The sequence below is a fragment of the Cibotium barometz genome, chromosome 1 (assembly GCF_041138505.1).
Source record: "Cibotium barometz isolate CiBa-2024 chromosome 1, ASM4113850v1, whole genome shotgun sequence".
In the NCBI taxonomy this organism is placed as follows: Eukaryota; Viridiplantae; Streptophyta; class Polypodiopsida; order Cyatheales; family Cibotiaceae; genus Cibotium; species Cibotium barometz.
The window spans coordinates 7,406,534-7,550,712 of record NC_141046.1 but is presented as its reverse complement, the minus strand read 5'-3'; the positions used below and the strand labels follow the sequence as shown (position 1 = coordinate 7,550,712).

Sequence of the window (144,179 nt, the reverse complement as noted above, 5' to 3'; positions counted from 1 at the left end):
GTGGTCTATCAACACAACAGAACCACTGGATGAGGACTCTCCTAGTCCACTCAATGACTATGATTGCTGGCCTGCATTCTGTGTGACCACATTTCCACTTACGTCAGCCCCAACAATATCCTTTTTAGCAGCATACCAGCTACTCATCTCATCAAATACGTCCCTGCTTACCCTCAATTCACGTGTAGCAGGATTATAACATCTATATCCCTTTTGCTCAATGGAGTACCCAATAAACACACATTTTTTTGCTTTGGGATCCAGCTTGGTACGTAACTCATCTAGCACATGCACATATGCAATACATCCAAAAACTTTTAAGTGAGACGAATCAGGTTTCTTGCCATTAAACTTCTCCTCTGGCGTTACATCATGTATGGCTGTAGCAGTAGGAGTCATGTTCATAATATAAACCGCTATAGACACAGCCGCAGCCCAATAGCTATGTGGCATATTCTTCTCAGCCAATCAATGCTCATACTATCTCTGCAATGTGCCTGTTTTTTCGCTCAACAACTCCATTTTGTTGTGGAGTATATCTACGTGTAAATTGTCTCTCAATGCCATTTTTTTCGCAAGAATTCAGAGAACTCATTGGAGAAGTATTCTCCCCCTCCATCTGACCTTAGGCACTTCACATACTTTCCTGTCTATTTTTTAGATACCATAACTCTGAAATTCTGAAAATGAGTGAACACTTCACTCTTCTCCTTCATGAAGTACACCCACACTTTCCTTGTGTGGTCATTAATAAATGTTACATAGTACCTGCAGAAGCAGCCACCCATAGACATAGTCTTCACAGGACCCATACATCTGAATGCACAATATCTAGTACATTCTTGCTCACATTTTTATCATGTGGAAATACATGTTTTGTTTGCTTTTCAAATTGACATGCTTCACAAACTTTCTATATACCTTCAACTTTAAACTTAGGTAGCCGTGTCACAATTTCTTTAGTCTGCATAGACTTCATTCTTTGCACATTGACATGCCCAAATGTCTGTATTTACAACAACTCCTGAACCGTTTGCAAACATTGCAGCACTCACTTCATGCATATTCACATTCAATGTAAACATTATGCCCACTATGTTGCCTTTTGCAACCAACCTGCACTTATCTTTGAAGTAACAGCCACCATCAGGGTTAAACCGAACTTGCAAACCCTGCTCAATCATCTAGCCAACAGAAACCAAATTCTTTGTAATGTTTGAAACATGAAGTACATCTGCAAGGTACTTTACTTTACCATCCTACACATAGACAATGACACATCTCCAACATGGGCAATCGGATGAGCAGTGTCATCCCCTGTTTCAACAAAACCTGGTCTTTCAAGACTCTTCATTTCCTTGAACTACTCACCATGACTTGTTATGTGGTTCGAAGCACCTGAATTAACATACCATACATCATCCTTACATGCTGCTACATCATTTCCAGACATAACATTAACCACATGTTGCATAACAAACAACCTATCATTATCCTCATTATTTCTGCTAGAGGATGCATAGTTATTTTGCTGCACTTTTCCATTTCGCATGTCACTCTACTTCTTATAGCAATCTACTTGCACATGCCTAGGCTTACCACCATAGTAAAAATAGTCTCGTGTATCATTATGCTGCCTTTGCCAATTACCACGACCTCATTGACTCCCCCTGCCTCTAAACTGGCCTCTTCCACCTGTATGTTGTTGTTGTGAATCCTGGGATTGTTATTGTGCTTACCATAATTCTGATTACTTGTTCGGCCACCACCTTGGCCACGTCCACGACCTCTAACTCATCCTCTACCTGAACTTGTGTAGAAGGCCTGTTTCTCTCTGAACTGTTTTTGTTTTGTGAAGACTGTTAATCTTCACCCAAGTTCTTCTCTTCAATGATCAACATTGACACCAAATCTGTGAAGTTGGGAATGTTCTCCTGAGTCTGAATAGACGTCTTAAATGCCTTGTATTATGGCCCAAGACCAGGCAAACACACTTCCACCTTATCATCATCATCCACAGAAACACCAATTAATGTAAGGGATTCCACAATGCCCTTGATCTTCAAAGCATAATCATTCACGGACATATTCTTCTTCTCCACAGTATGAAGCTCATTCTTCAACTAAATTTTTTGTGCCTTGGTGTTGGTTTCATAAAGCTTCACCAAGGTGTCCCAAGCCTCCTTAGGTGACTTGGCATCCTGTATATGCCCAATCATAGTGCCATGTATGCTAATAGAAAGCCAATACATGACTTTCCTTGCTCCTTGATTCCAATCCTTGAACTCTTTTATATCTACAGTAGTTGGATTATTCTCCGGTATCTCTGGTGCCTCCTCATGTTTACGTTCAATGTAGTTCCAGTAACCTTTTCCCATCAGGAAATTGGTCAATCTAAACCTCCAAGCATGGAAGTTGTTCTTGTCAAGCTTCTCTACAACAATCTGGTTTATTCCATCATTCGACATCTTTTCTACAACACAAATTTACCAACAACAGCACTCTTGCTGCTTGATTTGCACAAACTATTGTATTCTCTACAGCGGTACTATATTGCACCCAAACTATCACAACCAATGACCTTACTTTGCATACATACACCCAATGGCAACTTGAGACCTCTTTGCAGCACACAATGTCTGCACAACCAATCGCCCTTCTTGCAGTTCCAAAAATAGAGTTCTACAGAGAATCGAAACTTACCCGCAGTGCTTGTGAACGGCTGCGAACTGAAAAACAGAGGTCCAGATGCACCCAAAACGCGTTTTCAGTCCAGTTCAATAGAACAACATAGTTGCCCTGTAGCTTTCCTCCCGCAAAGAAAGCTCCTCAATTGGAGTTCGTTTGCCGGTGCCTCCCGAAGAGGTGTAGTAGCCCACACAAAGGGGGAAGAGTAGATGAAGCTCTTACCCTCATACCACTTCCTGTGCTTCTCTTGCTTGCTGCTCAGCCCTTAGCATGAATCAGGCTCTGATACCATGAAAAGATGCAGGGGAGAAGAGAGCTTGAGCTCTTGCAAGCACACACACACACACTCACTCAACACAAAAACCCTAGAAGAGAACACACAAGTTGAGAGGCTAAAAATTCTTCTTCTTCTTCACACAACAAAAGAGGTCTACAAAGAAGATAAAGTGACTAACACACATAATAGAGTATATACAAGCGGTTCATAATGTGGACATGCTAAGAGGAGTGAGTAGATGTGGACTAGTCGGTGTAGTCCAACTGTAGAATCTCTGGCGAAGATATGTCAGTGCCAGCTATATCGAACCCGCCAACAGTGATATAAATGTCGAACGGTCATGCAGGTGCCTCATGAGTGTCAGCTCATGTTGAGCTCGACATCTCAATAGGTAGGCACCTAGCATTGTTGGCTTCGTTGTGCTTAGGGTTGCTGAACCCGTGGTTGTGGGACCTTTTAATGCGACTTCCTCGGGAGTTGCTGTGTGGGATGAGTACAAGCGGCTCGCTTTGGTAGCCAGAGGCGAGTGTTGCCTTCATGGTAGCTTTGTGCTCGTAATAGTAGGCGGTCGAGGACGAGCCAACGTTGAAGCTTGGGTGTTGGGATGGTTTTTATTGGCTTAGTTAGCTTTTTATGCTTGGGTTTTAGAGATGGCCATTTGGGGATCCATAGTTTTGTGTAGCCATTGTAGAATCCCTGAGCAGCAAGAAGATTCTTGGGCACCCACCATTGATTATCATGATAAAGATATGAGGTCAGGGTGCTTGTAGTGTGGGTGGTCGAGGTTGTAGAGTTGAGGGACAATGTCAATGAGACGAGGCTTGATTGTCATTGATGGATGGTGTTGACAGTGGCCGATCAAGCAGATTTGGTGAGGCATGGGGTGTGGGAACAAGGGAGACTGCTGGTGATGAGGATGGGGCATGGGGGGGGAAGGGCAGTCGAGGGTGAGGGTGTGTGTATGATTTTCTCTTTGGGACACAAGAGGATTGTGGCCTTGGTGCCATTGATTTTCATGGTGGCCGTTCCTTTGCGCCAATTGATTTGGCAATGAGTGGCATCAATCCACTCTTTGCCAATAATTCGGCCTTAGAGTGCACGTGCATCTATAACATGAAATCTGCACTCCAACTAGTTATTGCCGATAGAAATTTTAGGAATGAAATACCCAACACTCATTAAACATATTTTTGGTGAAATTTGAATATAATTGTTATCTTTTGTTAGTGTGGGTTTCCCAAGAGCTTTCCACGCCTCCAAGAATATGAGATTGGTACGGACCATAGAATAGATGTGGGCTTGCTACCATTGGAGACCAGGAAGTCCAATCCATATTCTTGGTGGGTTGAGTTTGGGTGGTAGTTCAGGGGCAGTGGAAGACGTACTAGTTATTGTGGGAGATGAGGGAGTACCCTTTGTGGAAGCAATTGGTGGGGGCAAAGGATCGGATTTGATGCACTCCTTGTCCCAGAGGATCATTGTTACCTTGCCCTAGGGAAGCTTGAGGGTAGCTATGTTGTCAGTTGGGTTGATTGTATTTGTAGCATTCTCAACCCAACTTCCTCCAAGGATGACTGCTTCTTTTATATTACCTACTGTGAGAACCACATAGAGCTTACAAGCCAATGGGTTCGAGACAATATGAACAGTTTGGGTAAAGGATCCAAGGCTTTTATATACAGTTTCCACTAGGTGACTGAATTTCGGCATGGGTAGTTTTAAGAGACGGGTTGCCCAAAGAGATCCATGTTTCCCATGGCAAAAGATTGTGGCTAGCTGTGGGTGATAGCAAGGCAAGCTTTCGTTGCATATTTTTGACAAAGGAAAAATCTATCCATACCCGTAAGGTGGTTATTTCAAGTGAGGGAGCTACACTTACACTGAGGGTGTTAAGCAAGGCAATGGCTTTGTAGGGTTCATAGAGGGTCTAGCCGTTTGGGAGCTCGAATTGCGTGCCAAGTTTGCGAGCTGGGAGGGAGTCAAGTGTAGCAAGGATCTTCAGCCAGTCGTGGTTGACTTCCTCACTATTGATAGAAGTGACCATCCATGGCAACCACGCGTCATCAAGGGCTTGATGACAAGCATCACAAACCAAGAGATCGTTGCTCCTGGCGATGGTCACATAGTCTTTAGCAAAGGGAACTTTGGCCATGGGATGTGAGTGCTAGGTATATAAATTGACCTTAAGCGTTTGAGACCCTTTTTGCAGAGGTAGACATGATGCATGTCCTAGTCATGGATTAGTCGGGTTTGTCTCATGAAGGGTCGACCCAAGATGGCATCATAGGCGGTATTAAGAAAATCCATGACCACAAATGTGAGGTGGAATGTCATGTCATATACTTTTACCTTGAGGTCATGCACTAGGCCTAAGGGTTTTGCAAATTTCTCGTCCACAAGCTTGATCACCAATGCGGTGGGATCATGGTGTGGTTGGCCCCAGTTTTCTCCCAATATGTTTGTGTGAGGATGCTTACACCAGCACCTCCATCCAGGATGCCTTTGACCACATGTCCATTATAGGAAATGTGCAAAGCTGCGTTGCTGTCATCACCTTCAAAGTATTATCCCACGCATTTACTCAATTTGTGGGTGTGCCTTTAGGTTGTGGGTTGTGGTGATGGAGTAAGTCTGGATGATGGGGCTCAGATTAGTCCGAGGAATTTAAGGTAGTGCCCGCCTCCACATAAGCTTGTAGTTTGCATTCCATCCAATCCCGAAGGTCATTCCATAAATTTGGACTACCTTTTAACAAGGTTCCAATGGGCATTTGGATCTGGGAGGAAAGGAAGGCAGAGAGGCTGGCCAGGTCGAATTGATAAGCTGAAGGGGTGGGGCCTTGATCATAGAGTGGACCAGCGCAATAGTATATGGAAGTTCAATTTGGTCCTTATTTGATAGGTGTGGAGGCCGAGAGTTGGTTGCCGTAGGAGGATAAAATACCTCAGCAAATTTGGTGTGTGGACCTTGTGAGTCGCTATCGGACTCTATGTCACTGTTTGCATCAAGTGGTTTGATGTAAACATGGGATTTAGACTTGGCCGTTTGTGGAATGGGCATTGGAGGATGAGGAGACGCATGATGGGTAAAATTGTCATTTGTCAACATCATGTTGATGAACGAATCTTCCTTAGCCTAGAGCAGTTGTGGGGGCTCCTGCCTGACCAGGAGCAAAAGTTGAGGTTCAATGGGCAATGGTGCGCACTTAAGCACTGGGTCAAAGGTTACAAAAACGGGTGGCGGTTCAAGTTGAGCCTGGTATTGCTCAACCAGTGCTTGGGCCTCTTGAAGACATTGCTTCTCAAGGATGGCATTGGGATATGTGGCTAGCTATTTCTCCCGTTTGGTGAGTTTTTGCTGGGCTGCATGAGGGAGTGGTAGTTCGCACGATCATTACTCTCAGAGGAGGAGGATGTGGTCTTTGTTGAGCCAGTGCGGATGCTAACCCAATCTTCGTCGTGGTGGCCAACATGCTTAGAGCATTGTTTCTTTTGGGACATATCCTTCTTTAGCTTGGCTTGCAACTGTGTGACAACATTCAATGGGAACAATCGAAATCTTCCCATGTTGAATGCTCAACACGTTGAGGGGTGGCATGCCTTCGACTATGGATTGAGAAATTGATTGCAAAGGGCAATCCTTGTAGTAATGGTCAATTCCACAGCCATGACATTGTGGTTTCACTAGTTGGGTGGCAGGCATTTCTTTTTAGGGCATTCAGCCACTCTATGGGGTCCATGGCAGAGAAAACACATAAGAGGTGGTTTCCCTATACGGGTGCACCTATAGTGTGCACAAGTGGTTTAGGGTCCATGTGAGGCAATGGCAAAGGGAGATGATGTGTTAGGATTGCCGTGGGGATGGCGGAGCACATGGACTCCACAGGTTTGGTAATTGACCTGGTTGGGATCTTTCCATTAAGCAATAGGGTTTGCCATGAGAGGCAACGGTTGGAAGGGAAAGATTGGTACCAGAGAAGGTCGTGGTGGCGCTATGTGTGAGTAGTTAGTTTGGGTGGTGTCACCAATAAGGCTTGGGGCCTAGGAGGAGAGGAAGGTAATGTTACAAATGAGATTGGGGTTGTCATTGGTGCGGTGGCCAATTACGTGGAATAACTTTCTCGCATATTATCGTTGAAAAAGATCGCCCATTTGCAGGCCTGATCAAAGGTGGAGGGGTCCTTGACCAACATGTGGTCGTGAAGCTTTGGATTGTACAAGTCCAAGAGGAAATGGTCCATTAATTGTTTATCACTCAATTTTTCCCTTGCAATGTAGTCGCATAATGTTCTGTTGGGTTTTTGTTCCAATTGGAACAATTGGATAATGGGGCTCCATTTGGGCCTATAGGGTGCAAAGCCAAGTATGAAGGCCTCTCTCACTGCTTTGAAAGCACCTTTGTGCTGAGGTTCCAAGGATTGGAACCATTGCACAGCCTTGCCTTATTGGAACCATTGCACAGCCTTGCCTTCTTCAAGGCTAAGTCCAAGGAGATGGACTTGGGTTGCATCGTCGAAAATTTCAAATGCCTGACAGATTTGGTTAAAGACCTCGATGTGGTATATGGGGTCTCCAACTCCGTGGAATTTTGGTAGAAGTTTGAAAATTTTTGCCCACATAGGTTTTGTATGTGACATTTATGGGTGCAGGTGTTGTGACACTCCCCTTCCTAGAGCTTGTGCTAAGCTCGGAATGTCAACTTGTGGCACAAGGGGAGGTGGTACAAGGGTGGCGGGTGGGAATAGATCTGTGGTGGATAGGGAACAGGGTACGTGAGCGTGCTCGGGTCGTCTGTCCACGCTAGGATGCATGTATGGAGGGGCCCCACTAGATGAGGGCTCTTCAAGGATTGTTTTGCTCTCCCAGCCAAACATGTGTAGCGTGGCAACCACATGTAAATGTGCAATTAAGGTCGAGTGTCACCGAATGTGTGCTTTTGCCGCACAAGTCGTAGCTGGGGACTTGCCGGACACCGTACGCGAGCCACGAATGGCTACAAGCATACAACCACCAGGGAAGGAAGCTCAAGCAGAATGCAAAAGGTGTGTCACTCACGGCTTAACTGCCGCCTTGAAGGATTCCCGTGTCGCAGCCGTGAAGGAGGAGCCGCCGTCGCCGCTCTACCGCCTCTCCGCCGCCGTGCCGCTACACAGTGCTCGATCGCTCTCTCTCTCTCTCTCTCTCTCTCACACACACACACGCAGGAGAAGGAAACCAAGAGATAAGGCAAGAGCACTCTTGTATTCACAACACATGAGAATGAGGATTTTAGGGTTACATTTGACTCTTATAGGTGACTTGGCTGTTCACACTTGGGCTCCCATACATGGTCGGCCGACCCTAACCCTTATCCTACTGATATTCAAGGTGCGCCTCTCATCGGCGATCACCCAATCCCTTCATCCTTAACATATGGTGCCGACAAGCCCGGCCCATGACTCAGAATAGTTAAACTAATTACATGACGTAAAACATAGTACGTCTTATTGTCTGTCACTAGGTTAACATGCCCCCCTTGCTGATGTAGATTCCGTCCTCGGAAGCTATGGTATGGTGAGCTCGATAGGGTTGTTGTGGTGGACCGTCTACAAAACAGGGGAGTAGAGTGAAAGTATGCTGGAATTCAAAAGATATAAAGTGTATAAATTCAAGCATGTTAGACCACAATGGATGTTGCTATGAGAACTTTGTTTAAGGGTCACATGAATGAGCTAGTGTAGCAAATTAACAGGAGTTTAAAATTATTGAAAGTAAATCAAGAGTTAGCAAGGTGTCAAAGGTTAATCATGGTTTATAACTGGCCTAAGTCAGGGAAAATAACCAAGCTTAATAAATAAACAGATAACCACACTGTGTCTACTCTAAGAACAAGTTAATACCACGAGCCTAGGGACACAAGAAACATGAGAGTTACAAGAGCCTTTTGCCTTTATTTTTTTTTTATGCACGTGACAATTTTTACACACAATGGCGACCTTCCTAAGGCAAAACTAACATCAATCCTGGTACCATGTTTAACACAAAGCATTCTCCAAGAATCTATTAGTTCACCTTAGGCAAGGCTACCCCCTACCAACCAAGGCATCGGTCTGGAGTAGAATACTCCTCGCCTACCAAGTATCAATAAGGCGATAGGCCAACATTAAAGCACATCATAGACTTGCATTGCCATTTATTATAGGCTTTTTTTTTAAATTTAAATTTCTTTCGATCGTCGCTCCTGAACTAAAATGTGTTCTTACATCCTTTCGACAAGGGGTAAAAGCTATGTCCTAGAGGTCAACACACACACAGCCAGGTGTCAAACATTAAGATGGTTTGATCCTAGACCTAAGACAATCGTATTCTAAGGTTAACTAAAGACTGCATGCATTTTCAAGAATATATCCAATAAGGTTAAACTCATTAATGATTCACACTAGCACGTCAGGCAACTTCAAAAACTAAGTAGTACATTGACAATTTCCATGTGGTCATGCATTATAGTTCATGCAATTAATTGAATAGTAAAAAATTAAAGAGAGTGGGCATGGAAGAAACCTGAAATTTGAGATCTCCTTGATTTGACGAGACAGCTTGCAATTTGATGTAGATATATTTTGATGAATGTTGAGGCAGTCTCAGGACTTGGAAGCGAACCCACCTCAAACTTTTTAACCTGTACAATCAACTGACAAGCACTATACCTCGAGAGGCACATCAGTGTGAAAAATTAAAGACTCGTTTAAGGAATCCAAACTAGAAAAACTTGAAAACACTAACCTACCTACCAATCACCACACTACTACTGAGGATACGGTAAGAGGATGTTGTAGAGTCCTGGCTCTAGCCCCAAGGCTAAGCCTCTATCCGCATCATCCAAATAAATAAAGTCAACCTCAGTAGTGCCATGAGTTTCATCCGTCCATTCATCATTGTCAGATATTTCCTTTTCATTTTCCCATCCGCATAAACTCATCAAGAATGTAACCATGCGAGGATAGTCGTCTTGTGGAAAAGGAAAGCATTGGGCTATCGGGGATATTTCCTCTACGGAGTAGGGGTCAGTCATAGTCAATAGGCAAATTAGCCATTCTAATTCATTAACATTTTCCTCTCTGGCTAGTACATCTATATGATCCCATTCAGTTTCAATTACAGGATAGCACATGTGAAATATCTGAGAAAGGTACAGATGATACCTCTCACCAAAGGTGGGAGTGGATGAAGTGTATGATGATCGTGCATCTGCCATATCTACAAACACAGATATAGCATCAGTAGGTTTGTGACAGGTCAATCTAGTTCTTGATTGTATACGGATATTTCTCCTCTTTTTGTGCTCTTGCTCTTTTTACTATTTTTTGTTTTTCTTTTCTTTGTTTTTTTTTAAATGCATGAAGCTATATATATACATCCCCTTGAATTTGGCAAATACATGGTTAGGGAAGAAGGTTAAGGATGAAGCATTAGAATGTCGAGTGTGAGTACATGCTCCCCCTTTCCTTGGGTAGATCATATTATTTGCAATGATGTTGCAGCCTCTTGGAACCAATTTGTCCAGCGGGTCATAGGTTGTGATGTGGGCAGATAGCTTTTTATGACCCTTGTGGCCACATCCAATTGTAGAGATGGTAGTGTACGCTCCCATTGACGAATGGAGGAAATGGTTTCCGACGATACTATTACAAGGGGAGACGTAGACTCATCGGTTTTTTGTTGGGTGTTGACAAGAGTGGGTGTAGAGCATGTAGAAACTTCTATATGAGTGTGTGCCTGGCATGAGGAGCTAGAAGCTTCATGTGGCTCCCCCCTTCCTGAGCTAGGTGGTAATGATCGATATCGTTTGGGAATCCAAACTAACTCTGGAAGAAGTGGTACAGAGCACTCTGTTACCTTTCCCTTACCACGGTCTTGAATTGTCATTGGGGTGGCAACAATTGGTTTGCAAGGTTTTACAGGCGATGTAGAGGGATTCAGCTTATGTTTAGGGACCCAAATCTGGTCATTCCCCTCGTAGTACCCTTGGGCTACTAATAATTTTTTAGGGATCCATCGCGATGTTACATTGCCCTTTCTCGGGTGGGCAGTTGCTTTCCTTTTACGAGGCTTCTTGGTGGCTGAATGAGATTGAGCAGGGGAAGTAGCTATTAACGAAGCTTTTGGGACCCATTTGTATGTGTTTTTTGGCATAGTAAGCGGAGCTTTAGAGACCACCCTGCATGTTTCCACTTTTGGCGTTGAAGCGTTAGAGGGATGGCAAACAATCAAAGATGGTTTTGCCACTGAACTGTGATTTTTCATTATCTAGCATTTGAGTGGATGACTTAGGTGCGGGATTTTGAGCGGTCGGACCTAGTGTTGGTTCTTGCGTTGTGACTCGTCTAGTTGCCCAATCGATATTGCACTTGGTGGCCATCATCCATTTGTGCCCTAAGTTTACAGTCCCTTCCATGGTACCCGCAGGCATAACCAAAAAACTTTGAATTACGGTCCCTTTGTCATAGGCAACCAGAGTGTGCAGAATTCCTAAGACAGGGGTTTTCTTCTTGTTAATACCTTGAACTTGGATAGCACTCTTGGATAAAGGTGGTTTTCCAAGTTGACACCACACGCCATATGATAGCAAATTGTGTTGAGCTCCTGTATCCAATAATGCATTATACAGCACCTCCCCGTAAGGACTCTGTAACTCAATTGGGTATCTTAGAGGTGGGTCAGATTCCAGTGAATCCTCGTCTGCCTCCTCGAAAAATGCTTACGTAATTCCCAAGTTAGCTTCTCGTTGTCGCCTAGCACGTTGTTGACGTTCTTTGGCTTCGACTCTCGCTTGTATCTTTTTAAGCTCAGCTTGTTCTTTAGCTGCCTTCTTTTGATGGATTGCATGTAACTCCTCTTGGCTTAGGGGGTCATAGTATCTTTTGAATTTACTCCCATTAAGGAATCCAATGGTTTCAACTCCGTCGAGAGTCTCCACTCTGATGGTACCTTGCGGGGTAATTTCACATACTCTATACGGTCCCTTACCAGCATATTTGAGCTTCTTCTTTTCGTTTTGCACTCCATACATTAGGACTTTATCCCCAACCTTGATGTCCTTGTCCTTTAGGTGGCGATCAAACCATTTTTTCCTTCTATCCTTCTCCACAAGGGCATTGTATACAGCCAATTGTCTTTCTTCGTTTAGCCGCTCAAGGATATATAGACGCTCTACTAATGGACTACCATCCCAACCCTCTTGAGTAGCAACACGAAGACTAGGAATGACAAATTCCCACGGCATGATCGCTTCTTGGCCATATACCATTTTGAATGGTGTGCAATTAATAGCCACTTTGTACGCAGTACGATAGGCCCATAAAGCTGTCGTGAGCTTTAGATCCCAATCCGTGCGATGAGCTTCAACTGTCTTTGTCAAAACAGAGATTAATGTCTTGTTTGTACTCTCGGCTTGGCCATTCGCTTGCGGATAGTAAGGAGTAGATTTATGATGGGAGATCATGAAATTTGTTGTGAGCTCCTTAATCACGTCATTTATAAAATGTGTCCCATTGTCGCTCACAAGTTCAAAAGGACAACCAAAGCGTGTGATTATATTTTCAAAGAGGAACTTAGCTGTTGTCCTCGCATCTGCCTTACGTGTCGCTTTTGCTTCGGCCCATTTGGTCATATAGTCAGTGGCCACAATAATATAGCGAGATTGTGTGTTTCGGGCCGCTAGGCTAATTGGACCTACAAAGTCTAAACCCCACTTTTCAAATGGTTGGTTTACTTTGATTGGATGTAGGGGCATCTGATCTTTCCATTGGGGTTTCTTGTATCGTTGGCATTCATCGCAACCCTTTACAAAGAGTGATGCATCTTGGAACATAGTGGGCCACCAATACCCTGATTGTAAGATCTTTCGCGCAGTTAAGTCTCCTGAGAAGTGACCACCGGCTACGCCCATATGTGCCTCTTGCAAAATGTATAGATACTCATCCTCTCGGGCACAACGCCTAAGAAGTCATCCTTTCCTCTTTTATAAAGAGTCCCGGCTATCAGGCAATAGGATTCGCATTCTTTGATCAGCTTTCGAGCTACATCTTTACGTAGCTCCTTGGGTGGGAAGCCATTAACCAAAAAGTTAACAATCTTCTCACTCCATTCAGGCATTGTCTCCACCATGAACAAGGAAGTGTTAGGTAAGTCATCATCAACCCCCGTAGGAGCCTCACCATTAGGTATGCAAGACAAATGATCAGCCATAACATGTTTTTTGCCAGGTCTCACAACAACAGTGAAATCAAACTCAAGAAGAATCAATAGCCATCGTGTGATTCTTCCTGTGGAGCATGGTTTGTTTAACAGATACAACAATGCTTGATGATCTACATAGAAAACAAACTTGGTGGCAAGGAGGTAATAACGAAATTTTCTTACTGCATATATCATTGCCAACCCTTCTCGCTCCGTAGTGGTGTAGTTCATCTCAGCATCGTTCAACTGGCGACTGGCAAAGCTAATGGGGTAGTCTAGCTTGTGTTCTCCAGGTTGAGTTAACACACACTCAATAGCAAAGTTTGATGCATCAATATGCACATGGAAGAGTAAATCCTAGTTAGGCATTCTCAAGATTGGAGCACTCGCCAAGGCCTTCTTTAATAGCTCATAGGCACGGTCACATTCTTCGGTTCAAATAAACTCGATGAGAAGCTTATACAATGGTCGAGCTATCTCAGCGAAGAAGAGAATAAACCTTCGATAATAACCAACGTGGCCCATAAAGCGTTGGACTCCCTTGTAGTTGGTGGGTGGTGGCAGTTCCAGAATGACCTTGATTTTACTCTCGTCCGTGGAAATCCCATTTTTGGACACTATATGCCCTAAGATAACTCCGTGTTTAACCCAGAATTGGCATTTGAAAGGATTCAAGGAGATGCGATATAATCTACACCTTTCAAATATTTTTCGTAAACACATCAAGTGCTCGTCCCAAGAGGAATGAACACAAAGATCATCTAAGAAAGCTTCACAGAAGTCCCTTAGATATTCCTTAAAGGCCGTGTTTATCAATCGTTGGAATGTTGCAGGTGCATTGGTCAAGCCAAAAGCCATGACGCGAAAGGCAAACACTCCAAACTCCGTGATAAATGCTGTTTTAGCTTGGTCCTCGACTGCAATTGTGATCTGATTGTAACCCAAGTACCCATCTAAAAAGCTATATGCCTCCTTGCCTGCCACTCTTTCAAGCACATGTTCAGAATATGGCAGGGGGTAATGATCCCTTCTGGTGGCTGCATTAACCTTTTTGAGATCAACGCACACTCTGAGTTTCCCATTCTTCTTTGGTACGATGACTATCGGAGAAACCCATTCTGAGTGCTCAATAGGGTATATGAATTCACATTTTACAAGCTTTTCAATTTCCTCTTGTATAATCTTTACGTACTTAGGATTCATTGGGTAGGGACGTTGCTGGACTGGTTTAGCAGTGCTAATCATTGGAATCGTGTGTTGCACCACCGAGGGTGGAACACCCTTCATATCATGATATGTCCAAGCAAATATGTCCTTGAATTCTTTAAGAAGCTTCGTAAGTGCAGCTTCTTCCGCCTTGGTGAGGTCTTGAGCAATAAAAACTGGTTTAGATTCCTCACCCGGATCTGCTAAGTCTATCTCCTTAACTACCGCAGGGCCATCGTAGACACCGCTACTCCCATTGGTAGGCGTTCGTTGGGCTTTTGTGTAGACCACTTTACGTTCCCCTGTGGTGAATGATTTGAAATGCTCGGGTGCGGGGTGTAAGTCTACTGGTTCTTGTTGTGCTAGGCTTTTTTCTTTCAATTCCGCTTCCTTTTGCTACTCAGCCAACTCTTGGTTTTGCCGCCTCCTTGCAGTACGACTTAGTTTTGGCTTCTCATCAATTTCTAATTGGGCGACATCATAAGGTTGCGGAATACACCACATGACACTTTGGAGGTATTGTCCCCAATTATCCGCTAACTTCCGCCGATGAGCATCAATGGCTCCTACATAACTGAGCCATTCTGCAGTGGATCTTTCCTTGTTTATTGCAGTGCGTACATTGGCTCGATAGCGTTGACGCTTATGTCTCGTTTTCTTCTTACCAAGTTTTTTATTTTTGTTTCTATCAGATTCGGACTCACTTGGTCGATCTTCACTTTCGGATGAACTGCAGGAGGTCACTGTCCTAGGCCTTGAGCACCTTGCTTCCACATTTGGGTGAATATTTGATTCATCCCCCCCCATCAGGCTTAGAGTCAGTTTGTTCTTGAGATTCATACTCGGAGTTACATTGGTCAGAGTCTTCGCTACTGTCAGTTGAGTTTGCCACTTTCTCGCCATCAGGAGTCAAGTGCATAACACCTATCATGTTTATTGGCACTAATGGTGGCATATCTTGCCCCTCAGGTGTTACCCAACTTGTGCCTCTATTCCCCCATGTGTCTATGGTTGCCGCTAGGTGTACCCAATCCACGTTATCCGACTCAGTCATACCCGGTAGGACATCCATATAAGGAGAATCTTTCCCATCATCAGTCTCTTTTTTGCATGTATAGCAATACCTTAATGGGGCGGAGTGAACAGTGGTATCCGATCGATTATCGATAATAACCTTGCTTCCTAAGGGATGTGCACGACCATTCTCAAGATCAACTCGAATGACAGAGTCCTGGAATTGTAGGTAGACATGGTTTTTCGACCAGTCATGCACCATTTGTGCTTCCCTCATGAAAGGACGTCCTAAGATCATTTGATATGACATAGGATGCTTGGAGAAATCCATTACAATGAAGGTATGTTTTACCTTGTATCCCAGGACCTTGATCTTAAGGTCCCTTAACATTCCAATAGGTTTAGCTATGGTTCTGTTTGCCATCTTAACCACTATGTTTGTGACTTCCAGGTGAGGTCTCCCCATAGATTCCCAACAGTTTTTAGTCACAATGCTCACGCCAGCACCACCATCAAGGATTCCCTTTAGAGTTAATCCCTTGGTAGTAATGGGGAGGGTGGCATTAGATTCGTCACCTTCAAAGTACTGTCCCAACTTGTTCACAGGTATTTCAACGACCGAGTCTTCATCTAGGTTGGGTTGTAGATCCCAATGTCCCCCTTCATCTTGAAGCGTGTCGGGTCTATCCATATTTGCAAATTGTGGTAGCCCCGCCTTTAGTTCTCCATTGAGAAATGCCCGAAGAGCTAAGAATAGCTCAGGATCTCCGTATAATTTGGACATGATCGTGGTTCTGATCTCAGAGGACATGAAATCCATTAGCTTAGACACATTCAATGGTACTTTTCGAGACATCGCCCCTTGACTAGGGACTGGTGAAGATGGAATCACTTCCTCTTCGATGGGGTCAGGCATTCCCTCACCAAACATTCTTTCCAGCAAGAAGGGTGTTTGCCCACTTCCGGATGTCCTATCCTCACTTTCTTCCCGAATGATACTAGGTATAGCTAACGGTTTATGGTTCCTGTGAGGCTGAACTTGCGTAGGAAACACTGTGTCTGGAATTTTGACTTTTCTCGGGTTTGGCTCCAGTTCTCTTTGTGTTTCTTCCACCAAACCCCTTAAGTGTTGCACTTGTTCAATCTCCTCAACAACTGGGTTTGGGTAAGTTCCAATCTTTTTCTTGAGGGTTTTTGGCCCACGTGGCTTGTCTTGGGGAGTCTCAGTCAGTTTGGGTGGTCGAGAGGGCATTAACTGACTTGGTTGTGGGGCTGAGGAAGTTTCCTTCTGTTTCCCCTTATTTATGTACTTGCTTGATTCTCCTTCATTGAGCTCCTGAGTGGGTTCCTCCCTTAAGGTAGTGGCTTTGGTCCCCATGGTTTCTATTGAATCAGAATCATCTTCAGGATCATTCATATACACGGGGTCATCTCCTGTCCCTATGTTAGTCTTTGAACTAGGCTTGGAGCTCGTGGCATTAAGGGATCTCTTCCGCCGCGTTTTCTTTTTCTTTGCTTGAGCAATTGAGGCAGTATCCCTCTCTTCGAGAATGTAGTTTTGATTTTGAAGCATTGACCGTGTAACTACATTCGCGGGTACAACAGGTGTGGTTCCTCGTGCTTGGTTGGTGACCTCAACCAAATTCAATGGTGTAATCTTGGGTGCATTAGGATTATGTGGACATTGAGCGATCAAATGATCTATGCCACAACGATTACATGTAAATACCGGCATTCCCCATGTGCTCCCTTGATTTGGTTGCATCTGAGTAGCGATCTTCTGTAGCCTATTAGGGCACTCCGCTACACGATGCGGTCCACCACACTCATAGCATTGAAGAGGTGGTCTCCTCGCTAAGGTATTAAGGTTTTGCCCTCTTGTGGCGAGGGCCGCTTGATATACAGGCTTGACTTGCCTGAAATGATCCTCCATGTAGTACTGGGGAATCATTTCAAACGTATCAATCCCATATGGAGCAGTGGGGTCTATCTCCTCTTCATAATCCCCACATGCACTATGTGACTCACAACCCATCTGGTTTATTGGGGTTATCCTTGGATGTGGAGGTTGTGGTCCTAGCACTGGCGGTGGTAACGGCACAGACTGGACTACATTCGGATTCCTTGGAACTATGTGCTGTGTGACGGTTGCTCGACAGGTTGTGCAGGCATTAGCGCGGGTACTTGAGGTGTGTTTGACCAAGCTAGTGGTGCCTGATTTGCCAACATTCGCTTAAGTACTAGGCAATCTTTAGATTGATGGCCATACTTACCACATGCATTGCAATTCCCATTGAATTTGACTCTGAATGTGGGACATTCACTCGTGCTATGTGGTCCTAAGCACACCGAACACCATTGTTGCTCTCTTCTTGGGTACATATGGCTATTTTGAGGAGCTCGATTACCCCTAAAGTATTCTTGGAGAGACTTAGTAAGGTCGGTCACTCACAGACATTTCAGATATCTTGGGCTCCTTGGCAATAGGTTTCACCGTCATTGGCTCGTGCCCAGATACTTGCGAACTAACGGATTTTGTTTCCGAAGACACCTTTTTACCTGCAATCATCAAGTTGTCTTCTAACTGGATTGCATTGGCAGTGACTGCTTCCCACATTGTAAGACCTCTAATGACTAGGCCATTGTAAATGTCCTCGTGGCGCAATCCTCGGATGAATCTATCGAGGAGTTGGTTGTTATTAAAGCGTTCATGGGGAGTGCAGCGAGAATTTAGATGCTTCAATCAACTTATAAAGTCTCTCACTGACTCCCCTTCCTCGCGTTCAGCTTTTTGGAGTTGAGATGCTACTCCCCAAAGCACACCCTCACGTATGTATTCTTTCAAGAACAATCTCTTGAGAGTGGGGTAGTGAGTGCGCTCTTCAACCCTTAAGGTTCGATACCAATCTCCGGCCTTCCCACTCAAGGTTAAGCCTAAGGCTTTACACTTATGCAGCTCATTGTGCTCTTCCAAAGAATCACACACGTGTTCAAAGACTTCAATGTGCTTCCTAACATCCTCGTTACCATTGAAGTTTTGAGTGAGCTTAGCCACTTGTACTGCCTTGCTTCTAGGTTCTCTCTCAGGCATACCCCGCATGTTTTCCGCAATAGATCGTCTGATCGTCTGAGCAAACGCTGCGAGATCACCTAGGTGAGCAGGCATAGCTGGTGGAGGCACTTCTGGGATAGCCTGGCTGATAGGAGTTGGCGTTGGTCTGAGTATGTTGGCAAACGACGTAGGATATGATATGTGACTAGGCCTAGCTCCCCTTGGATAATGGTTATGATAAAGTGGTCGTGGAGCATACGCCATTGGCATACTAAGAGGCGTAGGAGCTACATGAGCATGAGTAGCGATAGGTACATATGGTTGATAGGCACTGGCACGCACTGTTGTAGGTACTGTTCCACTAGGTAGCGGTGTCGTACTAACTACAGCGGTAACAGGTGCATTTTTCGCTATGCTCATCATTGGGGTAGGCATTGTGGATTCCTGAATGGAAAGTTGAGCCAAGGTTGGAAAGCTAAAGTTACTACTCGTGGGCTCAACCTGCATTGAGACTCCAGGCGAAACAACATACGAAGGGTCTATGGGACTCACCGAGGGAGTCTCCAATTGTGATAGGGTTGGTTGTTTGGCCTTGCCCGTATCCAAAAATCTCATAGGGCCAATGGAAACTAGGTTCACTCCCCTATTTTGCCTCTCAAATTGGATAATTCTATGAATGACCTCACATATCATTTGTTGTTGCTCTTCTAGATTAGTGGCGCTAGATGTAGATCGTAGGACTTCTAACCAACCCACATGGTATGTGTAACCCGTGTATAGGTCCGTTAGAGTCTTTGTGTGTAGATCATATTCCCAATTTTCATTGAGAAATATCCCATCTAGACTTGGTATGCCAAACGGTTCTCTTGAAGTGGATGCAATGTCACTTCTTATGGATTGGCTTCTAGGGACCTCTACTTTAGGGAGAGCATCGGAAGTTGGTAGCTCAGTAGGGCCCTCATTAAACGAAGTGGGTAGAATATCCACATGGACACTCTTTGGGAGGGTAGGGTCTACATAAGATGTGAATGGTGAATCTACTACCCCTCCTTCTTCATTTACTTCGCTTGTCGCATGCTCAGAGCGTGTAGCTCTACTAAAGGTCTCTATTAGACGACTAAACATGCTAGATCCGGGTTGTGGGGCCCACACTGGCATGTTTTGACTTGTCTCCTCAGGGTTCTTGGTAGGGTGTCCTTCCATGGCTTCTGAGTCAGAGGACGAGTCACTATCCACTATTCGTGGATCTTGGGTTGCACTCCCTTGGAAACCAAGAGATAAGGCAAGAGCACTCTTGTATTCACAACACATGAGAATGAGGATTTTAGGGTTACATTTGACTCTTATAGGTGACTTGGCTGTTCACACTTGGGCGCCCATACATGGCCGGCCGACCCTAACCCTTATCCTACTGATATTCAAGGTGCGCCTCTCATCGGCGATCACCCAATCCCTTCATCCTTAACATATGGTGCCGACAAGCCCGGCCCATGATTCAGAATAGTTAAACTAATTATATGACGTAAAACATAGTACGTCTCATTGTCTGTCTCATAGGTTAACACCGAATGGAAGAGAAGGCATTGGTGGCATGCAACCATGACAGAAAGGTGTCCATGGTGTGCGGGAAAGCTTAGAAAACCTTCAACAATGCGCACGCGGGCCCAAAATAGGAGTTTTAGCTCACTTTTGTCTTGCGTGGAAACGTACCCTTAAGGTTAAAAAGTGGTCTTTTGAGGCGTTTTATGCGTGTAAAAACGACCCTAGTGAGTTGGGAAGGTAGACCAAAAGCACCTCTAAAGATTAAGAAATTTTTTAAAAAAATTTAAATTTTTTATTGGGTTTGGTATGGCCATACGCTTACAAGCATACGCCCATAGCTTTAGTATGGAACAGTCATGGCAAGTGTGGAACGGTCGTGGCAAAAAAAAAATGAAAAAAAAGTTTTTTTTGGGTATGATCGTATGCTTACAAGCGTACGACCATGGCTTTAGTATGGAACGGCCGTGATAAGTGTGAAACGGTTGTGGTAAATTTTTTTATTTTTTCAAAATGTTTTTTTTTGTATGGCTATACGATTACAAGCGTATGCCCTATGGCTTTAATATGGAATAGCCATGGCAAGTGTGGAACGGCCTTGGTAAAATTTTTTTTTGGGTACAGTCGTACGCTTACAAGCATACACCTGTGGTTTTAGTATGGAACGGTTGCAGCAAATTATTATTATTATTATTATTTATTTTTAAATTTTTTGGTACGACCATACGCTTACAAGTGTAGGCCCGTGGCTTTAGTGTGGAATGACCATGGTAAGTTTGGAATGGTTGTGGTAATTTTTTTAAATTATTTTTATTATTTATTTTTGGGTACGGTCGTACATTTACAAGCGTACACCTGTGCCTTTAGGTTAGTATGGCCGTGGTAAATGTGAAACGATCATGGCAAGTTGGAATTTGAATTTGAATTTGAATTAAAAATTTGAAATTTAAATTTGAAATGTGAATTTCAAATTGGAGGGAAGTGAGTGGGGGATATCTAAGATCCCCTCATTAATGCTAGGTAGGTGGGAAAGGGCTAAAGTTAGAGGCTACCTCTAAATGAGTGGATTTCGACTAATTTAGAGACACTCCAACTTAACTAATTATTAATCTTCTTAATTTCACTGTTAATCACTCCTGAATCCTCTTCTTTGCCCTCTAATTACTCCTAATTGGTGAGGAGTCTAAGCATGGGGATTTGATAGGTGGATTAGCAATGTTTAGTCTAATCCAAAGATGTGGTTATCTCAAATTAAGTTTCTTAATTAGGTCTCTAATTAACCCACTCAAAAGAGAAAAAATTAGACAAAAAGAGACCAAATTAGTGCTAATTAAGGCCTAATAAGAGTAGACTAAATATAGATTTGGGTCAAGGCAAGTGTTTAGAACACTAATGCCACTCCAACTAGGCTCAATTTTTTGGTTTTTTGCTCTCTTTAAGTCCACTAATCACATTAACCAATAGATTAGTGATAATTAGTGACAATTAAGAGATAGTTTATGGTTTTTTTAAGATTTTTGGTTTGATTAGTATTCTATCTAGTAATGCTAACCTACCTATGTAAAGGGATTAAGCAAAACAAAAAGGATTAAGCTAAAAATTAAGAAAAACGATCTAGGTTTAAGCAAAAACCCTCTTGAGTGATTAGGCTCCCTAATCACCCCAATCTCAAGTTTTTTTTCAATCCTACTCTAAACACAAAGCTATACATGAATCTCAACAAAATCATCAAGAACAACCCAGCAAAACATCAAAATACATAAAAAAATAAAAAATAGTGCATGCCAAAGAACTTACATGGCACTGGGCTATGGAGGCTCCGTCGGATTCGAACCAACGATGGCATAGATAAGTAGCGGATTGGCGCTCCCCGACAGCAACACTAAAGATGTTAAGGAAACCCTACCCTAACGTGTCGTGGAAAGTTGCCTATCCACCAAGCTTGAGCATGGCTCAAGAGGTCCACCATAGCCGCTCGTCACCGCCGTCCTCCCACACTCGTTGTCACACCGAGACGGTTGCTCTAATCCTACGGGTGATGCAAGCTCTCTCGCGAAGATCGTGTGGGATCTCCACGAAAGAGGATTGCGTTGGTTAGCCTAATCACGAGAGAGAGAGAGAGAGAGAGAGAGAGAGAGAGAGAGAGAGAGAGAGAGAGAGAGAGAGAGAGAGAGAGAGCGAGGGGGAATAAGTGATTAGCACTAATCTCCACGGCGGAAGAGGATTGTGTTGGTTAGCCTAATCACTCAAGAAAGAGAGAGAGAGAGAGAAAGCAAGGGGGAATAAGTGATTAGCACTAATCACTCCCAAACCTAAACCCTTAGCACACCACATATGCTAGATTAGAGTTGCAAGAGAGAGGGAACACTCCACTTCTATTGCACAAATGGGAGAATGCATTACAAACATTGGAAATTATCTTTTATAGTTCTAAGCCTTTTTTCACTAGGTCGCCTGGGAGTAAGTGACCCGAGACACAAAACATAGTTATAAGGCTTTTCTCTATGGTTTGGCCAACTGACCAAGATCCTCTTGTCTATCCTTTGAAGCTCAATACTTGGGAGTGTCTTTAGGGTGTTTCCCTTATCAAATGATGGGATTTACAATATATAGTGTCGGCGCCCATTACATAAGTGTGTAGATATAGTTGTCGTAGGAATGTGTTAACCAATATGTGGTTAACAATTACTTGACACACTCCCTTCATTTGACTCCTCTCTGGCTCGCTCTAATAATGTTGTGGGGCAAAGATTCTCTTTGGGAACATAGAAATTGGTCCCACTGGCCCTTCTATTTCTAGTTGGGTATGCCGCACCAACTCCTGTGAACAATTTAACCTCGAGATTTCCTCTCTTGGGTTAGGGCAAGCTTGTAACTTCTTGGGAAGGGGCTCTTCTAATCCTCTGAATTTGTATCTACCTTCCAAAACTTTCTTGGCCGTTTCAAGAAGCTCATCCTTTTGGTCCATTATGATTGATTTGTCTTCAATTTCCTCACCCCGTTCCTCTTCAAGAGTGATTTGAACTCGAGTTTCTGTGACAATTTCAATTTCTACATAATTCAGATCATCAATCTCTGCCTCGTTCTTCTCTATGGGCTTGCGATGCTCTTTCTGCTTTCTCCCAAAGTTCTGGGGTTCTTTTCATCAAGACAATCCCCTTAGGACCGTTTAACCCCTTCTCTTCATCTAAGGTAATTTGACTTACTGAATCAAGAATATCTTCGATCTCAACATAACCTAGATGGTCCTTTGGGTTTCTTATCCTTGCCTTCTTACCACTAGGACTTTTTGAGATCCCTAGTAGATTGGGTACTTTAGTTGGCTTAGAGGAAGGCAGCGTAGCTTTTCCTTTACTATATACGGATGATCCTTACCACATATCTTATTTTTAAACACTTTGAAAAGTTTTTGATGCTTGGGTCATAGATTGAGGACTTGCCTAATTTTGCTTTTGTTGAGCTTGCACCCTAGTCACAATTATTTGGTACTTCCCGTTCACTATTCCAAACCTTGTTGGTGGTGGAATCACACACATGCACGTGCTTGTACACACACCCACACATGTACGTGCACATGATGCACATACAAACACACTCGCATGCTTATACACACGCACAACACACACACACGCACATACATATGTAAATACACACATATGCACACACTTAAACGTGCTTACACACACACACACACACACACACATGCAAATACACACACTTAAATGTGCACACACACACACACACGTGCATATATGCATGCACGCACAAGCGCATGTGTACGTGCACGTATGCATGTACGCACAAGCGCATGTGTACATGCACACACGTATATATGCACACACATGCACGTATATACACGCGTACATCCACACACTCTCTCTTGCATACGTGCATATAAAGACATACACATACATACACATTATCACACACATGCGCGTGCGTGCACACACACCCACACATGTGTGTGCACACCAAGTGCACATGATGCACATATATACACACTCGCACGCTTGCACACAGTGCACAACACACACACACAGGCATACATATGCAAATTCACCGCATGCACACACTTGAATGTGCACACACGTGCACGTATACATGCACACACAAGTGTACATACACATGTACACATGTACACCATGCACGCATATACATGCGTGCATCCACATACACAAGTACACAGATGTGCATGTGCACACACACACATACACACACTCTCTTGCGTACGTGCACATAGAGACACATACATGTGTACACATGTACACACATGCACGCATATACATGCGTGCATCCACATACACAGGTACACAGATGTGCATGTGCACACACACACACACACACACACTCTTACGTACGTGCACATAGAGACACATACACGTGCATACACATAATCGCGCACACACGGTGCTACACACAAATTCAATTATGTTGACACACATCCATGCGTGCACACACAGAGTCGATACACAGTCTTAGCATGAGGGTAACGTGAGAGCCGCCTTCATTAAGGCTTTAATACATAGAGATGCACTCACACAGATATGTGTGTGCACACACGATACATAAAGGTACACACTCGCACATGCACGTGCACACATAATTGACGTGCACACAGTTGACACACACATGCACATGTATATACTCATACATGTCCACATGTATAAACACATAAAAAAAGCACACATACACACATACATGTTCACGTGTGTAAACACACACACACATGTACACTGTTTGAGAGCGCAAGGGTCTATACTGCAGTAGCGTGAGAGAGAGTGTGTGTGTGAGGCTGCACATGCGGGTGCATACTTGTGTGTTGTGTGTGTGTGTGTGTGTGAGAGAGAGAGAGAGAGAGAGAGAGAGAGAGAGATGTGTGCATCTACACATAAATGTGCACATACATGTATAGATGCACACATATAGTCACTCACATTTGAATATAAGTCCACAAGTTGGTACATAGTGCAATTGAAATATTATTTGGAGGTTCTGAGTTTTGTTTTTACATTTGGAGACTTTTCTCTTCTACCAGAGCATGGAGCATGGCCTGTGTCAAGATGGAGAGAGCTATCACATCAGGCGATAGCGTGCTCGAGTAGTTAACATATTTAAGTTCGGGGTTTTTAACACAGAGTCCAGCTCCATCCGAGTTTCAATGGGGTTGTCAGGCTTCTTCTTCTCAAATCGCAACAGTTCGTTTCCTGTCGCAACGCCGAGAGGTCGCCTGTGAGGGGTTGAAGTCATCTCAATCAATGGGGTCTGCGATCCTCACCCTGCCCGATGTCAGGGTATTTATCGCCGCTTCTCCTCATTGTGGGCTTCATGTCAGGGTTTTCCCTTCGTCTACAGAACCTTTCTCTCGCAGCTATGGCGGACCATGGCCTTCTTCTTCTTCCAGGTCGCTCCGCGTTGTGTGCAGCTTATCCCAGCAGCACATGCCGGATCCCGCCGCCGCCGCCGCCGCCGGAACAGTGGATTCTTCTGCTAATGGCCCTCTACCGGACGCCAGAGCTCCGGCTGTCAATGGCGAGTCCGTACTAACCCTAGAAAACCCTGCGCAAACCCTTCGTAGAGTTACTCCTGAATCCCTACGGTACAATCCTGGCTTCTTGGCCGGCAATCCCCACAGAGCAACAACAGGCTGCCCCAGTACTCTAGGGTTCCGCGCATCCGCCCTGTCTTACCTCACTGGCATCCTCTCCTCCAAAGTCTATGATGTGGCCATCGAATCCCCCTTGGAATCAGCCCCCAAATTGAGCGAGAGAACAGGAGCACACATCTTCCTGAAGCGAGAAGACTTGCAACCGGTATGGAACTTCTTTTCTTCCAAACTGTTCTTAGTGAACTTTTTTGCACGTCTCCATGTGTGTGCGTGCACGTGGCCTCGTGGAGGTATGTAAAGATTATGTGAGAGGGAGGAGAAAATTATATCAACGGCCATGAACACCCAAAATGACCTACGAGACCAAATACACAACATGAAGACCATAAAGGTCTTGAGCCAAATTTGTGATATAGCAAAAGAAATTACCCTGTGAAAGAACTAGAATGCTTCCTCTTGATTGCTTGCATGTGTGTGTTGTCAACGTACTTTGAAAGAACGTGTGTCCTTTCGTTCACGTATAAACATCTTGAAGTGCTTGAGTGAAGATGGACATTGCAACTCATATCATTTCTGTAGCCCGTCTTCTTCGTATGCGTGTCTTTCTCAAGTTTATATGAGCAACTTATAGAGCTCGAACGAGCATGAACATCAAGCCCATAATTATATTCGACATGAGGAATTGATGGACATTGATAGAGACCTCAGAGTACATCGCAAGGTAGATAATTCCAAATTCATTACCACATTTGAATCTGAGTTACATGTCATTCATCAAGTCATAGGATTTTCGTGCTCATTTGTGTGAGTGAAGTAAAAAAAAAACATACATAAAGTATGGTGGAGAGTTGGCATAGTCCACCCCGAAATTCAATAAACATAGAAGAACGTGTCCTTCCCCGTTTCCCAAATAGCACTTTCGATATTGAAAGTGGACCAAAATACCTTCAATGTTGAAGGTGTCAGAATATGCAGCGGAGATGATGACCAGATCTGGGAACACAAGAGCAAAAGCAAAAACGCAGGCAGAAAAACAGCACAAGAGAGAGACAGATGTAGGCGTGTAACTCTGCTCTATATACACAAGAAGATCCCGAGGAATGATACAAATAAGGTATGGGGGCTGAGGACCTATATATACCTCCCTGGAAGGGCAGTCGGCCAGCACTAAAAGTGTCCACGACTGAAGAAAGAGGTCCACGACTGCATAAATGCAGTCGGCCAGCTATCTGATGCCCACGACTGGTAAAAGGCAGTCGGCCAGCAGCCCTGAAGCCCACGACTGATGAAGATCCAGTCGGCCAGCACTGGGGTGCTCCCGGCATCATCTGGCAGCCCTCCCAAGCCTCAGAAAAATGGGAAAAAATAGGGGAAAAATACGGAGAGTGGGGAAAAATGGGAAAACACCTCATAAGGGCGGGCACACCCACAACAAAGGCCCTGGTGTATAAAACTAGACAGGAGATGACTTCTAACACCCCCTCTCAGCTCCTGGCTGTGAAACCAACCATTGGGAGCTGGGGTGCCGCCTGAGCAAATCGTGAGAGCGACTTCGTGAAGAGGTCCACCGTACTGTCCTCCGTCGAACAGAACTCCAACAAGATGTCATCAGCAACAATCTGTTCACGAACAAAGTGCCTCTGGATGACCATGGGTTCCTCCAGTGGAAGCCCAAACCTGCAATGTAACCTCCTGCTGCTCCGTAAAACTGCTCCTGGGCCATAAGTAAATCTCCTCGTGTCCGGATCTCCTCCCCAAACCGAGTCACTCCAACCGCGGAGTCGGACTCCATCCAACAATCCCCCTCCTGTGTACAAGAGTCCATGATCCTTCGCATGTCGCAGAAACCACAGGAAACGCAATCCTGCCTCCCGAGGAGACATCTGTAACCAAGAGCTCAACTGCCTCATCAGGAAGCTCCCGTCCAATCCGGTATCCATCAACCAGATCCATGAACCATACAGCTTCTGAATCATAGAGACATAACACTGCTCACAAGGATCAACACCTGTTACGGTGCACAAACAAGTCCTGGAAACCTGATGAAGCCTGTCAACCACCCCCTCCGAATCCGGAACCACAAAGCCTGGAGAAACCACCTCCTTCTGCAAGTAAGCACCTGCCACCTGCCTGGCTTTCCGAAAGGTCCCCGTGGAAAGAACATCCTCATCTACTGGAGGTTCTATGTCCCGAACACGACGAGACATCAGAGCATAAGTGACCTGTTCAGCTTCCTCTGACTCACGAACACAAGAACTACCAACCTCAGTACTGGAAAGTTCCTGCCAACTGCTGCCATCTACCGGTAAGCTATCTACCACCTGGTCTCGGAAAGCCCGCACCTGTAGCGTATCCACACTTAAGTGGCCATTACTAGACTGCCACTCATCACAATCTTGAGGACCTGGGAGAGAGAGTGCTGAAAGCCTGTAGACTCCATTCTCCACTCCACCTTCCCAAACCACTTGGCCTGTTGCTTTGTCCCGGAGAGCAACAAAATGCTCATCAAACTCCACCCGTACGCCAGTCTTGCAAACCTGATGCACTGACAACAAATGAAAACCAAGTGCCGGAACATACAACACCTGGGAGGAATGCTTCCCCCCCTCTGCCATCGGGAACTATCTCCATCCTGTCCTCACTGTGAACTGGGATAGTGGACGTATCCCCAGTAAGAATATGACCAGAAAGCCTGCAGAGATCCTGTAAACGGAACGGGAAGGAGTCATGTGCCTGGAAGCACCACTTTCGAGAATCCGTTGCGGAGAGTCCTCCAATCTCCTCCCTGCCTGAAGAAAATGAAGCATCGGTGTCCATCACCTCCAGGTGCACAAAAGCCGGAGTCTTCATGATTGCTGCTGAGGAGTCTTCACCCTTCTCGGTCTTCCGCTTGGGACACTGCCTCCAGTAGTGGCCTTTCTCGCCACAATCATTACAAGTCCTCTCTGCCTTCAGTTTCTCGCGGTCAGCATCGGACTCCTTCTCAGAAGACTTCTCCGATGAAGCCTTCCCTTTGCCCGAGTTACGGCCTTTCGACCGTTGGCCAGTTAAGGCCTCCGAACCTCCACCCTGAGGAGGGTTCGTGAATCGTTCCTCCTGGTCAAGACCATCGGCACAAGCTCCTCCCACGTGATGGTGCTAAGCCTGCCACTGGTAATCAAAGACGAGTAAAATGTTGAGTACGAAGAGGGCAAATGTGATAGCAACGTTATGGCCATGTCCTCTGACGATATCTCCTTCCCAGCCTGAAGAACTTCTGCTGAAGAGCCTGCAGCTTGTTAATATGCTCCCGCATCGTCGACGACTTTGCAGGGCTCATAACCCGAGTACTTCCAAGGAAATCCTCTTCATGGGCGATACCCTGTTGTAAAGTGAGGCCAAATGCTGCCATATACCTCTGGCCAGCGTCATATGCTTTACATGATTAATTACCTGTGGTGTGCAGTTGAGGAAAATAAACGAACGGACCCTGGTGTTGACGCGATCCCACATCTGCGTCTGGGCCTCCTGGTCCTTTCGGGTTGACGGTAACTCCCCTTCCCCTACTTCCGGCCGTGGAACACCAACAACGACGAAATCGGCGAGATCGTAGGACTCCAGAACGGATTCCATCATCACCTTCCATATGCCGTAGTTGCTCCCGTCCAACTGACGGTCCATCGGGAACGTGGGGAGTGTCGGGATCTTCACATGTCTCTCGGCCATCTCTAACAGATCTGCCATAGTGGGGATGTACTCTGAAAAGGGTGGGTGGGTGGGAACAAAGAAGAACTGATACCTGCAAGTGGCTGTCCAGCAAATCAGCCCGCCTTCCTCTTGCTTCTCCTCTTCCCGAACAGTCCAAGACAGTCCACCAATCAGCCACAAAACAGTCCCCCTCTTGCTCACACAAATCCCAAGACCTATCTAGAGCCTAGGGCTCTGATACCATGTCAGAATATGCAGCGGAGATGATGACCAGATCTGGGAACACAAGAGCAAAAGCAAAAACGCAGGCAGAAAAATAGCATAAGAGAGAGACAGATGTAGGCGTGTAACTCTGCTCTATATACACAAGAAGATCCCGAGGAATGATACAAATAAGGTATGGGGGCTGAGGACCTATATATACCTCCCTGGAAGGGCAGTCGGCCAGCACTAAAAGTGTCCACGACTGAAGAAAGAGGTCCACGACTGCATAAATGCAGTCGGCCAGCTATCTGATGCCCACGACTGGTAAAAGGCAGTCGGCCAGCAGCCTTGAAGCCCACGACTGATGAAGATCGAGTCGGCCAGCACTGGGGTGCTCCCGGCATCATCTGGCAGCCCTCCCAAGCCTCAGAAAAATGGGAAAAAATAGGGGAAAAATACGGAGAGTGGGGAAAAATGGGAAAACACCTCATAAGGGCGGCACACCCACAACAAAGGCCCTGGTGTATAAAACTAGACAGGAGATGACTTCTAACAGAAGGCGGCCATTAGTCCTACGTATTGATTCATGATACAAAACTCATTTTCAAATGTGATAATGAATTTGTAATTTTCTAATTTGTGAGGTACTTTTGAATCCCCATCGAGCATAAGAATAGGCTTCAAGCTCATCGATTGTGGATGAGACTCTAGGCAGATAAAGGCGGTTGTGTAGCATCGATGGAAAGAACATCAAAGGGTGCACCTGCTTCGTGCTTCTTCTCAACACTCCTCATTCCTTTAGAGCAAGGGAGAGGGAACGTGCTGCCATCGCCAGGGTAGAGAGAGAGAGAGAGAGAGAGAGAGAGAGAGAGAGAGAGAGAGAGAGAGAGAGAGAGATTTTATTAACGTCTTCCAAAAGACCGAACTCGGCCTATGAGACAAATCAGTGTACCTGTGTGGGGTATCCTCTGTCATCCCAACAAAATGAAAAAGTATTGAACTAAAAAACTGAATCCGGGTGTGCAATAAGTACAATGAGTGGGAGAGGTGATGGAGCTCTGCTACTAGGAGAATGCAAAGCTATATGCATGGAGTATACAATCATGATATGCAACCTAGCTAGCTCCATCTTGTACCATACTGGGGGTATAGAATGGTATACATCAATGAAGGGGGTGTCCACAGCTTCTTGAAGAACATGCCTGGGTCTGCTTTGAAGCGAGCCAGTCGCTCCGCACCCTCTCTGTGAAACTGAGCTCTGATCTTTGTCATCTCTCTCTCTGGTATAGGCGTGGTGTCCGAAAGCCAGGTGTCCTCTGTCTCCTGAGGGCTCTGAGTGTCTCTGCTCTATGGAGAGTAATTCCCTGCTGTGTAGGGGCTAGGAGGGGGGTGGATCTCTGAAAAAATGTAGTAATCTGTGTCTGTCGTCCCCCCTCTGGAGCTGTCTGAGCCTGTAATGATGTCTCTCTGTGACGCTATATGTCTAGAATGAATCTCCCCAGTATGCGCTGGTTTGCTGCCTCAAAGATCTGGCGTAGGGAATTTGGCTCTCTGAATAAAATGGAATATCTCTCTCTGATGGCTGTATATTATGCTCTGCATCTGCATACATAATGCTCCTCACTCTCCACCTCCTCTCTGCACAATCTGCATACCCTCTCCTCTTGGGGGATCCGTGCTGCTCTGCCAGTCTCGATCTCCAATCGATGTGATGAGACTCTAAGCTGACCAATAGCTACTCGGGAGCCGTGTGGTAAAAAGCCCTCCATGTATCTAGGCCTCTCTATAAATCCATCATGAGTGATACTCATGAAGTGATCTTGGTAGTATAGCATCTTCGGTGGAAGAGGTTGTGTAGGTGATATCCATGTCTCTCGTGTTAGAGCTGCCATAGGTCCTGTCTCAATACTCTGTTCCTCTCACTATGAGAGAGACGGATATGTGGTGCATCCCTGTCATACTGGAAGGGCGGTAGATGATCCATGTCTAGGCCATGCTGTGAGAACCAATGTGTGACCTGTGCATACCATGATCCTCTGTCTCCTGCCTCAGCCAGCTGTCTAGATGCCTCAAAAGCTCTGTATGACAATCTGTCCTGTGGCATCTCTGTGAATCTGTCTAGCAGGCATATAGTGTGGAATATGGCCTCTACCATCATAGGAGGTGCGAGCAAACTCTGCTCGGATAATGTCATGAGGTACTGACGGTTTGCTCCGTATCATGCGTGCCATCATGAGGGCCTGTGGTCTCTCTATCTGTGTCCACCAATGGGTAGCAAGTCCTGGCGCCCATACCGTTGCTCCATACATCAGTGCCGGTGTGACTAATGTGTCAAATAGCCACCCCTTTGTCCGGGGCTCTTGAAAATGCGCCTGGTGGCACTCTCTCTAGCATAGCCAATGCTGCATATCCCCGTGTCAATCTGGCTCTGGCTGCTGAACCCATGGTGAAGCGCGTGGCTGCTGCTGCAGAGAAGGTAACCCCTAGGTACACGTATGATGTCACCATCTCCACTTGGCGTCCTGCGAGATTGAATGTCAGCTGACCCCTGCCCTGTCTCGATGTATGAAAGACCATAACCTTGGTTTTCCCAAGGTTCACAGTAAGACTCCTCTGTGTGCAGAAATCATGGAGTGCATGTAGATGCTGCTGTAGACCTCCTGGAGACTCAGACACTAATACAATATCATCAGCATAAAGCATAATATGTACTGAGGTACCTGCTAGATCAACTCCATCTCCGCCTCCCCGTGTAATGAAGTCAGCCACCTCATCAATGTATAACCCAAATAGCGTGGGGGAAAGTGGGCATCCTTGCTTCACACCAATGGTGCTAGCAATAGTCTCGGACATACGTAGGAACCCATCCTCTTCTCTGCCAGTGTGAATGTCTGCCATGTCATGTGTGAAGTAGATGGTAGTGTGTGGCGTCGGTATGTGGGGGGGATTGGTGATACTGGTGATCCGGCTAGTGAAAATGCCAAGTATGTATGATTTGCCCCAATAGGACGAGGTGGGATGGAGAATGAGGTGACAAGTTGTGATGCCTCCCGTGCCTCCGGTCATACTTCTAATGTTAATATGCGCTTTTTATCTCATAGAGAGAAAAGGATTATATGGAACAACCCATTGACTATCCACCCTATGATCCTTTACTTGGATGAAACTAGCATCGTCTCGTCACATGTATGTTGGATACCCATTGTCATAAACAATAGTAGTCTCAAAACTTTTTCGAGGATATCGGTGTTTGCAACTCCTGTTAACCATGCAAGAAGAGCGCATATTTAGTTTTCCACATGGTCCATGAATATTACAATGGCTAATTATGTTGTTCAACTCAGGAAACATCACCTTATCTGGAAGTTCAGCACATACCAGCATATCATAGTGAGCAATCTTAGTCGGTTTACATCCACTTTCCAATATCAATAATATATATGCATGTGGCAAACCTCTTTTTTGAAATTTTGACTCCCATGTGGGAAGCATGTCAGCCCTCCTGATCCCGGCCATTGTAGCATCCCGTTATAAATAACAAGACGATGCTTGGCTCCCAACTCTAGTAAGTGGTCCCCATAATGTCCTCTGTCTGGTCTAGTGTCCTCTGATGCCTGACTAGCCCCTATCTCCTCTGGATCCACAGGGTGGAGGATCTCCATGTCATCATAGTCATACACCTCACACTGTCTGCTCTGTGTGTGGGCATTGAAGTCACCCGTAAGAAATACTTCCCCTAGTGTAGAATAATGCATGATCTCCTCTGAGAAACAAGTGTATGGGGCTGTGTGGAAATGTGGTTGCACAGAAATCAAGTCAGCCAATCACAGTCATTGAATGGATCAGGAGAGGGAGAGAGAGAGAGAAATGAAATGAAATGAAATGTTATATTAACGTCTTCAAAAGGCCATAATGACCTATGAGACCAAAAGTTACATCATGGTGGATCTGATACAATGTCTGGATAAAAAAAACCCAGAAAATGAAAAATAAAGATGATACTACAGGCACCTAGAAAATGAAACTGGAAATGGAAGGTAAACAGAAACCCTTATAGGGTGTGAATATAGTGAGGGGGGGGGGGGGTACGCTATGGAGGTGAGTGGAATATAGTGAGGGGGGGGGGTACGCTATGGAGGTGAGTGGAATATAGTGAGGGGATACAATATCATGTGGGACGGAGGGGTACACTATGGAGAGAGAGAGAGAGAGAGAGAGAGAGAGAGAGAGAGAGAGAGAGAGAGAGGACCGACTGTGCAACAACAAGGATGAGACCGTAGGCGGACAAAGTTGCACGACTATGTAGCACCGATGGAAAGAACAACAAAGGGGGGGATTACCTTGCAGCATGCATGCGCCTGCTGCGTGCTTTTGCTCTTCGCTTGCTTCCGTGCTCTGCAGCGTGGGCCTGCTTTTTTTATACTTGCATGCTTTGCTTTCTTTAGTTTGTTTTTTCGTGCCACGTGGCTCTTTGCTTTCTTTAGTTTGTTTTTTGCCTGTTGTGTGGCCAGCTCCGAATGCTTGCTTTTCTACAAGCATCTTAGGCTACCCAAGGTAAAAATTTCTGCAGGTCGTAATATTCACTGCATGTTGTCAAATTTCTGGTGTGAGACATACCTTTGTTATGCAGGTTGTAATATTCACTGGATGTTGTCAAATTTCTGGTGTGAGACATACCTTCGTCAAACTAACTTTGGCGGTCACTTTTGGGCCGGACGGAATTGGCCTGAGTTCCATACAGAAAGCCCTGACCTTTGCTTGCCATGGCTTCCGACAACATGCGAAGCAGGGCGCTTTTACAACCATAATACCTCGGGACCCCCTTTGATCCGAGGTCTGTCAACACTCTCTACCGCCTATTGTCTACGCCAGAGTTTTTGTTTCCATAGGAGGCTGCTGTGCAACGTTGGAACTGGAGTAAAAACTTGATCATGCTTGGCTCCTCTCTTTGCTTCTCCTTCTTGCTCGTTGGTGTGAAGGCACTAGAAGGCTTCTTTCTTTTCTTTGTAGGTGGCCAAGGCGGCACAAGAGCCTTATGCTCTCCTCGTCGGGTGCCAGGGCACAAGAATCCCTTCTTCTTCTTCTCTGCGCAGGTTGCCCAAGGCCCAGTTCTCTTTGCTTTGCAGCACGCGGCCAAGGCAAGAGGTTGCCTCTCCCCCCTTTCTTTGCAGGCGCGCAAGGGCACAAGGGACCATCTCCCTTTTCCTCGCTTAGCACGGTTGCAGGCCAAGGGCAGAGGGGCCCACCCTCCCTCCTCGCTCTGCACGGTGGCCAAGGGTTCGGGACTATTGTTCTCGTTGTTCTTTTTTTTTTTCGAGAAAAGATCCTTTCATTAGTTAAAAAAAACGCCCACTGGGCTACAAAAACTCTCCTGCTCATAAGAAGGCAGAGCAGAGATCCAATCAAGGCACAGCTAGGGAGACTCTCCCTAGGTGCAAAAAGGTACAAAGATCAGTACAAATAACTGAGAGCTATATCATACAATAGGAGGGGGGAAAAGCCAACAGGTGGCCTGTAATGCCAGCGGGGGGGGTTCCCGCGTGTAGTGTATAGATGGGGCCGCTGCGCCAAGTGGTGTGGAAGGCCTCGCGCCGCAAGATCACCGCATCCGAGTCGCCTCGGATGCGCGACTTGGATGCGGTCATACTGTCCGCGCAGGGTGTGGATCAGCACCTGCCAAATCCCCCGAATAGTCAAATCCCCCGAACAGTCTCTGCTGGTGGCTCCAGTCTCCCCTCAAAGGCCCTGAAACACCGGGCTCTCCAGGTGAACCAGATGGTGAGATTGCTGAGGAGCTCCCATCATAAATCCCTCTCCTGTGTCCAGACGGCAGACGAGAAATCCGGTGAAGGAACAAGGCGAGGCTGGCCCCTAATGAATCTGATGGCCTGGCTGTCCTGCTCCGTCTCATATCCCAGAGCAGGCCCTGACGATGTTTACCAAGCAGCGGCACCCCACGTATACATGCCCTTTGGAGAGAGGGGAGCCAAAATGCGCAGCATCCTCAGCCACATCTGCTGCGCCTTGAAGGGAGAGAGTTAGGGCTTCATGTGGGAGACATACACAGAGAAGAAGGGGGAGAGAGAGAGAGAGAGACATGTGGGGATAAGTCAACTCACAGTATGAGTGTGTGACTCCCCTATCACACATGTATATTTGCTCTAGTACACATAGTGCACTTAGTACATTAAAAGTACTAAGTGTACTATGTACTATACAACTTATGGGCTTGTACACACTACAAGGGTGGGCATAATGCCTTTACCCCAACAACCTCCCACTTAAAGGCAGTGTGCCCTTAAATGAAGGAAAAGAAAAAAAATCAGCATGTACATGATAATATACAAGGTCATATCAAGGCTGAAACTGGCCTCATCCAATGCCCATCAAGTGTCTGCAATGAGCAAACCGCTCTAGAGGCAAACTCTTTGTCAACAGATCAGCCGGGTTGTCATCCGTATGAATCTTGACAAGCTGAATCAGCTTGTTCTCTATCACCTCTCTGAAGAAGTGATACTTCACATCCAGATGCTTCGTCTTTGCATGAAAGACAGGGTTCTTTGCCAACTGAATGGCACTCTGACTGTCACAATGCAACAATGGAATATCCCATGTATAACCCAAATCAACCACTAACCGAGATAGCCATAATGCCTCCTTGCAAGCCTCTGTGGCTGCAATATACTCGGCCTCTGTAGTAGATAAGGCAGTGCACTTCTGCATCCTGGATATCCATGACACAGCACCTCCTGTGAATGTAAACACATAACCGGTAGTAGACTTCCGGTTATCTGGATGACCGGCATAATCCGAATCCGTGTAACCATGCACTAATGCATCCTGTTTGCCAAAGCAGATGCACATATCCTGTGTGCCCTTCAGGTATCTCATGACACCTTTCACTGCTTCCCAATGCTTCTTGCCAGGGTTGGCCATGTATCTAGTAACCACTCCCACTGCAAATGCAATGTCCGGCCTGGTAGCAACCATGGTATACATGAGACTGCCACAAGCTGAAGCATAGGAATCTTGGCCATATCAGCCCTGTCACTATCCGACTGTGGGCTGTCCATAGCACTGAGTTTCACATATGGAGGCAAAGGAGTACTAGTCTTCTTCCCCCCATCCATATTGAACCTCTGCAAAACTTTGCCAATGTATTCCTTCTGAGACAAATACAACACATGCTGATTTCTGTCCCGAAGTATCTGCATACCCAAAATGTGATTTGCATCACCCAAATCCTTCATATCAAAGGTCTGATGCAGCCTCTTCTTCAAGGCATCCATCTCTTTACGAGATTTCCCGGCAATCAACATATCATCAACATACAAGATGAGGATCAATAGACTGCCATCCAAAGCTTTCTTGGTGTATAAGCAGTGATTTGTGTCACTCCTGAAATCTTGGGATTTCATGAATGTATCAAATTTATGATACCATTCCCTTGGTGCCTATTTGAGCCCATAAAGACTCTTTTTCAGCTTGCATACAAGCTTCTCCTTTCCATTCACTGCATAACCCTCTGGCTGTTGCATATATATCTCCTCATGGAGATCACCGTGAAGAAAAGCAGTCTTCACATCCATCTGAATCGAATCCAGATCATCATGAGCAACCAAAGCTAATACAGCTCTAAGTGTGGTCATTTTTAACACTGGAGAGAAGATCTCATCAAAGTCCACACCATATTCCTGCTCGAAGCCCTTAGCCACTAACCTGGCTTTGTATCAGGTGCAACTTTGAGCCTGTAAACCCACTTGCATGGCAAAACCTTCTTGCCTGTAGGCAAATGCACCAACTTCCATGTTCCATTTTTGTGCAGAGAATCCATCTCTGACTTCATAGCACGCTCCCAAAGAGCCTTGTCTGCCCTCTGTAAAGCCTCCTTATAACATGAGGGCTCCCCACAGTCAGTGAGCATCAAGTAGTCAACCCCTGGAACAAACCTGTCAGGGGGTCTGGAGGGTCTTGTGGACCTCCGTACCCAATGACCATCATTTGCAGGTTGCTGTCCAGCCTGCATATCACCTATTGGTGGCTCCTGTTCCATGCCATAAGGTTGAAAGATCATGCCCGGTATCTCCTCTAACTGTGGGATATCCATAGGGATATCTTCTGCCATCTCTGGCTGTCCATTTGGACCATTTTCAGCACCATTTAAGGGCTGGTTTTCCTGCTGTAATGGCTGATTTACAGCCCTTGGTTGTTGTCCATGATGTCCATCATCATCAAAGACGACTCTGCCAGGCTCCTGTTGCCTTGCAGGCTCCTTATACATGCATGTTTCATCAAAAATGACATCATTGCTGCGTATAATCTTTCTATTCACTGGATCCCAAAGTCTATACCCCATTTCACCTCTGTCACCATATCCTAGGAATATGCATTTGTGAGACTTAGGATCAAGTTTGGTGCGTATTTCCCTGCGTATGTGCACGTACGCAACGCAACCAAACACACTCAAGTGCTTGTATGACGGAGGCTTCCCTGTCCATACTTCCTCTGGCACTTTCCCACCAAGCCTCGTGTTAGGTGACCTGTTTTTAAGATGAACGGCTGTCATAACAGCTTCAGCCCAAAAACCATGAGGTAACGCAGCATGTGACAACATAGAACGGACCTTCTCCTGAATGGTCTTGTTCATCCTCTCTGCTGTCCCGTTTTGTGGAGGATCATAAGGAGTAGAGAGCTCCCTCTTGATGCCTTTAGCATCACAAAAGTCCTGAAACTGTTTGGACATATACTCTCCACCATTGTCGGAACGCAAAGCCTTCAGTGTTTTACCAGTTTGATTCTCAACATGAGCAACAAACTTCTCAAACACTGAGAATGTATCACTCTTCAAACGAAGAGGATAAACCCACACCTTGCGTGTGGCATCATCAATAAAAGACACAAAATATTTTGCCCCTCCCAAAGAAAGCTGAGGCATCTCACATACATCTGTATGCACAAGCTCTAACTGAGCATCTTTCTGTCCAAGAGCTTTCTTGTGGGGGCACTGGAGTTGCCTGCCATATATACAATGCTCACAAAACTGAAAACTTGAGAACTTTAGAGAAGGCAAGTAACCAAAACGAGACAATTGCTCCATTCCTTTGACACTCATGTGTCCCAACCGGCTATGCCACAGAGATTTCCGGCAGCTCGGTTGCATTTACATTAGCATGGTGACAAACATTAGCATGCATGAAGTAAAGAGTGTCCACCTTAGAGCCTCTGGCAACAACCAGTGAGCCCTTACTAATCTTCCACTTTCCACGACCAAATGTGGTAACATAACCAGCATCATCAAGCTGTCCAGTAGAAATCAGGTTCTTCTTGATCTTAGGCACATGCCTGACATCATGGAGCATAAGCTGTGAGCCATCTGAAAACACAAGCCTCACATCACCTCTGCCAAGAATCTGGCCTGCATGGTTGTCACCCAAATAAACTACTCCTTCATTGCCAGCAGTATACCTGACAAACAAGTCTCTGCAACCTGTGACATGAAAGGAGGCACCTGAATCAATGATCCATGAGTGCATACCATGACCATCTCCTACAAGGAGTGAATGGGCATCAAGTGAAGACGTGAATAGGACTTCATCCTCACTGTCACCTGCATGTGACACATTGACTTCTTCAATCTTGACTCCACTTTTGCCCTTTGACTTTGCATCTTTGGCTTCATCTTTGTCTTTGTCTTTTTCTTTGCCCTTTTCCTTTTGATCATTCTTTCATTTGTAGCATTGCTTTTTGAAATGTCCCTTCTTGCCACAATAATGGCATTCCAAGTCCTTTTTGGAGCGGGACTTGCTCCTTCCCCGTTCTTGGCTTTTACCCCTTTGCTGGGATCTCCCACGTGCATTCATTGCATTGGACTTTCCAACAGAGTTGTTCTTCTTGTTCATCTCCTCTTGAAGGAGAGCACCCTCCACATTTGCATATGACAGCATAGCATTTGAATTGCTAGTGGTTGTCCTACATGTGTCCCAACTCTCTGGCAAAGTGCATAAGAGAAAGGTGGCTTTGAACTCATCGTCCATTGCCAACTTTTGATTGATGACCTGGCTGACAACACCATTAAACTCATTTAGATGGGCTGTCATAGACGCCCCTTCCTTCGTTTGAAGACCTATGAGTTTCTTCAACCAATACACTTTGCTTGAGGCACTTTGCTGGGCATACAAGTCCTGCAATCTTTGCCACATTCCCCAAGCTGTCTTCTCTTCATGTATGCTGAAAAGTAAAGAGTCTGACACAGACAACATGATGGTGGATCTTGTCAACTCATCCATATCTTCCCATTCTTCAGCAGTAAGAGAAGCGGGCATCACACCCCTTTCTTTGATGGGCTTGTGCTGCTTCTTCTGGAGCAACACATTATAGCATTGGGTTTGCCAAATGTCATAATTATGTGAGCCTTCAAGCTTTTTGATGTGAAGCAATGAAGAGCTCTCACCTGTGGTTGCCATAGCAATATGCAACCTTTGACACAGTCAATGCCTGACTCCCTGCAAGATGTGCAAACACTGCACCAAAAGCACACAAAGTGCTCACAGTTGTTCTCGCAAAGTTTATCTCCCACTGCGGAAGCACGAATGCAACTCTCCTCCCACTGAATGTGATAAAATCACCAAAATCTGGTTGCTGCAGATTTATGACAGCACCTTAGATGTGCTCTGTTCCCCTCCTAAAGTACTGTACAACAGTACTAAGTGCTCACCAATGCTGTACAAAATCTGTACCGGCAAGTACAGCAGCTGAAAATGAGCCTTTTCCTCACTCAAATCAATGTACAGCCATGCCAAAACTTGTACAAAGTTGTACCAAATTTGTACGAGCAAGTACAGTAGCAATAAATGCTCTCCTGGCTGTCCAAATGAGTGAAAATCAGACCTTGACAGTCCTCACCACTGCATACAACAGTCCCGGACAGAAATTGAGCAAAAGCCCCTTGACTGCAAGTGGATTTCTGAGGGTTCAAGGCATGAAAGTCTTCCCTGTTGCTTTGCCAAGCTCAACAAGCACAGAATCTTGAAAAGCCCCTTGATTCAAGATCAATTTCTGATCATGAATGGTACATTAATGCATATGAAGGCATCCAGAGTCTTCACAATGCTTCCCCCTGGCCACATATACATCCAATACATAAAAGCCCCTTGATTTACTGGCACATTGAGTGCTTGACAGGCATCAACACATTGCCCAAAGCATCAAATGCCAGTGCCTGCATGCAAAACAACCCAATTGGCACAAAAGCCATCAAGTGTCTGCAATGAGTAAACCGCTCCGGAGGCAAACTCTTTGTCAACAGATCAGCCGGGTTGTCATCCGTATGAATCTTAACAAGCTGAATTTGCTTGTTCTCTATCACCTCTCTGATGAAGTGATACTTCACATCCACATGCTTCGTCTTTGCATGAAAGACAGGATTCTTTGCCAACTGGATGGCACTCTGACTGTCACAATGCAACAATGGAATATCCCCTGTATAGCCCAAATCAACCACTAACCGAGATAGCCATAATGCCTCCTTGCAAGCCTCTGTGGTTGCAATATACTCTGCCTCTGTAGTAGATAAGGCAGTGCACTTCTGCATCCTGGATATCCATGACACAGCACCTCCTGTGAATGTAAACACATAACCGGTAGTAGACTTCCGGTTATCTGGATGACCGGCATAATCCGAATCCGTGTAACCATGCACTAATGCATCCTGTTTGCCAAAGCATATGCACATATCCTGTGTGCCCTTCAAGTATCTCATGACACCTTTCATTGCTTCCCAATGCTTCTTGCCAGGGTTGGCCATGTATCTAGAAACCACTCCCACTGCAAATGCAATGTCCGGCCTAGTAGCAACCATGGCATACATGAGACTGACACAAGTTGAAGCATACGGAATCTTGGCCATATCAGCCCTGCCACTATCTGACTGTGGGCTGTCCATAGCACTGAGTTTCACATATGGAGGCAAAGGAGTACTAGTCTTCTTCCCCCCGTCCATATTGAACCTCTGCAAGACTTTGCCAATGTATTCCTTCTGAGACAAATACAACACATGCTGATTTTTGTCCCGAAGTATCCGCATACCCAAAATGTGATTTGCATCACCCAAATCCTTCATATCAAAGGTTTCATGCAGCCTCTTCTTCAAGGCATCCATCTCTTTACGAGATTTCCCGGCAATCAACATATCATCAACATACAAGATGAGGATCAATAGACTGCCATCCAAAGCTTTCTTGGTGTACAAGCAGTGATCTATGTCACTTCTCCTGAATTTCTGAGATTTCATGAATGTATCAAATTTATGATACCATTCCCTTGGTGCCTGTTTGAGTCCATAAAGACTCTTTTTCAGCTTGCATACAAGCTTCTCCTTTCCACTTACTGCATAACCCTCTGGCTGTTGCATATATATCTCCTCATGGAGATCACCGTGAAGAAAAGCAGTCTTCACATCCATCTGAATCAAGTCCAGATCATCATGTGCAACCAAAGCCAACACAGCTCTAAGTGTGGTCATTTTGACCACTGGAGAGAAGATCTCATCAAAGTCCACACCATATTCCTGCTTGAAGCCCTTAGCCACTAACCTGGCTTTGTATCTTGGCTTTGCATCTGATGCAACTTTGAGCCTGTAAACCCACTTGCATGGCAAAACTTTCTTGCCTGCAGGCAAATGCACCAACTTCCATGTTCCATTTTTATGCAGAGAATCCATCTCTGACTTCATGGCACGCTCCCATAGAGCCTTGTCTGCCCTCTGTAAAGCCTCCTTGTAACATGAGGGCTCCCCACAGTCAGTGAGCATCAAGTAGTCAACCCCTGGAACAAACCTGGCAGGGGCTCTGGAGGGTCTTGTGGACCTCCGTACCCAATGACCATCATTTGCAGGTTGCTGTCCAGCCTGCATATCACCTATTGGTGGCTCCTGTTCCATGCCATAAGGCTGAAAAATCATGCCCGGTATCTCCTCTAACTGTGGTATATCCATAGGGATATCTTCTGCCATGTCTGGCTGTCCATTTGGACCATTCTCAGCACCATTTAAGGGCTGGTTTTCCTGCTGTAATGGCTGATTTACAGCCCTTTGTTGTTGTCCATGATGTCCATCATCATCAAAGATGACTCTGCTAGGCTCCTGTTGCCTTGCAGGCTCCTTATACATGCATGTTTCATCAAAAATGACATCATTGCTGCGTATAATCTTTCTATTCACGGGATCCCAAAGTCTATACCCCATTTCACCTTTGTCACCATATCCTAGGAATATGCATTTGTGAGACTTAGGATCAAGTTTGGTGCGCATTTCCTTGCGTATGTGCACGTACGCAACGCAACCAAACACTCTCAAGTGCTTGTATGACGGAGGCTTCCGTGTCCATACTTCCTCTGGCACTTTCCCACCAAGCCTCGTGTTAGGTGACCTGTTTATAAGGTGAACGGCTGTCATAACAGCTTCAGCCGAAAAACCATGAGGTAATGCAGCATGTGACAACATAGAACGGACCTTCTCCTGAATGGTCCTGTTCATCCTCTCTGCTGTCCCGTTTTGTGGAGGATCATAAGGAGTAGAGAGCTCCCTCTTCATGCCTTTAGCATCACAAAAGTCCTGAAACTGTTTGGACATATACTCTCCACCATTGTCGGAACGCAGAGCCTTTAGTGTTTTGCCAGTTTGATTCTCAACATGAGCAACAAACTTCTCAAACACTGAGAATGTATCACTCTTCAAACGAAGAGGATAAACCCACACCTTGCGTGTGGCATCATCAATAAAAGACACAAAATATTTTGCCCCTCCCAAAGAAAGCTGAGGCATCTCACATACATTTGTATGCACAAGCTCTAACTGAGCATCTTTCTGTCCAAGAGCTTTCTTGTGGGGGCACTGTAGTTGCCTACCATATATACAATGCTCACAAAACTGAAAACTTGAAAACTTTAGAGAAGGCAAGTAACCCAAACGAGACAATTGCTCCATTTCCTTGACACTCATGTGTCCCAACCGGCTATGCCACATAGAGATTTCCGGCAGCTCGGTTGCATTTACATTAGCATGGTGACAAACACCTGCATGCATGAAATAAAGAGTGTCCACCTTAGAGCCTCTGGCAACAACCAGTGAGCCCTTACAAATTTTCCACTTTCCACGACCAAATGTGGTAACATAATCAGCATCATCAAGCTGTCCAGTAGAAAGCAGATTCTTCTTGATCTCAGGCACATGCCTGACATCATGGAGCATAAGTTGTGAGCCATCTGAAAACACAAGCCTCACATCACCTCTGCCAAGAATCTTGCATGCATGGTTATCACCCAAATAAACCACTCCTTCATTGCCAGCAGTATACCTGACAAACAAGTCTCTGCAACCTGACATGAAAGGAGGCACCTGAATCAATGATCCATGAGTGCATACCATGACCACCTGTAAGAAGTGAATGGGCATCAAGTGAAGACGTAAATAGGACCTCATCCTCACTGCCACCTGCATGTGACACATTGATTTCTTCAATCTAGACTCCACTTTTGCCCTTTGGCTTTACATCTTTGGCTTCATCTTTCTCTTTGTCTTTGCCTTTTCCCTTTTCCTTTTGATCATTTTTCCATTTGTAGCATTGCTTTTTAATGTGTCCCTTCTTGCCACAATAATGGCATTCCAAATCCTTTTTGGAGCGAGACTTGCTCCTTCCCCTTTCTTGGCTTTTACCCCTTTGCTGGGATCTCCCACGTGCATTCATTGCATTGGACTTTCCAACAGAGTTGTTTTTCCTGTTCATCTCTTCTTGAAGAAGAGCACCCTCAACATCTGCATATGACAGCATAGTATTCGAATTGCTAGTGGCTGTCCTGAATGTGTCCCAACTCTTTGGCAAAGTGCATAAGAGAAAAGTGGCTTTGAACTCATCGTCCATTGCCAACTTTTGATTAATGACCTGGTTGACAATACCATTAAACTCATTTAGATGGGCTGTCATAGACGCCCCTTCCTTCATCTGAAGACCTATGAGTTTCTTCAACCAATACACTTTGCTTGAGGCACTTTGTTGGGCATACAAGTCTTGCAATCTCTGCCACATTCCCCAAGCTGTCTTCTCTTCACGAATGCTGAAAAGTAATGAGTCTGACACAGACAACATGATAGTAGATCTTGCCAGCTCATCCATATCTTCCCACTCTTCAGCAGTAAGAGAAGCGGGCATTACACCCCTTTCTTTGATAGGCTTGTGCTGCTTTTTCTGGAGCAACACATTGTAGCACTGGGTTTGCCAAATATCATAATTATGCGAGCCTTCAAGCTTCTTGATGTGAAGCAATGAAGAGCTCTCACCTGTGGTTGCCATAGCAATATGCAACCTCTCAATGCCTGACTCCCTGCAAGATGTGCAAACACTGCACCAAAAGCACACAAAGTGCTCACAGTTGTTCTCCCAAGCTTTATCTCCCACTGCAGAAGCACGAATACAACTTTTCTCCCACTTTTTGTGATGAAATCACCAAAATCTGGTTGCTGCAGATTTTGGGAGCACCTTAAATGTGCTCTATTGCCCTTCCAAAGTATTGTACAACAGTACCAATTGCTCATAAATGATGTACCAAACCTGTACCGACAAGTACAGCAATTGAAATTAAACCTTTTCCTCACTCAAATCAGTGTACAGCCATGCCAAAACTTGCACAAAGCTGTGTCAAATCTGTACCAGCAGGTACAGTAGCAATAAATGCTCTTCTGGCTGTCCAAATGAGTGAAAATCAGACATTTACAGTCCCGAACACTGCATACAACAGTCCCGAACAGAAATTGGGCAAAAGCCCCTTGACTGCAAGCTGATTTTTGAGGATTTAAGGCATAAATGTCTTGCCTGCTGCTTTGCCAAGCTCAACAAGCATACAATCTTGAAAAGCCCCTTGATTTAAGATCAATTTCTGATCATACATGGTACATTGACGCACATGAAGGCATCCAGAGTGTTCACGATGCTTCCCCCTGGCCACATATACATCAAATACATGAAAGCCCGTTGATTTACAGGCACATTGAGTGCTTGTAAGGCATCAACACGTTGCCCAAAGCATCAAACGCGATTGCCTACATGCAAATCAATCCAATCGGCACAAAAGCCCCTTGATTTGCACTGCAATTTGCTGCAATTTTGCCCGAATGTGCGATTTCTCACATCATACAGCATGTATGACTGCTTAATTGCACAAATACATCAAAAGCCCCAAATTTCGACATCCAATTTCCTGCAAATTGATCCTGATTGTGACCAATGTCACCCAATTTTGCCAATTTTGCTCAGAAATTGAGCAATTGGGCACCTGTACCTGCTCAATTGATTGAATTGATAAGAAATTCCCAAAATTGAAGGCAAATACCTCTTAATTTTTGAATTTCTCTGATTTGCAGGCTGAATTTCAGTTGTGTTGATGCTGTTGCAGAAAATCTGATGTTGTTGCAGAAAGGGGGGTGATGAAGCTGCTGTAGCTGTAGCTGATGCTGGAGTAGCTGTAGCTGATGTACGGATGGCTGCTTTGCCAGTCGGGCTTGAGCAAGTCGACTAGGCGACTTTCTTGAATCGCTAGTCGGGCAGGTGTTGAAAGAGCATACGATTTGAATCGCCGTCTAACATCCAGCGCTCTTACAGCCTTACGCGTGTCCGCCTGCCTTCGCTTGAAAGCCAGTCGACGACTTTGCCTAGCTGCCTTCGCTAATGATTCAACGCCCGCCACCTTGTGTTCGCTCCACGCTTGACGCCTGCTTAGTCTTTGCTTCACACACCTTGTGGTCACACGCCTTGCTGCTGAGCGCCACTCGCATAGGTGGCCAGGCGCCTTGCTGCAAGCCTACGACTGGCTGTGTGGCTGTCTACACACTGTGCACTGCTACTCTTGCACTGCCTGCCACACTTGTTGCATAGCTCAGCAGCCAGGAGAGTAATCAGCGCCTGTATGGTTTTGCAGCGACTCTACCCAACAGATGCGACTGAAATTCAGTCCGCAATTGCTCTTGCCTTTGCCTGTGCTCTGATACCAGTTGAATGGGAGAAGATATTAGGGTTAGGTTAGAGTTCATGTGTGGGAGACATACACAGAGAGAACAAGGGAGAGAGAGAGAGAATTGTGGGGATAAGTCAACTCATGGGAATGAGTGTGTGACTCCTCTATCACACATGTATATTGCACTAGTACACATAGTGCACTTAGTACATTAAAAGTACTAAGTGTACTATGTACTATAACTTATGGGCTTGTACACACTATAAGGGTGGGCATAGTGCCTTTACCCCAACACAGGCGACCAGCGACCAGTTCTGCACGTAGGCAACCAGCGGCGGCGACGATGGAACGGAGCCTCTCCCGCCCGGCGCCCGACTCCTCCAGCTGCGCGCGTAACTCCTTGCGCGTGCTGGTGAGGCGCCGTTGCCCTTCCTCCTCGCTCGCCGGCTTCTTGCTGCCGCCCGCTACCACGTGTTTTGCTCACGCTGCCCAAAGTCCAGCGCTGTCTCCAATGCTCACACGCACAGGCTGTCGACCTTCAGCCATGCTTGCTTGGACACACACCTGCAAGCTACCTGCCTGCGCTTCACCTGTAGCATCTCCAATGCTGTCGTTGACCTTGTGCTGGTTTGCCCTATTCTGCATACACACATGTGCCTTAGCACCTACATAAGCTTCTACCCAATAGCTCCTGCCCACGTTGTAGCTTACGGTGACCTTGGCTCTGATACCAGTTGAAGGGAGAGAGTTAGGGTTTCATGTGGGAGACATACACAGAGAAGAAGGGAGAGAGAGAGAGAGACATGTGGGGATAAGTCAACTCACAGTATGAGTGTGTGACTCCCCTATCACACATGTATATTTACTCTAGTACACATAGTGCACTTAGTACATTAAAAGTACTAAGTGTACTATGTACTATACAACTTATGGGCTTGTACACACTACAAGGGTGGGCATAATGCCTTTACCCCAACACGCCTGTCCCATAGGCAGTGTCTCTGTGTCTCCAAAGGGTGGCCGCATTGGACACAGGCCGCCGGAAGACCACTGTAGACAAGCCAGGTGTCAACTGCAGAGCCCCTGTGGGCAACCAGCCACCCCACTGAAAAGTCGAGATTCTGCGTGCCTGTCGCGACTAGCCCAGGGCCTGGCCCAAAAATCCTCCAGGAACTCCTGTGAGTGTCCCTGTAGCCGCCAATGCTCCGCTGCGCTGGAGAGACCATCCTCCTCGTAGTCAAAATATGCCTCCCCAACCGAACAGTGTACTGGAAAAAGGTAATCTCTGTGGCCTCAAGGGACACATAAGGATCATGCCACTCGTACTCGCCAGGGTCCCACTGGAGCCGGGCCAAGGGGCGCGCAGCATATGCCCAAATGCGCCAATCAGAGTCCACATCTGCAGGGTCTGGATCAATATGCCACTTCCGGGAAGCGATGGCCACTACCCGTATCCTCTAAAAGATGCACTTTGCAACCAAAGGCGACTCCGCCTCCACTCTCTGAAGTTTGCCCTCATCGTGGATCTCATAGTAGAGGCATCTACCATCCTCAGTGCAAGCTCTGACAGCAATCAGAATCTCCATCTGTGTAAAGGCTCCCATCCACCGTGGGGCCGCTGGCTCGAAAGGTGTGAACCACTCCTCAGTGAGTGCCTCCTGAATGTCATCCCTCATAATCAGCCCCCCTCTGAAGTGACTCAGCCTCTCCGCCTGGACTTCCTCTGGGAGACTGCAGAAGGCCTGCTAGTCTCCAAAACTGCGTGCTGGGCCTGCCGCCAATGGTCCCCAGGCTAGACGAGGCCGAGAACCCAGCATATGACCCTGCCCAGTGTGTACCGCGGGGCTCCAGATGAGCGGCTGTCTGGCCCGCTCCTCATCACAAGTAGGAGGTCTCTGAGAAAGCCCCGGTCTTAGCAGCTCCCAAGCTCGAAGGATGCTCAAGGCAAATCTGTCCTCCCATCCTCTACTGAGGCCTGTCCTCCTTATCTCTATGAAGATCCATCGTATCTCTGGTGCCCAAGTTCCCCCTGCTGGAGGAGCCCTAGCCTGCAGTCACTGAAAAAGAAACTCCTTCCAAGGCTCAGCGCCTGGAAGCAGCCCCCGAACAATAAGCTTCCCCAATAAGGCTCTACTCTGATCAACTGGATCTATAATGCCCAAGCCCCCCTGGGCCAGCGGAAGAGTAATAACTGCCCAAGCAACCTTAGCCCGGGCTGGCTGACCGTCCCGCCCAGACCAAAGAAAGTTCCTGATCAGCCTCTGTACCTAGCTGATGCAAGAGCTTGAGAAGATCCAGCAAGACGTGATATACCACATGGTCGCTAAAAGCACCTGATTTGTCACCACCACCCTCCCAGCCAAGGATAGCCGAGCTGTACTTCAATACAAAAGCTTCTTCCGAATGCTCAGAAGAAGCGGGGCGATCTGCTGCTCAGGTGACAAATCAAGTCCAATCTGGCATCCCAAATACCGCACTGCTGTGCCAGGAGGAATCCATCTAAAACCCGGGTCTGGGCTCCATGCCGGAGTGGGAGCGCTACTGATCCAAAAGGCCACTGTCTTGCGCCAATTGATCAATGCTCCTGAAGTTGCACCAAAAACCTGTAGCGACTGCTCTGCCCTCTGAAGATTGGCCTCCTGGCCATGCAAAAATAATCCCGTGTCATCAGCAAACTCAGAATCGAGCAGGTCCTCTCCCCAGACTGGGAGCTGGAGTCCTCTCAAACCAACCTCCTCTGCTGTTAGATACATGCTCATAGCCTCAGCAAAGAAGAGAAAAAGAAACGGGGCGAGAGGGCACCCCTGACGGACCGATCTGGTCAACACTAAACTCGGCCCCCGTCCTCCTGCCATCAGCACCTGGCTACGAGCTGTGGAATATAGAGCCGCCACCCCTTGAATCCAGACTGGCTCAAAACCCAGGCGAAGCATAGTGCCCTCTAGGATACCCCAATCGACTCTATCGTATGCCTTCTCAAAATCGAGAAGCATAACGACGAAGTCCTCGCCGAGAAATCTAGCTCGGGCCGTTGCCTCCCAGAAGGTGAAAATGTTGTCAAGGATACTACGCTGTCTGGGTAGCATGAATCAACTCCCCAAGGAAGGGCTGGATCCTCAAACTCAAGGCCTTGGCCAGGACCTTGTAGACAGTATTGAGGATCGTAATAGGTCTCCACTGCCAAATATCATCAGACACTCCCTCCCCCTTGGGGATAAGAAAGATCAAGCCCTCTGAAAAGCTCTGTGGCATCACCCCAGTGTCCAAAACATATTGAAAGCCCCTGCGGAGGCATGGCCCCAAAATGTCCCAATAGCACATAAAAAAGGCAGGCGTCAATCCGTCCTCCCCAGGGCAACTATGGCGCGGAAGGACCCTCAAAGCCTCAACAAGCTCATCCTCTGAAAGAGGCTCACCCAGAACTGTGCGCATATGATCTGTGACCCTCCTCTGTACATGGGCCCACACAGTCTGTCTGCAAGCATCACGTGCCTTCGTGGCTGGCTCCGCTGAGAGCAGGTCTCTATAGAACTCAGTGGCAATGGCTCTAATCTCCCCGGGCTCAGTGGCTAACGAGCCGTCCTGTCTCCTGAGTTGGTGTACACCTGCTCGAGCATGGCGGGGTCCGGTAATCTCAAAGAACTTCCCAGTCACTCTATCACCAAGCTGCGTCCACTGTGAGGCCTGGCGATGATAGTAGAACTCATGTCTCTGCTCCTTTGCCTCTCTAACCTCCTGGCGTGCCTGGCTCAGTTGGGACGCCACCCACTCACATGTGGGCTGCTGCTCCTGAAGGCGCTGGAGCGAAGCAAGGCTACGTCTCACGCGGCGCTCCCGCTCTCGTGTCTCTCCCAGCCGTGTCAAGGCTACAGCGTGCAAAAAAGAGCTGAGCTCGATGAGTCCCTGGGCACACTGGCCTGCTGCATCCAGGTCAGAGCTCTGGCTATCATGCCATATCCTCTCAATGTCCTCAGAAAGACTGGAATTTGTAAGTATCGTCTCTGGGATCCTCAACTGCAAGCTGGTCTCCCGTGTCCCCTCCTCAAGTGTCAAAATAACTGGCGCATGGTCTGAGAAAGAAGTGCCAGCGAGAATGCCAACGGAGCCCCCACGCTCCCCGAACCTGTCGCCCACATAGAAGCGATCAATCCGTGATAGATTAGTCCCTCCCTGCCGGCGATCCGACCGAGAAAAACTAAGACTGTCCTGAGAGCGGGAGAAAGCCTCATGCTGCCATGCATCAGTGATCCGCAGTGTCATGCAAAATCGCTCCCAAGCTGCAGGCTCCGTGCCGTGCACTGTAACATGATTGCCTCCCACCCTATTGGCCGGGTCCTCAAGCATGTTGAAGTCTCCTCTGACACACCAATATGCGGCCTCGGGCAATGCATCTGTAACAAGGGTCCAGAACTCTGCTCTGGCACTAGCATGATTAGGCGCATAGACATTGAGCACGCCAAAGAGCTCATCATGCATCCTCAGAATAACATACTGTGCTCTACCAGGCACAATGACCCCGCGATCCACAATGGCGTGCCGCCATGCATCCGCAATGACCATACATACTCCTGAGTCCTCCCTGCCCACCCAAGGGGCCAAACCCTGCAGACCAAAATGTGTCCCATCTGCCATGCATCACGGAATCATATCTCCGAATCCTGCTCTCACTCAAATGGTGCTCCTGCATCATCAGAATATCAATACTGCCCCCAACCAGGCATCTCTGAAGCTCCTGCCTCAAGCATCCACGATAGCGTACATAGTGTGTGCCACCAAGGCCCTGTACATTCCATGAGATGATCCTCATGGATGACCTGCTGAGGTGGAGGTTGTCTCAGCCATACGGCGGGCCTTCGCAAGCGGCTTGGATGGAGAATAGTCCCCATCTGAGTGGCTACGAATCTGCCCACCCGGTGTGCTGCAAGAATCTCGGATCAGGCGCCAGTGGCTGTGTCCCATGGCGTCTGCCTCCCGCTCAGAGAGAGCAACCTCGTGTATACATACATATCCAGGGTCGTGTGCTAGGTCTGCCACTATGCGGACCACCAAGTGGCGAACCCTGGAGGCATCCGCACTCCCGGAATCAAAGAAGTGGGCCAGCTCCCAGAGTCGGCCTATCACGTCTGTCACCTCCAGATCGCTCACATGGTGAGAAAACTCAACTGCCTGAGTCTTCAGTATGCTAAGAGCGAGATCCAGAGTCCACTCCCGGTCGCTAGGGCCACAAAGAGGGAAGGAGAAGGCCACTGCTGAATCAAGTGCCTCCTCCCCTCGGGCCGGAGGTATCACCACATGAACTCTGATGGGTGCTGGCTCATGGGGGCCCTAGCTCCAAAAAACCGTGTGAAGGAGTAGTCAAAAGCCTCTGAGCGCTGTCTAGTGTCGAGACTACTCAGCCGACTGCGGATAGAGGATATCCGTGAAGCCCGAATCGGCATGGTAGGTCTCCTCTGCGGTGCTCGAGCAAGGTCAGTGCTCAGTGCCCGCCAGACTGCAGGTGAGCGCCAGGGTGCTGCCAGGGCCGGGGAGCTGAGGCGAGCGGAGTGGGAGGAGGGGGGGGAGGGGGGTGTGGAGGAGGAGCCAAAACGGGAGCGGGAACGGGAGGAGGCGAAGGTGGAAGCGAGGTGGGAGGGGGGGACGGGGGAGGGGGGTGGGAGCGAAGGAGGGGGTGCTGGCATCTCTTGATCCTCAGCCTGCGTTGGGGTCTCCTCCTGGAGGGGAGCAAAGCTGTTCCTCACTGGAACCCAGTGATGCTGAGACTGTGGCTGCTGTTGCATCGGCCTCTGGGCCTGCTGCTGTGGCTGTCTCCCTCTACGGCGCCCCTGTCCAGGCTGCCACTCCGAGGTCTCTGTGGGCTGAGCAGGTGTCCCGGAGGCTGCCTGTCGAGCCGCATCTGTGGGCGGGCCACCGGGGGTCTGCTGCTGCTGCGGTGAAGGTCGGGGTCTCCTGTGTCAAATCCCCACGGATCCCCTCGTGATCGATCTTGGTTCGAAACTCGAATCCTGGAAACAAACGAACAACAAACAACAAAGGGGGTGCAGGCCTGACTCACCTCCCAACCATGACAGCCGTGGGCGAACCCACAGTCTTGGCTGTCCCCACCGAGCCACGAGCTGAGCTAACTAGGTTGACGTACCGACCAATCTCCTCCTTGCGATGTCCCATACCGCCACGAAGCTGCCCTCGCGGGCCTCGAGATCGCTGCCGGCCTCGGCTGCATAAAGCAGGTGCACGTCTGCACTAGATCCAGGCTCCAAGACCATAGAGTTCTCACAAACTCGCGAGACTCTCTATAATACAATAAGTAACCTTGGCCACCCTTTTATAGGCTCTTGGCCGGTCATCGGGCGTCCACACTTGGGTGCCCGCCCGTCCATACTTGGGTGCCCGCCCGTTAGTATATCCCTAACTCAGCTCGTCAATCAGCCTGCCTAGTTCCAAGCTTCCCCAAGTCTCGAAACTAGTCTTGCATGCGTATAGCACACGGTAGATACCCACTGTGCACATGACATACTTCCCTTCCTCTAAGAGCTCACTCCTGAGCTCACTAAAAAGCCAAGGTAATCTCTCTGAAGAGAAGTCAATGTCTCCCATGTAGTGTCCTCCTCAACACGATCCTTCCACTTGATCTTGTATTCCGTGATAAGCGTATGACGCAATCTTCGTTCACGAAAGCCAAGAATCTTTTCAGGTTCGTGCGGAACAAATGTCATGTCCTGGACATCTATAATTTCTTGAGGAGTAACTAACTGATCTGCTCCACCCAGTACTTCCTTAAGTCTACTGACATGAAATACAGGATGAACTTTCACATGAGAAGGCAAATCCAATTCATATGCAATTGAACCAATCCGTCGTGAAACACGAAATGGTCCACAGTATCTAGGGGATAATTTCGGAGATCTACCTGTCCGTAAAGTCTCGGAATCTTTCGGAACTCGCAAATACACCATCGTTCCTTCAGAGAACTCTCTAGGTGAACGATGTCTATTAGAATAAAACCTGTCTCGGTCTTGAGCACTTCTAATAGATTCCTTCGCAACTTGTAACATTTCTTGCATATCTTGCAAAAAATTACGTGCTGCATCATGCTGAAGTCCTGAGAATCCTACTGTAACAGGTGATCTAGGTTGAAAACCATACATAAGCATGAAAGGACTAAACCCTGTACTCGTACGCATAGTACTGTTGTATGCAAATTCTAACATAGGAAGATAATCCTCCCATGAACTCTGTCTTTTGGATACATATGCTCGAAGCATATCCTCCAAAATCTGATTCACTCTTTCAGTCTAGCCATCAGATTGAGGATGATCAGAGGAACTCAAATTCAAAGTTGTTTCCAACTTCTCGAAGACAAGTTTCCAAAAATCACTCATAAACTTAGAGTCCCTATCACTGACTATGTCCTGCGGTAACCCGTACAGTCTAAACAATTGCTCGATAAACTGCCGAGCTAATTGCGTAGCTGTAATAGTCTTCCGGATCGGTAAAAATCTAGCCATTTTTGTCAAGCGATCTACCACAACCCAAATAGAATCGTGGCCTTGATGTGTTCTTGGCAATCCGATAATAAAATCCATGGAAATACTTTCCCACTTATTACCTGGGATTTGCAAAGGATGCAACAACCCAGCCTGTCTAAAGCGTTCAGCTTTATTTGCCTGATAAATCTGACACTTGAGAACATAATCTTCTACATACCCTTTCATCTTCGGCCAATAAAAAGTGTGTTTCACTAATGATAGTGTCCTGTGTACCCCAGGGTGTCCAGCAGAAGGGGCATCGTGACACTCCTTCAGAATCTTGGACCTAATGTCCGGGATCTGTGGTACACAAATTTTGTCATTACGGAATAGTAAACCATTCCGAATCATCCACTGACCTCCTGCAGCCTGAATGGTAGACTGCGCAGTCACCAAGTCTTGGTCAATCAATGAGCTGCCGTCCTGGATCTTCTGCCAAAATGGACCAAAATAACTATCAGTCCTGCAAAGCCCTCTCAATGACTGAAATAAGTCAGTAGAAATCTCGATGAACGACAAAGTATTCACCTCTCTAATCCGACTAAGCGCATCTGCAATATTATTCATGGACCCTTTCCGATAACGGATCTCAAAATCAAAATCTTGCATTAACTCTGCCCATCGAGCTTTCCTTCCTCTCAAATCATCCGCATCACACACATACTTGATTGACTGATGATCAGTCAATACCATAAACTTGGAGCCATATAAATAATGTCTCCAAACCTTGAGAGCATGAATCACAGCATAAAGCTCCTTCTCAAGGGTTGGCCAACGAGATTGAGTGTCGTCTAGCTTTTTACTTTCAAAAGCAATCGGTCTACCATCTTGAAATAAAGCAGCCCCGATAGCATAGTCACTGGCATCAGTTTCAAGAACATAAGGCCGACTAGGATCAGGCAATGCTAAGATAGGTGCTTCCTTGACTTTATCTTTCAAAAGTCTGAAGGCCATATCCAAATCGTTATTCCAAGTGATAGGCTGATTGGACTTACGTCCACGACCTTTCAATAAGTCGGTCATCGGTAGTGTGAGCTGAGAGTACTCCCGTACAGATTTCCGAAGAAAAACAACAAAACCGAGAAAAGAACGAAGTTGTTTCACTATTCGCGGTATAGGCCAGTCCAAAACCTTCTGAACTCGGTCATAGTCAATGCTCAATCCATCTCTGGTGATCTTGTGTCCCAAGTAAATGATGTCGGTCATAAAGAACTCACATTTACTGAACTTAGCATATAGTCGATTCTGTCTTAAAATAGATAAGACAATCGTGAGGTGTCTGACATGATCCTCAAGAGTACGGCTATATATCAAAATATCATCCAGGAACACCACCACAAATTTTCCCAAATGTTGACGAAAAAGATCGTTCATCATTTGCTGGAAAGTGGCTGGAGTATTGGTTAACCCAAAAGGTAATACGAGAAACTCGTAATGGCCATACCTAGTCCGAAAGGCGGTTCCTTCGACATGCCTTTCATGAATACGTATCTGGTGATAGCCAGTACGTAAATCTATCTTCGTGAAATATTTCGCTCTTGCTAACCGGTCAATTAGGTCATCTGATCTAGGGAGAGGATAACGGTTCTTAATGGTCAGCTTGTTCAATCTTTTGTAATCTATACACATTCTCCAAGTATTGTCCTGCTTTCTCCTAAGCAACACAGGTGCACCCCAAGGTGATTTACTTGGACGGATCTGGCCCATCCTCAAATAATCTTCGAGTTGTTTAGCCAACTCATCTTCCTCTGCTTGGCTCATCCTTTAAGGTGGAATACTGACAGGATGAGCACCAGGGATCAAGTCAATACGATGATCTACTGCCCGTTCAGGTGGTAAACCTGATGGCAATTCCTTAGGAAATACATCTTGAAACGAATCAAGTATCTTCTGTAATTCTTTGCTTTCAAACACACTTAATTCATTCACATCCAACGAAGGGATGAGAAAAGAAGAAAGTGGAATCAAGACACAATGGAAAGCGGTGTACAAAGAAGAATTCATTATATTTCCAAAATCAATTGTATTTACAAGAGGTCCCTGAGAGAGATGGATACAATCACCTAAAATACTATACTTGGTGTCTCTATGCTGAAAAGAAAAAATATGACTAGACCAATCTATCTGGACGTTAAGAGTCTTAAACCACTCAATCCCTAATAACAAGTCTACATTTTGCAGATGCATAACATAGCATTCCAGAGTATCTTTGTAGTCCTGAATCTGGATTGGAAGCATCTCCACCTTGCGATCCCAAACTTGTCTGCCCGCAGGTAGATGTACCTCATAGGTATGGTCGCTGAGTGACTCAATTTCTGCACAAGTTTGTAGTTAACAAAGTTATGCGAACTGCCAGGGTCTAACAGAATGTGAATTTTATGGCCATTCACTTCTCCATAAACTCGGAGAAGATCATGCATGCCAAATACCTTAGAATTGAACAGACAATCAGAACAAGTACTAGGGCGAGAAAGTACAGTAATTGACGTACCTGTCAAAGACAACTGGTTAGCTGCCTTTGGCTTGGGTCCTACGTTTGACTTGGTACCCTTTTTCTTCGGGCACTCGTTACGCATATGTCCTTTTTCTTCGCAGATAAAACAACGTCCTTCCTTCTTGAGCTTCAAAGCCCTAAGGAGTCGTTTCTTCTTTGCTGGTGTCGAACTTGTATTCTTCGAAGGTTGGTCCAAAGACTTGCCTTCAGTCGTGTTAGCCATAGGTGCGGAGAACTTTCTTTTATGCTTGTTCCCCTGCTCGGTAACGGGTTTCGACTTGGAAGAGACCATCGTATCATCATAGATACGAGCTGAATGAATGGCCTCGTCCAAAGTTTTGCATTTGTTATTTTTAACCTGTAATCGGTACGAGTCTGGTAAACCAGCTACAAAAAACCCCAAAAGAGTCTTGGGATCCATCTTCGTAGCTTTCATCTGCAAGTCACGAAATTTCTGGAGGTAGACCTCATAAGTGAGGTGCTGCGAGGTCATGGTCAAAGCTGAAAACCGGGCAACAACATCATAATCATCCTCTTTCTTGAGGAATTCTTTCTTGAAAATGTCTTCAAATTGTGCCCAAGTCGTTGGCTTTGGGTTCAGTTCCTTCCACCAAAGCAAAGCTTTGCCGGACAGGAAACCTGCTGCTAACTGAATCTTCTTTCCATCATCATATGGATGAAACTGAAAGTGAACTTGCCACTTATGTAGCCAAGTGTCCACGATCTCCTTGGTTCTCTGCTTTTGCTCGCCCCCGAACGGTTCCGGAGTAATATTGGGGCCTAAAGCTGAAGCCAAGGTATCCATTCCCGAGAAAGTAGAGAGGGTAGTGGTCAAGAGAGCGATGGAGTTCTGCAAAGCCTGCATCTGGGCTGCGATTTGTGCCCGACGTTCCGTCGAAGAAGCTTCGAGAGCTACTTTGAACTCTTGGAAATCTGATTTTGACACAAACTCGTCAAAAAGATCGGCATCAGTGCCTTCCGTAGCCGGCAAGCCTTCGCGTTCCACGAGGGGCTCCAACTCTGATTCTTGGGTCGACATCGTGAAGAGGGTACGTGAAGAGAAAATTCGATCTTTGCACAATGAAAGTGCGAGCGAACTCGAGAGCTTGAGAGCTTGAAAACTTGAGAACTTGAGAACTCGAGAACTTGAGAGATGTGTGGCAAGAAGCCCACGTGAGGGAGTTTATAAAGGTTTCCCAAAAGCCAAAAAAACTCGAAAAGCTAGACTTAGCTTTTGCTTTAGCTTTTGTGTTTTTTTTGTTTTTTTTATTCGTGAATAAATATATATATATATATATTTTAATATATATATATATATTTTAATATATATATATATGGATATATATATTCTCTTTTCTTTAAAAAAAATAAAAAAAAATAAACATCTTGAAACCTTTGAGAGAGGAGGACTTTTAAACCTTAAAAAAAAAAAAAATTTAAACTCCCCTAAAAAAAAAGCGAAAGCACTAAAAAAAAGAATGCTTTCCTTGCGTTGTTTTTTTTTTTCGCTTCCCTCCTAATCTGCTGGCGTCACCCCGTCGGCCATCTCACATGGCTGCTGCTGGCGTCACCTGCTTTCTTGCGCCATACTGCGCCTGCCGTCGGTTGCTGGAACCCCGTCGGCCGCTGCTGGAAGCCTGCGCTGGTCGCCTACAAGGCATGGCTGGGCGCCTGCGTAGGCCTGGGTGCTGCCCACCTGGCCTGTGCGCCGGCCTGGCCTGGGCACCAGCCCAACGTGCCTAGCCTCAGTGCCTACATGGGCCTGGCTGCCTGGCCGCCTGGCTCCACAGGCACGTGCGCCTGCCTGCCTGCCGTCGATAGCATACCAACGTCCCCGCCAGCGCACAAACCTGGCCGCTTGTAAGCGATCCAGCCAAACAATCGAACAGCACAATCTCTTGCTCTCTCTCTCTCGTGCGCCAAAAAGCTACGAAAAGCATTATGCTTTTTTTTCTTTTTTTTTCCTGTTTTCTCTCCCTGCAAGTTATGCGACTGCACTCAAGGCCTCTTCTTTGCAAAAACAATCAACCCTATTACACTACCACCTCCCATCAACATGGGGTTCTTTGATGAAGAAAAAAAATACATACTAATCTGAAAACTGCAGTATGCACAGAAAAAACAGCAAGTTTTTTAACACATACCGTACTTCGACCTCTTCTTCTCTACCTACCGACTTGCTCGTTCACGAGGTATGCTCTGATACCACTGTCAAATCCCCACGGATCCCCTCGTGATCGATCTTGGTTCGAAACTCGAATCCTGCAAACAAACGAACAACGAACAACAAAGGGGGTGCAGGCCTGACTCACCTCCCAACCATGACAGCCGTGGGCGAACCCACAGTCTTGGCTGTCCCCACCGAGCCACGAGCTGAGCTAACTAGGTTGACGTACCGACCAATCTCCTCCTTGCGACGCCCCATACCGCCACGAAGCTGCCCTCGCGGGCCTCGAGATCGCTGTCGGCCTCGGCTGCATAAAGCAGGTGCACGTCTGTACTAGATCCAGGCTCCAAGACCATAGAGTTCTCACAAACTCGCGAGACTCTCTATAATACAATAAGTAACCTTGGCCACCCTTTTATAGGCTCTTGGCCGGTCATCGGGCGTCCACACTTGGGTGCCCGCCCGTCCATACTTGGGTGCCCGCCCGTTAGTATATCCCTAACTCAGCTCGTCAATCAGCCTGCCTAGTTCCAAGCTTCCCCAAGTCTCGAAACTAGTCTTGCATGCGTATAGCACACGGTAGATACCCACTGTGCACATGACATCCTGCGAGGGCAGGCCTTGGCCATGTGGCCTAGTTGCCTGCATATAAAACACTGATTCGGGAGCCCCGAAAACTACACTCTCTGATCGATCCATCCCCCCCCCTATCCTAGGTAGCTGAATGACCTTCGGAAGGGAGGAGATGTCAGAAACCAAAACTCTGACCGAAGGCAGGCCAGCTGCTCTAGCTACCACTAAAGCTGCTGTGGGGCCAGTCTCAAGCACTGAGCCCACCAATGCTCCTATCCTAGAAAGGAGCGGAAGGTACTCGCGTCGGAGTCCAGGGAAGCAAACTGTGACATGGAAAAGGCGCTCTCCTTGCTCGGCCGCTGCTGGGTCGAAGCCATGCTGCCACGGCCTGAAGAATGCCTGAGCGCCCCTAATGTCAAGGGGACTCATGGCTAGGACCTGGGCCACGCTTTGGGATGTCTCGAACTCAATCTGGTAGTGTTTGCGTTCCAGTAACTGAACGTCCAGGATCTTGCCCACATCTGCAAGAAGGCGGGCTTGGAGAAGATCCCGGATTTCCCCTCTGCTGGGGCGAGTGCCGACTATACGGCGGATGGTGGAATGTGCCTGGAGGCGTTCCACCTCTGCGGCGAGGCTCGCTTCCTCTTCTGGTGAAAGAGAAAGCCTGATGGGGGTATCCTCAGGGGCGGGCGAGGGGGTTGCGGGAGAGTCCCTCTGAGGTGGGGCGGGAGGAGCCTCCATCAGTGTCTGAAGCTTAGTTGAAGGCGGAGCGAATGCGGAGTGACCTGCAAGAACCGAGCTGCACAAAAGGCGGAGCGGGGAGGAGCTTAGGGGGAAAGGCGGAAGACAGAGGGGGAAGGGGGCTGAAAACAGAGGGGGGGCAGAAGAAAACGCGAAAAAAGAGGGGGGGGGGGGGGCTAGGCGTGAGGCAGAGGCAGCGAAAAGGGGGCAGGGGGGAGGGGTGAGAGGCAGGCGGCGAAAAGGGGGGGCAGGGGGGGCGAGGGCAGGAGTCAGGCGGCGGGACGCGAAGGAAGGGGAGGCGCAGGGGGGCGCTAAGGAAGCGGAAAGGGGGGGCGGTGAGCGCGAAAGAGCAGGGGCGGGGGGCGCGAGAAATCCAGACGGGGGGGAGCAGACGGAGAGGACGGGGCAGGCTGGGGGACGCGAGGGCGGGGAGGGAGGGAGGCGAACGTGCAGGTGGCAGCGGGAGCAGGGGGGAGCGGAAGCTTCAGCGAGCACGTCTCTTTTCCTGACCCGTAGGTTACTGCAGTTTTGTTCCTCCTAAACTTAAGTTAGACGAAGTGTTCTCGTTGTTCTTGCTCTGTTGAGTGTTGGCCAAGGACACAAGGGCGGCGGCCACAGGCATGGGACTATTCTTCTCGTCGCTTTCGCTTTGTTGACTGTCGGCCAAGGGCACAAGGGCAGCAACAAAGGTGTCGGGAGAGGAGAGAGAGAAGGGGGAAACTTGGTCGGGGCAGTAGGCACACATTGTGTTTGTTCGCGGTCGCCTGTAGGCCAACCATGATTTTGGTCTAACGCCTTTCCCTATTTTTACCAGTGTTGCGTCGTGTTTAGTTTTATTAATCATGTTTTATTAATCGTGCTTTATTAAAACTTGGGTAGCTACGAGGTCTTCTCTCGATGCTTGCTTTTGTGCAAGCATCTTAGGTTACCCAAGGTAAAAAGAAGCTTACTAATCAGCTAGTAGAGCTATGCTTCCAAGCATCATATACATTCACTTCAATAATAAAAGATCTGGTTTTGTTTTGGATTTTGGTTTGAGATTTTTGCTGCATGACTGTGCCTGCAAAGGGCTAGGGCAACTTTAATGCAGAACTGCGGGGTTTGGTCAATGATGTTGACTCCATAAACAGACCACATAGATCCTTTTGTCTGCCTCTATGTCTAGCTGTTGAATAGAAAGCGGCTGCCAGTTCAGCAGCCCCTACCATCGTTAAGAGCTTGAGAGCTGCTTCAAACATGGAGTTAGAATGCATCCCCATCCACACTGTAATACTAAATTTGAGTCACATGGGCCTAATGCATCCAAAGGGGCTTCAGGAAGAAGCTATCACTCTGAAGGCACAACACCCAAATATTAGAAATTTCTTTCATTCTGCAATTTCATATGTATACTTGCATGATTGAGTCTCACAGGCAGTATTTGTGTACTTGCACGATTGGGTCTCCTAGGTATTATTCGACCCGACAATTATACCTTGTTTGCATGATTGGGTCTCATAGGTGGTATTCGACCTGCTTTAACTTTGGCTTGGAATTAGAGATGTGTGTGTGTGTGTGTGTGTGTGTGTGGAGTGCATGTGTGAGAGCATATCTCGATACAGAGTTCTACACCCACTATTGGGCACTGATGACGTTAGTGGGGATGTCGTAGTATCTAGTCCATACTATGCATAATGGAGTTGATAGTTATATAGTCTTGTGGGTTGACTACCATGAGTATATAACATGCACGTTCTTAAAAGGTGAATTTGGTCATGTTCTTGGATTCATCTAGGTATATGATGTTGAATGGAGGCAAGCCCAAGCAAGACCAATCAGGCTCCAAAACCTAGCAACAATAGTCATCATCCGAGCAGGGAGCACATAACAACATAGATAATAAGGACAACAAGGAAGAGTCGTAGAGCACCTCGGCAATCAGTAGGACAAAGATTCAAAACCTAAGAAGACGCCTGAGGAGAAGGCCAAGGAGGGCATTACAGGAGGTATCCTCCTCCTAGAAGAGCAAAAGCAATACCAGGCAGAGAACTGATGTTTTTTTTGCCATCACGAGGGGCATAGTAAGAGGGATTGTATCTAGTTGTAGGTTGAGAAGGCCGCCAAGCAGCCATCCTCTAGAGAGGCCACTGCTGAAGCTACACCTACACCTCTAACCTCAGTCTCTAATGCCGTTCTGCTTTTGCCCGCTTTGAATCCAGTGCCTCCAGTGGTGTTTGATGATAAGTAGGAGGGCGAGGCTGAAGGGTAGAGGTCTAATATGTGCCTATGGCACATCGAAGGGACATCAGTTCATTGTTCTCTTTGACATGGGCAGCTCTGGAGGATGCCATCTCTCCACAGTTGGCGGCTAAGATGGATTGCACCTTAGTACCATATCATTTGCTTGTGGAGGGGTTTACATCCGGTCTCCGCATCCATATCACTCAACAAGCTCAACAGTTTCAATTTCAAGTTCAGAGGGCCAGATTCGAGCGAGACTTCATTGTTCTACACGAAGCGCAAAAGTTGGCACTCACACTCATATAGGTTAGGCATAGGTTCTAAAGTAATGGTCTGTGTGACGAAAGTAAAGAAACTAGGCGGCAACTTGTTTAGTAAAGTGATAACCTGGTCTTCGTGTGACTTGGTAGAACCAATGGTGGCATACTCGGTGTTAAGGCGCCGATATTCAGCCACTTTGACGGTCAGGTCATCCCCTTCTTTGATAGAGAAAATTTGAATTTGATGCTCGAGATTAATGCGACGCGTGCGATGACGTGCGGCATCTCTCTCTCTGCAAGGTGTGCCCATTTGTGAGAGACATAGGGGAACTGTTGGAGTTGAGAATGAAACTCCGGCAGAAGGCCTTGCATGAGCTCCACTTTAGTAGTGGCATTTCTAGCTTCCCAATGGCTGATGACTTTAGGGTGGGTTTTTGGTTCAAATCCCTTTACTAGGTTCCAGGAACCTTGGGAAGTAAAAACTTCTTACATAAGATTAGCCCAGGTGGTATAATTAGACCCGTTAAAACGAGACTTTTCAGTGAAAGCATTTTTAGACATAGAAACATGAAAGGAAGATGGTGGGGGAGTCGTGGATGGTTGGTGCCCATATCCGGAGTGTAAGATTTGAGGAGGAAAACCAGAAAATCCACCAGGACCAAGCATAGGTGTAGGACCTGTTGAGGGTACTCCATAGGATGGAAAATAAGTTTTGGCACTCAGCATAGGTGGAATACCTAGTTTAGGCACGAATCCTTGAGAGGGCACATAATTAGGAAAAATATTGGTGCCAGGGATGGGTTGGTAAACCACCGATACCTTGGAATGTTGGGTGGCACTGCAGTGCAAGAGGGCATAGTGCTGAGAGATACCTGGGATGGGTAGAACCCATGCGCAGGACCCAAAGGAGGTGTAGGTGGTGATGATTGCACACCAACACCAACAGGGATGGGTTGGTAAACCACCGATACCTTGGAATGTTGGGTGGCACTGCAGTGCAAGAGGGCATAGTGCTGAGAGATACCTGGGATGGGTAGAACCCATGCGTAGGACCCAAAGGAGGGTTGGGTGGGAGGGTTTTGTGCTTGAAGTTGAGCAGTATTCCATAACACATTAGAAGCAGGGACAGAAAGTGAAACAGAGGAGAAAACAATGTTACCTCCTTGAACACTAGAAGTCTGAGAGTGAATTGTACTCCTAGACCCTCCTCTGTTTGGGTTCACAAAATGCCAGGGATTGAGGGTAGTTGATGGTACCGTTTGTTGAACTTGTGCTATAGAAGAAGATACCCAGGTAGAGTTAGGAACATACGTACTAGAAGGCACATACGAGCCTGACGCGGTCACCGGCAAGGTTGATGATGATGGATCTCCGAACGGCCAAGGAGGTACGTGTCCTTCCTGAGAAAAAGTCCCATACCGAAGTCCAGTTTGTTAGCTAGAATGAGAAGCAGGGCTTTCCAGATGAGGCTGAATACCTGGGTCCAATACAGGCACACTGGCTGTGGGCATGTATCCTCCTCTGGAAGTAATGGCTGACGAGCTCGGAGAAGAAAAACCATATGCCAAGGGTGTAGAGGGTCAGTAGGTAAAAATAGGCTGGTTGTTTCCCAATGAAAGACCTCGAACAGGGCTCTCCAGTGAATGAGGAGCCCCATCCTCCGTGTGATCTAAATCTGAATAAGGAGAATCAATATCTAGTAAAAAAGGCTGATCCTCCGGAATCGTGGGTAGACGGTCCATGCTGTGCGCTCTCAAGGTCTTCAATCCTTTTGCTCATGATAGCTCTGATACCATGTGAGGGCAAAAGAGACCAAAGGACCGAATATATGAGAGATCAAAGCAAATCACATAGCATGCAAAGGGGATGTATATATAAATGATGAAATCCAGTACAGGAGCTCTATGTGAGACTCCGAAGGAGCAGAGAGGTATGTTGTCCCAAAAACGCAGATAACAGTGCTGTAGTAAGCCTGAAGTAAACTCCGATATATGCCTGATGTAGGGCTGATGTAAGTGCAGAAGTACTCCTGATGTAGAACTGTTGAGATCAGTCCTGAAGTAGGCGATGATAGAAAACACAGAACAGTCCTCTGTTGTGGGTGATGGAGAAAACGAGTAGACAGCCTTGATGTAGGCGATGATAGAAAACGCAGAACAGTCCTCTGTTGTGGGCGATGGAGAAAACCAGTAGACAGCCTTGATGTAGGCGATGAGTCCAGTAGAGGAAGTAGCAGGTTGCACCAGTCGTAGGCGACCTGCACCAGCAGCAGAGGAGGTGGCTTACACCTGTCATAGGCGGGCTGATGGTGCCTCAAACGTTGCCAATGATAGAGGAGGAGCTCGCTTGCGTTGGTTGAATGAAGATGCGCTTCCTATATATAGGAAGGGAGGGTGTAGGAAGGGAGGGTGCTGGTCAGCCAGCAAATAAAGGTACAATAAAAATAATCAAAATAACCCTTTTTGGGTTGGGTAAAATACCCTTTTGGGTATGTTTTCACACACGAAGCAATCTCAGCAAAATACGGTATGTACCGCCTGTAATAGGAACACAATCCCAAAAAGCTGTGTACATCATGCACGGTCCTCAAATCTGGCCAATGCTTCTACTTTTGAAGGATCCATACGGACTTCATCTTTAGACACGATGTGCCCCAAGAAGTGTATTTCTTCCAAGAAGAACTCACTCTTCTTGCCATTTATGACCAACCTATGCTTCCGGAGTTCTTCAAACACTGTGGCCAAATGCTCCTCCTTTGAGCGTGAATGCACAATCATGTCATCAAAGAATGTGCCCACAAACGCTTTATGAGGCCGGAAAATCTTGTCCATCATCCTGTTAAAGGTGGCGGGAGTATTTGTCAAACCAAAGGGCATGACCAAGAACTCATATAGTCCAAAGGTGGTCCGAAATGCTGTCTTATGCATATCCTCGGGTCTAATGCGTATCTGATGATACCCGCTTTTCAAGTCTATCCAACTAAAGACTGTGGACCCTTGTAAGTGGTCCAATATGTCATCGATCCTCAGAATAGGGAATCGATTCTTGATAGTGTTCTTGCTTAGCGCCTTGTAATCTATACACATGCGCCAAGAACCTTCTTTCTTTTGCACTAAGAGCACAGGTGAGCAAAAGGGTGATGAGCTTGGCTGAATCAGCCCCTTTTCAACAACTCTTGTACCTGGCTCATAATTTTCTCTTATTGGACTGCACTAACACGGTACGGCGGTCTATTTGGTGGGATACTCCCCGGAATAAGATCAATAGCATGATCTTCTGGCCTTTTCGGAGGAAGTTTTCTTGGCAATGACTCGGAAAAGCAATCTTGGTACTCATGTAGGAAATCAGTCCTGTCTTTATCTAGCATAGACAAATTAGATTGAGATTCATCATCTTTTGCATCCTTAACAAAAACCAAGTACGCGGAAAGATGCTTTTTCATTAACTAATGAAATGGCCGAAGCCGACACAATAGGAACAGATTCCCCTTTAAGCTTTACATCCAAAATGTGCTCTTTTCCTCTATGAGTAATCTTCCTGTTGTATGTATCCACCACCGCATGTACTCTATGGCACCATGGCATACCCAACAAATCATCACACCCATCAAGTGGCATGATATAGAATTCCTCACTGTCCACATAACCCAATTCAGTCTCCTCACCACCTGGATGTTCCCCAACAAGATCAGGAACTAACCCTACAGAAGGCTTTGCTTTCTTAGACTTGGGCTCCCCTTTAGTGTCCTTATTGGACTTACGCTTGGGACAATTGAAAGACATATGTCCCTCTTCGGTACAGAAAAAGCATTTCTTGGCATCCAACAAAGCCTGCTTCTCCTCGGGAGTTCTCTTGGGCATTGGTAACATCTTACGCCCCTTCTCTGCAGGCAGTCTTGCATCCCAAGATGCATGCCTTGACTTCTCAGTTTTCTTGCCAGTGCTTTTGTTGCCCTTAAATCCAGTTGATACCCCAGTGAGTAATGCATTTGGCGTCATGGCGTTCTCTATCATCTGTGACATATTTGTTACTTGGGTCTTATGCAATAGTCACGCACTTCCTTGGGCAACCCACAACAATACTTCTCAACCTGCTCAGACAGTGGCACTGCACAATAAGAGGTTTTGTTCCCAGAAGACAAATTATAGGTAATATTGCTAATGTATATCTGGCGATGGAATATGACAAATATACTTATTAGGATGTCCTTGTTATGCAAGTGGATGTAGCAAAAGCTTTCGATACAGTTCAATGGGGCTACATAGCTGAGGTCATGGTTGCAATGGGCTTTGGTTGTAAAATGCAAGAAGCTATTGCCCGGTGTGTTTTGGGTCGTGATCTCTCATTGAAGTGGACAATGCAAAAATTTGTGCATCAAGGATGCTCTCTTAGTGCATTACTGCATGCGATTGCACACATCCACTTTTGATGTATATGGATGCTTGGACTGCACAGGGGCAATTACATGGTTTGTAGTTACCTAATGGTTCACATTTTGTGGCCCAGGCTTATGCAGATGACATGCCCAAAAATGATCGAAATGATCTCAAGTGTATCATGAGAACTTTGGCTTTATTTGGTAAAGGAGTTGGACTTTATATCAATTGTTCGAAGTCTAAACTACTTCCGTAGACTTCTTGTGACTGGCATGCATTGTTATGTTCAGGACAAATTATTTCACCAGACCACTTGGTTAGACATTTGGGATATCCCACTGGCATGGTATATGTCTCCATTCATTGGGTATTGAACAAATTGAAGGCCAAGCTAGCATATTGGAAGCTTTCTACACGGCCTTTACATGTGTGTCTCATAATTGTTCAAACAATCATTATGCCTTGTGTGCAATTTTACTTTCCATTATTGATTTGTCATAGAATCGATATTTATACTTTTATGTCTGATGCCTTGGAATTGTTATGGAAAACCAAGCATCATATGATAGCGTTGCGTCTTTTGAGACGATCTTTGGTCTGCACACCTAAAATGCATGGTGGACTAAATATATTTGATCTGTATTATCATCTCTTGGCAAGAACGGCCACCATGATTTCCACTTCTTTTCAACTTTAGCAACCATGGGCCATAATACTTGCAGACATGTGTGCTTTCATCAAGACAATCGGCACATTTCTCACCTGGAAGCAGTGCTTAGTAAATTTGAAGGAGAAATTCCGGGATGCTCTTATGCAGCTTCCCTTCTTCGTGATTGGAAATAGGTGTCTTCTATTCAGTGGCATGGTAGAGATGCACTGATTGGGAATTCTCTTTGATTGAAAAGCATTCATTGGTCTTACTTTATGGGGAATGCATAAGAATATTAAATGGTGGAAACAAAGGCTTCGACTAATCAGCCTCTCAAATAGCATCTATTCTTATGGAGATGCCTTGTGGGAATACTTACCGTTTTCACTTTTTTGGCAAAACGACATATCTCTAGTGATAGATGTTGTAGATGTGGACGACATGCAGAGTATGTTCCGCATCTTCTTTGGCATTGCATGGAGTTGAGGACTTTCTTGCAAGTGTTGACTCGCAATCTCCAAGGACATTTTACATCTTCAAAGTAGGAAAACTCTTCTGGATTTTTGGCGTTCTGCCATCTGGCATGGCTGGATTTGACACTTTCATGATCTGGATGAGATACTGGGCACTCTGGACTATTTGGAAGGCTAGGACCATATTATGTTTCAAAAACCTTCTCTAGATGCTTATGCTTTCTTCGTGCCAATCTTCGCCAGTCCCTACATGTTTGTCGACAGCTGGAGGCTATTGATACCCGACAGTTTGAGGTCTTTTTCCATTGTTTCTAGCTTTCTTCCTTGGATGACTTCTCTCTAAAGTAAATCCTCCCCATGTGGTAATAAAACACTGGTTTTTACTTTAAAAAAAAGAGTGTGTGTGTGTGTGTGTGTGTGTGTGTGTGTGTGCACGCTCATGTGAGTGTGGTGTTTGTATGTGTCAGGATATAAACTCATCATTTTGAGGCATTGTGAAATTCACATTTGTTGTTGCAGGTTTTCTCTTTCAAATTACGTGGTGCCTACAATATGATGGCAAACCTTTCTCGAGAGCAGCTAGAGCAAGGCGTTATCTGCTCTTCAGCTGGGAATCATGCCCAAGGAGTTGCATTGGCAGCCCGCAAACTGAATTGTGACGCTATTATTGCTATGCCTGTCACAACTCCAGAAATTAAGGTTAAACTTTTGGACAATATCAGGATGATACGTTATTTTGTCGAAGATACATTTCAGTGGGTGCCTTAAATGTACAATTGGTGCTCATCACTTCTTCATGCTTGATTTACAGTGGAAATCTGTTGAAAGGCTAGGTGCCACTGTCATCTTGGTTGGAGATTCATACGATGAGACCCAAGCATACGCAAAGCAAAGGAGTCGTGAAGAGGGACGAGTATTTGTTCCACCTTTCGATCACCCTGATGTAATAGCAGGACAGGGAACAATTGGGATGGAAATAGTTAGGCAGTTTTCAGCACCCTTACATGCTGTCTTTGTTCCGATTGGAGGTGGTGGCCTCATTGCTGGTATTGCAGCTTACTTAAAACAAGTTCGGCCAGAGGTAATTTTGTAAAGTCCTCAACCCTTGTGTTTGGTGTCTTTCAAATCAAAGATGTGATATTAAAGCATACGAGGGTGTTGATAACAGTCTTGTTTTTTGAAGTATGGTGACGGCTAATGTGGTGTGTCTGTTGTCTCCTTGCATTACAATTAATCTAACTGTAGTTAGGGTTTACATACTTGTTATGACATTACGAAAGACAACCGTTCTTTGAGCTCTCATCCAACTTGCGAGCGTCATCCAACTTGCTTGAACCTTTGCAGTTGACTCTTGCCCCTTTCCTCTCCAGATAGGATGCAACATATAAGCTGCAGCATGCAAAGGAGAGTGCATCATGTCCCAATGGCCAACACAAAGGTCCTTGACCTCACTAAGTTTGTCAGCATCTATGCCCTCCATGTTCTCTATCTTCTCAATCATGCAATCTGTTAGTTCATAAATCAGCCCCATGGTTGCTCCCTCCCTATTAGCCAAGTGGAGAATCTTTAGAATTGGGGCACAAAGCTTTACAATCAGCTTTGCCTCTTGCCAAAAGCCACTTCCCAATACAATGTTCGTGACTTCCTCACATTTTACAGTGCTAGAAGCCTTTCATCTGACCCATTCATCACTCACAACCAGCTTTCGAAAGCCATTGTACACCCTTTCATCTAGCAAGTTTGCAAGCACTATGAAACAATATGCAAATTGTGTGTCCACTGGCTTCAAAAGCTCCTTTTTGCTGTGAGTTCTGAACATATCCAGAGCTTTTGGTTTCCTGGCTATGAAGCTCACTATCTTCTTTCCTTTATTGAGCATAGAGGCAACCCAACTCAAATCGTCAATGTCCTCAAACAACAAGTCCAGGCAATTGCAAAGTGCATGGAGTGTAGAAGATGGAGGGCCTCTCTTGTTCCATGAGCTCCCCAGCTCGTACTCAGTTTGAGGCATTGTCCATGCAAACTTGGATGACATTTGTATGTGCAACATCTAGAATCACATCTTTCAAAATACTGAAAATGTATTCACCTGACTTGTACTGTCCATTGGTGTCCATAGATTTAAAAACATGTTGCCATGAACAGACAATGCAAACTTGGATGACATTTGTACGTCCAACATCTAGAATCACATTGTTCAAAATACTGAAAATGTATTCACCTGACTTGTACTGTCCATTAGTGTCCATAGATTTAAAAACATGTTGCCATGAATTTGGGCATGTTCTTGGATTCATCTAGGTATATAATTCAGCCGTATTAGCGGACATGCAGATTTCACATTATGAAGTTTTCGTCCGAGTTGCGGCCAGTTGATATTGTGCTTATTCTTTCTATCTTTAGCGGTGCATTTGCCCTATCAACTACTTATTTGCTGTACTAATTCTTTCTATTTGCTACTTCCCTTAGTGCTAGGCTTCATTATGGTTGAGTCTGCCCTGCATCTCCGAAGGTTTGACAGAAACTCAATACGAAGGGCTTTGTGTGAATATATGCTCTTATGTGTGTGTGTGTGTGTGTGTGTTTGTGGAGTGCGTGTGTGAGAGCATATCTTGATACAAAGTTTTACACCCACTATTGGGCACTGATGACGTTAGTGGGGATGCCGCAGTATCTAGTCCATACTATGCATAATGGAGTTGATAGTTATATAGTCTTGTGGGTCCACTATCATGAGCATATAACATGCACATTCCTAAAAGGTGAATTTGGGCATGTTCATGGATTCATCCAGGTATATAATTCAGCCGTATTAGCGGATATGCAGATTTCACATTGTGAAGTTTTCGTCCGAGTTGCGGCCAGTTGATATTGTGCTTGTTCTTTCTATCTTTAGCGGTGCATATGCCCTATCAACTACTTATTTGCTGTACTAATTCTTTCTATTTGCTACTTCCCTTAGTGTTAGGCTTCATTATGGTTGAGTCTTGCTTGCATCTCCGGAGGTTTGACAGAAACTCAGTACAAAGGGCTGTGTGTGAATATATGCTCTTATGTGTGTGTGTGAGAGAGAGAGAGCATATCTTGATACATAGTTCTACACCCACTATTGGGCACTGATGACGTTAGTGGGGATGTTGTAGTATCTAGTCCATACTATGCATAATGGAGTTGATAGTTATATAGTCTTGTGGGTTGACTACCATGAGTATATAACATGCATGTTTCTAAAAGGTGAATTTGGGCATATTCTTGGATTCATCTAGGTATATATATATATATATGTATATATATATATATATATGTATATATATATATATGTATATATATATAGTGTGCAAGCACATTGATTATGGGCCTCTTTCGAGTATTTGACCAGCAAAACACGTGGAAGCTCTGGGGGTCTTCTTTCAGCCCTAAACACTACTGGAAAACTATTTGATGCAAAACGCAGATATGGAGAGAGAGTAGAGAGAGAGAGATTTGCCGGAAATTTAGTATATTATTATGGTACCAAAAGGTACCTCCACTACAGCCATAGGCTGCCCTAAACAAAAGGTGGTAAACACCCAAAATCTTGTCCTACTCTAGGACCCTAAGGACCCAATCCCTAAAGGATTGAATGAGTACAATGATGAGCTACCTTGCCTATTTATAGGCCTTTTTATTTCCTTGGAGAACTGGCTGACTGCTGGTCGGCCAGCAGTCTTGGCTTTTAATCCATAAAACGTAGCGCCGCCTCTGTTCTGGCCCAACCGCCCACCTTCTGTAAGCAGCTGACAGCTCATGGGTTCCTTCCTAGGCAGGCTGATTGACGAGCTGAGTTAGGGATAAACTAACGGGCGGGCACCCAAGTATGGACGGACGAGCGCCCAAGTGTGGACGCCCGATGACCGGCCAAGAGCCTATAGAAGGGTGGCCAAGGTTAGTTATTGGGATATAGAGAGTCTCGCGAGTTTGTGAGAGCTCTATGGTCTTGGAGCCTGGATCTAGTGCCAGACGTGCACCTGCTTTGCGCAGCCGAGGCCGGAAGCAATCTCAAGGCCCGCGAGGGCAGCTTCGTGGCGGTATGGGACGTCGCGAGGAGGAGATTGGTCGATACGTCATCCTAGTTAGCTCAGCTCGTGGCTCGGTGGGGACAACCAAGACTGTGGGCTTGCCCACGGCTGTCATGGTTGGGAGGTGAGTCAGGCCTGCACCCCCTTGTTTGTTTGTTTGTTTGTTCGTTGTTTGCAGGATTCGAGTTTCAAAACAAGATCGATCACGAGGAGATCCGTGGGGATTTGACAGTGGTATCAGAGCATACCTCGTGAACGAGCAAGTCGGTAGGTAGAGAAGAAGAGGTTGAAGAAAGGTATGTGTTAAAAAGCTTGCTGTTTTTTCTGTGCATACTGCAGTTTTCAGTTTCAGTATGTGTTTTTCTTCATCAAAGAAACCCATGTTGATGGGAGACGGTGATCTAAGAAGGGTTATTTGCTTTGCAAAGAAGAGGTAGATTCGTTTGTGCAGTCTCATGAACGTAGAGAGAAAACAGAAACGAAAAGCACGATGCTTTTTGGTTGAACGAGAGAGAGAGAGAGAGAGAGAGAGAGAGAGAGAGAGAGAGAGAGAGAGAGAGAGAGAGAGAGAGAGAGAGAGAGCGTGCGAGGCGAACACTGCAGCGCTGGTCGTGAAGGGCTGTTGGTCGAGACGTGTTGCAGGTTGGACAAGCGTTGGCTTTTGGGTGTCTATGCTGGCGGCGAGGCTTGCAGCCGGCCAAGTATGCGCAAGCGCCCAAGGCTAGGTAGGCAGGCGGCCTAGGCCTGCGCAGCCTTGCGGCCAGGCATGCGTAGCCAGCCAGGCAGCGCCCAGACTAGGCCTGCGTAGCCAGCCCAGGCCACGTGGCCTTGTGGCCAGTCTTGTGCGAGGGAGGCGCAGCCTGCACACAGGCGCTGGTAGCAACACTGGCGACAGCAGCAGTCGACGACGGCAGCGCAGGTGGACGCCAGCAGCTACCGGTGGCTAATCCAGGAGGAGAAAAAAAAACAAGGAAAGTTAACGTTTTTTTAAGCTTTCGTTTTTTTTTTTGAGTTTTAAATTTTTTTTAAAGGTTTAAAAACATCTCTAAGGTTTAAAAGTGTTTATTTTTTTTTAAGAACTTAGAATATATATATATATATATATATATATATATATATATATATATATATATATATATATATATATATATATATATATATATAAAAAACACAAAAGCAAAGAAAAAGCCAAGCATAGCTTTTGGGGGCTTTTAGTTTGTTTTGGGAAACCTTTATAAACCCCCTCAAGTGGGCTTCTTGCCACACATCTCTCAAGTTTTCAAGCTCTCAAGCTCTCAAGTTCGCTCGCACTTTCATTGTGCAAAGATCGAATTTTCTCTCCACGTATCCTCTTTACGATATCGACCCAAGAATCGGAGTTGGAGCCCCTCGTGGAACGCGAAGGCTTGCCGGCTACGGAAGGTACCGATGCCGATCTTTTTGACGATTTGTGTCAAAATCAGATTTCCAAGAGTTCAAAGTAGCTCTCGAAGCTTCTTCGACGGAACGTCAGGCACAAATCGCAGCCCAGATGCAAGCTTTGCAGAACTCCATCGCTCTCTTGACCACTACCCTCTCTACTTTCTCGGGTATGGATACCTTGGCTTCAGCTTTAGGCCCCAATATTACTCCGGAACCGTTCGGGGGCGAGCAAAAGCAGCGCACCAAGGGGACACTTGGCTACACAAGTGGCAAGTTCACTTTTAGTTTCATCCATATGATGATGGAAAGAAGATCCAGTTATCAGTAGGTTTCCTGTCCGGCAAAGCTTTGCTTTGGTGGAAGGAACTCAATCCTAAGCCAACGACTTGGGCACAATTTGAAGATATCTTCAAGAAAGAATTCCTCAAGAAAGAGGATGCTATGATGTTGTTGCCCGGTTTTCAACTTTGACCATGACCTCGCAGTACCTCACTTATGAGGTCTACCTCCAAAAGTTTCGTGACTTGCAGATGAAAGCTACAAAGATGGATCCCACTACTCTTTTGGGGTTTTTCGTAGCTAGTTTACCAGACTCGTACCGATTATAGGTTAAAAATAACAAATGTAAAACATTGGACGAGGCCATTCATTCAGCTCGTATCTATGATGATACAATGGTCTCTTCCAAGTCGAAACCCGTTACCGAGCAGGGAAACAAGCATAAAAGAAAGTTCTCCGCACCTATGGCCAACACGACTGAAGGCAAGTCTTCGGACCAACCTTCGAAGAATTCAAGTTCGACACCAGCGAAGAAGAAACGACTCCTTAGGGCTTTAAAGCTCAAGAAGGAAGGACGTTGTTTTATCTGCGAAGAAAAAGGACACATGTGTAATGAGTGCCCGAAGCAAAAGGGTACCAAGTCAAACGCAGGACCCAAGCCAAAGGCAGCTAACTAGTTGTCTTTGACAGGTACGTCAATTATTGTACTTTCTCGCCCTAGTACTTGTTCTGATTGTCTGTTCAATTCTTGTTGGGTTTTATGCTGTGTATGCACCCACAGGAGTGCTAGTGATCATCAGTAGGTTACTGGGGCACTTTTTACTTCAGTTAGTGGAGGTTTTTTCCCCCAGTTTAGTTCATTTTCACTTATATGCAGTTTATAAGTGTTTTGGTCCACCCGGCACATTTATGGCCGGTCATGTGAACACTTATCCTTTAGGGGTCACTATCATGTGGCTTGTACTTCACTTTTTTATTCATTGAAGCATATTGGGAGTCGTGTTCCTTCATCTCTTTGTTTCCACGCCTGTTTGAGCTAGTGAAAACCCTAACCCTAATCCTTCTAAGTCTTCATTTGGTATCAGAGCATTGAAGCTCAGCTCAAGCCCTGTCCGTACACTATCAGCATCAGCTGCCCGTAAACCTGTGCGCCGTACTGCTTCCGTACCTGACAGCGCCATCGTACTGTACCAGCCGACTGTACCAGTCAGCACCGACTGTACTTGTCAGCGCCGCCTTCATCAGTACCTGTCTGCAGTCACCTTCAGTTCTGTACAGAACAAGTCGACAGTCAACTGTACTTGTTCCTGTGGTGGACTGTACCTGCAGTACTGCTGCGTACACCTCAGTACAAGACTGCGCCGCCTTCAGCTACACCTCTGCGTCTGCTGCCCGTACATACAGTAAGCGCCGCCTTCAGGTACTGTACCTGCCCAGACTGCGCTGTACCAGCCCCGTACACCTATCAGCGCCGACTTACAGAACTGCAGAGTATCTGTTCGCATTGTTCAAAACAGTGCTTCGTAAGAGTACATTCACTGTACTTCAACTGTACCTGCAGTCTATTCACATTGAAGTCAACTTATACCTGTCTGCTCAGATTCCGTACTGCTTTCGTACCTGCTTCCGTACAGCACCTCGACTGTAGTTGCTGTGTACCTGCACAATACAGTCGACTGTACTTCTGCTCAGCACAGAAGTGGTAAGCATTACATATTTTGAATATTGGGCATTTTTATTTTCTCTGTGAAAATATACAGGCACAACAGGCAGATTTTCTAGCCTTGAAAATATACAGGTTTTTAGCACAGTTTGGGTGCAGCAAATTTGGGCATTTTTGGGGCATTTTGGCATTGTGTACGCCATTTGCTGCTCCACTCAGTCATTGGTGCATTAAGCTGCACATTCAGAGGATTGAGAGTGCAGGCAGATTTGGGTAAACTGTATTCAGTGGAGTACAGTTGTTATCAGGGTTTTTGCTTTTGGGTTTTTTGGTAAACAGGTACAACATTGTGCGTAAAGCATAATGGCAAATCAACAGCAAAGTGATGTATTCACATATTTGTCTAAGGAAGACAAATTGGATGGCACGAACTACTCCTTGTGGAGTTTTATGCTGAAAAATGTGCTTGTGGCAAAAGGTCTTTGGGATTTCGTTAGTGGTGATGAACCACGTCCAGGTCCATTGGCTCCAGAGACCCCTCCCCAAGGGGGTGCTCGTGGACGAGGACAACAGGTACAGGCTCCAGGACAGCCATTGCCTGTTCAGAGAACAAATGCTCAAAAGACATGGGATGCCAGGGATGCACAAGCATTGTCACTCATTGCATTGTCAGTTCAGAGGTCCATTATACCTCATATTCGGTCAGCTGGCTCTTCACAGAATGCATGGGTGACTTTGGAGCAAATGTATGCTGCTCGTAATGAGGCTAGGATCTCATTTTTGAAAAGAGAGCTGGAAAATCAGAAAATGAATGAAGGAGATGATATGTCTAGCCACTTGAACAAGCTGCAGGATTTGAGAGAGCAACTCATCAATGTGGATGAGATTATTCCTGAGACACAGCTTGTGTCCACCATCTTGCACTCTTTGCCAAGATCTTACTTGGCTTTCCATACCTCTTTGAACCTCAGCATGAGGAATGCTGTTGAACCCCTCAAGTATCAGGAACTTGTTGCTCTCTTATTACAAGAGGAGCAAATGAGGAAGAATATGAATATGAACACAAATGCCGAACAAGCATTTACTACAGGTCAAAAGGGGAAAGGGAAATCTCAGCCAAAGAGTGCAAATCAAAATTCAGGTGATGGTGGTTCTTCACAGGATACCAAGAAAAGTGATGGACAGCCCAAGAAGAAGGGCAAATGTCATTATTGTAAGAAGCCAGGTCACTACATCACGGAATGTAGGAAGAGGATTGCCAAAGAGAAGGCAAAGGAAGCTGGGATGTCTGTTAATGATGCTCCTAAAGCTCCTCCAGAGACTGCTTCTTTTGTTGAGGACAGGGATTACTGTTTCTATACATGCAGCTATGATGCCTCTTGGTCTTCACAGGCACTCAGTATGACAGAGCATGCATGTACTTGGTATTTTGATAGTGGTGCCTCAAAGCATATCACATCTCGCAGGGATTTGTTTAGTCATGTTGGCCCTGCCCCTGTTGGCAAAACTGTTCAGTGTGCCAACAATGCTTCATATCCAGTGTGTGGCATTGGGGAGATTCAGCTTACAGCCATTGATGGCTCCATTCTCCGCCTTACAGATGCCTTATATGTACCAGGGATAAAGAAGAATTTGTTGTCCATTTCTTCTTTAGCACATTGTGGAATGCAAGTCCACTTTGATGATGATAAATGCATGGTCAGAGACAAAGCAAATGCCTTGACCTTGATGCTTACTGGTACATTATGTCATGGACTTTATGAGTTGGATGCATTTCAGTCAGTGGATCAGTCTGCTTATCATGCATTCACTCTTACTTCAGCTATGGTTGATGCAGAGTTATGGCATGCTCGCATGGGGCATGTAAATTTTGGTAGTCTTATGCTTATGCAACGACATAATATGTTTACAGATCTACCTCTCATGGAGAAGCCTCCAGATCACATTTGTGAAGGATGTATTTTGGGAAAAATGCACAGGTTTTCCTTCCCACGTGATCAGGCTCTAAGAGCAACTGCAAAGTTGCAACTTATACACAGTGATCTTTGTGGTCCCATGCAGACGAAGTCATTAGGTGGTTGCTTTTATTTTGCAACATTTATTGATGACTTCTCTCGTATATGCTGGGTCTATCCTTTGACACAGAAATCACAGGTATATGATGCATTTTTGGCCTTTATAGCACTTGCTGAGACAGAGTCTGGATGCAAGGTGAAGACTCTCCGTTCTGACCGAGGGGGGGAATATATGTCACATGTGCTGAATTCTTTTCTTGGGAGTAGAGGTATAAAACATCAGTATACTACTCCTTACACTCCACAGCAGAATGGGGTTGCAGAAAGGAAAAATCGGTCACTCATGGAGATGGCCAGATGTATGCTAAAGGCAAAAAGACTACCACATATCTTTTGGGTGGAAGCAGTAATGTGTGCTTGTCATATTTTGAATCGATGTCCCACAAAGGCATTGGTTTCTATCACTCCTTTTGAGGCTTGGCATGGCCGCAAGCCTTCTGTATCGCATTTTCGTATCTTTGGGTGCCTTGCATATGCACACATACCCAAAGAGTTGAGGAGGAAGCTTGATGATAAAGCCACAAAATGCATTTTTGTTGGGTATAGCCGTGAAAGCAAGGGCTACAGGTTATATGACCCACTATCCAGGAAGATATTTATCAGCCGGGATGTGATTTTTGATGAAAAATCAGAATTATCCATGGCTGGTTATGAGGCAAATCAGGCTGAAAATGATGTATTTGAAGGTCTTCTACCCATGGAGTTTCATTCCACAGTTGGTGATCCAACTCATGAGGGTAATGGACAGCCAGCAAATGATGTAGGTGGTGCAGAAATTCAGCAGCCAAATGAGCCAGAAGCTGAACCAAATATGGGACAGCAGGCACCACAGGTCAGACATATACCTAGATGGTATTTGAGGACACTACAGGACAGCCATTTAGAGGGTCCTCTTGCTGGTCGTACTCGTAGGGAGACAAGGACCAATGAGCATGCACACATCATGGATTTGAATCTGGTTATGGCAGCCAGTTTACAGGATGATGATGAGCCTGATTCGTTTGTGGATGCACGAGATAATGTGCATTGGAACAAAGCCATGCAGGATGAGATTGATTCTATTAAAAAGAATCAAACATGGGATTTGGTTGATCTGCCCAAAGGCAAGAAAGCCATTGGTACTAAATGGGTCTACAAGTTGAAAAGACATGCAGATGGATCCATTGACAGGTACAAAGCCCGTCTAGTTGCAAAGGGCTATGCACAGAAGAAGGGCATTGATTATGAGGAGACATTTGCTCCTACATCCCGTATGTCGACACTTAGGTGTGTCATTGCATTGGCTGCACATCGTGGTTGGGTTGTTCACCAGTTGGACATAAAGACTGCATTCCTACATGGGGACCTCGAGGAGGAAGTTTATGTATTTCAGCCCATGGGATTTGCAGAACATGGTCATGAGGGGAAAGTATGCAGGCTGAAAAAGGCCTTGTATGGTTTAAAACAAGCTCCACGAGCTTGGTATGCAAAAATAGATGCTTTTCTACTCACTCAGGGATTTGTGAACAGTCCATCAGAGACCACTTTGTATGTGAAGAAAGAAGAGACAGATCTGCTGGTCATCAGTCTTTATGTGGATGATCTCTTGCTCATGGGATCAAATGATGACAAAATTGCAGCATTTAAAGAGATACTGCAACAGACATTTGACATGTCTGACTTGGGCCTTGTACATTACTATTTGGGCATACAGTTTGTGCAGGATAACAGAGGCATTGGGTTGTTGCAATCACGTTATGTTGCTAAACTTCTGGAGAAGTTTAAATTTCAGGATTGCAAGCCTATTAGTACTCCTATGGAGCCTGGGATGAAACTGTCACTACAAGATGACAGTGTTTCCTTTGATGCCACTACATATGCTCAGGCTGTTGGGTGCCTCATATACTTGTGTAATACAAGGCCAGATATTCAGTATGCAGTCTCTCAGTTGAGCAGATTCATGCACAGCCCACGGTTGTCACATTGGCAAGCTGTGAAGCGTGTATTCCGTTATTTGCAGGGTACCTTGTCTCTTGGGTTGCTTTATCTTGAGGGGGGTGACATGCAGTTACATGCTTACAGTGATTCAGATTGGGCTGGTGATTTTGATACCAGACATTCCACTAGTGGGAATTGTTTCTTTCTTGGCGCTTCATGCATTTCTTGGCTAAGCAAGAAACAGACCACAGTGGCCACTTCATCTTGTGAGGCAGAGTACAGAGCAGCCTACACTACTACTGTTGAGTGTGTTTGGCTGCGTCGTCTTATGACTGATATGGATATTTCAGTGGAGGAGCCTACACCTATCTATACTGATAGTCAGAGTGCCATTGCTGTGGCCAGGAATCCTGTGTTTCATGCTCGCACGAAACACATTGAGATTCACTATCATTTTGTTCGGGAGAGACTCCAGGCAGGAGATATCAGTCTGATCTACTGTCCTACAGATCAGAATGTGGCAGACATCTTCACCAAAGCATTACCACGTCCGAAATTTGAAGCATTCCGCAATGCTTTGAATTTGTTTCCTTTTGGTGGATGATGTACAGTGATCACATATCACTCCAGGGGGGTTTGTTGGGTTTTATGCTGTGTATGCACCCACAGGAGTGCTAGTGATCATCAGTAGGTTACTGGGGCACTTTTTACTTCAGTTAGTGGAGGTTTTTTCCCCCAGTTTAGTTCATTTTCACTTATATGCAGTTTATAAGTGTTTTGGTCCACCCGGCACATTTATGGCCGGTCATGTGAACACTTATCCTTTAGGGGTCACTATCATGTGGCTTGTACTTCACTTTTTTATTCATTGAAGCATATTGGGAGTCGTGTTCCTTCATCTCTTTGTTTCCACGCCTGTTTGAGCTAGTGAAAACCCTAACCCTAATCCTTCTAAGTCTTCAATTCTAAAGTATTTGGCTTGCATGATCTTCTCCGAGTTTATGGAGAAGTGAATGGCCATAAGATTCACATTCTTTTAGACCCTGGCAGTTCGCATAACTTTGTTAACTACAAACTTGTGCAGAAATTGAGTCTTGATACGACACTCAGCGGCCATACCTATGAGGTACGCCTACCTGCGAGAAGGCAAGTTTGGGATCGCAAGGTGAAGATGCTTCAAATCCAGATTCAGGACTACAAAGATACTTTGGAATGCCCTATGTTATGCATCTGGAAAATGTAGACTTGTTATTAGGGATTGAGTGGTTTAAGACTCTTGACGTCCAGATAGATTGGTCTGGTCATATTTTTTCTTTTCTGCGTAGGGACACCAACTATAGTATTTTAGGTGATTGTATCCATCCCTCTCAGGGACCTCTTGTAAATACAATTGATTTTGGAAATATAATGGATTCTTCTTTGTATACCGCTTTCCATTGTGTATTGATTCCACTTTCTTCTTTTCTCATCCCTTCTTTGGATGTAAATGAATTAAGTGTGTTTGAAAGCAAAGAATTACAGAAGATACTTGATTCATTTCAAGATGTATTTCCTAAGAAACTGCCATCGGGTTTACCACCTGAATGGGCAGTAGATCATCGTATTGACTTGATCCCTGGTGCTCATCCTGTTAGTATTCCACCTTACAAGTTGAGCCAAGCTGAGGAAGATGAGTTGGCTAAACAACTTGAAGATTATTTGAGGATGGGCCAGATCCGTCCAAGTAAATCACATTGGGGTGCACCTGTGTTGCTTAGGAGAAAGAAGGACAATACCTGGAGAATGTGTATAGATTACAAAAGATTGAATAAGCTGACCATTAAGAACCGTTATCCTCTTCCTAGATCAGACGACCTGATTGACCGGTTAGCAGGAGCGAAATATTTCACGAAGATAGATTTACGTACTGGCTATCACCAGATACGTATTCATGAAAGGCATGTCGAAAGAACCACTTTTCGGACTAGGTATGGCCATTACGAGTTTCTCGTATTACCTTTTGGGTTAACCAATGCTCCAGCCACTTTCCAGCAAATGATGAACGATCTTTTTCGTGAACATTTGGGGAAATTTGTGGTGGTGTTTCTGGATGATCTTTTGATTTATAGTCGTACTCTTGAGGATCATGTCAGACACCTCACGATTGTCTTATCTATTTTGAGACAGAATCGACTATATGCTAAGTTAAGTAAATGTGAGTTCATGAGAGGGCTTTGCAGGACTGATAGTTATTTTGGTCCATTTTGGCAGAAGATCTAGGACGGGAGCTCATTGATTGACCAAGACTCGGTGACTGAGCAGTCTACTATTCAGGCTGCAGGAGGCCAGTGGATGATTCGGAATGGTTTGCTATTCCGTAATGACAAAATTTGTATACCACAGATCCCGGACATTAGGTCCAAGATTCTTAAGGAGTGTCACGACGCCCCTTCTTGTCATGTGCATCACAAATGCCATGGACATTCTTAGGGCTAGATCTAGAAAAGGCAACCAGATAAAGAGTATGAACCCAGTAGAAGAAAGAACCAGGATGATGGAGCACAGAGCACAGAGCACTGATGGCAGTGTAAACTGGAGCAGGACTTGGAGCAAGGATTTGAGAAGGACCAAAAGGATGCTCACAGAACCAGGCGGCTGAAACGCATCATAAGATGGTAAAAGCATCAGTCGGCTACAGGCGCTAGAGTGTGTGGACTGGAGTCCAATCGGGCAGCAGCATGCGCATCAGGAGCCAGGAGTAGATCTGGTCGGATTTGCTAAAAAGAGCATTAAAGGAATTCTGAACTGGCCGACCAACAGTCGGCCAGCTCCTACATTGTCCAAGACCCATATAAAAGGGCTCAAGTGCTCATTATTTATCTCATTCAACCCACTAGGGGTATGAGTCATTAGGAGTCCTAGTCTAGGGCAGAATTTTGGGTGTTTTAACCACCTTTTTATGAAGGCAGCCAAGGGCTGCAGATATGTACCTTTTTGTACCATAGTATATACTGAATTTCCAGCACTTCTCTCTCTCTCTCTCTCTCTCTCTCTACTCTCTCTCTCTACCTGCGTTTTTGCATCAGATGGTGCGTTTTTGCATCAGAAGGATTCCAAGAGTGTTTAGGGCTGAAAGAAGACTACCCAGAGCTTCCGCGTGTTACACTTCTGCTGGACACCCTGGGGTACACAGGACACTATCATTAGTGAAACACACTTTTTATTGGCCGAAGATGAAAGGGTATGTAGAAGATTATGTTCTCAAGTGTCAAATTTGTCAGGCAAATAAAGCTGAACGCTTTAGACAGGCTGGGTTGTTGCATTCTTTGCAAATCCCAGGTAATAAATGGGAAAGTATTTTCATGGATTTTATTACCGGATTGCCAAGAACACATCAAGGCCACGATTCTATTTGGGTTGTGGTAGATCGCTTGACAAAAATGGCTAGATTTTTACCGACCCGGGAGACTATTACAGCTACGCAATTAGCACGGCAGTTTATCGAGCAATTGTTTAGACTGTACAGGTTACCGCAGGACATAGTCAGTGATAGCGACTCTAAGTTTATGAGTGATTTTTGGAAACTTGTTTTTGAGAAGTTGGAAACAACTTTGAATTTGAGTTCCTCCGATCATCCTCAATCTGATGGCTAAACTGAAAGAGTGAATCAAATTTTGGAGGATATGCTTTGAGCATATGTATCCAAAAGACAGAGTTCATGGGAGGATTATCTTCCTATGTTAGAATTTGCATATAACAGTACTAAGCATACGAGTACAGGGTTTAGTCCTTTCATGCTTATTGCAGGAAATGTTACAAGTTGCGAAGGAATCTATTAGAAGTGCTCAAGACCGAGACAGGTTTTATTCTAATAGACATCGTTCACCTAGAGAGTTCTCTGAAGGAACGATAGTGTATTTGCGAGTTCCGAAAGATTCCGAGACTTTACGGACAGGCAGATCTCCGAAATTATTCCCTAGATACTGTGGACCATTTCGTATTACACGACGGATTGGGTCAGTTGCATATGAATTGGATTTGCCTTCTCATGTGAAAGTTCATCTTGTATTTCATGTCAGTAGACTTAAGGAAGTACTGGGTGGAGCAGATCAGTTAGTTACTCCTCAAGAAATTATAGATGTCGAGGACATGACATTTGTTCCGCACGAACCTGAAAAGATTCTTGGATTTCGTGAACGAAGATTGCGTAATATGCTTATCACGGAATACAAGATCAAGTGGAAGGATCGTGTTGAGGAGGACGCTACATGGGAGACATTGACTACTCTTCAGAGAGATTACCCTGGCTTTTTAGTGAGCTCAGGAGTGAGCTCTTAGAGGAAGGGGAGTATGTCATGTGCACAGTGTGTATCTACCGTGTGCTACACGCACGCAAGACTAGTTTCGAGGCTTGGGGAAGCTTGGAACTAGGTAGGCTGATTGACGAGCTGAGTTAGGGATAAACTAACGGGGGGGCACCCAAGTATGGACGGACGGGTGCCCAAGTGTGGACGTCGGATGACCGGCCAAGAGCCTATAAAAGGGTGGCCAAGGTTGGTTATTGGGATATAGAGAGTCTTGCGAGTTTGTGAGAGCTCTATGGTCTTGGAGCCTGGATCTAGTGCAGACATGCACCTGCTTTGCGCAACTGAGGCCGGCAGCAATCTCGAGGCCCGCGACGGCAGCTTCATGGTGGTATGGGACGTCGCGAGGAGGAGATTGGTTGGTACGTCATCCTAGTTAGCTCAGCTCGTGGCTCGGTGGGGACAGCCAAGACTGTGGGCTTGCCCACGGCTGTCATGGTTGTGAGGTGAGTCAGGCCTGCACCCCCTTGTTTGTTTGTTTGTTTGTTTGTTTGTTCGTTGTTTGCAGGATTCGAGTTTCGAACCAAGATCGATCACGAGGAGATCCGTGGGGATTTGACACGTACACCAAGTAAATCTTTCTCCACGCATTTTACTTCATCTTTGAGTTCCTTAACGTGCAAAGCTTCATACGTTGGCGGCTTGAAGCTCAGCCCCGCTTCATCAATTGCTTTCATCATGTCCAAAAAGTAAGAACTTTTCACTTTGCAATGAGGAATGTCCTCTACATGAAAGAATCTCCTTGTGGCGATTGTTGCATTCCTTCTTGCTTGTAGGTGCCAAGCATTTGCAAGCTTGCTTTGTACTTGAGCTTTAGACACTTTCTGTCTCTTACATGAAGGACATGCAACATTACTTGCATTGGAGGGAGCCACTGCTTCTCCCAAATCATTCCTGAGCATCAATGTCTTCACCTGCATGCGTAGAGACTGTACCCGCATGCAATGTTCTACATACATCTTTTGCATTACGTGGAGTGTTTGTACATTTGCCAACTCCATGACCTGCAATGCATAAGATATGAGCTTGAATGCGGAGAGGCCTCCCATTCCATGGATGGCCACAATATTTGCATTTGACAGTAAACATCCCCCTTTTGAATTCAGGCATAATGGTGACATGCTCCCATTCAAGTCCTTAGGGTTTCAATCCGGACAAGAAAAATATCAAATCATGTCATTAATAAACTAACAAAATTTGGGGCTTTTTCTAATCTTTCAATTTGAAAGTTGACAAATCAATTTTGTTTACGATTTGAAAAAAGTCCCAAATTTGACAGAGGTCAAATTTAGGGCTTTTCTTAAAATAGTCATAAACAAATTGATAGAGAATAACCTTAAATTAAGGCTATAATTGAACAAATTTGTTTCAATTTCATAAAAAACCCCAAATTCTTAATACATTTGCATCAAATTTAGAGCTTTTACCTTAGAAACTGATAGCAAAAAAGCCCCAAATTTGCAAGCTGTGTCAAATGTGGTTGCTACGGCCTTTCGATCGCTGGCCAGTCAAGGCCTCAGAACCTCCACCTCGTGGAGGGTTCGTAAATAGCTCTTCCTGGTCCAAGACCATAGGCACAAGCTCCTCCCATGTGAGGGTGCTGAGCCTCGCACTGGTGATCAAGGAAGAATAAAAAGTTGAATATTGCGAGGTTAGATGAGACGGCAAAGTGATGGCCATATCCTTTGAAGATATCTCCTTCCCAGCCTGAAGAACCTCTTGTTGAAGAGCCTGGAGTTTGTTGATGTGCTCCTGCATCGTCGAAGACTTTACAGGATTCATCAGTCGCATCTCTACTTCCAAGGAAATCTGCTTCATGGGTGATACCCTGTTATACAGAGAAGCCAAGTGCTGCCAAATCCCTCGGGCCAGCGCCATGCGTTTGATATGATTAATCACTTGGGGTGTGCAATTAAGGAAGATGAAAGAATGCACACGGGCATTGACACAATCCCATAACTGTGCCCGAGCCTCCCGTTCTTTCCTAGTAGAAGGTTAAAGCTCCCCGTCCTCCAACTCTGGCCGTGGAACACCAACCACAATGAAATCAGCCAAGTCTTAAGACTCCAAGACAGACTCCATCATTAACTTCCAGATGCCATAGTTGGTCCCGTCCAACTGTCGATCCATCAAGAATGTGGGGAGGGTGGGGATCGCACATGCTTCTCAGCCATCTCAAGCAAATCTGCCATCTCAAGGGTTCACAAGGTCTTGTGAAAGGGAGGGTGGGTGGAAAAAAATTGAAGAAGCGGCTGCAAACACTATGCAAGGTGGCTGTCCAACGGTGATGGCTTCTACCCGTTCTCCAAGCCCCGAACAGCCCAAGAATTCTCCAATTAGCGCCAAAAAACAACAAACCCTCAAGCTCTCACTGTCTCCAAGCTTCAAGCCACCTGGGGCTCTGAAACCATGTTGGAATGCACAACGGAAAATGAGACAATTGCTATGAGAAAAGAAAACGCAAAGAAGTGTAAAGAGAGAGAAGCTGTATAAACTCTTGCTATATACACAAGATCCGGTACAATGACAAGTTTGGGAGGGGGGGGGGAGGGGGGGTGGTATTTATACCACCCTCTACTACTGCTGGTTAGCCCAAAAATAGTCGACAGGTGGCAGTCATGTCTACGACTGAATAAAACTAGTCGGCCAGCACATACAACAGTCCATGAGGAAAAAAATGAAGTCGACCGGCACAGGGACAGTCGGCCTACAACAACAGTCTCCCACGACTAGCAAAAACTGGGAAAATAACATGGAAGATGAGGGAAAAATGGAGACTACTCTCTATTGTGGGCGGGCACACCCACAATAGAGGCCCTCACTCCCTACTGAATATGGTACAGACAAGAGATGACTGCTAACAGTATGTACCTGGAGCATGAAGGGGCAGACGCACAGAAGCAACTTGCAAAGTACTCCTTATCGTCAAATGCAAATCTCCAGCCATGTAGCATACGTAAATAAAAAGTAGAGCTAATGTACCTAAAACCCATGCACGTCCCTTTTCGTGAGGTTTTTGCAACAAAAAAACCCAATTTTTTAAACCAAAAAGAAGGCAAGTATGAAATGTGTATAACAAAGGTGTTTGCTTCCAACGTTTGCAAACATTTGCTTCAGCCTGCATATGCGTTTATTTGCAACTATGGCAGGGACACGTGAAAGTGACAAAATTGATGAACTACTTGTAACAAACCCACTTAATCAACAATAACAAACAATGAAAGAAAGTAGGATTCAGAGAAACGAGAAATGAGAGGGGAACATGCCCCTCCGCCTTCGGAAGAATTTATTGAATCAAAGCACGGGCACAAAGTGCCTGAACCTTTGCAAAAGATGAGAAGTTCCCTCAAATGAAGAGGTAGTGCTTCAATTTATAGGTTTGAGGCTTCAATGCTCATAGTTGCCAAGAAACACGTTTCTTCCATGAAAGATCTTGGGGAAATGTTTCATGTTTGAAACTTGCGTTTCTTTGAAGGCTGTTTTTAATTTAAAAAAAAAAAACGTTGGTGGGTTTCTTGTCTCTTCATTTATGGCTCTAGTGACTATTCTCCTGTTTTTCATCTGTGAATCATGATTCATGAACATGTGTTTTTATCTTATGAAGATGTGTTTGAATGTTCATGTCATGATTTCTTATAGAGAATGACTTGTGTTACAACTGATGTGTAGCTGTGATTTATTCAGTTCAAGTTTGAAGATGGTCATGACTTCTCTGTAGATAATACAACTCGTGTGATGGTGCTAATTTGACATCTTGTCTAATGTGTGATGGGGAGAAAACCAGAATTAGGGTTAGAGTTCATTCAGTCATGGGAGACATACACAGAGAAGCAAGGGAGAGAGAGAGAGAAAGAGTTGTGGGGATAAGTCAACTCATGAGGCATGAGTGTGTGACTCCCCTATCACACATGTATATTGCACTAGTACACATAGTGCACTTAGTACATTAAAAGTACTAAGTGTACTATGTACTATAACTTATGGGCTTGTACACACTATAAGGGTGGGCATAACGCCTTTACCCCAACAACCTCCCACTTAAAGGCAAAGTGCCCTTAAGGAAAGGAAAAGAAAAAATCAGCATGTACATGATAATATACAAGGCCATATCAAGGCTGAAAATGGCCTCATCCAATGCCCATCAAGTGTCTGCAATGAGCAAACCGCTCCGAAGGCAAACTCTTCGTCAACAGATCAGCCGGGTTGTCATCCGTATGAATTTTAACAAGCTGAATTTGCTTGTTCTCTATCACCTCTCTGATGAAGTGATACTTCACATCCACATGCTTCGTCTTTGCATGAAAGACAGGGTTCTTTGCCAACTGGATGGCACTCTGACTGTCACAATGCAACAATGGAATATCCCCTGTATAGCCCAAATCAACCACTAACCGAGATAGCCATAATGCCTCCTTGCAAGCCTCTGTGGCTGCAATATACTCGGCCTCTGTAGTAGATAAGGCTGTGCACTTTTGCATCCTGGATATCCATGACACAGCACCTCCTGTGAATGTAAACACATAACCGGTAGTAGACTTCCGGTTATCTGGATGACCGGCATAATCCGAATCCGTGTAACCATGCACTAATGCATCCTGTTTGCCAAAGCAAATGCACAAATCCTGTGTGCCCTTCAGGTATCTCATGACACCTTTCACTGCTTCCCAATGCTTCTTGCCAGGGTTGGCCATGTATCTAGAAACCACTCCCACTGCAAATGCAATGTCCGGCCTAGTGGCAACCATGGCATACATGAGACTGCCACAAGCTGAAGCATACGGAATCTTGGCCATATCAGCCCTGTCTCTATCCGATTGTGGGCTGTCCATAGCACTGAGTTTCACATATGGAGGCAAAGGAGTACTAGCTTTCTTCCCCCCGTCCATATTGAACCTCTGCAAGACCTTGCCAATGTATTCCTTCTGAGACAAATACAACACATGCTGATTTCTGTCCCGAAGTATCCGCATACCCAAGATGTGATTTGCATCACCCAAATCCTTCATATCAAAGGTTTGATGCAGCCTCTGCTTCAAGGCATCCATCTCTTTACGAGATTTCCCGGCAATCAACATTTCATCAACATACAAGATGAGGATCAATAGACTGCCATCCAAAGCTTTCTTGGTGTACAAGCAGTGATCTATGTCACTTCTCCTGAATTTCTGAGATTTCATGAATGTATCAAATTTATGATACCATTCTCTTGGTGCCTGTTTGAGCCCATAAAGACTCTTTTTCAGCTTGCATACAAGCTTCTCCTTTCCACTTACTGCATAACCCTCTGGCTGCTGCATATATATCTCCTCATGGAGATCACCGTGAAGAAAAGCAGTCTTCACATCCATCTGAATCAAGTCCAGATCATCATGCGCAACCAAAGCCAACACAGCTCTAAGTGTGGTCATTTTGACCACTGGAGAGAAGATCTCATCAAAGTCCACACCATATTCCTGCTTAAAGCCCTTAGCCACTAACCTGGCTTTGTATCTTGGCTTTGCATCTGATGCAACTTTGAGCCTGTATACCCACTTGCATGGCAAAACCTTCTTGTTTGCAGGCAAAGGCACCAACTTCCAAGTTCCATTTTTATGCAGAGAATCCATCTCTGACTTCATGGCACGCTCCCATAGAGCCTTGTCTGCCCTCTGTAAAGCCTCTTTGTAACATGAGGGCTCCCCACAGTCAGTGAGCATCAAGTAGTCAACCCCTGGAACAAACCTGTCAGGGGCTCTGGAGGGTCTAGTGGACCTCCGTACCCAATGACCATCATTTGCAGGTTGCTGTCCAGCCTGCATATCACCCATTGGTGGCTCCTGTTCCATGCCATAAGGCTGAAATATAATGCCCGGTATCTCCTCTAACTGTGGTATATCCATAGGGATATCTTCTGCCATCTCTGGCTGTCCATTTGGACCATTTTCAGCACCATTTAAGGGCTGGTTTTCTTGCTGTAATGGCTGATTTACAGCCCTTTGTTGTTGTCCATGATGTCCATCATCATCAAAGATGACTCTGCTAGGCTCCTGTTGCCTTGCAGGCTCCTTATACATGCATGTTTCATCAAAAATGACATCATTGCTGCGTATGATCTTTCTATTCATGGGATCCCAAAGTCTATACCCCATTTCACCTCTGTCACCATATCCTAGGAATATGCATTTATGAGACTTAGGATCAAGTTTGGTGCGCATTTCCCTGCGTATGTGCACGTACGCAACGCAACCAAACACTCTCAAGTGCTTGTATGACGGAGGCTTCCCTGTCCATACTTCTTCTGGCACTTTCCCACCAAGCCTCGTGTTAGGTGACCTGTTTATAAGGTGAACGGCTGTCATAACAGCTTCAGCCCAAAAACCATGAGGTAATGCAGCATGTGACAACATAGAACGGACCTTCTCCTGAATGGTCCTGTTCATCCTCTCTGCTGTCCCGTTTTGTGGAGGATCATAAGGAGTAGAGAGCTCCCTCTTGATGCCTTTAGCATCACAAAAGTCCTGAAACTGTTTGGACATGTACTCTCCACCATTGTTGGAACGCAAAGCCTTCAGTGTTTTGCCAGTTTGATTCTCAACAAGAGCAACAAACTTCTCAAACACTGAGAATGTATCACTCTTCAAACGAAGAGGATAAACCCACACCTTGCGTGTGGCATCATCTATAAAAGACACAAAATATTTTGCCCCTCCCAAAGAAAGCTGAGGCATCTCACATACATCTGTATGCACAAGCTCTAACTGAGCATCTTTCTGTCCAAGAGCTTTCTTGTGGGGGCACTGTAGTTGCCTACCATATATACAATGCTCATAAAACTGAAAACTTGAAAACTTTAGAGAAGGCAAGTAACCCAAACGAGACAATTGCTCCATTCCCTTGACACTCATGTGTCCCAACCGGCTATGCCACATAGAGATTTCCGGCAGCTCGGTTGCATTTACATTAGCATGGTGACAAACACCTGCATGCATGAAATAAAGAGTGTCCACCTTAGAGCCTCTGGCAACAACCAGTGAGCCCTTACTAATTTTCCACTTTCCACTACCAAATGTGGTAACATAATCAGCATCATCAAGGTGTCCAGTAGAAAGCAGGTTCTTCTTGATCTCAGGCACATGCCTGACATCATGGAGCATAAGCTGTGAGCCATCTGAAAATACAAGCCTCACATCACCTCTGCCAAGTATCTTGCATGCATGGTTATCACCCAAATAAACCACTCCTTCATTGCCAGCAGTATACCTGACAAACAAGTCTCTGCAACCTGTGACATGAAAGGAGGCACCTGAATCAATGATCCATGAGTGCATACCATGACCACCTGTAAGAAGTGAATGGGCATCAAGTGAAGACGTAAAGAGGACCTCATCCTCACTGCCACCTGCATGTGACACATTGATTTCTTCGATCTTGACTCCACTTTTGCCCTTTGGCTTTACATCTTTGGCTTCATCTTTATCTTTGTCTTTGCCTTTTCCCTTTTCTTTTTGATCATTTTTCCATTTGTAGCATTGCTTTTTAATGTGTCCCTTCTTGCCACAATAATGGCATTCCAAATCCTTTTGGAGCGAGACTTGCTCCTTCCCCTTTCTTGGCTTTTCCCCCTTTGCTGGGATCTCCCACGTGCATTCATTGCATTGGACTTTCCAACAGAGTTGTTTTTCCTGTTCATCTCTTCTTGAAGAAGAGCACCCTCAACATCTGCATATGACAGCATAGCATTCGAATTGCTAGTGGCTGTCCTAAAGGTGTCCCAACTCTCTGGCAAAGTGCATAACAAAAAAGTGGCTTTGAACTCATCGTCCATTGCCAATTTTTGATTAATGACCTGGCTGACAATACCATTAAACTCATTTAGATGGGCTGTCATAGACGCCCCTTCCTTCATCTGAAGACCTATGAGTTTCTTCAACCAATACACTTTGCTTGAGGCACTTTGTTGGGCATACAAGTCCTGCAATCTCTGCCACATTCCCCAAGCTGTCTTCTCTTCACGAATGCTGAAAAGTAAAGAGTCTGACACAGACAACATGATAGTAGATCTTGCCAGCTCATCCATATCTTCCCACTCTTCAGCAGTAAGAGAAGCGGGCATTACACCCCTTTCTTTGATAGGCTTGTGCTGCTTTTTCTGGAGCAACACATTGTAGCACTGGGTTTGCCAAATATCATAATTATTCGAGCCTTCAAGCTTCTTGATGTGAAGCAATGAAGAGCTCTCACCTGTGGTTGCCATAGCAAAATGCAACCTGTAAATGCCTGACTCTCTGCAAAGTGTGCAAACACTGCACCAAAAGCACACAAAGTGCTCACAGTTTTTCTCCCAAGCTTTATCTCCCATTGCGGAAGCAAGAATGCAACTTTTCTCCCACTTTTTGTGATGAAAACACCAAAATCTGGTTGCTGCAGATTTTGGACAGCACCTCAAATGTGCTCTTTTGCCCTTCAAAAGTACTGTACAGCAGTACCAAGTGCTCACCAATGATGTACCAAACCTGTCCCGGCAAGTACAACAGCTGAAATTGAACCTTTTGGTCACTCAAAACAGTGTACAGCCATGCCAAAACATGCACAAAGCTGTGCCAAATCTGTACCAGCAGGTACAATAGTAATAAATGCTCTCCTGGCTGTCCAAATGAGTGAAAATCAGACTTTTACAGTCCTGTACACTGCATAAAACAGTCCCGAACAGAAATTGGGCAAAAGCCCCTTGACTGCAAGCTGATTTCTGAGGATTCAAGGCATAAATGTCTTGCCTGCTGCTTTGCCAAGCTCAACAAGCATACAAACTTGAAAATCCCTTGATTTAAGATCAATTTTTGATCATACATGGTACATTGACGCACATGAAGGCATCCAGAGTGTTCACGATGCTTCCCCCTGGCCACATATACATCAAATACATGAATGCCCCTTGATTTACAGGCACATTGAGTGCTTGTAAGGCATCAACACATTATCCACAGCATCAAATGCGATTTCCTGCATGCAAATCAACCAAATCGGCACAAAAGCCCCTTGATTTGCACTGCAATTTGCTGCAATTTTGCCCAAATGTGCGATTTTTCACATCATACAGCATGTATGAGTGCTTAATTGCACAATTACATCAAAAGCCCCAAATTTCGACATCCAATTTCCTGCAAATTGATCCTGATTTGACCAATTTCCTGCAAATTTATCCTGATTGTGACCAATGTCACCCAATTTTGCCAATTTTGCTCAAAAATTGAGCAATTGGGCACCTGTACCTGCTCAATTGTTGATTGTACTTGCTCAATTGCAAGTCCCAAAAAAAAATTGAAGCAAAATACCTTGTAATTTTTTGATTTTTCTCTGATTTGCAGGCGAATTTGGTGCTGATGCTTGATGCTGATGCTGATGCTGATGCTCCTGCAGCTGTGCAGGTAGGGACGGCTGGGTGACAAACTCCTGGTTTACCCTCTGCTGAAGAGCTTCAAGAGATTCCAAAAAAAAAACCCCAGCTTCGCTACTGTTAAAAGCGAGCAAAAGAGGCAAAGGAGTAAGGAGATGAACGAAAAACCACTCGTGCTGTTGACGTCCGCCAGCTACGCTCCTGGTTTCGCCTAGCGCCAGCCGACGCCCAGCGCTACACGCCTGGCTGCTTTCGCCTGTGTTGTGATGCAACGCCCGCCTGGTAGCGCTTGCAGCTCGATTGTGTATCCGCTCGACTGCCTGGGACTCTCGGATACCGCAACAGGTGTTCTCGACCAGACTTACACACCCGGCTTCATTAACCCCGTTAAACGTGACGTTCCCATGCCCACGACTGATTCGCTCGTGTTTGCCTGTGTTCGCTCCACGCTTACGCAGCCTGTTGACGCCTTGTTGACGTATTCGCATGCTTCGCCTAGCGTTTCGGCTCGCTGCTCACACGCTAGTCGACAGCTCTGGTGGCGCCTAACATGCCTAGTTGTATTGACGGGTAGTAGCGATGACCACTAGGCGCACTGTTTGCGCCCAGCACACAAGAACGAGTCGACCAAAGCTGCCGCCTGGGTTCCCTGTTGTGTCAACGCCTACTGTGCGCTGCCTGACTAGCTGGTCGCTTGAGTGCTTTGCTCACGCACCACAGCTACGCCTGCTGGATTCCCAAATGCAAAGACTGGCTGCCCGTAAAAGCCATCAATGCAAGAAACCCTATCGAGCAGAAGAAGAGATGAATAGCACCGCCTTCTAGGCTCTGATACCAGTTGATGGGGAGAAAACTAGAATTAGGGTTAGAGTTCATTCAGTCATGGGAGACATACACAGAGAAGCAAGGGAGAGAGAGAGAGAAAGAGTTGTGGGGATAAGTCAACTCATGAGGCATGAGTGTGTGACTCCCCTATCACACATGTATATTGCACTAGTACACATAGTGCACTTAGTACATTAAAAGTACTAAGTGTACTATGTACTATAACTTATGGGCTTGTACACACTATAAGGGTGGGCATAACGCCTTTACCCCAACAATGTGCATCAATATTTAGATGACCACCATGAGTTTATAACTTGCACTTTCTTATAAGGTGAATTTGGGCATGTTCCTGGACTCATCTAGGTATATATATATATAAATATTTAGAGTCTATGTATAGAGATATATGTTTATCTTTGAGTTTTTTACAAAACCTCTCAGACGGCGTTTCATGCATGGACTGAAACCACCTGAAACCTCCTGAAACTCGTTTCGAAACTCCCCGTTTCAAAACTCCATGGCGACCATGTCAATGCTCTAGAATGGAAGGAGTAAGCTCCAAATGACAAGTGGCTACTTTAATTGACAAGTGTTAGCTAAATTGACTAGCGTAAGGTGAAATGACAAATGTAGGGACACTTGTCTCATTCTAGATGCTACATGTCCCATTCTAGGTGCCACATGTCTTAATTTAAGAGGTAATTCTTTCATAACCTTCTATGCTAAAAATATCGCAACTCGTAAAGAATTTGACAAAGGTGCTTTAGTAAGTCTTGATTCTTGCGAAAATCCGGAGGTTTTGATGCGAATGCAATTTCCATTAGAGTCTGCCAGGAGTTGCATGCTTTGGGTCCAAAAAGGCTTCGTTGTAAATATTCACCTGTTCATGGTTTGTTCAAATGATTTGAGCATCTAAAGGTGATGAGATTGTGCCAATGGAAGAGAGATCCCTAACCTCGAGGACATGACTAGGTATATTCCTATGGAACTTGAGTTGGTTTTGGATCAACATACTAGACGGTCTCAGTATACCATCTATTCATGGTACGTGATCAAATGGAAAGGACATTCTACATGGGAGTCATTGCTGAAGAAGTATGTTATGTCCTAAGGCTAACCTAGGTTAAGACCTTAAAGTTAGGCTATTATGAGTTAGTTGAGGGAGAGCTCCTCAAACCTGGACTTGAGGCCTTGAGAGTTCTCGGTGCTAACATCCAAAGGGTGTGTATTGGAGGTATGGGATGCTGGGGACTTTACACGTAGAGCCATGTCTCTGATACTACTATCCCCCTATACTCAGGGGTGAGCTTGAATGGCTCTATGGTTGGGTGGTGAGCTAGAATGCGTGAGTCAATGTGTTTTCCTTTTTGTTTATACTTATTCACAGGGTCTGTTAGTCTGGGGGATTGACACTACTTATAACCACCTATTGAACCACCATTGCCATGCCCAGCTCAGCCCTACTGATAGATGTTTCACAGTAGCACCTATTTTTCTGCCCCTGAATTGGCTCCTTTGGCTACTGTTATTTTGTCAATAGAGGGCATCCAATATATCCCCTTGATATTGTTCCAAATCCATTTTGAAGACCCCTTTGTCCTCACTCAACAACAAAGGGGAGGAGCAAAACTTTGGAAGGGGATGTTAGAAGTCATCTCCTGACTATTTTTATACACCAGGGCCTTTGTTGTGGGTGTGCCCGCCCTTACGAGGTGTTTTCTCATTTTTCCCCACTCTCCGCATTTTCCCCCCATTTTTTCCCATTTTTTTGTGGCTTGGGAGGCAGCCCTGAGATGGCAGGAGGACCTAGTAGGCCGACTGATGGCACTGGTCCATGACTCCATTTATGTGATGGCCGATTGCTCACAACAACTGGCCGACTGGCTGCATTTGCTGGTCGTGGAGTTTCAGGGTCAGTCGACTGCCTTTAGCACAGGCTGACTGGGTATATGGGGCCATATAAAATGGCCCCCAGCCCATCTTCTTGTGTATATAGAGCAGAGTTACACGCCTCTATCTCTCTCTCTCTTGTGCTGTGATTTTCTGCATTGCGTTTTGCTCTTGTGTTCCCAGATCTGGTCATCATCTCTGCTGCGTATTTTGACAGGGGATTGCTCACCAGTGTCAGCTTGGGAGTTGCCGCCTCTCCACCAACATATTGAAGACCCTTGTGCTTGGTGCTGTTTTGACTGGCCCGAGGTTCCCACTGTGATGTACGGCAACTGGTAGAGGTAGGAGGTTCTTGGGGATTGGTTCATTGTAGAGACGGGGAAGCCGGTGGGGTCTCTTCTGCGTCCAAGGAGGGAAAGGACGTGGGAGAACTAGGGTGTCCAGCCCAGGAGTGGCCACATCCTAGTGGGAAAGCACCTTGTGATTTTTGGCTCTAGGGGAATCCAGTAATCCAGCCGGTTGTCCCTTTAGAGGTGTTCATCATTGATTTTGCCATCGTATTGTCTTCTTGTGGAGAGGTGCCGTCAAAGTTTCCCAGTGGATTTCTTCCTTGCAAGTAGTTGGAGTGAGTAGGACACAAGTATGGGCACCCCAATAAGTTGGGCCCTGGTCACTTTAAAATATTGTGCACTCACTCATTATTATGTGTGAACCTGTAAGCCTTATAAATTCAAAGGTTGGAATAAAAACATTAAAATAAATGAATGAATACATCATACTTACCACCTGTTCACATGCAATAAAACATGTCAGAAGACAAGGCAAGCTTCATTGCTCACTGGCAGGTGTCCCCGCTTAGTAAGTGGCACATCATAGCAAGCAAACACACAAATACAAGTCACGCGAAAACAGTTTCAGACATGCAAAGATGGATGCATGTGCACATGTAATGGATGAAATCTCCCTTTCATGAAACTTGTACAAGATATTTTGGTCGGGCACGAATCTGGCACGACCGAATGTGAAAACCTTGGCCTTCCTATGGAGTGACAATCCCATAGGCAAGACACGATACAAACACGGGTCCTTCCACGGAGTGGCAGTCCCATGGACAAAACACACCATCCTGGCCATGCTCGGGTGGCACAATACAGGCTCCCGTCCATATGACACGATCCTGGTCACACACGGGTGGCACGAAACTGTCTCCCGTTCATGTGACACAAAATAACTGGCCCTTTCACATGAGACACTGGCCTGGCCTCATGTGAACATAGCACAAATCTGGCCACTCCAAGGAGTGACAGTCCCATAGAAGTGGCACTAGAAATGGAGATGGACCAAATGGGTGGCCAAATGGTGACATCCCCCCCCCCCCCCCCCCCCCCCCCCCCCCCCCCCCGCCGCGCGGTTTGTCCCTTTCACCGTTAGCTTCTGTTAATCAACTACTCGACCACAAGCTCCATAGTCTAGGTGACCTACTCAATCCGGAATACAAGAGGAAAATGTTCGAAGCTGAAAGCCTCAAGGATAATAATAGTCACTGTGATCCTTGGCCACATGTTTTATTGCAGAATAGGTTAGAGATATGCTCATGCAATGTCAATGAGCGATTTCCATCAAAATTTTCGATACTAGGTTGTAGACGATGATGCATGTCTGTGTCAATCATAGTCACAGGAAACGGCCGTTTGAATCCCTAGAAACGCTTTTCTCCGTTTTAGGACCCCATACGTGGCTGTTTCTCGTTTCCCAAGTGATATTACCATAGGAAACGGCCGTTTCCACCCCTAAAAACTTGTTTCCCTGTTTCCATTCCTCGTCCGTTTCTCGTTTCTTGTTTCTGGTGACTAGTGTCAATAGTGTTTTGTTTTATTTTGGCATGATAATTGCTGAAGAATGGCTTTTTTGATTTGATAAGTGGTGCGTCAGGTGCGTATCATTGGTGTTGAGCCTTCAGATGCAAATGCTATGGCTTTATCTCTACACTATGGTGAACGCATTATGCTGGAGCATGTTGGGGGATTTGCAGATGGAGTGGCTGTGAAATGTGTCGGGAAGGAGACATTTGACATCTGCAGAGACTTGGTTGATGGAGTGGTTCTTGTGAGTCGAGATGCAATTTGTGCTGCTATCAAAGTAAGGACCTACACAGTTTCTGTTTCTTCTTTGCTATTGCCTCTTGTTGTGTGTTCTCGGAAAGTATCGTGGCTCACTTCTCTGTATATCAGGATATGTTTGAAGAGAAAAGGAGTATTCTTGAGCCAGCAGGTGCCCTTGCCTTGGCTGGGGCTCTGGCTTATTGCAAGTACTATGGCTTGTCTGGTGAAAATATAGTCGCTATAACAAGTGGGGCCAACATGAACTTTGAACGGCTGAGGCTGGTAACTCAGCTTGCTGATGTGGGTGCTAGGAAAGAAGCTGTGTTTGCCACATTCATTCCTGAAGAGCTTGGATCTTTCAAAAGATTCATGGAGCTGGTATTGACTCCACTCAAAAGTCTCATTTTTTTGGTGCTTTGCTCATGGATTTGAATCGATGTTTCCAAGGAATGCTGTTCACCTTGATGCATGCAGGCTAAATCGCAAGAATAATCAAATGGGCTCTGTTTTGTTTTTTTTATTTTTATAGGTTGGCCCTATGAACGTTACAGAATTTAAGTATCGGTATGATGATAGCAAGGACAAAGCTCTTGTCCTCTGCAGGTAAGGATCTGTTTTAATTTTCATGTGAGAAGAGTTGCAAAAGTGCTGCTGTACTGGTAAAGAGAGGGTCGAGCACATTCAATGATTTATTTGAACGACAGCAGGTTTAGTCCTTATGTCTTGAGTCATGGTTTGTCAAGGCACTGATGTAGAAAGAAAGAAAGAAAGAAAGATTTTATTAACGTCTTCCAAAAGACCGAACTCGGCCTATGAGACAAATCAGTGTACCTGTGTGGGGTATCCTCTGTCATCCCAACAAAATGAAAAAGTACTGAACTAAAAAAACTGAATCTGAGTGTGCAATAAGTACAATGAGTGGGGGAGGTGATGGAGCTGCTCTACTAGGAGAATGCAAAGCTATATGCATGGAGTATACAATCATGATATGCAACCTAGCTAGCTCCATCCTGTACCATACTGGGGGTATAGAATGGTATACATCAATGAAGGGGGTGTCCACAGCTCCCTGAAGGACATGCCTGGGTCTGCTTTGAAGCGAGCCAGTCGCTCCGCACCCTCTCTGTGAAACTGAGCTCTGATCTCTGTCATCTCTCTCTGGTAGAGGCGCGGTGTCCGAAAGCCAGGTGTCCTCTGTCTCCTGCGGGCTCTGACTGTCTCTGCTCTCTGGAGAGTAACTCCCTGCTGTGTAGGGGCTGGGAGTGGGGTGGATCTCTGAAAAAATGTAGTAATCTGTGTCTGTCGTCCCCCCTCTGGAGCTGTCTCAGCCTGTAATGATGTCTCTCTGTGACGCTGTATGTCTAGAATGAATCTCCCCATGCGCTGGTCTGCTGCCTCAAAGATCTGGCGTAGGGAATGTGGCTCTTTGAATAAAATGGGATATCTATCTCTGATGGCTGTATATGCTCTGCATCTGCATACATAATGCTCCTCACTCTCCACCTCCTCTCTGCACAATCTGCATACCCTCTCCTCTCGGGGGATCCGTGCTGCTCTGCCAGTCTCGATCTCCAATCGATGTGATGAGACTCTAAGGTGACCAATAGCTACTCGGGCCATGTATCTAGGCCTCTCTATAAATCCATCATCAGTGATACTCATGAAGTGATCTCTGTAGTATAGCATCTTCGGTGGAAGAGGCTGTGTAGGTGATATCCATGTCTCTAGTGTATAGAGCTGCCATAGGTCCTGTCTCAATACTCTGTTCCTCTCACTATGAGAGAGACGGATATGTGGTGCATCCCTGTCATACTGGAAGGGCGGTAGATGATCCATGTCTAGGCCATGCTGTGAGAACCAATGTGTGACTTGTGCATACCATGATCCTCTGTCTCCTGCCTCAGCTAGCTGTCTAGATGCCTCAAAAGCTCTGTATGACAATCTGTCCTGTGGCATCTCTCTGAATCTGTCTAGCAGGCATATAGTGTGGAATATGGCCTCTACCATCATAGGAGGTGCAGCAAACCCTGCTCGGATAATGTCATGAGGTACTGACGGTTTGCTGCGTATCATGCGTGCCATTCTGAGGGCCTGTGGTCTCTCTATCTGTGTCCACCAATGGGTAGCAAGTCCTGGCGTCCATACCGCTGTCCCATACATCAGTGCCGGTGTGACTAATATGTCAAATAGCCACCCCTTCGTCCGGGGCTCCTGAAAATGCGCCTGGTGGCACTGTCTCTCTAGCATAGCCAATGTTGCATATCCCCGTGTCAATCTGGCTCTGGCTGCTGAACCCATGGTGAAGCGCGTGGCTGCTGCTGTTGCAGAGAAGGTAACCCCTAGGTACACGTATGATGTCACCATCTCCACCTGGCGTCTTGCGAGAGTGAATGTCAGCTGACTCCTGTCCTGTCTCGATGTATGAAAGACCATAACCTTGGTTTTCCCAAGGTTCACAGTAAGACCCCTCTGTGTGCAGAAATCATGGAGTGCATGTAGATGCTGCTGTAGACCTCCTGGAGACTCAGACACTAATACAATATCATCAGCATAAAGCATAATATGTACTGAGCTACCTGCTAGATCAACTCCATCTCCGCCTCCCCGTGTAATGAAGTCAACCACCTCATCAATGTATAACCCAAATAGCGTGGGGGAAAGTGGGCATCCTTGCTTCACACCAATGGTGCTAGCAATAGTCTCGGACATACCTCCCGGGCATCTGACTCGCCCAAAAACCTGCTCATATAATGCATAGATGCCCCATGTCATATCTGCTGGTATGCCAAGAGACTGCAGGCGCTGAAAGAGCCTCTCTTGTGGTACTGTGTCAAATGCCTTGCGGAAATCCACAAAGCAGCAATAGAGCTTTCTCTTCCTCACTCTGGCCTGATCAATCATACATCTCAAAGTGAATACATGGTCAGTGGTAGAGAAAGCTCTCCTGAAGCCTGCCTGCCCTGATGAGCGTAAACGTGCTTGCTCAGCATATAAGCTAAGCTCTTGCTCCAACACTGCACCATAGAGTTTGGCCAACACGTGGCCAACCATAACCGTCGTGTAGTTGCTCCGATCGAGCATATCCCCTGTTTTGTGGATCGGCACAATGGTGTGCATCGTCCACTCCGCAGGCAAACCCTCTGCTAGTGTCCTGTTAAATAGGTGTGCAAGAAAAGGAGCCAAAGAATCTACTGCATATATGAGATGCTCACCTTGTAGGTCCATATGGTCGGCGGCCCGTCCATGCTGTAGGCGGCGGATAGCTTCCTTTACCATCGAGTGGGTAAAGAAGCTAGCTGTGGTAGGTCGAGGCTCCTGTGGCTGAGGTATAGGTGGCTGCTGTGGGGCGTGGTATAGGCCCTCTGCATATGTGTGCCATGTCTGTGGGTCTGCAATGGGTGTCGGTGTCCGGGGCTCTATGAAATGCCGCCATGAGATAGGGCTATCTCTACTCATGAAGAAATGAAAGATCTCTAGCTCCTGTATCTCTGCGAAGGCCCGCCTTCTGCAGCGAGTAAGTCTCCTCATCTCTCTCCTCGACTCCTCCTCTGTGATGGCTCCCAAGGCTCTCTGTATGCGGAGCCGTGAGTATAGGGCTCTGCACTCGTCATCATACCATCTGTTTTGGGGCATAGTCCCAGATCTTGCAGGCTCTCCTGAGTGGACACGATGTGGGAAGCTCTGTAATGCAGCCGTGTGTAGGAGTGATGCCAGCTGGGCTGTAATGGTATCCATAGGTGCCAGGGGATCCATGAGTAGGAGCCCATCCTCTACTCTGCCAGTGTATATGTCTGGCATGTCATGTGTGAAGTAGATGGTAGTGTGTGGCGTCGATATGTGGGGGCTGGTGATACTGGTGATCCGGCTAGTGAAAATGCCAAGTATGTATGATCTGCCCCAATAGGACGAGGTGGGATGGAGAATGAGGTGACAAGCTGTGATGCCTCCAAAGATCCCATAATGTAGTCCACCACCGTGCCTCCGGTCCGTGTATGACTCCCAGGTGGGAAGCATGTCAGCCCTCCTGATCCCGGCCACTGTAGCATCCCGTTATAAAGAATGAGACGATGCCTGGCTCCCAACTCTAGTAAGTGGTCCCCATAATGTCCTCTGTCTGGTCCAGTGTCCTTTGATGCCCAACTAGCCCCTATCTCCTCTGGATCCACAGGGTGGAGGATCTCCATGTCATCAGTCATACACCTCACATTGTCTGCTCTGTGTGGGCATTGAAGTCAGCCGTAAGAAATACTTTCCCTAGTGTAGAATAATACATACTCTCCTTTGACAGACAAGTGTATGGCGAGGCTCCTGTCTCCTCCTCCTGTGGCATGTCCTCTGTAATGACATAGGAGGATCCTGATGGAGGAAAGTAACATAGGGCTATGTATATAACCCTGTCCTGTGAGAGCTGTAAGCTGATCCACATGTATCTGGCCTCTGGATCCTGTGCTACCACTCTCAGTCTCCCCTGTAGCTCTCGTCTGAATAGAATTGCTACTCCCCCCCAACCCTCTCGAGGTACCCTGGCGTGTGGTCCTCCTGTATGCTGACTTCCACTGGAATCCCTCTTTTTTTTTTTTTTGGGGGGGGGGGGGGGGGGGGGGAAACGATCCTTCTATTAGTTAATGAGAAGACGCCATAAGGCTACAAAGCTCACCTCACAAGGAGGGATAATAAATACAGTGAACACCGGAGCTCCACCCCCGTGGCTGGCCGCTCTCTGGGGGGGGCTACCTAGTAGTACATGCGGGAGGTGAGAAGAGCCAAACTGGAGGCCTGTAGTGCCAAGTGACATCCTCGCCCCTCGCGGTGAGGAAAGGGCCAAGCTGCAAGTGCGGAGGAACGCCTTGCGGCGATCTCTCATGCGATCCGAGTCGCCCTGAAGTTTCTCCGAGTGTCCTCTCAAGGTGTGAATGATGTCCACCCAGAGAGCCTGTATGACCTCCGCTGGTGGAGTCGCCTGGCGGTCTATGGCCTCCCTGCATCGGGCTCTCCATATGTGCCAAGCCGTCATGCTGTTGATCATCTCCCATCTGTGTCCGTCCCCTTCCTGGGAGACTGCCGAAGAGAAGTCTGGCGTCGGAACCACCGCTCCTACATCCCGTATGTCGACACTTAGGAGTGTCATTGCATTGGCTGCACATCGTGGTTGGGTTATTCATCAGTTGGACATCAAGACTGCTTTCCTACATGGGGACCTCGAGGAGGAAGTTTATGTACATCAGCCCATAGGTTTTGCAGAACATGGTCATGAAGGGAAAGTATGCAGGCTGAAAAAGGCCTTGTATGGTTTGAAACAAGCTACACGAGCTTGGTATGCAAAGATAGATGCTTTCCTGCTCACTCAAGGTTTTGTGAATAGTCCATCAGAAGCCACTTTGTATGTAAAGAAAGAAGAGAAAGATCTGCTGGTCATCAGTCTTTATGTAGATGATCTTTTGCTCATGGGATCAAATGATGACAAAATTGCAGCTTTTAAAGAGATACTGCAACAGACATTTGCCATGTCTGATTTGGGGCCCGTACACTACTATTTGGGCATATAGTTTGTGCAGGATAACATAGTCATTGGGTTGTTGCAATCTCAGTATGTTGCTAAACTTCTGGAGAAGTTCAAATTTCAGGATTGCAAGCCTATCAGCACTCCTATGGAGCCTGGGATGAAACTGTCACTACAAGATGACAGTATTTTATTTGATGCCACTACATATGCTGAGGCTGTTGGGTGTCTTATTTACTTGTGTACTACACGGCCAGATATTCAGTATGCCGTATCTCAGTTGAGCAGATTCATGCATAGCCCGCGATTGTTACATTGGCAAGCTGTGAAGCGTGTCTTTCGGTATTTGCAGGGTACCTTGTCTCTTGGATTGCTTTATCCTGAGGGGGGTGACATGCAGCTATATGCTTACAGCGATTCAGATTGGGCTGGTGATTTTGATACCAGACATTCCACTAGTGGAATTTGTTTCTTTCTTGGCTCTTCATGTATTTCTTGGCTAAGCAAGAAACAGACCACAGTGGCCACTTCGTCTTGTGAGGCAGAGTACAGAGCAGCCTACACTACTACCGTTGAGTGCGTGGCTGCGTCGTCTTATGACTGATATGGATATTTCAGTGGAGGAGCCTACACCTATCTATACTGATAGTCAGAGTGCCATTGCCGTGGCCAGGAATCCTGTGTTTCATGCTTGCATGAAACACACTGAGATTCACTATCACTTTGTTCGGGAGAGACTCCAGGCAGGTGATATCAGTCTGATTTACTGCCCTACAGATCAGAATGTGGCAGACATGTTCACCGAGGCACTACCACGTCCGAAATTTGAAGCATTCCGCACTGCTTTGAATTTGTTTCCTTTTGGTGGATGATGTACAGTGATCACATATCACTCCAGGGGGGTTTGTTGGGTTTTATGCTGTGTATGCACCCAGGGGAGTGCTAGTGATCATCAGTAGGTTACTGGGGCACTTTTTACTTCAGTTAGTGGAGGTTTTTTCCCCCAGTTTAGCTTAGTTTCATTTATAAGTGGTTTGGTCCACCTGGCACAGTTTATGGCCGGACCATGTGAACACACTTTAGGTCACATCTTTTATATGTGGCTATTGTACTCCTTTTTATCATTATCATCATATGAGTAAACGTGTTCCTCTCTCTCACACACATGCCTCTTGTTGGTGTACCTTCCAAAACCCTAACCCTAACAACCATTTCCCCCCTGTTCGCCTCTGCCCTCGTCGCCCGAGTTCGCCTCTACCCTCGCCGCCCCTGTTCGCTGTTAATCTCTCTACTGTCGCCGCCCGAAATTGTCTGCCCTCGCCTCTGCCCTCGCCGCCCCTGTTTCGCTGTTCGCTACTGGTCACCGCCTGCTTTTCGCTGCACTGTTCGCCGCTTGCTTCACTTCGCTGTTCCCTGTTCGCTTCGCGCCTCTGTGCGTAGCCACCCTCTCTGTTCGCTACTGGCGCCCACTACTGCTGGCGCTATGCTGGCCCGCCTGCATGTCCGGTAGGCCCTGCATCCCCCTTTCCCCTCCCACCCTTGCTCAGGCCCCCAAGGCAGCAACATAACTCTCTCTCTCTCCTGAATCTCGAGGAATGGCCCCGAGTCTCCAAGAGAAACTCGAGGCCTTCGAGACGGCAATGAAGGCACTAATCAAGGAGAATAAGAAGACATCCGATTCCAACCTCAATGAGGTGGAGAACAAACTACACCGGCACATCGTGGCCCTCGAAGCACGGGTCATGGACCTTGAACAAGAGAACACGGCACTCAAGGAGGAGGTGAGTGCATTGAAAGTGGATCTGGTAGCCGTCAAGAACACCGAGAAGGAAGAAGGGGAGATCAATGAGAACACTCTCACGGCCATCAAAGAAGAGATCTCCAAGGAGATCACAAAGGACATGGAGGGAAAACTCGAAGCCAAGCAGTTAGGATGGGTTGAGGTGGTGAAGAAGAACATCCGCAAAGAAGTGAGGGAGGAGACTCAAAGGGAAGAACATCAAATCATTCACACCACCATTGAGGAGGAGAAGATGAGGCATGCCCGCCGCCTCAACATTCGAGTCACAGGTATAGCCGAGACACCCAACTCCACTCCCGAGAAAGATGGACAGCTTCTATGCATGAAGCTAGGCTACAAGGAAGAGGACCCTCTCCCCTTCACCAAAGCATGGAGAGCCGGGAAAGACTCAACACGCAAGCGAGCCCTCATCCTACAGTTTGCAGGAGAGACGGAGAGGGTCACCTTCATGAGGAAGAGGGTCATACTACGAGGCTTAGAGGGAGCTCCTATTTTCTTGGATGATGATCTCACGAGGATACAGCTAGAGCATAGGAGAGCTTGCATGCCACAAGTCTTACACGCGAGGAGAGATGGCAAGAAGGCCTTCTATCGAGATGGTTGGGTCATCATTGATGGCCAGCTCATGGATTAGTGGTTTGGGGTCCTATGGGACACAGACTAGGCCACTGACAGAGATACACATGGCAGTATGGAATTGTAATGGTTCACTATGGGTGCAGCCTGGACGACTGGAGCATGTTATGGTGGGGAGAGACATCATACTTCTGACAGAGACACATCAGAGTCCAGAGAGAGGGGCTACCTTGAGTAGAGGGATTCCAGTGGGAGTCAGCATACAGGAGGACCACACGCCAGGGTACCTCGAGAGGGTCGGGGGGAGTAGCAGTTCTATTTAGACGGGAGCTACATGGGAGACTGAGAGTGGTAGCACAGGATCCAGAGGCCAGATACATGTGGATCAGCTTACAGCTCTCATAGGACAGCGGTATATACATAGCCCTATGTTACTTTCCTCCATCAGGATCCTCCTATGTCATTACAGAGGACATGCCACAGGAGGAGGAGACAGGAGCCTCGCCATACACTTGTCTGTCAGAGGAGATTATGCATTATTCTACACTAGGGGAAGTATTTCTTACGGGTGACTTCAATGTCCACACACAGAGCAGACAGTGTGAGGTGTATGACTATGATGACATGGAGATCCTCCACCCTGTGGATCCAGAGGAGATAGGGGCTAGTCGGGCATCAGAGGACACTGGACAAGACAGAGGACATTATGGGCACCACTTACTAGAGTTGGGAGCCAGGCATCGTCTCGTTATTTATAACGGGATGCTAGAGTGGCCGGGATCAGGAGGGCTGACATGCTTTCCACATGGGAGTCATACACGGACCGGAGGCACGGTGGTGGACTACATTATGGGATCTTTGGAGGCATCACAGCTTGTCACCTCATTCTCCATCTTCCCACCTCGTCCTATTGGGGCAGATCATACATACTTGGCATTTTCACTAGCTGGATCACCAGTATCACCAGCCCCCCACATATCGACACCACACACTACCATCTACTTCACACATGACATGGCAGACATATACACTGGCAGAGTAGAGGATGGGTTCCTACTCATGGATCCCCTGGCACCTATGGATACCATTACCGCCCAGCTGGCATCACTCCTACACATGGCTGCATTATAGAGCTTCCCACATCGTGTCCACTCAGGAGAGCCTGCGAGATCTGGGACTATGCCCCAGAACACATGGTATGATGACGAGTGCAGAGCCCTATACTCACGGCTCCGCATACAGAGAGCCTTGGGAGTCATCACAGAGCAAGAGTCGAGGAGAGAGACCAGGAGACTTACTCGTTGCAAAAGGCGAGCCTTCTCATAGATACAAGAGCTAGAGATCTTCCATTTCTTCATGAGTAGAGATAGCCCTATCTCATGGCGGCACTTCAGAGAGCCCTGGACATCGACACCCATTGCAGACCCACAGACATGGCACACATATGTAGAGGGCATATAACACGCCCCACAGTAGCCACATATACCTCAGCCACAGGAGCCTCGACCTACCACAGCTAGCTTCTTCACCCACTCGATGGTAAAGGAAGCTATCCGCCGCCTACAGCATGGACGGGCCGCCGACCATATGGGCCTACAGGGTGAGCATCTCATATATGCAGTACATTCTTTGGCTCCTTTTCTTGCACACCTGTTTAACAGGGCACTAGCAGAGGGTTTGCCTGCGGAGTGGACGATGCATACCATTGTGCCAATCCACGAAACAGGGGATATGCTCGATCCGAGCAACTACAGGACGGTTATGGTTGGCCACGTGTTGGCCAAACTCTATGGTGCAGTGTTGGAGAGCAAGAGCGTAGCTTATATGCTGAGCGAGCAGGTTTACGCTCATCAAGGCAGGCAGGCTTCAAGAGAGCTTTCTCTACCACTGACCATGTATTCACTTTGAGATGTATGATTGATCAGGCCAGAGTGAGGAAGAGAAAGCTCTATTGCTGCTTTGTGGATTTCCGCAAGGCATTTGACACACTACCACGAGAGAGGCTCTTTCTGCGCCTGCAGTCTCTTGGCATACCAGCAGATATGACATGAGGCATCTATGCATTATATGAGCAGGTTTTTGGGCGAGTCAGATGCCCGGGAGGTATGTCCGAGACTATTGCTAGCACCTTTGGTGTGAAGCAAGGATGCCCGATAACATGGGGACTGAACTTGAGTTTTCATCAGCTTATCATCCCCAAACGGATGGCCAAAGTGAAGCTGCAAATTCAGTCGTGTTGGATTTGTTGAAATGTTATGTGGCAGATCAAAAGACTGCATGGGAGAAGTATCTTCCACTTGTTGAGTTTGCCTTCAACAATACGATCCATGCCTCCACGGGAAAGGCCCCGTTTGAGATTATTTATGGCAGGGTGGTTGTGCCACCCATCCTTCCTACAAAGGATGAGATTTTTGCAGCTGATGAGTATGTTCGTGACTTGGATGTAGCCTTTGCACAGGTACGGACAGCCATTGCAAGGTCACAAAATAAGCATAAAATGGCTGCTCTGCTGACAAGCATAGAAGGGACATGCAAGTCAAAGAAGGTGATTGGATTTTGCTGAAATTTGAGAAAGCTAGGCTTCGGAAGAGGCCAAGACGAGAAGGATCTTATCCTAAGCTTTCTCCTCGCTATTATGGACCCTTCAAGGTGATTCAAAAGATCAATGAAGTGTCATACAGGCTTGCTTTACCTAGTCATTGGAAGATTCACAATGCATTTCATGTGAGTCTTTTCCGGAAATACGTCGGGCCAGATCCTGACGAGCCTGTCACAGAAGATCCACCAAAGATTGATGAGCTTGAGGAGATCCTCCAGCCAAATCAGATTGTCTTTCACAAGGACAGAAAGCTACCTGCACGAAATTTTTCCTGGCGATACCTTGTGAAGTTCAAGAACTATTTGCCCATTGATTCAAAGTGGGTAAAGAAGGATTATTTTGTTGACTACCCACAGCTGTTGCAGGCATATCTTGAGGCTTTTTAGTTGAGGACAACTCTTTAGAAGCCTGGGGGGATGTCACCAATTGGCTGACCATTTGGTCCATCTCCAGATTTGTGTCTCGTTCACTTGAGGCCAGGCCGGTGTCTCATGTGAAGGGGCGAGTATTTTTGCATAACATGGACGGGAGCCGGACTGGTGCTACCCGTGTATGACCTCGACTGTGTTCTATCCATGGGATTGCCACGCCATGGAAGAGCCAGTATTTGTGCCGTGTCTTGCCTATGGGATTGTCACTCCGTAGGGAGGCTCGTGCCTGGATCTGTGTCTTACCTATGGGACTGTCACTCCATAGGAAGACCGGGATTTATGTTTTCTGTTATGCCATCATGTGCCTGACAGAAATGTTTAGTACTTGTTCCATGAACGGGAGATATGTCCATGATACTGTTTGCACATGCATTCATGTTTTGCATGTTTGGAACTGTTTTCGCGTGACTTGTATTCTTGTGTTTGCTTGTTTGACGTGCCACTTACTGAGCGGGGACGCCTGCCAGTGAGTTGTGAAGTTTGCTCTGTCTTCTGACGAGTTTTATTGCGTGTGAACAGGTGGTAAGTGTATTGCATTTGTTTATTTCATAGCATTGTTTTTAACCTTTGTTTTTTATAAGGTTGCATTTTCACTCATTAATGAGTGGGCAATATTTCATGGTACCTTTAGAAGGGTGGGCACCCATTTTGGGCACCCACGTTTGGGTCATGGTGGGAAAGGGAACCCCTCATGTGTGTGGGGGTGGGTGCATGGCCACCTACCCACCCCCCACCTTGGAACCTTTGGAACTGGCCGCCTCCATGCAAGCAAGGTGGGCCGGCCAGCTGTTGGACGTGTGCCCTTTCCATTGCTCAGGGTGATCCTCCTCTTGCATATAGACGGCTATGCATGGCCACCTTCTCCCGGATCTGACTGCACAGGCGACCTCTCCATCGCTTACATATAGGCGACTATTCTTGCTCTTGCTGCAGGCGACCGCTGCATTCGGCTACACACGGACGGCTGTGCAGGCGACCTCTGCATCTTGCTCTGCAGGCGGCTGTCCTCTTGCCTTGCAGGTGAGCGCAAATCCTCCCATACCTCTCTTGCCAGCAAGCGGCTGCGCCCAGACACGCCACCCTCTCTACCTTGCAGGCGGCTGCGCGTAGGTCTCACTCCTCTCTGGTCAGCAGGCGGCTGCGCCCAGGCGCCACCCTCTCTTGTTTACAGACGGCTGCGCACAGGGCCTCCCTCGTTTGCCCGTAGGCGACTGTGCCTAGGTGTCCTTCTCTAGCCCCCATGCAGCCGCACTCAAGCGCCTCTGATACTTGTTCTCCCACTAGCGAGCTACAGGCGACTCTCTCACTTGCGGGCTGGCAGCAACAGCAGTAATAGAAACTTCTCCTTTTATACGTGGGTGCCTAGTACTTTTGAAGGCCATATCCATTATTTTGCAAGGTAAGTGGATTGAGATTTAAGCAAAGGTCTTTGTTGTAAATCTTACAAGGGATACTCTCTGCTGCTAACACCCGTTCGGTGCCGGGTAGTCCAAGCTTCTGGAGAAGCACGGTTCATGGGTGCCGAGATCGGGAGAGCCAGGCGTTAGTACGGGAGCGCCTGTTTGTGCATGGTCCTGAAACACCAGTGGGGCGCTCTCTGCGGATTCCAGTGAAGGCACAGGACCGTAGAGATTAGACTTCTTCAAGTGGATCGCTCTCCTTCGAACGTGTACTTCAAGTCTCTTGTTTGGTAACTGTATTCATCTCAGTTGTACATGGACATCATTTGGTTCATTGAACCCATGGAGCATTGTATCACTTAAATACTCCCAATAATATATCATATATTGAGGGGGGGGGGGGGTCGGCCGTTCCGGCCCCAGTGCTGGTGTCCATTGATCATCATTTCATTTCATTTCAGTTTTCAGTTGTTACTGAGTTGTCCATTTATATTGTGATATTTAAGTTGTGCTATTACGCGTGTGGGTGTCCAACTTAGTCTATTCCCACTTGACGGGATTGGTTTCATGACAGAGGACACCTGGCTTTCGGACACCACGCCTATACGAGAGAGAGATGACAGAGATCAGAGCTCAGTTTCACAGAGAGGGTGCGGAGCGACTGGCTCGCTTCAGAGCAGACCCAGGCATGTTCTTCAGGGAGCTGTGGACACCCCCTTCATTGATGTATACCATTCTATACCCCCAGTATGGTACAAGATGGAGCTAGCTAGGTTGCATATCATGATTGTATACTCCATGCATATATAGCTTTGCATTCTCCTAGTAGTAGAGCTCCATCACCTCCCCCGCTCATTGTACTTATTGCACACCCAGATTCAGCTTTTTAGTTCAGTACTTTTTCATTTTGTTGGGATGACAGAGGATACCCCACACAGGTACACTGATTTGTCTCATAGGCCGAGTTCGGTCTTTTGGAAGACGTTAATAAAATCTTTCTTTCTTTCTCTCCCCCCCCTCCCTTTCTCTCTCTTCCTTGGCACAGAGGGAAGCTTGATCTTCCTCCTCGAGGGCTCCGAAGCCAGCCCATCAGCTTCTCCAACCCTGTGGAGACCTATATCCTCTCCTCCCCCATCACTAGGATTGATCGAGCTTCACCATGGGTCCCTGCTCCCGATGGACACTGCCTTTTTCTACCATCTTCTAGTGGAGGCAGGAGAATTCTCAGAGGATTGTGCGTTCCTTTGGGTTTGCATCGTCATATGCAACTCCTACCTCCGGATTTGAGGATGGGGGTGATGGTGTTAGTGGACCAAGAGGGTGGAAATCATTCACAAAGGGCTCTATTGAACATGTAGGCTAGTAGGGGTGCGAGGGTATCAGCGGCATGTGAGATATACTCATCAGTGAGTCCCTCGTGATCATGGGCTTGCCCATTACGTAGTCTACAGATGGCCTTGAGAACCATGCCCTTTGTGAAGGAGGTGGAGGTGGAGGTGGTGGGGGTAGAGGTGGCTGATGGGAGATATCTTATAGAGGGAGCGTGCAGAGGAGTGCCGTGTGTCTGGGCAGGTGATAGGTGTAGGGGGGAATGTGTTCAGTTCAGCCCTAAGAAGAGTCGGTATAACTCATCCTTTTTCTGAGCGTAGAACTCCCGTTTCTTATGTTGGGTGAGGTGTTGAGAAATCCGTTGCGCTTGGCGCTTCATGATTTGTCCAATCCGTATACCTCATGCTTAAGACGGGAGGGTGTGGCTCGGCATTTGTCATCATACCAACAGTTTTGGGGCATGGAACCGCAAGGTGGCTTGGTCATAGACCGCCGCTTGCAGATGAAAGAAGTGGTGGCAGGTGTGTGGAGTGTGGTGGTGAGTTGTGATGGGAGGGCGGGTAGGGGGACAAAAGGATCCACGTCTTGGAGTTGGTGGTAGATGTGGTCAGAGTAAACAGGGTCAAGCTCATGATCAAAATGGACCTGGTTGTAATTTGAGATGGGGGATGGTGGCGGGGGGACAGGTGGTGTGCAAGTCAGAGTGAAAGAGAGGTAGGCATGGTTAGCTTTAAAGGGGGGTGGCGGGATGGAGAAGTCGGGGAGGTGTGCCAAAGCCGAGATCCCATCAAGTAGTCCACGGTGCTGGTACCTCCTGAGTAAGGGAAGGAGGTGAGGGTGTTGCAAGAGGGCCATTGGGACATCCCGTTATAGATAACAAGACCATGTGCAGGTCCTAGCTCGAAGAAATGTCTCCCATACACACTGACCTCCTCACTGTCCTGTGTAACCCCGTGTTAGTGATGTCTAAATCCTGTAGTCTGATAGGGTTGTCTAGATCAAGTAGTGGGACTTGCTGACTCCGTGTCTTCTGGTGTTGAAGTCCCCGAGTAGGACGACGCGAGATCCCCATATAATGGTAAGTACAGGTGGTGGCCATACTGTGTGGCGTAAGGGGATTAGCTCGGTGAAAAATAACACACAGTAATGTGGATGACTCTGTCCCCGATAAGCTGTAGCTGGACCCAAGATACTGTGCAGCTTCGTCCTTATTGACGATGCTGAGAATCTGTTGGAGGTGGGATCTAAAAAGAACAGTTACCCCTCCTGAGCCACGTACTCCTCATGTGCGGGTCTGGCCTCGGAAAGTTGACTCCCACTCATACCCGGCTATGTATGGTAAACCCCTCTCAGGGCTTTGATGAGTCTCTTTGCAGAAAATGACATCCTTGCCTATGAGAATCTCACTCAAACCTCCTGGATTTGACCATAAGGTGCCATTACAGTTCCATATTGCTAACCTCAGGTGTTTGGTCTCATAGATCCCGTTTCCCTATTTGGGATGGTGCTTAGTGATAATAACCCTGCCATCTTTGAGGCCTCATGAACGGTCACCATCGCCTCATGCCGGTGTGCCACCTATACTGGGGTGAGATCATCCCCCATGTACACATGGGTGCCCTTGAGGGCAGCCCATCCGTCTAAGAAAGCCTGTCTGCTGGTGGCATTAGGGAATCCGATGATGAGGGGCCACTCTTGTGTCATATCCTTCCGTGCCCTCCACCTGTAGCCCCTGCACTATCCTTCCTGCATTCCTCCTCCTCAAGAGTCTCATGTATGATGCTCAGTGGGGGTTTGCTTCTTCACCACCTCCCAATCTTTCTTGGTGGTCTGCAGTTCTTCCCACAACTTATCACTTGTAGCCTTCAGCTGCTCTGATTCCGTCCTTAGACCCTCCTGTATATTCCCCTTCCTCCACTGTACGGTCCTTGACAGTAGCCTTTAGGGCTTCCATTTCTGCGGAGAGAGAGAGAGAGAGAGAGAGAGAGAGAGAGGATATATGTCACATTTCTTTGAGCAGTGTAGGGCTTCACAAGGAAGAGGAGCTTGAAGCTATGAAGAACAGATTAGATGGTGCTGGGCTAAGCACTTCAGATTTAACGAACAATGATCTGGCTAAAGACCACCTCCGCCATCTTGTAAGTGCAAGTTCCCAATAAATTCTTTATTTGCAGCTCTTTCAATCTTTACTGTTTCAGGATTATTACACTCTTGTGTGCAACTTGACAAGTCCCATGTTTATATTTATATATCAAGGAGTAAAGAAAAGCTCTCTTAGTTAAGAAAGTGATGCTGCTTGATAAGATACTGATGTTCTATGGTGATGCTCTTTATTGAAGATGGGTGGTCGCACAAACGTGAAGGATGAGCTTTTATGCAGATTTGTGTTCCCAGAGAAGCCTGGAGCTCTTATGAAGTTTTTGAATGTTTTTAGTCCTCGTTGGAACATCACTTTATTTCACTATCGTAGCCAAGTAAGCGATTCACTGCTTTTCAAACTCATCTGGGAACTGTGGGCATAGGTACTTAAATGGTGGGGGTAGGATAGGGGGTTTGCATCCTACAGCTGAAAAGTCTTATCAACTTGAAGCATGAACGTGCTGTTTTAACAGTTTTAGCTTGTTTCAGGGTGAGATGGGTGCCAATGTGTTGGTTGGCATGCAAGTCCCTGAGCAAGATGAAAAGAAGTTCACTGACTGTGCCGATCTCCTCAGCTATGACTATCAAGATGAACGAACCAATGTGGCATTTCAACTATTAATGAGATGAGACACTGATGGCCCAACTTGTATACAAACGTAGGAACTTTTTAAAATAAGGGGAGTGACTGCTTGCATATATTTCCAAACGGGCTTGTAATGATTTCCTTGTAATCATTTGATTAATCCCTCCCACTCCCCGTCCCTTCTCCAAGTATAATTTAGGATTGGGGACACTGCTTTAGAGCATGTTTTGGAAGGTAAGTTAGCTGATGTCATAAGTGGAGTCCTTTGTGGTGGTCAAATTACCTAACTCTTAATTCTCTCTAGAAGCATTTGAACTTGGTAGCCATCAGGTTATTGATCTAACACCCTCAGCCATAGGTAACTATGCATGTGAAACCATCTCCATGTTCATGGGTGATTCCAATAGAGAAGTTGTGCGCCTTGGAAATCATATGGCTCTTTATTTTGCTGTAATTTGTGTCCTAGGCATACCTATGAGATGACAGTGTAACTGTCATGAGATGAGGGGTTTCGGTACTAGCAGAGGGTCTTTCAAGGTCATAACGTGAGGCCATAGAGGATAGCTGGAGTTTACAATATACTAAAGATCTTTGAGAACAATAGTCTTGTGTGTCCTGTACCTCTCATAGTGCATCACACATTTAATGACATTTTGGCAAGGGTGTATGACTAGAGGATTAGAGAGCTAATTATCTTTTCATTTTCTATGACTAGAGGATTAGAGAGCTTTTCTTACAGTTCTTTCATCACTATATGGAAGGAAACCTTGCTCTATACAAAGAGTGAAACCTTGCACACGGGGATTATGTTCTGAAAGAGCTCACTAGGTCGCCAATTGATCACTCCAAGGACACGTGAAACACACCAAATTATAAAAAGAGTATATTAAAGTGTTATCATCATTATTCAAACCTGCGGGCTTGAATTGCTTGTTTCTGCGCTCATGTAAAAAGGACTAGGGAAACGAATCCACACTCCTTTGCTAGTATCGTGATTTGAATACTTTGCTAGACTTGTATCATCCGCGACACTTCTCCCTTCCACTCATAATTCCCCAAACTCCATCCTTCATGAGTACAATTTAAGCTTTACTTGCCATGTACGGAAACTATCAGCATTAACTTTTTCAACTATGAGTGTCGTCGGAAATTCTTAGTAATGCTTTCCGTATGTGGATGGTAATGGAGAGTGACCGATGCCAGTGTCTAGTCCCTTACAAGGTAGCAAGATGTAATAAGAGTAATTTTATATGATTAACTCTTCCAATTTTTAAAAACTACCAAACTAAAGAATGCCATGTTTTAAAACTAATTTTATATGATAAATCAATGGGTCAAAGTCTTTTTTTTTGGGACCAATATATATATATATATATATATATATATATATATATATATATATATATATTTACATCTTTATCCCAAGGTTTAATGCGAAAAGCAACATTTTTATCCCTTGCTTTGTCGAAAGTTTGCCACCCCTCATTGGAGGGTTTTTGAGATTTTACTTTTATAAATGTTGTCCTCTTGTCGCCTCGAAGATGTTGGAGGGTTTTTGAGGATTTGCTTTGATAAATGTTACCGTCTTTCAACACCTTGAAGATGTTGGAGTTGTAGATGCACCAACTGATGTCTTCTTTTAGTAGAGGAATCCAAATTCTTTGATTCTTGATGATTTTGGAGTTTGGGAAAAAAGGGAAAAAATAAGTTTAATGTCTAATTAGTGATGCTAATGATTTTGCTAACTAGAGTTATCCTAGGATGCATAGATGAAGAGATAATGGTTGGTTCTAATACCAAGATAAATTTTATATTTCGAGAGGATTAAGGTGTATAGAAATGGATAAGTATCAATATTTTGACATAAGAATGTAAGAAGATGATTAGAGCTAATGATAAACTAGAGCATAATGATAAGAGATTTAGCAAAAAGTTCATATGATTTATTCAACATAGCACTTCCCCTTTGCTCCTAGCATTTACCTAACATCACTTTCTACTAGGGGGAGCTAGAAAGAGTGAGGTGGATGGCATAAAGGAACCAGAGTGAAAATATGATGTGTTATTACTATGGCAAACCGAGGTATATCGCAAAGGATTGCTTTAAAAGCAGTTCTTGAAGTTCTTAAAAAGTGGGAAGTTACGTCAAGCAAGCGATTGAAGCTATAAGTGAGCAATTTTTTGTGATGCAACATATGCTTACTTTCATAGTGATTGCACATGTAACTAATTCAGGAGATGTATGACATGTTGCTTTAGGTATCTTTAACTACATAATCAGTCATGGTGAGTGGTTTAGAGAAAGGATTTGAAAAAACCAAGTTATGTAGAAACAAGCAATGATACAACGCAACCTATTTTCTATGCAAGATGACAAAATGAAGTATCTTTTTTTGATGTTGGTTTCTATTGAGTGAAATGCATGGTTGACAAGTGAGGTTAACCCTCATGAATGTTGTGAGATATTGGTGATCCTTTTGAGCTTTAGTGTCACTCAAGGATATTAAGCAAGTGTATACGTGGCTCTTTGATTTGGAGGGACAGGGTGCGGCCATCACCACCACACACGGACTTGGTGAAAGATCTACGGGCTCTTTTGACTGATATGTTGGTGGTGTCGACATGTAAGTCAAGATGCTAGCCATTGCTTTCCATGTCTTCTTAATCTTTGGGGGTGCCATTCGAGGCATACCTAACTTCAATAATGTTATATATGAAAATGGAGTTGACAAAATGTTTACATTGGGTGTAACTGTAGCAATGTCTTTCACATGATACATGTGATTGTAGACATTGATATTGGCATGAACATATTGGACATGTCAATATTCAATGGCTCAAGAATATGCAAGTCCAAAGTATTATTACAAGTTTGCCAAAGTTTAAAGAGGATAGAATGCACAGAGTATGTGAAGCATGTCAATTGGACAAAAAAGCTAAGCATGCATTTCTACGTAATAAGCATGTAAGATTCAAAGATCTTTAGATGTGGTATAATATGATGTTTGGGGAGCAATAAAGATGGCATCAATCTGAGGATGTTATTATTATATATCTCTCATTATTGTAATCACACTAGGAAAGTGGAGGCGTATTTCATGTAACAAAAAAGTGAAGTATTTACTCACTTTCAAAGCTTCAACGCTATGGTAGAGAAAGGCAAAGGCATGCACATAAAATGTCTAAGGTGAAATGGTGGGGGAGTATTTATCCAATTAATTTAATGACTATTTGAAAGAGCATGGGATAAAGAGTTAGTTTAAACCCCCCACTGAAATGGGGTTGCAAAAGAAAAATAAGTATATTACAAAAGTTGTTCGTGCATTGATGAATGAGAAAGGAATGTCTCATTATTTTTGGGCTAAAAAGGAGTAGTAACAACTTCAGTTTATGTCGTGAACACGATTTCCACCACTGTAGGAGTTCATGGCATAATGCTTGAACAAAAGTTTACTAGCAAAACATCATATTTGCCACACTTAAGTGTTTAGGTGCATTACTTATATACATGTACCAAATGAGGTGAGCACTGAGAAGTAGGTTGGATCTCAAGGTAGAAAAATGTATATTCATTAGTTATTTCCTTGAGAAAAAAGATTATAGATACTATAACCCCACTATGCATGAGAGATTTAAAAGAGACAAAAGAAAAGAATAAGATGCCTTAGATGTCGAGTAATAATGATAGGCCACTTAGTAGACCAGGAGAATCCTCTAGCAATGGGTCTATTATGAGACCTTGGTCATTCAGGTTAACACATAATGTTATGTATTTTGATGTGTCATGTGGTGGTACGAAGTGATCAAGTTCACATGTATCATTATCAAGTGCTCTTAATGCTACTTTGTCTCTTTGTACACTAAGTGTAACAACATGCGAGATCCTAAACTCCTCATGAAGGCAAGCCACCATCTCTATTAACAAAGAAGTGATTTACTAAAACATCAAGTAATATAAAGGTCTAATCCACCTTTCCTTCCATTAATAAAGGAGTGACCAACTGAAATATCAAGTATTATAAAGTGTATGTAGGTCTATTAGAGTCAGATTGAGATATGATCCATTATTTTGCATCTATGGTCAAATCTATACAAGAGGTAGAGCCTATTAGTTTTAAGGAGTCACATGCACATAAGAATTGGGAAGATTCCTTGGATGAAGAGATGGCTATACATGCTAATGGGACATGGGGTTGGTACCTTTGGCCCAAGGAAAAGAATGCAATTGAATGTAAGTGAGTCTACAAATCAAAGCAATTAAATTTAAGGGAGTCTACAAAGGTAAACATAGTATGAATGGTTTTGTTTAGCAAGTACAAGGCAAGCTTGGTTGGGATATGCACAGACGTATGGCATTGACTATGAGGAGACATTAATCCCAGTTGTCTTTGTCTAAGGAGAAGAAGGTAATTGGATGTAAGTGGGTCCTCAACAAAGCTAAGCACATCAAGACAGAGGAAAAAAATCAAGCCTATCAAAATTCTTTAAAAAGAACCCCTTGTGGTTGAAAATGACCACGATTGCCTACCTCTCGGAGTTGTGGAAACCCAAGAAGACTTCAGTCGAAGGGTGAGAAGTCAATAGGGAGGGGGGAGCACAACCAACACAAACACTTACCTTGTTATGGAAGGTTGAAGTCCCTTCCCATCCTCCTCAACCCTAAGAATGGAAAAAACTTAGTCGTTCGGCTAGGCATAAACAAAATTAGGAGTTGGCAAGAAACGATAGAAAAGATAAAGCTAGGATGAAAGATTTGGCAGGAGAGGATCAGGAAGGAAATTCAAGGCGTGGCCCCTTGAGCATTTTTGCAACTACAACATAAGAGAGAGTTATTCGTTGAAGTGACAAGGCTAAGCGATCCCCTTGGAGCAACAATCTAGAAGAAGTTTTTGAGGGACCAGTTGACACTAAGCAGGTGGATCTAGCTGACACATCAAGCATAGGTGGATCTAGTTGACCCTGGGGAGGAACCCAAACTTGTATATATCGCCAACACCAAATGAAGAGAAATATCTCATTGATCTTCTCAAGGAATATCAGGACGTGCTCATACTCTGACATGAAATGAGTATCCCTCTCTATTGTAATGCATACAATCTTGAGTTGAGACCTGTCAAGCAACGACCACGTGAGATGAATCAAAAATATGCTCAGCTCATCAAAGAGGAAATCCAAAAACTCTTGAATATGGGATTCATATGTGAGATTGAACACACGGAATGAATGTCCCCAATTATGGTAGAGTTACTAAAAAGACTAACCTAAGGGTCTACATCAATCTCAAGAATGTAAACACTACGATAGTGAAGCATAGCTACCCACTTCCTTACACTGATGAGCATGTATTAGAAAGATTAGCAAGAGGGAAAGAGGCCTACAACTTTCTCAATAGTTTCTCAAGATACAATTAACTGATGATTAATACCAAGGATCAATATAAGATGGCCGTTGCTACTCAATGGGGTACGGCTTCTCGGGATATAATTAAGTGCTGATTAGGACTAACATAAGATGACCTTTACTGCTAAACGGAGTTTTATTGCCTACAAAGTCATGCCCTTTAGACTTACCAATGCTCTTGTCATGTTCGAAAGACATGAGTACAATTTTCAAGGATCTCCTATGAAAATACTTAGAAGTGTTCATGGACAATCTATGTGTAAATTCCTCTTGGAAAGAACATATAAACTATCTAAGGAAAGTATTTGAGCTATGTAGGCTATATAGGATCTCTCTTAACCCCAAAAAGTGTCAATTCATGGTGCACCACAATATAATTCTCGGACACATTGGCTCTAGGAATGGCATGTCCCACTGATGAGAGTTAGATCAATGTCATCCTTGAACTTTCAAGACCCCTTAACTTCAAGGGTGTCCAAAGATTTATGGGTTAGTGTGGATGCTACAAAAGATTCATCTTCATGTATGTTGAGTTGGCATGACCTCTTTACAGGTTGCTAATTGTTTTTGTGTGGATTGAGAAATGCAAGGAATCACTTCAAAACCTAAAGAAAGCCTTAGTGTCAACAACCAGTCTCAAGCCACTAAGATAGGATGTGATTTTTCATGTGCAGATTGATGTCTTTGCATTTTCCATTGGCTGTATCCTGGCATAACGAGATGAGAGCAATATGGATATTCTAGTATGTTATGCAAGCAAAGAACTCAATGATGCCAAGAAGAATTACACAACCACGAAAAGAGAAGGTTTATCTATGGTCTACACAATGAAGAAATTTAGACACTACCTTCTTTCCAACAAATTTGTGTTCTTTGTGGATCACTAAGCTCTCTTGTATTTGTTGATCTTATTAGAATTTGACTTTACAGTCATGGTTAAGGAAGGATTCTTAGAATGTTTTGGTTGACCATTTGTCCTGAGTTCCTAATGGTGAGCCTCCCACAGGTGTGAAATATGACCTCTTGTATGCTTGTTTATTTCACTTGAGCATAGTACCAAATTGGAGTCATGAGATAGCCTGTTTTGTGTCCACTATAGTTTTCCCTTTGATGAAGAAATCACTCCTCAATCACCCCTAATTGGGCTCGCAAGTTGGTTAAGGCAGTCGTTCCATATACACTTTAGCTAGGTGTTAGCATGGTAAGGTGGATCAAAATGCTTGTCCATGCATACATGCTATATAGCAAGACTTTGGATCATATATTGTGTTCTAAGAAATGACATTTATGAAAGGTAGACTTCTTAGATGTGCGGCGTAATTGACATCAAAGGTTAAGATTGTAAACTTTCTTGAAATATCAGCGCCGCTAGTTATGTCATCTAATGCAATGAGTTTTAGAGGACGAGGATAAAGGACTCTGAGTTCCAGGTGGTCACATGATGTCCTCAACAGAATTATTGACGCGAGTTTATTTCTCTATGCTCTTTCTTCCTCACCAAATTAGTAGCTCATGTTTTTGACGCAAGACAACATCTTTTATTTAGCTCAGTCAGACGCTACATGATACATTAAAGTTCTTTTCAAGTGCAACGCCTTGTCGAATACAGTTTAGGTTCTTTGATAACCTCAGCATGGTTGTCATCCAAGCTATGCCAGAGTATTTATGTGATCAAGGAAGTAATCAAACCCACTCTAGGCTATTCAAGACTATGAAGTTGCAAAGAAAAGAGCTTACAAGAAAAGGAAGAAGATTCATACAGGGACAACTCTGTTGTCATCATCATCACTCAAGTTGATTATTAGTTTATACTGGATAAATTTTTCCTCTGAATCCAATGGCATCCAAGTCCCTCTACTCTTTTTCCATCATCTATACTTTAAGTTGATGTACAAGGTTTATCGAGAGATGATGTATGCCATCACCAAAAAATCAATGTAAGCATTACACTTTATAAAATCACCTCTATGGATGACTTCAGATTATCTAAGTCAGACTCAAATATATGTGTAGACAGCCACATTGATTTTGTCCTCTTCATGTTTTCTTGTCGAAAACATGCCACAAATACAAGGAGAGGTATAAATTATGATAGCTTAATCCTCTTAGAAATGCTTCCTGCTTTTATAGACTTTCGAATATCCAAGACAATATTGGATTTAAATGCTAATAATAGAGTACCTTTGTTTGAAAAATCCCAATCTAAAGAATTTAGGCTTGGTATATGTAAACTCTCTAATCTTGATCCATAAGCTTTTGGTCTTGCAGCGACAATATAATTTGCGTTGTATAAAAATATATGCTTGTAAATGAAAAGAGAAGATGGTTGATCGAAAAATAGTACTTTCCTAAGATCAACATGCACAGCTTCGAAATTCCCAATGAATGACTCTATAGATGTTTGTTGATGGATAAACATCTACCACATATATAACACATGTGAACAAACCAAAGAATCATAAAGAACAGAAATTAAGTTACAAAAAACATCTTACAATGAGCTTGCAATGCAGATGCTAGTGTAGAAGGATGCATGTGTATGTCTCATGTCATGTACACATGTCGCACCTTTGCCTTCCACCCATCTTTTACTACCTTAAATTCCAAGATACACCCCTTCCAATGGTTTGTATAGTAAGTCTCTTCTTTGCCTTTTTATCCTAGAGGACCTTTGCATGATGGTTGCATAGTCACCTAATCGTTTAGCTTGAAGTTTATACCTTTCCACACACCCTGATCATCTTTAACTTATGAAGGATGCATGATGAAATGACATTATGTTTGCGCCCCAGGCTAGACTGTTGTCTTGACATTGTTTGCTGATGAATAGGGGAGAGGGTGATGTAGAAAGACGATGAGAAAAAGGTGCAACCATGGTAGACTAGGGAATTTGAAATGTATTTACTCAAATGTATGAATCATTTTGGGGGAACCTAAATTTCAACATTTTATTTTTTTAAGTACTGGCATTTTGTACGTGCGAGTAGGTTTTGAAGTTGAAACCCCCACAAATAGCCGTGCTAGATTACATTAAGTAGTGTTAACCTCCTAAAATAGGCAAAACTAGTGAAGTTAGTGAAAAGTAGATATGCCACCCAATGTTATATTTATAGTTGAATGTTGTGTTTTTCTTGGTCCAAAGCTTAATCCAAATCCAATACAAGTGATTAAAATGTGGCCCTTTTTAAAACATTTTTAGCCCTAATTTGACAAACCTTGGGCGTATGCATTTCTATTTGGGGATAGAGGTTTGATTTCTTAGCAAAAGTATGTAGGAGAAATTCTAAAGGCATCTGACTGAGTATAAAATTCAGTTACACCCATGGAGGTTGATGTGAAGTTTTTGCCTGTTGAAGATCCTCCTCCACTTATGGATATAAAGGAGTACATGAAGTTGGTGGGGAGTTTGATCTTTTTATGTAATACATGGCCTGACATTAGCTTTGTAGTTCAGGTTCTTAAATCAACCCCCAAGAGAACCATAGGTAGGTTGGGATGCAAGTGTTGAATTACATCACAAAGGTACCATTGGGTACGACATCACTTATAAATCGAGTAATTCTTTGGCTGAAGCATGGAAATCATAGTTGCATGGCTATCACCAAACAAGAACACGGTGTTTCATGCTCACACAAAGCATGTTGAGTTATGCATCATTATGTGTGTGAGCTTATTATGGATGGAGAGGTGGATCTTGCCTAGTGCCCGATGGACAGAGAATTGTGTAAAATCTAGGGAGAGATTTTCTGGAGTGCCATCTTCATCGACTTGATGTTAGTGGGCCAAAGAGGTAGTTCACCTATGGTGGACATTGAGGGAGGGTGGGCCAATGGGTGGACATTGAGGAGGGGTGTTAGAAAAGCATTTACTCAATTTGTGTTGTTATTGCCTACTACAGGGATGTGCTCTATTTTGTAAGGTCCCTTTTATGTGGAGTAGCCATTGTGGCAAGAGCACCCAGACACCAATTTAGACACTGTGTCCCACTAAGGAAACACCGAGCCAAACCAGGCCGATCTCGCTATTCTTGGAAGTATTGAAAAGCAAGAAGCAACTACATGATGCATTACATGCCAAAAGGCATTAATGAATGCAAGAGGAGTGTTGCTTGGATGCCATAGAATTTGACGATAACTTTACTGGAATCCCATCCAAAGATAGTCTAAGGTCATAACGTTTAACCAAAAAACCAAGCCTAGTGGTAAGAGCCATGATTCAAAGAAGGCTGAGGCAACCAAGAGTGCTGAAGAAATAATGAAGGATACTCAAAGACATTATGAGGGAGACAAGATATTCTCATTTAGCTCCTAGATAAGAAATGATGTGGTGTACTATTTGTAGAAGCAACCACACAATATTCAATCCTAAGAGAGAGAGGAAATTAGTGGTGTGATTATTACAAGAGATATACGAAAATCACGAATCAAATAACTGCTACCATGCCCAGTGTGAATGATAAGAATGGAGTGCTAGTATTGTCGGCACCCTAAAACAATAATTATCTTTGCTAATTCCACCTCTCATGGTGTAGATAGAACCCAATCATAAATGGGATCCTTATAAGGACACAAAAATTCCACCTCTAGTGTTACCTTCTCAACCATCCCCACCAAGAACAACTCCTCTATGAGGCTAGTTAAGAGACTGAGCTAATTATGAATGAACCTCCTAATGCACCTGACTTGTATGGGGCCAATATCCACACTCAGCACGGTTGGAAGTTCACCTAGGGGTGAACACCACATGGCCAACCAAGACATGTGGGGCTAGACATGCACTAGTTGTCCACATTTGACCACATTAATGCAAATAGCATAAGGATCTTACTGACCAAGAGATATCAACACACCAATCCTCATGAACAAAACATAAGAGCTTAGGAAAAAAGCCCAAAAATCATTATAAGCCCATACAGACAAGAGGTGCAAAAACAAACCAAGAATCCAAGGGATGATCCAAGGTATATTAAAATTGAAGATATTCTAGAACCTCCTATTCAAATCACTAATAACATTAGGAGATTATTGACCAAGAGATATCAACACACAAATCCTCATGATGAATAGAACATACGAACTTAGCAAAAAAGCCTAAAAAGCATCACAACCCCATCGAGACAAGAGGTGCAAACAAACCAAGAATCCAAGGGATGATCCAAGGTATATTAAAATTAAAGATATTCTAGAACCTCCTATTCAAATCACTTTTGGGACAAGGAATAAGGGATGGAAAGTAGTGATGGATTAATCTTGATGGATAGGATATACAAACTCCTCGAAATGGCCAAGAAAGCTATGGAAGGATGTGTTGAAAATTGGGGGCTACTTCCCAGGAGGTCACATATCATCCCAGTACTATTCACACGACTATGTGCTTAACCTCCACCACTCTATTCCCTTCCAATCCATGAAAAATGGTGGTGGAGGGATGATAATGGCCCTAGTCTTCTATTATTTATGTATGACCTCATTATCCCAAGAGATATACGGAAATCACGAATCAAGTAATTCCTACCATGCCTAATGTGAATGATGAGACTGGAGTTCTAGTCCCCAACAACAATAATTAGATTTGCCAATGCCACCTCTCATGGTGTAGTTAGAACCCAATCATAAATGGGATCCTTATAAGGACACAAAAATTCCACCTCTAGTGTTACCTGCTCAACCAGCCCCACCAAGAACCACTCCTATATGAGGCTAGTCAAGACTAAGCTAATTATGAATGAACCTCCTAATGCACCTGACTTCTATGGTGGCTGATATCCACACTTAGTGGGGCAGTTGGAAGTTCACCAATGAACACCACAAGGCCCAACCAAGACATTTGAGGCTAGACATACACCAGTTGTCCACATTTGACCACATTAATGCAAATACCATCAAGAGCTTACCTACCAAGAGATATTAGCACACCAATCCTCATGAACAGAACATGAGAACTTAGGAAAAAAGCCCAAAAGCGTCATAAGACCATAGGGATGAGAGGTGTAAGCAAACCAAGAATCCAAGGAATGATCCAAGGTATATTAAAATTGAAGATATTTTGGAAGCTCCTATTCAAATCACTAATAACATTAGGAGCTTAATGACCAAGAGATATCAACACACCAATCCTCACATGAATAGAACATAAGAACTTAGGAAAAAAGCCTTAAAAGCGTTAGAATCCAATTAGGACATGTGCAAATAAAACAAGAATCCAAGGGATGATTCAAGGTATATTAAAATTGAAGATATTGTGTCGGCTGCTGCAGCAAGTTACCATTGCAAGATTAGAGGAGGAAGTAGCACCACTGCGGAGGAGAGGAGATGAGTTTAGAGATAGTGGTTGCTGAGCTTTGGAAAAAAATTATGACATCCAAAGTAAGCTACAAGTGGATTAGGCAACTCAATCAATAGTGAAAAAAGCAGCGCGCATTGTGGACCATGCCACTCAGATGATCTGCAATGTGGAGCTAGCAGTAGGAAAAGATCACAAGGAGCTACTCCTTGTGAAAGGAAAGCTGTGGGTATATGAGGCCATGGAGGCTGAAGAAGAACTCCCCATAGTCCAAATGCCTGTGGAACTAATGGAGTAGTGGGAAGAAGAACTGGTAGCATCTCAGAAAGCATGTTGGGAGGACAATATGCAGCCACTTAAAGAATACATATGATACTGCCAACTCCCACATGCCCGCTTTGCTGCTGCTACCACCAATTCCACCTAAAGACAAAGATGGAGCTGGAGGCAAAAAATCAGAGGGTCATCCTATGCACAACCACAAGGAACCTCACTTCAGCAACCACCACCACCTCCACAATCACCACCTCTGGAGGAAACACATTGTCAAATTAACTAGGTAAAGGAGATCTGGAGTAAAATACAAAAGCTAACAGAATAGCTAGAGGGGAAAAATGAACAAGAGATCCATTTGGAGCTTCTCTAGAAACAAATGTCGACGAAAGGCACCATAGGAAAAAGCTCCACAGGTTACAAGCTGCTCGTGGACCAACAAAAGTAGATCGAAACACAACTAGAGCACAAACATCGAAAAACAAAGCTGGAGCTTGCCAAGGGTAAAGAAATAATACAACAGAAGCCAGAGAACATAAAGAAAGTAACAACTGGTAGTGCACATGCCATTGACCATATGACATTGGCTCAATTAAAAGAACAAATCATCATCTTGGAGAAGTAGATGTTTGTGCAACAAGATGAAAACACAGTTAGACAGACTACCCTGCTAGAACTGGAAGAGGAATTCAAGATATTAAACAAGGCACTTGCTCAGGAATATGCAAATCTAGATTGTCAAAAGGAAAAGCTCATTTAACTAAAAGAGCAGGTTGCGAAGAAGAAAGCCTCCCCTAAAACAAGATACCGAGGGAAGAGACGTAGCAACACAATAGTAGGAAACCATCACCGCCAAAAGTTACAACAGCTTCGCAGTCTGAAAGAAGAAAACTCCAAGTTAACCTCCCAACTCCAAAAAACTCATCAGTTGAAAGCTATAAAGGAAGAAGCCAACAAACCACAGGAAAAATTGGAGCAACTAATAGAGGTAGTAAAGAAAAAAATGATAGATTTGTGCAAAGAAATCCAGATAAGGAACAAAAGGCTAGACCAAGCTAACAAAAAGGAGATGGAGGTGCAAAAGGTCTGAAGAAAACATAGGAAGCTACACAAAGAGCTGTTGACATAGGAAGCTACACAAAGAGGTGTTGACAGTTAAGCATCAATTGAGATCAGGTACAAACAATGAAGTGAACATCCTCTGTTCATCAGCAGTTGATAAATCTTCAGGAGGCACATTAGAGTGGTAGCAGGCATAGGTGACAGAACAACTAAAGGGGCCAGAGCACATAATCTGGAATATGATGCCTACTCGCTCACCAAATTCAAACAACAGTATGAAGAAGAAGATTGGGATCTGCCTGTCAACCCATACAAGCTTGATGAATTCCTCCGCAAATACATCCTTGATGAATTCCTCCGCAAATACAAACCAAAGGATAGGTCCACATCCTAGGCCCCCCATCCTCTACCACCCCTATCCTTACCCCTACCAGATTTCTATAGGGGCATTACATTATTTACAGGATGTCGGATGGCACGTGGTCAACAGCGCCTACCTCTCCCTCAGTGTGCAGATGCTCTTCCCCTGTACTCCACCAATGGCTTGTCTATGAATGATTATGCCTTGAAGATCAAGGGTATTGTGGAGTCCCTTGCATCAATTGGTGTTTATGTTGATGATGATGATAAGGTTGATGATGATGACAAGTCATGGGTTGAGTGGTTCAAAGAAATTAAGAGCCTTGAAAGACCAAGTTTTATTGAAAGAGGGGATGACACTACTCATGTAAGATTCCTCCCTCTAGCTTTTGAGATGTAAAGATATAAGAACCTCCCCTTCAGTCTCTGTAATCATCCCCTAATTCAGAATGCAAGAAAACATTGTTTTACCTTTTTTTTTGGTCTAGAGAGAGAAAATATTCTAGAGAGAGATAATACAGTTTTGAAATATTTTTGGATAAGTATTTTCTCCCAGTCAATAGGAAGAGATCCCTTGAAGCAAAATATTAAAAAGAGTTTTTCAATGTGCATTAGAAATTAATTGAATATGTGTATTGGACATCTTTGCCTAGGGGTATATAATTTCAAAAAATTTTAATTAAGGTCCAAATAGTGTTCAAAAAGGGCCAATAAGGTTAATCCAAGTGTTGGGATAAGAAAAAGGCAAAGAGTAAAAGAAAATGAAGAGTTGAAGAGTTGACTAGTATTGGGTTTATTAGTAAAACAAAATGGGATATTTTAGTTAAAAAATAGAATTTTTGACACCTTAGAATGGGGAGAAGGGCTCATGAAGGAGGTGCCTACAAATCACATCAAGGGGGCATTTTTAATTCAAAAAAATGAGATTTTCATCTCTCCTCTCTCCTCCTTTAAACCAAATAAAAAAGGTGAGCCAAACTACTCTAAAACCTGTCCAAAATGGATAAAAGTGGAGCTGGAAGCCTTTAGATTCTCTTTGGACTTGGTTGGTGGCCTCCCTCTCCTATAAATAGACCCCAATTCCTTTGTATTTTTATATTGGAGTAACTCTATGCTAGTGTAATTTTTAGTTTAGTATATTTCTATTATTTCTCTACCTTGCCTCTCCATTGTGAAGCTTGGGGCTTCACTAATCCTCTTCTTCTCTTGGAGATTACCCTCTTTTACTTGGTGGCCAAGCTTCTTCTTGTGGGCTTCACATTTCCCTAAAGAATCAAGCCAAAAACCAAGGGTAAGCCTAAAACAATAGTGTTTTACTCTCTTCTAAATGGTAATCTTCTTCCCAACCTCTCTAATGCTTAGGAAGCATTTTAATCTATGGTTTCTTCTTTAAAACCATATTTTTATTGCTTATATTGTTAAAATAGATTAATGCTAATCTTTTATGCTTAAAAGTAATGTTTTGATTTGTAAATCTCTCTTTTTGTAAGAATACTCACCTTTATGGATTAATCCTTCTTGGAAGGATAGATCTTAGTCCTAATCTCATTTTCTTAACCAAATCTCTAGGTCTAACAAGCTAGAGATAGAGATTAAGAATTTTTATAATTTTTAATTTAAAATGAGGATTAGTTCATTTAGGCTTGTTTTATCATAAGAAAATTCATATTTATTCATTCTAAAGTGAAAGAGAGCTTGGGCTAACATTCTTATAATTATTTTCATATGGAAGTCATATTTGGGTATTTTTCTGAAATAAATAAGGTGCTTAAATATAATTATGTTTATGTTTAAACTTAGGTTTATGCATAAACTAATTTTTATGTTAAAAGTGTTATTTTAACCATTTTTAATTCATAGAAAATGTGAGGAAGTTATGTCAAAATTTTATTAGTAGAAAATGAAGATTTAGGCATAAATAATTTTTATTCTAAAAGAGGAACTTTGAGTATTATTATTTCATAGAAAATACAGAGAAATTATGGTAAAATTTTTATTATTAAAAAAATTAATTTTATGCATAATTAATTTTTATGCTAAAAGTGAAATTTTAAGCATTCTCATTTCATAGAAAATATGGGAAAGTTATGGTAAAATTTTTATCATTAGAAAAAGGAATTTATGCATAAATAAATTGTATATCAAAAGCGGAATTTTGAGCATTATCATTTCTTAGAAAATGTGGGGAAGCTATGGAAAATTTTATATCATTAGAGAATGAATTTAGGCATAATAAATTTTATGCTAAACGTGGAGAATTGAGCATTATTCATTTGGCTGAAAAATAAAGAAGAATATGCATAAATTTCTAGATTGATTCAATTTATGAGAATTATGGAAATGATTCATTTAGATAAAAATGAATTAGTGTTTATGCCGAAAGAGGAAATATGGATATAATTGATTTTGTAAATCCCATGAGGTCATATGCATAAAACTTTTATTCAAAAAGAAGAATATTGAGTATATTTTATTGAGATAAGAATGAGAAAATATTCATGGGAATGCATCGTGAAATCATGGATAAAATTTTCACAAAGAGAAATCAATAAACATAATTAACTTTTGGAATTACGAAGTATATGTCTAGATTCTCGAAAAGTAGAATCTTGGGGTACATTTTCGAATGGGAAAAGGATTTCCCAGAAAATGACCAGAAACACGCTTAGTTGGATGAATATGAATATTTGTTGACTGATTCATTCCTAGATTCCCTGGGAAAGGAATCCGGAACTCTTGTAAGGATCGAGGATCTAAATGAGAATGGAAATTTAGACTTAACTGAATTGAGTTGAGAAAATTTATCTTTAACTAAGCCAAGTAATGGCCGAGACTTAGAAAGTCCTGCTAGTATAAAAAGTAGGGTAACTGTACTTGTAATCTGGTTGATGTGTGGAAAGATGTAGAGTGATGTGTGAAATAATGTGGAGTGATGTGTGGAAGGATGTGGGATGTATGGAATGATGTGGAGTGATGAGAAGTGATGTGTGGGATGTGAGGATTGATGTGTGAGATGATGTGAATGAATGTGGGGGATAATGTGAATGAATGTGGGAATGATGTGGGATGATGTGAATGGATGTGGGATGATGTCAATGGGTGTGGGATGATGTGAATGGATGTGAATTGATGTGGGATGATATGAATGGATGTGAATGGATATGAATTGATGTGGGATGATGTGAATGGATATGAATTGATGTGGGATGATGTGAATGGATGTGAATTGATGTGGAAATGATGTGAGATGATTTGAATGGATGTGAATGGGTGTGAATTGATGTGGGATGATGTGAATGGATGTGAATGGATGTGAATTGATGTGGGATGATGTGAGTGGATGCGAGTTGATGTGAAATGATGTGATGTGAATTGATGTAGAAAAATGTGGGATAATGAGAAATAACGTGGAATGATATGGGATGATGAGAAATGATGTGGAATGATGAGAAATGATGAGGAATAATGTGAAAGGATGTGGAATGATGAGGAAAAATGGGAATTTTGTTTGGAACTGTATTTGCATGTGAAACCTATTTTTAAAGATTGTTTTATGTCAAGTATGCTTGGGAAAGCATTTTGACTATTTTTTGGAATGAAGTCGTGGGGACCTAAGTGGAAATGTTGCAACAGGACGAAGAGTCAAAGAATGATGTCTCGCATAGCAAGATTGGCCGAGGTCTTGAGACTAGCCTCGGTTCAGTTAAAATGGTGAGCTTCTGGTATGGTGGATGAGGGACCAAGGAAGCGGTCTATGAGTGAAGCGCTAAGTGACCTGCGACGAAGGAACCTAGAGGGTATTAACCATACGGTGCTCGGGCTTTGGGTCGCCCAGGATACCCATGCGTGCGACGTGGAAGAAAACGATTTGGAGTTTGTTTTCTGAACATGGGCATGGATCTGGTTGATTGGCCTTGCTGGTCTTCAATGGACGAGTTCATGGCTCTTTTACATGGATCTTGTTGGTTGATCTAGCTGATCTTCAATGGAGAGTCCATATGGATTTTATGTGATTATAATCCCAGGTACTATGGGCTAGGAACTATTGAAAAGGCCCTAAATAAGCAGGTGGTGAGTGTTCTGGTTGCCGATGATGCCATAGGTATGCTGAGGAAGAAATGACTGAAATTTGGATTTTATAGTTGGAAAGTAGAAAAGTTAGAAATTGAACTTGGAAATGGAATACGGAGGATTATGATGGAAACATTGTGGTTTTATTGTAATGCTATTTTGGAGATAGTTGAGTCTAAGAAAAGGCAATTTCATATTGGGTGTGTAAGTGGTGTGTCTATTTCAGTTTTGCATGAGATTTGGCTAGAGGGCTTGGGAACTCTTTTCGCTGGTACCTGGGACAAAACATAACCAAATTTATATAATGGATCCTATCAATATAGTGGTTGGGCGGTTGGCTAACCCATGGGTAGGTTGGACTGATGGATTCCTATAATAAAATTCAATTCTGTTCAAGTTACGATAGTTAAAGTAAGTCACAGGATAATCCTTGTTCAATGGAAAAGAATCAACGGCTGTGCCTCTTTGATAGGGAAAAAAGTGTTGGTCTCTATGAACCAAGTGCAAGTTCCTCCTTTGATTCGACCATCTGACCTACGGATTCGGTCAGAATACAAAAGTTAGTTAAGGCCCTTGACTACGTTAGAAGATTTTTCTTGGAGGAATCGCCTATGCTTTTTGGGAGAGGGAAGTTTTTTTCGGGTTCGGTTTTGGAAGAGCCATTGGATTAGTTTGTTGTCCGGACATTCGTGGGGGCGAGGCCCCGTGTATTGCATATGTGCATGTGCCAAATGAGTTGCGTACTAAGCTGGATCCAAAAGCAAAACAAATGTGTTTTTATTGGGTATTCCCTTGAGCAAAAGGGATATAGATGTTATAAACCTGCTACACATGAATTGAGGGTAAGCATGAATGTTGTATTTGATGAGATGAGTAGCTGGTATGCTGTTAAAAAAGATGCTGTTAGGGCTGATGTAAGTAGAAATGTGGTTGCACAAAATGCAAGTCAGCAATCACAATCATTGAGTGGACCAAGAGAGTCCTCATCTAGCAGTTCTGTTGATAGACCATGGAGTGGCAGGCTACACCATAATATCAGACTTGAAAATGTAGTTGGTACATCACATAAAGGCAAAGAGAAAGTGGTTGAATGGAGATTCTAGTGGCTCGGAGATGAGCCTCGAGGAGGAGCTTGGGATTCTAGCAATGAGGACACCTGGTGTGAAGAAGGCTATGGAAGCCATGAATACAAAGTTATGAAGATTTGGAAGAGTCAAAAACCTTAGCAAGGTCAATCAACCAGATCCATGCCCGAATTCAGAAAACAACTGTTACTCCTTGTTCCAATATCTTCCTCAACGCACGTGTGGGTATCTTTGGCAACCCAGAGCCGTAGCACTGTATGGTCAGCACCCTCTAGGATCCTTCGCAGCAGGACACCTAGCGCTTCACGCATAGGTGGCTTCCTTGGTCCCTCATCCACAGTACCGGAAGCTCACCATTTAAATCGAACCGAGGCTAGTCAAGACCTCGGTGGACCGTGCTACGCGAGACGTCCTCCGTTGACTCTTCGTTAGCTGTTGCACCTTTATCACTTAGGTCTCCACGACCTCATTCACAAAACGGTCAAAAATACTTCCCCAGCATTCTTGACATAAAACAGTCATTTAAAAACAGGTCATAAATACAGTTTCTATAACGAACTCTCGTCTTCCCACATTGTTCTACATCAATCCACATTACTTAATCCAAGTCCAATCATATGTATTCCCATCGTCATTTATCCATTCTCATCCAATCATATCATTTTCCATCTCATCACATCTTTCCACATTTATACTCATCACATCTCATCCACTTGCATCTACCCATATCCACATCTCATCACATCACATTCATTCACATCTCATCCATTCATATCGACCCCGATCCACATCACATCACATCCATTTCACATCACATCTCATTCATTCACATCTATCCTGATTCACATCCCGTCACATCTCATCCATTCACATCTATCCTGATTCACATCCCATCACATCTCATCCATTCACATCACATCTCATTCATTTACATCTATCTCAATTCACATCACATCCATTCACATCACATATCATCCATTCACATCTATCCCAATTTACATTATGTCACATCACATCCATTTCACATCACATCTCATTCATTCACATCTATCCCGATTCACATCCCATCACATCTCATCCATTCACATCACATCTCATTCATTCACATCTATCCCAATTTATATCATATCACATCACATCCATTTCACATCACATCTCACCCATTCACACTTATCCCGACTCACATCACATCACATCCATTCACATTCATCACATTCATTGTATCCCCATTCCATCACATACATTCTATCCACATTACATCACGTCCACATCTATCCACATCATATCTCATTCATTCCATCCACTTTACATCACATCCACATCATATCTCATTCATACACATCCCATCTCATTCATCCACATCCATCCAATCATTCACATGCATGACTATCCATATTTATCCATACATTCACATCTATCACTTCACATCCACATATATTCACATCACATCACATTTCATCCACATCTCTTTATATCACATCACATCTCATCCACATCACATTCACATCCACATCTCTTTACATTACATCACATCTCATCCACATCCACATCACATCCACATCCACATCCACATCACATTCACATCCACATCTCTTTTCAGCACATCACATCTCATCCACATCCGCATCACTTTCACATCCACATTCCTTTACATTACATTCTTTCACATACACATCCACATCTATTTACATCACATTCTTTTACATACACATCCACATCCATTTACATCACATTCTTTCACATACACATCCACATTCATTTACTTCCCATCTCACCCTTTTACATATCCTCTCATCTCATTCTCATCTTATCATTCATATCCACATCCATTTACTTCACATCTCATCCACATTCATTTTCATTACATCACATCCTATCACATCCCATTCACATCTTGTCACATCCATTCACATCCTATCGCATCCCATTTACATCTTATCACATCTATTCACATCCTATCACATCCCATTTACATCTTATCGCATCCCATTTACATCTTATCGCATCCCATTTACATATTATCACATCCCATTCATATCTTATTCCCATTTAGTAGCTTTTTCTACTTCGATACTGATAATGGGACTTTTTCTAAATTTCTGCCAATTGTTTGGCTTAGATAAAGATTCTTTTTCTCGACGACTATTTCCATATTCTTTCTCAATTTCTCAATTTCTCAATTGAATTATATTCAATATTCCTCTTTTGAATAAAAGAATTCATGGGATTTACAAAAATCAATTCTACCCATATTTCCACTTTTGATAAATATTCATAAATTGAATTATACTAAAAATTTCTCTTTTTTCCATTTAATTTCTTGGAAAATATCATGGGAATTCCTCTTTTTGCATTTAATTAATTGCATTCCAAAAGTCATGGGAATTCCTCTTTTATCATAAAATTAATTTATCTAAATTATCTCTTTTAAATCTAGATAAAATATCCATTAATTCCAATATACCAAGAATTTCACTTTTCCCATTTAAATGATTGAATTCCAATGTCATGGAAATTTCTCTTTTATCATTTAAATATTTCTCATACATAAAATAAATTTATCTAAAATTTCTCTTTTAAATTAAATTTAGATAAAATATCCATTAATTCCAATATACCAAGAAATCCACTTTTCCCATTTAAATGATTGAATTTCAATGTCATGGGAATTCCTCTTTTATCATTTAAATAAAATTACCATAATTTTCTCTTTTCTTAATTATTTAATTATACATAAACCTTAAAAATTAGTTTTTCATCACATGTGATGAAAATCATTCTTTTAACCTAGGATATTCAATCCTAGAATATGGCAGGAAGTGCTCTTTTCATGTTATGCATAAGAATGAATTATGTATCAATTTCTTAAAAATTTTGCTATAGCTTTGCTGTTATTTACTGACAAATTTCAATATTTTTGAAAAGAATAAGACTTAGTAATGTAATTATGATAGTACAACTATCTTTTAACCTTAAATCTAATTTATGGATTTATCTCATAATATTACCATAATTTACAAGCATATAAGTATAAAAAACCATTTTCTTAACCTCTAGCTTCACAAGCCTAGAGTTTAATTTGTGAATTGAGAATCTCCATGAGAAGCATCAATTGAATAGAGAATTGGTCATAGGAATGACCATTCTTTTTGGGGGAGAGAGAGATAAACATAAAAGCACCCTAATTTAAGCATAAATGTAAACTTTTCTGTAAACTTTTCTTAATTATTCATTACAACTCTTAAGAAAAGCTTGATTTGCATTATAAACACTTATTAAGAAACTTATCAAGCTTGCGAGGGGTTGAGAAATGAAAACATTGAGAATAGTAGAGAAAAACCATAAAATTACACTTTACCTCTTGTTTTTGTTTGCTTCTCTATCATAGAAGAAGCCCCCAACCAATGAATTGGTTTGTGTGTTGAAAGGAAAGCTCCAAGGATGGTTGAAGAGAGAGAGAGGCTCCACTCTCTCCAAAAGTAGAGGATTTTTAAGGAATTATAAAAAATATCATTATTTTAGTATAATACTGGCATGGTATAGTTCACATATTTTTTTACAAAGGACTAGATCTATTTATAGGTGAGGGAGGCCTCTAACCAAGTCCAACTAGGTTCTAAAATTTGGACCTAGTTTGGCTCCCTTTTGATTTGGTTTGATCTAGGAGAGAGGAGAGATAAAAATATCATAATTTTTTTGAATTAAAAACTCCACCACATGTGTGAATTAGGCACCTCCTTGACTTCCCCCCTTTTCCTTACCAAGGTGTCAAAAATGTATCATTATACTAAAATATCTCATTTTTTTAGTAATATCTCATAGTTTTTAACTAATAAACCTTGTACTCAGTCAACTCTTCATCTTATGTGGGCATTTACTCATTTTTGGGTATTTTCTTTTATTCATTAGATTTATATCCTCCCCACACTTGGATTGATTCTATTGGCCCATAGGAACCTTAATTGGACCATAATCCAAAATTTTTTGAAAATCTAGATCCTTAGGCTAAGGTCCTTTATACACATTTTCAATTAATTCCAATTGCACATTGGAAATTTCTTTTTGAATTTTAGTTTAAGGGAAAACATTTTAGACACTAGGAGGATTTTTATAACCAAAAATATCTCAATTTTGGATTTTCATTGGGGAGTGCTACTATGACATGGAGCAGCAAGAGTGCAGAGGTAGAGGCAGAGGCAGAGTGCAGAGGAGCTGCGGGGTGACTGCGTGTGAGGTATCTTGGTTACGCAAGCTACTTAATGGCTGATTTGGGGTTTCATGTGGAGAGAAAGGTTGTCATATATTGTGACAATCTTAGCAGTATACAACTGGCCAAGAACCTAGTTTTTCATGCGCAGACATTGAGGTGCATTACCACTTCATTAGAGATTGAGTCTTGGGGCAGGCGACATTGACTTGGCCTACGTCAGCACACAGGATCAAGTCGCTGACATCTTCACGAAGTCCTTGGGAGTTGAGAAGCTTTACGGATTTTGAGATATGCTTGGAGTTCATGAGGTAGAGTTGAGCTTGAGGGGGAGTGTTGAGATGTCAAGCTCAACATGAGCTGACACTCACGAGACGCCTGCATGATCGTTTGACATTTACATCACTGGCGGGTTTGGTAGCTAGCACCGACATGTCTTTGCCAGAGATTCTACAGGTAGAATACACCTCTAGTCCACATCTACCCACTCCACTTAGCGTGTTCACATTATGGACTACTTGTATATACTCTATTATGTGTGTTAGTCACTTTATCTTCTTTGTAGACCTCTTTTGTTGTGTGAAGAAGAACAAGAATTTTCAGCCTCTCACCTTGTGTGTTCTGTTCTAGGGTTTGTGTGTGTGTGTGTGTGTGTGTGCTTGCAAGAGCTCAAGCTCTCTTCTCCCCCTTGCATCTTTTCACCATCAATAGAGGTGGCCAAAGTTTCACAAAGGGAGATGTTGCTAGCAAAGGTGCAAGAGAGGCAGGTTTCAAAAGATCTCTACATAGCTGGTGGTGACTAGTAGGCCCAAGTGGCGTGCATTATTTGCTTAGTGAAAAGCCAAGGGTTATTTTATCTATTTTAATGATTCATTGACCCATTTCATGTAACTCTCTCTCTCTCTCTCTCTCTCTCTCTCTCTCTCTCTCTCTCTCTCTCAATTCCCACTTTATTCTATCTAGCTACACTACCTATTCTACCCTACTTTAAAAGTCTCTTGGGGGGGATGGCAAATTCACATAAGATTAGTTAGACTCACCCAAAATTTATAATTACTCTCTTGACTTGCCCCACTGGATGGAGGGGTTTTATATATTTGATAAGGATGGATAGGGAAGAAAAAAATGAACATGGAGGCTCCTTGTAACCTACCAACCTCTGCCCATTTCAGGATCTTCACTTTCTGATAGTAAATAACCTCCAACTACAAAATATGCTCGATGAGGAGTAGCACCTCGGGCAAGCCATCACTAGAATAACCAAACTCTAGCAGCAGCTCCAACATACGCACGATGCTGCACCACAAAGGGCCCACCAAGAACTCTCAATTGTAGAGAACATTGCCGAGACTCCCAGAATAGAGCACAAGCTGAGAAGGAGGCCCTTACGAAGGTGTAATTGAATTTCCAAAGATACAGGGAGGTCTGGAGCATACCATCCACCCATGAGATGGAAAACCAACTAGGAGAAACTGAAGCCCGAGCTACACAATTGCCCCCAACTCCCTCTACCCCCTCCTCCAATGCCACAGATCGAAAGATTGATGCCCTTATGGATATGGCTATCAAGAAGTTTTTTAACTCAAATCCATACACAACAATTTCTATGTCATGCAAATTAAGCATGTTCACACGTTGACAAATTTCACTTTTCTTTTCTTTTTTGCTTTGTTTAAGCATCTCTAGATCATACTTTCCCTTGAGTAGGGATAAGTTTTGTACCAATATAGATTTCTACACTGCGTGTTGTATGTAGCATGTTATCAACAAACTGATAGGTGATAAAATTGCCGTTACTTTTAGACCCAATATAATTTGATGAAACTCTTACTACATGGGGTTAGTGCATTGTTTAAGAAAATAATTTTCTTTGTATATAAAGCTGATCCAATGGTTGAATACAAGCATATTTTGATATTAAGACATGCAAGTTTATGGAGTCCATGGCCATAGAAGAGGTTTATTGAAAGAAACGATGTCTCTAGATATTCAACGATCCAAACAATCAAATTTTAGATGGTAGTGAGTATTCCCCTCATGAAGACGGCGCCTATTTCACATGCTTGAATGAGTTTTAAACTCCCAAATAATGCGAAATTTTTATCTCTCCTCTCTCCTGTTTCAACTAGATCCAAAAAGCCAAAACTGATCTAAAAATGGTCAAAAATTGACCAAACTGATCTGGAAAATTCTAGAATCAGTTTGCTTGGTTAGGGCATCACTTTTTCCTATAAATAGAAGCCCTCCCCTTTGTTGAAAAAGAATAGTGTTTTATGCACTGTTACTCTGCTCCTCCCAAGCCAAGAACTGTGAATTTATTAATAATTCACTAGTTTTTGACATTTCCCTCTTCCAAAGATTGGTGGCCACTCTTGTTACAAACAAGAGTTGAACCCTCAAACCATCAAGGAAAGCTCCAAGAAATTATGTAAGTAGAGATTCTTGTATTTTTCTTTATTGATTTTATGTTTTTCTAATGTTTATGATTGTTTGAAATGATAAATGGATGTTATGCCTTGATCAAAAGGCTTTTCCCCTCTCTCTTCTTAGAATCAACTCTTCTTTATCCTAGTTAAGTGAAAATTATTGGAATTAAACTTTTTATAATGTTTTCTCTTTTATAGGTGAATTTTAATTACTATAGATTACTCTAAATCAATTAGAGTTAATTTTTAAGACAAAATTAAGTAGGAAAATTTAAAAAATGGTCAGTCATACAAAGGAAGTTATGGCAAAATTTTTGGAAATAAGAATTATCTTTTATTATGCTAAAAGAGTAATTCCTATCAATTCTCTATACTCTAAAAGTGTCATTTTCATGCATAGAAGATGCATATTGATTATTATTATTCTTATGCATAAAGGAATAATTTTCTTTTATTATGAAAGTGTTACTTTCATCAAAATAGATTTTTATGCATAAAGGAATAATTTTCTTTTATTATGAAAGTGTTACTTTCATCAAAATAGTTTTTTATGCATAAAGGAATAATTTTCTTTTATTATGAAAGTGTTACTTTCATCAAAATAGATTTTTATTCATAAAGGAATAATTTTCTTTTATTATGAAAGTGTTACTTTCATCAAAATAGATTTTTATGCATAAAGGAATAATTTTCTTTTATTATGAAAGTGTTACTTTCATCAAAATGAAATTTTAGGCATAAAAGATTATTATTTTATTATAAAAGTGTTACTTTTATCATAATTAATTTTCATGCATAAAGGTATGCATAAAAGATTATTATTTTATTGTAAAAGTGTTACTTTTATCATATTTGATTTTCATGCATAAAGGTATGCATAAAAGATTATTATTTTATTGTAAAAGTGTTACTTTTATCATATTTGATTTTCATGCATAAAGGTATGCATAAAAGATTATTATTTTATTATAAAAGTGTTACTTTTATCATATTTGATTTTCATGCATAGAAGTATGCATAAAAGATTTTTTTTAATAAAAGTGTTTCTTTCATCATAAACGATTTTATGCATAAATTAGATGCATAAAAGAAATTCTTTTATATTAAAAGAGCGATTTTTATCATAAATGATTGTATGCATAATCATATGCATAAAATATATATTTTATATTAAAAGAGTGATTTTTATCATAAATGATTTTATGCATAAATAGGATGCATAAGAAAAATTCTTTTATTCTAAAAGTGTAATTCCTACTAAATTGGATTTATGCATGGAAAGATGCATAAAGAAATCTATTTTTAGTTCAAAAGAGTTATTTTCATCAATTTTGATTTTATGCATAGGAAGATGCATTAAAGAATTGATTTTCTATTCAAAAGTGTCATTCTCATTTAAAATGAATTTATGCATAGGAAGATGCATAAAAGATTGATTTTTATTTCGAAAGTGTTAGTCTCCTTAAAATGGAATTTATGCATAAATAAATGCGTAAAGAAATCTTATATCGAAAATTAGAATTCTCTTGTATTCTATAAATAGATATGAGGATATGCAACGAATCAATTAGATGAAAATGAACGAGGAATAGATGGAGATGTATGTATGTGTAAGAATAGATGTAGTTATATGTATCTGAAAGAAATGATGTAGATGTGGAATGTGGATATGGATGTCTGGATGTGAATGTGAATGTGAATGTGGATGTATGTGAATGTGAATGTGGATGTGTGAATGGGGATATGGATATAGATATGGAATGTGAATGTGGATGTATGTGAATGTGAATGTCGATGTGTGAATGGGGATATGGATATAGATATGGAATGTGAATGTGGATGTATGTGAATATAAATGTGGATGTGTGAATGGGGATATGGATGTAGATATGGAATGTGAATGTGGATGTATGTGAATGTGAATGTGGATGTGTGAATGGGGATATGGATGTAGATATGGAATGTGAATGTGGATGTATGTGAATGTGAATGTGGATGTGTGAATGGGGATATGGATGTAGATATGGAATGTGAATGTGGATGTATGTGAATGTGAATGTGGATGTGTGAATGGGGATATGGATATAGATATGGAATGTGAATGTGGATGTATGTGAATATGAATGTGGATGTGTGAATGGGGATATGGATGTAGATATGGAATGTGGATGTGGATGTATGTGAATGTGAATGAGGATGTGGAATGTGGATATGGATGTATGGATGTGAATGTGAATGTGGATGTATGAATGTAGATGTGGATGTGGATGTATGAATGTGGATTTGGATGTGGATGTGAAAATGGATGTATAAATGTAGATGTGAATGTGGATGTACGAATGTGGATGTGTGTGTGGAATAATGAATGCAAATATGAATGTGAATGGATATGAAGTCGATATGAGCGAATGGATGAGATGAGATGTCATGTGAATCAGAATGTGAATGAATAATATAAGATTTGAACGAATGAGATATAATGAGAAATGGATGTGAGGAGACGTAATGTAAATTAAGAAAGATAGGAATGGATGTTATGTGAAGTGAATGAATCCTATGTGATGGGATAGAAAATGATGTATCTGGTCAAGAATGGATACACATATGAATTGGAATTGGATTAAATAATATGGATTAATGTGGAATAATGTGGAAAGACGAGAGTTCAATATAGAAACTTTTTTTGTGATCTGTTTGTAAATGACTATTTTATGTCAAGAATGCTGGGGAAGCATTTTGACCATCTTGTGATTAAGGTCGTGGGGGAGACCTAACTGATAAAGTTGCAACCGCTGAATGGAGAGTCAATGGAGGACGTCTCGCGTAGCAAGGTCGGCCGAGGTCTTGACCAGCCTCGGTTCAATTTAAATGGTGAGCTTCCAGTACGGTGGATGAGGGATCAAGGAAGTGACCTATGAGTGAAGCACTAGGTGACCTGGGAAGGATCCTAGAGGGTGCTGACCATATGGTGCTCGGGCTCTGGATCACCGAAGATACCCACACGTGCATCGTGGAAGATATTGGAATAAGGAGTAAGAGTTGTTTTCTGAAACCGGGCATGGATCTGGCTGATTGACCTTGCTGGTCCTCAACGGATGAGTCCATGGCTCTTTTATATAGATCTATTGGTTGATCTTGCTGATATTCCACAAAGATTCCATTTTGTTATGTGAATATATTGCCGGTTACTATGAGCTAGGAACTATCGAAAAGGCCCCTGAGTGAACAGGTGGTGAGCGTTCTGGTTGCCAATGATGCCATAAGTACACCGATGAATGAATGATTAGAAATATGGATTCAACCAGAGATTTTGAGGATAGTGATCAATGATATAATGGTTTCATTAAAGGATTGTTTTAAAGATAGCTGATGCTAAGAAAAAGGCAATTTCATATTGGGTGTGTAAGTGGTGTGACTAGTTTATGTTTGCATGAATATCCGGCTAGGGGGCTTGGGAACTCTTTTCCCTGGTATACCCGGGACAAAACCTAACTAAATTCCTAATTGGATCCCATCACTACAGTGGTTGGGCGGTTGGCTAACCCATGGGGCTGGATGGGGTTAGGCTGGACTGATGGATCCGTAAATCGAAATTCAATTTTTGTCTAGTTCGATAGATGAAGTAAATCCCGGACAAAAATTGTTCTATGGAAAAAGAATCAATGGCTGTGCCTCTCGATGAGGAAAAAAGCGTTGGTCTCTATGATCCAAGTGCAATCAGTCCCTTGATCTGACTATAGAACTTACGAGTTCGGTCAGATCAGTTCAGTTAGTTAAGACTTTTGACTACGTTAGGGAAAAGTTATCCTGGTGGAATCACCCGTGCTTTCCGAACAAGAGAAGTTTTTCCGAGTTCGGTTTGGTAGAATCGAGGAATTAGTCACCTGTCCGTGTGGTGGGCGAGGCCCCGAGTGTGGGACCCTTGCCCCACGCAAGATGGGCTACTTCTTTAGTCACCTGTCCGGATATCCGTGGGTGAGGCCCCGAGTGTGGGACCCTTGCCCCGCGCAAGATGGGCTACTTCCGCTGCTAGCACCCCGAATCCGTTGCGCGGTGGGGACAGGGATCTTACATTGGCGATGACACATCCAATATTGAATGGGGATGACACTTTGCATAGGAGTATTTGGGGATTGCATGGACCCACCTACAAATTTTCATGGCCATCCAACACCAAATGTAATATCACATGCACCAGAATTCCCATTTTTCACATATGGAATTTAGAAAGGTTGTGTTTAAAAAAATGGGGATAAGGACATTGTCGATCCGATGTCAGATGGGGATGAGACTTTGCATCGGTGTTTGTGGGGATAGTAGCATGGACTCACTTGAAAATTTTCATGGCCATCCGACACCAAATGTAGAATCCGCATTTTTCATATAGAGAACCTAGACAGGTTGTGTTGGAAAAAATGGGGATAGAGGCATTGGCGATGACACATCCAGTGTCAGATGGGGATGAGACTTTACAAGAGTATTTATGGGGATATCATGGACCCACATAAAAAAATTTATGGCCATCCAACACCAAATGTAATATCACATGCACCACAATCCCCATTTTCATATATGGAACCTAGAAGGGTTGTGTTTAAAAAAAAGGGGATAGGAGCATTAGTGATGGTGGCACATCCGCTGTGTCAGTGGGGATGAGACTTTGCAGCAATATCTGTGGGGATGGCATGGATCCACATATAAATTTGCATGGCCATCTATGACACCAAACATAA

The 144,179-nt window shown here is 44.4% G+C and overlaps 1 protein-coding gene across 1 annotated transcript; it reads left to right on the top strand.

The window, feature by feature from the left end:
* Positions 1–24,964: 24,964 nt before the first annotated feature.
* On the top strand, positions 24,965–114,449 carry LOC147641566 (threonine dehydratase 1 biosynthetic, chloroplastic-like). Its single transcript, XM_086789153.1, has 9 exons — positions 24,965–25,803; positions 68,489–68,668; positions 68,781–69,050; positions 97,750–97,956; positions 98,049–98,297; positions 98,449–98,522; positions 113,576–113,693; positions 113,895–114,029; positions 114,184–114,449. Exons 1-9 carry the CDS (start codon positions 25,249–25,251, stop codon positions 114,322–114,324), a joined length of 1,929 nt encoding a protein of 642 aa, XP_086645279.1. The 5' UTR covers positions 24,965–25,248; the 3' UTR covers positions 114,325–114,449.
* Positions 114,450–144,179: the final 29,730 nt, after the last annotated feature.

Coding starts and splice junctions, on each gene's coding strand:
- LOC147641566 (XM_086789153.1), top strand. CDS start 25,249: ATGGGGTCTGCGATCCTCACCCTGCCCGATGTCAGGGTATTTATCGCC. Junction 25,804..68,488: donor AGCGAGAAGACTTGCAACCG/GTATGGAACTTC, acceptor TTGTTGTTGCAG/GTTTTCTCTTTCAAATTACG. Junction 97,957..98,048: donor CAATTTGTGCTGCTATCAAA/GTAAGGACCTAC, acceptor TCTGTATATCAG/GATATGTTTGAAGAGAAAAG.